We start from the raw sequence: 144179 nt of genomic DNA on the forward strand, positions 1-144179 counted from the left end.
GCTCAAAATAACAATAACTTCATCTCAGGAGCTCTGAAATTCAGATGCAGCTTAGCTGGCCTGACTTTAGCACTGAGCCCACAGTGAATTCAGAGTGATTCCGTCCAGCCTTTTATACATGTTGTCGACCAGAAGAAAAAGGAATGTGTGAATCTCGTTGTTTTATTAGTCTGAACTGTTTCCAGACGTGCTTTTCATTTTTTCTCTGTTGCTTCAGTGCAACTTCACTTCGGAGCAGATGTTCACTCATTTACTGCAGATAGAGAAACCTATTGAGCATTGTGAGGAAACTCTGAGATCCGTTGATCTACTCCATGAGAATTAATCCATGTGATACAATGGTGCATAAAATATTATAAGAAACAAACCATAAGGGATGGAGAACAGTGATGACAGGACCATATCTGATATTCAGCAAAACCAGAATAAAAATTGATGTGGTAAACCACAGTTTGGTCCACCACTGACCACACTGTGATTTTAGCTGAAATGTTTTCATGAAACCACTAAGTTAAGAGGGAGAAAGAGAGAGACAGATGGAGAAAGAGAGGAGTGAGAGAGAGAGACTTCTAAAAAGTAATAGCCATGACTTGGAGACTAGATGTTTTGTATCAAAGAAAGAGCTTACAGGAGCCAAAAGTGTTTCCGGTGAGCCCACCGAGTCTAATTACTCACAATGCTGTGACATTAGTCTTCAAAGGACATGAAAAACAAGACTCCTTTCACACGTCCATCAACTTTGTGTAAGACTTTACGTGCCCAAATGATTAACGAGACGCTGGCCACATCATGGCCAAGGAAGGCTACTTCCTCCAATAGATGACAGTGAAGAATGGCTCATGATGCCCTCTGTGCTAATTATTTTGTGCTCTGAGTGCCTAATATTTTCCCATGAGTTATTATTATTATGGTGGATATATTTAAAAAGAAAAAACAAAACAATACATGAAATGTAAAATACAAGCCAGACATAGGCCTAAAGATTAAGATAGATAGAAAACAATTGTCTTAAATTTGTTAAACAGTATTACATTCAGGCCTACAGTCACAGACTCACATTAAAGTCCTATATATAGCCAGTACTAACAGTATCATCGATACACAAGAACATAAGAGGCTTCAGAGAACACTGGGTCCTCTGTTTACTGGCTACACCTATGCACAGTAAATGCATGCAATGCACTCCAATACATCAATCCTCAAATAAACCCTTCCTTTATGAAGCTCGTTATAGCACAACTCCTCTTGATTTGTTTTACTATACAAACAGAAATCACAATGACACAGAGACTTGACCCAATACCTCTCTGACAGTTCTAATAAAGGCTGATTATGATAAAATGTTAGGGAAAAAAAGTTGTTATATAGTCAGTCATACCCCGACTGATCCTAGAGTTTTGAGGTCAATACTGAGGGTTAAAAATATGTGACATGCCAGCTTTTTTTTTTTTTTTTAGGGTAAAAACCAACATTGCCGATCCTCACGGGGTTCACACACCCTCAAACTCTGAACAATAGATGGAGTGTAGAACTACACAACTCGTAACCAAATAAAATAATCACACATAGAGAGCAGAAGTCATGATGTTCTGCTAGTCCATGTAACTCAACACAAGCTCTTATTCAGCATTTTTTTCACGAGGCTTTATGAATAAAATGAAGCATGTGTGTGGGGTTTATTTTCCATAATCCAAGTCAAATCTGCTTCCACTACAAAACGTCATTGTAACTTGGTTTCATCCAAATCCCTGAGACTCATCAGCGCACTCTTCTAATGTTGTGTTCAAAACTGTCTGGTTGTCATCTCTGAAAGCCTTCACAGCATTCAGTCCTCTCTGTCCTGCTGTTATAACACGCGTGTCTAAGCTAATCACGACCCCTCGACTCACCCATTAATTTATGGGAAATGGTGTTCATGAAAGGCTGCTAAAAAACTTAAATATTGAATAAAGATTGTTTTTCAAAAAAAAAAAGAAAAAAAGGCTACCTTTATATCAAAACATGGAGCACGTCATGGGGCATACTGTTGAGAAAGGCTTGTATGTGAGGCTGGAGGCATAGTTAGCAATGTCAATGGGATTTTGTGGCAGCATATGAAGGAATATTGCGTTACTACCTAGCACTACTTGTCAGTGCTCTCTGGTGGACAAACTAAATACCATTATTTAGGACACTATTTTAATGACCTTATGTCTTTGTTATTCCTGTGTTGCAGTTTCTTGTGATGTTGTTGTCATTTAGCCCATATGGATATAATTAATGCTAAGTTATTATTGGTTGATATATTGATCCATGCAGCCGATACAGGCCAGGCCAATATGTTCATCTAGCTGTAAAGTCAGATATGAACTCATTATGCACCAGCTCAGATGCATCACAAGTCTCTGGAATAATAATCTGATGAGCAATTTTACTAATTTTAGTTTAAAATTAAGTTTAAAAAGTATTTTAAAATAAAATAAGGTCAGTTAAGTTTTACATGGCATTGTGTCAGTGTGACATTTTACATTAGCAATAATCACTGCTGAGGAAAGAAGCTAAAACCCTGAACCATTTTGTTGCTTTGGGTGATTGTAACACATTGACTGACACTGGAGCTGATTTCTCGGCTTTCTAACACTGCAGCAGTCGAGCCTGCCCCATGTGTGGTGGTCGAGGCGCACTCTCCATTGGCTCGGGAGCTTGTAGGGGCGTTGCTTCGCGGTTGGTGAGTGCTTAGGGTGCAGGGGGGTTCTAGGGATGGCTAAGGGAAAGCGTACTTGGCACTGATCCCTCCTTTCAGTATAGACTGCAGTTTACATTAGGCAGCATTTTTTTTTTATTTTTTTGTCAGGGGGATGAATGTGTCATAAATAGTTCGCGTTTATAGAGGGTGGTGGATGCATGTTTAGCAATGCGATGAGGCCAGTGCACTTTGCAACACTTGCGCTGCAGAGAGCCTCAGCGGATCCCACGACCTGTTGCTGCTGACAAGCCGGGGAAAGGGAGAGGGAGCAGGGGAGCCGCTCGGGAGAGCCAGAGGGTACTGCCTTGGAGACGACAGCCTGGGTTTCTTCAGCGGAGCAAATCATGCAGTTTGCAATCTGGCTGGTTGGGCTAATGTGTCATCTGTCAGCACTTGTCCGGGACACTTTGCAATACAGATTGCATCCAAAACAAGGTAGTGTTTTGTTTTGATTTATGGGCACGGTGGAGTGGTAGGGCTGAAGGTGTTTGAGCAGTGGCTTGCGGTGTTGGAGAGAGATGCCTGGTGCACAGACGGCTTGTCAGTCTGCAGCTGTTACTGCCGCTACTTCGCCTCTGAATCATAACTTTCTCTGACTTCTTTTTTTTTTTTTTTTTCTTGCAGAAAGCTTCATTAAGCAGCTGTCATCGTATGAAATCATCACCCCGCTCCGTGTGAATGACTTCGGAGAATCATTCCCCCACACATTGCACTACAGAAGGAGACGGAGAAGTTTAAATGATGACCTGTCGGGTTTACGGGTTCACTACAGGATTGATGCATTCGGGGACCGCTTTCATCTCAATCTGACCGCGGACTCCGGCTTCATCGCCCCCTCTTACACAGTGACACACTTGGGAGTGGAACAGAGCAACGACACGGACTCCTACTTCCAGGACCCGGGCGATATGCGCCACTGCTTTTTCCGCGGACACGTCAACGCCAGGAGCGGGTACCCCGCCGTCTTCAGCCTGTGCACTGGTCTTGTGAGTATTGACTTCTAACCACCTTTAAATGCTTTTATTTTAGACAATGCTGACAGGCCCCCACGCTTCTTTCCATTTCAACCAATTCCATCCTTTCAACCCCCCCATCAACCCGCAGCACAGTGCAGGGGTGTACGGAGAGCAGGTTTGTTAGTGGACTAATGCCACAGAGGAGGAGAGCGCTCAGCTCTGCATCTCACCGCCTGTGGGCTGATGCTGCTGTGGCACAGTGCAGTCTGGGCACCAGGGTGGTGTAGCGTCAGAGAACAGGGGCATCCACTCTGCTGAAGTGCTCTTCAGCAAGGAACACCAACCACCACTAACTGGAGTTGCTGCTCTGTGGCAGAACCTACTGTGAGACCACTGAGGAGAGGAGAAGAAAAAAAAGGACCGAATTTGATGATCGATCTGTTGTTGAAGTACTTTATCAATCACAAAAGTCAAACATTTGCTGGTCCCAGCTTCTCAAATGGGACGGCTTGTTTTTTTTTTTTTCTAGTTCACATCATTGTACATTTAATATCTTCACATCTCAGTTTTTCCATACTTTTTTTATTCACTATTTGATCCCCTGCAAAAACGAATAACCAGATAAGTCATTAATGAAAGTGATCATTAGTTGCATCCTCAAGCAGACATTATCATTTAGTCTGAAGCAGCTGTTTGCGCCTCATATCTTTTCTTGGAGCTTATGGGGCTGTAATGGAGTTATTGGGTAATAATGAGTTTACAGCCCTGTTGTAGCTACCATATGAGGAGCCTGATGCCCAAGTCATTTAATTTGCTGACTCCTGTGTGAGAGAATCTGATAAGTGTTGAAGTGGATGACTTCATGGGTCACAGAAGGTTACTGGTCCAGGGGCAGGGGGTTGACCTTAGTCGCGCCAGCCGGATTGTGGTGTGCTGTGGACTCTGCGTGGTGGGGGTGTTTGGCTGGCCACTGCAACACAGACAGGAGGACCATAGCCTTGGATTCCCCCTCCCTGTCATAACCCCTATCAGTGACATAATCCTTATTTTAGGTAGGTGCACTGTGTACAGTACCAGGATAGCATGTCACAGAATAGGTGTCAGCTGCACTTTGAGGCTTTTTGAACTAGTACATTCACAATGCATGTAGTGATTGTACTCCTCTTGAAACCTGGAATAATGATTAAAAATGATTGTGAATTATCTCTTACTTACCTATTCAGTGTGGCTTTTGAGAAAAGAAACCACCACAAGTGTTTTGCCACGTTTGTATAGCAGTTTAAGACACGAGGTATGCTGGAATTATCAGGGTAATAAACTTTTAATTGCCCCTCTGCCCAACTTTGATGTATGACTCGCTTATCCAAACATGTTTGCATCCTTTTTCAAGCAATCTTTGTTGCTTATCCGCATCATCACTCATTGAGAATGACAGGACAATGGAGACAGCACCAGAGGCTATTGGGTCATAAATGTGTCCGTATCTGATCACTGGGGCTTAATGGCCAGGCACATTTTGTTGGGATGAGGTCATTAAGGAATAATTAAGCCCTAAAACAAAGGGGTCATTCTAGAAAAAGCAGGTTCCCCTTTCGTCCAGAGTTGCTCAAAGCCGTCCCCAGGGGGGATTTGAGGAGGGGGTGGGGTTGAGGAGCTTTTGGCCTTTTCAAAGTGAGCTGTGACGGGCAGAAAAGAGGAGAAATGCTGTGAAGAGGAGACAACTGCCAATGAAGGTTTTAGGGGAACTTAAGGATTGCTCACACTGTGGGAAACGTTAGCTCCTGAACAAGCTCACTCTCTCAGTTCACTCACATAATAGAAGTGTGTGGTGAGTCACTGTCCTGAGAAATGAGGCTGTCTTCATCCCAGCACCAAGTGATGTACCTCTGTGCAAAGATCAGGCTCATGACACCTTTATGTGCTATTTAACTTTAGAGATTGACTGCAACAGTACGTTACTTTTGGGTGACTCAGCACCCAGAGGATTGGAGGGTGTCTTTGCGGGTTTTAATCGAACAGATGTGTGCCAACAGTCATTCCATCCATTTCATGACTCTGACCTTGCTTCAAATAGGAGTCCCTTGCTTGTAAGGTCTAGTTCAGCACCCACTATTGAACAGCAACAATTGTGTCCGTTCAGACTTTTGCCAGAGTCGCTGCTGAGCTAATGCTGGGAAACCCTGAAACTCTGCCCCCTCCATTGACTAAACAGAGCATTTGTCTGTTCAGCCTTTCGTTAACACCACATGAGAACTTGAGAGAGGCTCAACCGTAATCATCTAATTAAAGTTAACTTGCCAAAGATAGTCATTTACAAGTGACAGGTAAACATCTACCAGTTGTTGCACTGTATAAATCATTCATTACGTCTTGATCACTACAATAGTAGTTGTAACACAAAATTGTTTCATGAACAAGTCCTTAAAGTGCAAAAAAAGTCCAGAATTAACTTTGAAGCTCAAAACAGGATGTTGGTTTTACATATAGGATGGTTCATACGACTAGATTTGTCACTGTCAGTGTGAATTTTAGTATTGCTATTTAGCTACATTGGGCCTGCAATATTTATATCTTACTCTAAAATGAAAGGACTTCAGTGGTCAGCAATGGTGATGATTATTATTATAATTATTGATGCATTTGTGCAAACACTTGCCTGGCAATTGTACAACGTCATTGGATTCTATCAATACTTTGATTCTTTCCTGCTGAGGCAGAGGACAGCGTGCCACTTTGAGGCTCTGGGGTCTATTTCTTGTGATGCGGTTGTTTCTATTCTGTGTCATGTTTTCACAAGCTCATTACATTGCTGCAATGAACACATGCAGCACTTACAGCCTCTAGCACTTTCGAGGAAGCATGGTACACATGTACGAGCCAACTAATCCTTCACTCTAAAAGACAGAGAGGAAAAGTACACATACAGTTTGTACATGTTTTCCATATCCGATCAGTATGCTTTTTCCATTGTCAAACTTCCATCACTTGTGGGGATGCTTATGGGATAATGCTGCCTCAAAGATAACATTCCAGTGTCCAATATCCTGTTTAAGTGTGCGCATGAAATTACCATACAAACACCATTGTCCCTCATGGCCAAGTGAGCTAAGAAGCTTTCTGAGGGCTGAGCTGCCAAATCAATATTAGCATTCCCCTGTCAGCAGCTCTGTCCATGTATGATGATGTCACTCCTCCCAGTGTCAGCTTGTGAGGGGAAATGCAATTTCACAGTCATAACAAGCCCTCCACATTAACAGCCACTGCTTATAGGTGTGAAATGGTTTACTGCATTATGGGCAATTATCTGCGCATCGATAAATGTATAAACATCTTTAAAATGACCTTGATTCTCATGGTTACAGATGTTTCTGACCTTTCTGACTCAGCATGTTCTTTCCATTAGCAACTGCCAAAGAAGCACAGCTTTTTTAAAGGCATGGAAATAATGTGTACAGCGGTGCTCAAGGGCTGAACAGAATGACTACAATTAGATCACAGCCTCTTTAAATGAAACTATGCCCCTACCTGTAAACTAAACCTACATACACACAGTACAGTATGCACACATGCAAGCACATGCTTCATACCAAAGCCATCAATGACATCTCTTTATTTTTTTTCTTCACTCTAGATTGGAACTTTTACAACACAACATGGTGAATATTTCTTGGAGCCTCTTTTAAATGCTGCGGGGGAGGAATATGATGAAGAGCACAATAAACCTCATCTAGTCTATCGACATGAGAGGAAGATGAACATCTCGAATACCGACAACAACACGGAGCACTGTGCTGCCTCAGGTAACAGACTGCCTAACTACACTGCCTGTAACCACTGTCTGTCTGACTTTCCCCCACAAACACTTACCTCCTGATGACCTGTATTCACTCTCTGAGCCACTGCAATAAATGCCGCCTAAAATGTAAATTATCCTCATACCTAAAAGATTTCAGCTTTGATTAAGGGCTGTTACTGAAAACTCCTCAACTTAATTAAGCTCCAGCACTGCCTGGTGTTTTTACTTGTGTTATGCTAAAGCATTCAATCCCAAGTCTGTAGCAGGAGCCCAGAGAGAAGGAATAATTACTTTTTAGTCTTCAGTTGCGATGAAAAGAAGTGGAGAGGTTTTCCGCTTGGGAGGCTGCTTGAAAGTTCCCTCAGTTTCATTTGAATTTTTATGGTAGAGGCCTTTGGGTGGTGGAGAGGGCCTCAAGAGAAAGTAGGGTGACTGAGTGGAGTTCACCGCGATGGAAGGCCTTAGAGTTGTCCTCGCAGGGAGCTCCGTGGGCGGCCTTTGTTGTGAGGTGCAATAAATCTTTTATGTACAGGCCGCTTGATTTGCTTGTTGTCTGAACCCGGCCATTGTCGCCTGGTGGTGGCCATTGTGTGAGGCGGCAGTTTAAAGAACTTGGAACTGACCTGATGGGCCAGGCCAGTACCTCCTTAATATGCCTTGCCCTTTCACTCACTCAGTCTGTGTGTGGTAAACAGAGACTGGGAAATCTGGAGGGTCTCTCAGCCCCCACTCTGAGACACTTTTAAATGTACTCTCCCTTAAGAGCTGGGTGAGTGTGGGCTTGGGGAATGACCCCTGACTTCTGGTGTTCCAGGAATATCCATTGTCATTCAGTTATGTTTATGTTTTTACCAGTTATCGTTTTAAAATCTACTTAAGGAGATACATCCTGACATTTTAATCTTATAACTTTAAGTATAAACCAATATATTCCTTGTGGAAGTGATATTCGGTGGGAGGAAGATGTGTATATGGTAGTGACACCTGTAGAGCTTCATCAAAGGGCAGCACGTAAACAATGAGCTGGAGGATTAAAAGAATCTACCGGAGTTGGGTTAGGACTATGAGGTGTCCCAGGCTGTGGCTCCTCAGCTTCATCAGATAGGCCCCTTTCCAGATGCAGCGATAAATGGGCTCTTTGAAGGCCTCACCGAGCCAAGACTAACAGGCCTGTCCTGTCTTTTTATGGGAGTGCAGTACACGCTGCTACTAGCAGGTTAGATATAAACACTGGCTTGGCGCGTGTCACAAAATACTTGTAGTTGCTGCTCCTGGTTATGAATTTAGACATTTGCCCCTTGGTTTTGGACGTATGGGTTAACTTCCTCTGTGTACTCTGCTCTTATCCCTGTAGGTCTTCCTTTCTCTTTACTGTTCGCCTGTCTCTACAGGCTCTTTCTCTTTCTTTATGTTCCTCATCAGACTAAATCAGTCTGTAAATATGGGGCGCCTAACCACAGCCTAATTGCTGAGAGAGAAAAAAAGTGTCAAGAAACACAAGACCACCAAGTAGAATCCTTGTAAGTGAAGGAATTAAGACCTGGAATTAGGGCTAGTATTTTTGCACTGTGCCCTAAAAGCGTTGAAATCTGTATGTGACAACAAAGGTGATGGCTCATTTTGTGTAAACACCGTGAGTTTCCCTTTGTTATCACTAGATTGCAATGAAACTCTAACTGGTTATCCAAAGCTGATCAATGGCAGATTATAAAGTGTCTCTAATCAAACTGAATGCACTGTTTTTATTGATAGTATATATCTACTAATGTAATATAGATATTGCCAGCAAATTAGCAACACAAGGGTTTCTAATTTTGTCAACCTCTAAAATATTATAAATCATTACAATTCATTGCAGTTACATAGCACCACAAGCTATAGACTGGTCAAAGAGTTGAATCAACATCTCTTGAAACTTAGCATTCATAAGGGTACAATTTATTGTGCAGCTGTTGTACTCAGTTTAGCTAGGTGTACCTAATAAATTGGTAATTAGGGGTTAACAGAAAAGATGCATTTTTTTCAGTCTAGTGCATTTTAGTTTTCAGTTTAACTCCTGCAGAACCTGATTCATATCAAGTGAATAAACAAAAGTTTGTGATTTATCTCACCTTGTAGATGATAGACCCAAGAACCAGTATTGTTAGCAGGGAGGTAGATTCCTTTCCCAGTATCTCCTCTTTTTTGAGGAGCTTTCAACGCATTCTTTGTCAGGGTCAGTCACCTTATGGTCCTCTTTCTTTCTCTCTTTCTTTCTCCACCTTATGTTTGTGTGAAGAGGACTCTTGTCTTAAATCAAAATTGGTTGAGTTTGGGTGCGAAGGGGTTTGGCAGCTTCGGGACTTTGAAGAGGTTTGCAGGTTTAGAGGCCTTGTGGGTTCAAACACGTGAAAATGCAGAGTGGCCAACAATTCCTCCAATCTACCAGGCAGCCTCTCCAATATGCAAAGACTCACTGTGTTTTACTCACTGTGGTGATTATAATTTTTTTAATCTACCTTTCTCTTTGCTGTGCCCTTAGAGAAACCATCTTTTTGAAAATGACAAAAGATGAAACAAGCTGTGTTTTATCAAGCGGATCTCCAGGAGACAAAATGTGTATCAAAAGAAAGATACCTCTGATGAGATAAGCTTTTCCCTCAGGTATGACAGTACTGCTTCAGTGGACCACAGACACCAAAAAAACAACAGGGACTTCTGTATCTTAAGTTAGTAAGAGTTTCCAAAGTTTGTACAGTCTCTGCACACCTTTGCAAAAAAATGTGTTGAAAGGAGAGGAAGGCTATGTTTCCACAAAGATGAATTTAACAAAGACAAAGTCTTGCACTTGTCTTCCCTGACATATAGAAATACTTGACTTTTTCGCACATGTGCCGTCAATACCTGTGAAGTGTCAGAAGCAGAAGTGTGATGATGAGGGCTTTTAAAGTGTTACCTTGATGGAAACCGATGTTTTGTTATTTCAGCAGTCATGACATGGCTATATACCTGTCTTCAGCTGCTTTTCCTCACTGTGTGTGTGTTCATGTGCTGCTGATCAAGCACCGCTGCATTGTTCTTTGTGCTGATGAAGGGATGTGTGTTTTAAATATGTTGCAAAAGCAAAGCGTCAGATTAACACTGCAAATCAGAAATCTAAGAGTCAATCAAATAATCTTAACAACTGGAAATTAGGCCTCATTGACTGACATTGATAGCAGCTGTATCAGCCTTCTTTTCTCTGTCAGCCAACCTGGGTGGCTTCCCTGCTGTTTAGAATACCTCTGGAGTAGATAGTTGTTGAGTGGGTGATTAATGTTTTAAAGTCACAGAGTGGCTTGTCGTGCCTGGTTCTGGCTTTTAAAAGCCTTTGGGGAAGAAGCTTAGTGCGCTCAAATCACAACAAAGCTCCGACCTTTAATAACACATTCTACTGGGGCATCTGCCTCTGAGCTTGCATGTGAATCCCTGTGTCGTCCTTCGATTGAGATAGCCACAAGGATGAGGGTGGCTACAGATAGGGGCAGATTCTTCTCTCGCTCTCCTCCCTTTGGTTTCTGAAACCCATGTGAAGACAAGGAAGAGAGGGAGGGAAAGGGAGCCGCACAGTATCTCTTTCTCACAGTTGTTGGCTGGGAGTCTCGAGCTGTGGGGAGTCATATTTTGTCTGAATTAGAAACACTTTATTGAATACAGACAGCTTGACAGCAAATGTAACCAGCTGAAAATCCAAACACCAATGTTCCAGTGTTGAGTCCCGAGCGTTTCACCTGTTTTCTCGATGGCTAACTGAGGGCAGCTGGGACAGCGCAGTGACTTCCTTTGATGCGGCAATACTTGGCACACATGGCATCTTTGCCCCCTGACCCTCAACACAATCATTGTATAGGATTCCCCCCTTGGTGCCCACTGTGTATACATGGTAGTTCAAATGCTAGCATCAGGTTTTTGGTCAATGGGTTCATTTACATGGAAAAAATGCCCTCCCCCGCCTGGGGTTTGAACTAGCCGACTTGAATTGCTGCCCGCTCTCCCTTTTGCGCTTTCATGTATGTGAATGGAAGCACTTGTTGATTGTGACCTCACTTCCCTCTTTGTTTGGAGTCACTCACTGGATGGGTGGATGTGACCTTGAGATTTTCCCCTTCTGGAGGTGCGTGGTTACTGGGCTTGCTGGCTTGTTTGCTGGGACTCAGTTGGGACTATGTATGCATTAAGCTCTTTGTTTTCCTCTTAACGCCAGCTCTTGACAGGGGTCAGGAAAGGTGGCCAGCCAGGGTGTGATGGGCGGGCGCTGATCTCTCAGACAACCTTTCTCACCTTTAGGGTCTGACTTTAGATGGTGTGGATCTTATGAATGTCAGATGGCTCCAAAAGGCTTAGGCTTCCTCTGTGCCCTCATGCCCCCTGGACTGACTGAGCCTCCCCCATTCCAGGAAGTACCTATTGTTACTTGGCAGAAAAGTTTGTTTTGGGCTTTTGTGTGCTTGCATAGATGTTGGTTGCTTATGAGTGTGTGTTTGCATCCGTCAGAAGAGCATGTCATCTCTCTGGCCAGTCAGTGGACCAAGTATCCCACTGAGTATTGGGAATTGCTGACTGAGCAGTGCAGAGGAATGGAGAAAGGAGTTTCTTTCTTCATGTGTTTGAGCAGTCCTGGCCTGCGCTGCATGTGCCTGTCGGTCTTGCTCCAGAGTTTGGCAGAGGCCCCAGCCTTTTCTAAAGCTCCCACTGCCCGTCTTTCTGCTTTTACACCTGCTTGTCTAAAGTAACTTTCTCACCCACTGCCTTGCAAGAGAAGCAGTATTTCTTCTGTCTTTCAATTGTCTTTTTGAATGGAGCATTTGGGAAAACAAGATGATAATATTAGTCCTAATTGTCAACTGAGTTGAAAAATGGGTTTTTGACTGACTCAAAGTCCTGAAACAACACATGCATTAGTTTTGAGTAATGTCCAAGTTACCCCTTCAGGCGTGATGCTCTGTCCCATCATTGCCTCATATTTCATAACACTGCATGACAGATAGTGCAAGCAGCTAATAATATGGTCCATCGCACTCACTGTCATCTGATTTTAAGATAACAGATACTCTGGACAGGGCCGAACAGGGCTGGGCAGCTATAGACAGTCTATAACTTTAATAGCTGCCATGTGTCTGCCTGCCCTGAGGCCTTAGCCCCATTGAACCCAATGTGTTGTGTTGTCTCAGGAGTTCCCATGACAGATTCCAGCTGGGGCTATTTTCTGCCACTGTCTACTGTCTGGGCATTCTTAGCAGATGGCGGCTGATTGGAATGGTTAGAGCAAGTTGAGTGACAATGACTGACTGCATGGTGGCATGGGTGGCAGTCAGAGGTGAGATGGGGTGACAGGTGAGCGACAGCCTCCCACTGAGGTGGACTGGGGAGAGGCAGTGGCCAGTGAAACATCAGTGTCATCGCCTGTGGCTCTGGCTGTTTATCATCTGAGAGGCCAGATAATCACTCAAAACTGCAGACCTGCCTTGGCTTTGTCAAGGCAAAACTATTGATGATTGAAACCACTGTTTCAGGGTCTTAAATAGGTTTTTTGTATGTTTGAAAATATGGGAGATGGAGGACCATTACTTAATACTCCTATTAACATACCAACCGCAGCAGTCTTATTAAATGTATGTTATATTGAACTATAGTCACTCTTGGTTTCCTTTTTTTCTTTGTTTACAAACTGTATCATCTGATATTTGGCATACTCTTAATTTAAGGGCAACTCTAGTTTATTCAGTGTTTCATTTTCATGATTTTTTCATCATTTCAGCTGTGAAAACGTACTCACTGAAGTCAATTCTGATTTGAGTCTGGAGCTAATAGGCCATATTTTAATTACTGCTCTACAAATTTCATCCAATCTTCACCAAATTTGGTACATGACATATTCAGATGTGCTTCCAAAAACTGCCTGTTTGTGTTTTTTGCCACATTCTTGTAGTCATGGCTGTTCAATGAACTGTGCAGATGCAACCAAATTTCAGTGGCACTGTCACATTTCAGCCTTCCTGTAAAATCTGATGCCATTTTGTACCTTTACAGCCGGTCCTCGTGGCTGCCATCAGCCAGTCTGAATGATTCTCTAATATCATCTATGGTTTGATGCAGATCCAGCTGCAGATACAATTGAAACAATTTCCATTATTCAAACAGCAAACTAAAAGGTCTTTGCAGCCTTGAAGGAGGCTGCTGGATGACGACCTTCTTTCAAACTGAATGTCAGAGTTTGATCCTGACAAAAGAAAACACTCCAGGCCCCTGACGGTCATTAGGAGTCCAGATCCATTAGTGGTGTTTTGTCTCCTCAAAGGAGGTCTGCTAGTCCAAACACATTCTTCAGCTGACCACCATGCTGTCTGTAGCATGTCTCTGAACTGAAAATAACAACTGAACTCTGAGAGCACTGTAAGTGTACAAACCCCCCTCGTCTTCCAGTGAGGTCAAAAGCCGTGCCTCTTCACTTTTAAAAGCCTTCTTCAGCAGCAACAATTAGCTGCCTTTGCTTCTCTCTGTCTAGCCACAGAATTGCACTTAATTGTGCCTCTGTCTGCAGGAGTTTCAGCGTGTTTCCCACTCCAGTCGTACTGTCTGTTAAACTGCAGTAACCAGTGTCTGACCTCGTATACAACCAAGGCACCACCTATACTCAGTGTAAGGTATACTGTCTATTTAACTGGGACCTGGGGAAAAGGGGCGCTTTAACTCTCAGCAGGCCATTGTAAAAGAATTTTAATTAGTTCAACAATGAAATGTGTGTTCCCCATTGTTTGGCTCTTGGCATTGATACTTTTGACAGAGAACTGAAGGAGAGTTAAAGAGCAGCTCTTTGATCTAGGTTGGACAGTCTTCATGTACATGAATTAGAATTAGACATACAGTGCATACACAAGCATCAAAATGCTTCTATACAACATTTATGAATGAATTTGAATGAATACTTAAGTGTAAACATATGTATGCATTCAGACAAACTCAAATCTTGTGAGTGAAATGATTAAGTCATAACTGTTTGATGTGCAATTAAACATTTTATTGTAAGAATAGATTAACATTGTTTTCTCTTAGGCTCTTTGGCTTTGATTACTCCTTGGCAAGTTGACAAGTCAAGTAGGCATTGGAGCAGAAAAGTGAATGTGGTGTGGGTCTGTTTTCACTACGTCCACACTGGAGCCAACAAAATTACACCATTTATAAATGCTTACACTCGCGCCATGCAGAGCTCACTTTATTCTTCTCTGCTATGAAGAACCGCTGGAGTTCAGTTTTATAGACTCATGAAAAAACTCACTCACATGGAAGGACTCAAAAAAATGTAATATATCACATTTTGATGTTTGGTAATCAGTTCCAGAGATGTGGATGTGCAGGGGATGCTGATATGGTGCCCAGTGCCAAGAGTGATGTCATGTCTCTGTGTGTCCAGTGGGTCAGGGCAGTCACCCCTGTCTTCTCATGGTGTAAGTAGCAGCTCACTACCTAGTGAGAGGGGGATTTGAACCTAAGGCGATTTGGGAAAGGTTGTGTGTGGCTAATCTGCACTGATTCAAAGGCTATTATAACAGAGACTATATTTTCACCTCCTCCTCCTCCTCTTTTCTTTTTTCATCTCACACTTGCTTGCTCTGAGTCTTGACACCACTTTCTGTGGATGTACGTACAGTACATACTCTTCTGGGCTTTGATAATCCCTTTGATGTCAGACTGTCTGCAGTGATGAGTCTGTTTAAGGGGTTTAGTGTAGTGGGTTTGGCCTCAGAGAGATTTTTCCTGGAAAATACAAAGCTCTGTTCTGGCCCAGCTGCCTGGGCTGTGTGCACGGGCACAGACGGGCTTGGCGCTGACTTGGATGCTGGCGCTGGCATGGGGCAGGGCCTCATGGCGTCAAGAGTTGTGTGCCATTGTGCCAGGGAGTCACGCTCCGCCTCGTGTCCCCGCTGGGGGCATCGCTTGAATAATCTCTGCGCGCTCTGCGAGTTTTCCTTCCTCTTTTTTTTTTTTTTTTGCTTTTCTCCGACCTAACACTTACACACAATCTGTCTCTGTCTGCCTGTTTGGAAAGATTGAGTGTTTAGAAGACAAAGGAACTCTTCACCATAATCGGGTTATCCAAAGTTGAGGAGGTTGTTAAGGATGACGGACTCCACACTATGCTTGGCTCGTAAACGCTGTCAGTCATATAATTACTGAAAGTCATTTATTCACTGAATATCATTGATGCTTAATTTATTTTGCTATTTTATCTAAATTGTTAACTTTTATAAGTCTTCCCTAAAAGTTTCCCTCAAGGCAATAGAGACCACAGGAGAAGGCTAGATGTGAAGAGTGTGCTTCCATTTTTTATGTAACTTGCAAAAATTGGAGCAATACTACACACCAGTATGCCTGTATGCTGTACTTCGTCAGTAAATGGCCTGTTTTGACACAAAAAAATCAATGGAAATCCATCCACCGCTAATCAGTGATTCATCTTAGCTGAAACAATTTGACATTCAGACCATGCAGAAGATTTTTGATGTGTCCATCATTAACTTGATTGATGATGTTGAACAAAGATCCATCACTTCGCTTTCATTATGGGGTGGCTTGTTAGTCAGTAACAGGAATACTCTGCAGCTGTGTGTCCCAAACAAGATGGTCATTTTTTTGGAGCTTGCCTGTGTGCAAGCTTGGGCTGAATCCCAAATTCAATATCTCAATACAGTCCTGCCCAAATATGCGCTCATGTGGGAGAGGGATTATAATATAACATGTTATGTTTCAATTTTTTGTAATAATACATAATGATGTAATTGCACTTTATGTTTCAGGTGTTTTTTTTATTATATATAATTATATAAGTGATGCTGCCACTAAACAGCAGTTCAAAGTTGTAGTTGTCACATGCCAATTTAGAATTTACAGTGTACAGTAGGCAAAGCAGTGAAATGATGATTGGGCTGTGCAGCAGGGCAAAACTGCAAAAACACAAAAAAAAGATTGAAAAAGAAAAATGTTAATTATTGTTTTCCTCTTTTCAATATCATGAAAAATATTGAATATGGCGAGAAACATTGCAGTATTCGATATTATAGAATATTGGCCCAAGCCTACCTGTGCATTCACCTTCTTGTTCCCCTGCTCCCCTTTTCCAAACTCTGTCAGGCTGCAGTTTTATGAAACATCCCTGTGGACAAACATGATGTATGTATAATTACATTTTCATCAGCCTTAACCTCTGCAGATCCCTCTTTTCCCTTCCTCCAATGAAACAAGCTCTTGCTTTCCCAGCCTGTGTCTCTGCCTCTGTCTGCCTCTTTTAACTTCACTCGGTCATGGTGAAGGAATCTATAGCTCATAGCCAGCTCAACACGTGCAGTTCAGCTGAGAGAAAGCTGGTAGCGTATGCACACTATATGGCTGTCGTTTCTTTTTTTTTTTTTTTACCATTTGAGGCTGCTGCTAAAGGCGTTCACCTTGAGTCTATAAATGGAGTCATCATTTCAGTCTGATGTTAAACATATTTGATTTGTTGCCTTTCAGATAATATACTGGCCAGGGTCACAAAAGTAGGATAATTTCTGAATTTTTATATCCCCTTGTATACTGAGGCTAGTCCCTCTGCAAGTCAGTAAAGTACCGTCATGGGATTTTCTCTGTTTATGTGGCTCGCGCTCAGGCAGGAGGGAGTGCAGATTACCTGACCTGAAAACTCTTAGTCTCAAAGCTCTCCAGTGACCTGTGTCTCTTGGTACAACTTTTTTTTTTTTCCTGAGCACTGGAATGACACAATAATTTATGGCAGGTTTTTGCAATAGAAGTCCAATGTGTTTCTGTTATGTCATTGGAATTCGACTAAGCTAAAACCCTTGGCTCTTAACTGTAGATGTACCATGCTCTCTCTCATGAAATGCTTTTACAATATAAAGTGGTATCCAGTGTGGATGAATGTGTACATTATATAGACCAATTCAGCCATGGTCCTAAGATTAAAATGATGAATCATTTTTATGAATCCACCTATGCACTTATCATCTATTTTTTTTTTTTCTTAAACAGAGGACTCCAAGAGGCTGGTGTCTTTTGAGAGGAGAGGGAACATGGGAGAGGAGCTGGACTCTCTCAGAGCCACAATAGATGATCAACACATTCATGAGAACAACTCCACTGACACAGACCCCAGATCCCCACGCAGACGCAAGCGTTTCCTGTCCTACCCTCGCTACGTCGAGCTGATGGTGACAGCGGATGCCAAAATGGTGCGTCACCATGGACGCAACCTAGAGCACTACATCCTAACAATCATGTCAGTAGTAAGTAAAATAATGTTTCTAAAAATTACTATTTTGTCTCCATTTTGTGTTTTGTTCAGTAATATCAGATGATATTTTGTGAGTTTTGGATTATAGGTTCTCATACATCTTACATTATTATAGAAATGCCCCAGGTTTTATCTACCTACCTACTGGTGTCTGGCCACGAGGGTTTTGGTTTATGTGCCCACGTGTAACCTGAATTCATTGGCGTGTCTTCATGAAGTAGGTGGAGCTAGAGGCTTGGTGGCACAGTGGCTACTGGGAATGTGCTAACACTAGCCTGTCACTATAGCTATCCAAACTGGTTAGCATGCTAAACGGTCACTAAGCCCCGAAGTGCTAGCTTGATTGTCAACAGGACAATGTGTTCGCGTACTTTATTCAAAAGATGTACAGTATTTCTAACATCAACTCCTGAAAGAGTTGCCTTCAATGCCATTTTAAATGCAACAGAGCATTAATAAAATAGAGATTTAAATATTTTTTGTGGTTCACACAAAGCTGAAAATTTTGATCTAAAGAAGCTATCATAGGTTTTGCTATTGCTACATAGCTAGCGTTAGCATTAAGAGCTGTTTACTTAGCATTCCAGTACATGTTGTGAGTTCAGCATCAAACTTCATTCCTTTATTCATCAAAAACTGTCTCCAACGGTAGAAAGCAAGGCCAATATTAACTCTTGTCTCTTTCACGTGTTTTCTTCTACTGAAGTTAGCACATTTACCAGCTAGCCCCAGCCACTTTTTGATATTGACTCACTGCAGCCTCCAGTCTGCCCTGAAGATGTAGGGCTGCACAAAGGATGTATTGTAACCTCTAGTCTAGTAAACACAACCATGGCCAAAGCTCTAGTCAAGTGACAGTCACCATCACCCGCTTCCGGCAAGAAACCACGTTCATTGCTGTGAACATAAAACATTTTGTTTAGCTTCATTGTTTTGGGATGACGTCAGATATCTCAGAGGCTGACAACTCAAAATGTGGGGCAAATAAAACCCAAACTATCTCCATGGTTAGATAAGAGGTAAGAAAGGTTTTTTTTTTAGATAGTTTGGTGAACACAGGCTATAAAATGTTGAACAGAACCCCCAATCCAGGTCTCTGTGTGAGTAGCCTCAGATTTTGCTCTTTGACATTTTGGTCGTAAACCCCGGTATGACCTGAGCATGCCGCTGCCCAGCTAATTGGTAAAATCCTGACCCAGCACAGTGATCCTCCATATCAGAGTCCCATATCTGACTGGGAGAGCTGACTGGCAATCACTGTTCCTGTAGGAGCATTACACTAAAAGTGTTGGGGGACCTCTGTGTCAAAGCAGGATAGGTTATCAGTTGTACTGAACTGTGTGTACCTTCTCTCACCAGTGTGACAGCCTGAATGTTTCAGAACACTCATTAACTCATGAAGGAGTAATGATTGTCAGTGGAGTGTTATCCTTAAGTGAGTTTGATAGGATACAGTCAGTGTTAAAAAGCAATGTGTCAGGACAGGTCTGTTGCCTGGTTTGAAGTCAAAACATTAGTTCTTCCATTCTTGTGTCTGCACCGTTGGTGGTGCTTGGCAAACTGCGTTTTTTCCCTTCCATGTGTCAGAGTCTCTCACTCACTTTACTTCAGGGACAATTTAACCAAACCAGAAAATATGACAATTTCAAACAGAAAAGCTTGATCCACTGGGCTTGACCTAAGTTAAGTTTTTAGGTATTGGTTATGCTGACGCATATATACAGTAAAGAATATTGACCACCAAAAGGGATTTGGTATTTGTTCCTGAACAAATAAATCTGGTAAATTGAAGAAATACATATTTCTTTACTTTGATTTATTTAGGGTTGTTTGCCTTAAATCAGGCAATTAGCCTTAAATAACAACACGTGTAATACATATGTAGTTGAACAATGTAAAGTCCACCAGATGTCATGTAACCACTGAGAACTTGGTAGCTACAGTCCTGCTGACATTTCTTCCTGCCTTCAGTGCTTGTTTTTAGCTAACTGGCTTTGTGAGGTTCCCGTTGTGATGACCCAGTGTAGCCTGCAGGCCCCCTCACCTCTGGTTCTTGCACTGATCATGCCATAACATACACAGGGCAAGAGCATACAGAACTAGGTCCTGTGTCACAGTTGGGCTAAGAGCAAGCAAAGACAGGCTCCCTTTGCCCACTCTGGACAGGCCTGGGCCACGTTTGCCTCCCCCAGGCTAAAACAAGCTAAATGTTTATAGTGGACTAATGAGTTCCTGTCAGGAGGCCGCACACGGCCTCAGGAGACCGCTGGCTGACCGTGACAGGGGTGCATGAGAAAAGCAAGAGGAGTGGAGAGGAAAAACTACAGAGGGAATGTTTTGCTGTCCTCACAGGAGGGCTCTGAGCTCCAGCTTTGCTGAAGTTTCACATTTGTAGCTGGGTCCAGGTTTTAGTTTATTTTTTCTTTGCTAAGGTCTGTGGGGGAATTGTAATTGGTTTTAATACCCTGTTGATTAAACTTACCCTGAAGGAGACTTTTTTCTCTTTGGACTTCAATGAACTGTTGCTATTTTGATTAAACCCCATGGAGCTTAACTAAAAAAAGCGATAGCTGTATGTATCTTTCCAAGTATTGAGTTCAGAGAGGTAGACTAGCTTTTACACTGTTTCTATCTGTGCTCTGGTTCAGGTTAGTGGAGGTTTGCATTTTTTGTCTGTGTGTTTTGTCTTTGTTACAGGTAGCAGCAGTGTACAGGGATCCCAGCGTGGGAAACCTCATCAACATCATGATTGTTAAACTTGTCATCGTCCACAATGAACAGGTGAGTGCAGGGTTGTTGAATGCTACCTGTATCCAGGTCTCCAATATGACTGACGTCAGCGCAGGTGTCCCTGGCCTGGCCTTTTCTCCATGGGGCCTGTTTGAAAGGACACTGCCTTCCTTGTCAGTCTCAAGTCTCCAGAGAGGTCTCTGTGGAAAACAAACGGCACTATAGTGTGGCAGCTAGCCACCTGCAAAAGAGAGACTCACTGTAGTTTTTGTGCTCACTTGGATCGATGCTTAAATAGTTTAGTTTATTTAATTTCTGGTATTTACCACCATGGGTATTATCATAATAGGATAAAGAACTTTCCAAAAAGCTAAAACTTAACAGAAAGATTTTTTAAGGAACGCCAGGTGGAATATGCAAACATTTGAAAATAGATAACTACCCACTGGGTCAGATAAGGCTGAAAAGTGCAGCTGTCCTTAGAGGAAGGGCCATGGATTTCTAAGGGACTACAGTATTTTCCTTGTTTACTTTTGGTCTCACTTCAAGATAAGAAACTGACATTTTTAATCTGCAATAGTTTTAAGAGCGTTGTTCCCTATGCCATTCTTGCCAAAGTCATGATGGACAAATGTAGGATATCCCTTTTAAATGTGTGATTATTTTTACAACTATAACTACTGAAAACATTACTGTATGAATACCCATGTTTTGGTCACATCCCAACTGGTGTTTCACCCCAAACAGGAAGGGCCCACAGTGAGCTTCAATGCTGCCACGACTCTCCACAACTTCTGCGTTTGGCAGCAAAGCCAAAACGTCCAGGATGACAGCCATCCCTCTCACCATGACACAGCACTTCTCATCACCAGGTAAACACTCGCCTCTATCCTCACTTTCAAAGTCAAACCAAATTGCTCAAGAAAACCATAGTCATCAAAAAGGGGTAATGGCATTGTATGTTTTGTGTTTTTCTTTTTTCTCTCAGGGAAGACATCTGCCGTGCGAAAGACAAATGTGACACGTTAGGTAAACTTTTGCTTTGCAAAAATATCTCCATCTCAGGTCCCTTTCGATTCAGTTTCCACTCCATTACCCGCAGCTCATAAACTGTGCAGTAATGAGTTTAAGGGGAGCTGTCAGCTAATAATATTATAGTGACAGAACAGAGTGGTAGAAAGGGGAGGGCGGAGCAGGTCGGTGGTGGTGCTAATCTCTCTCATGGAACAGAAGTTTTGATGGTTTAATCGCCTTTAACACTTAAGCACCATTTTTTTCAGGTAGCACTTGGCTGTATATGTTTATGTGCATCTGTGTGTGTGTACGTGACCCTATAGGGCTAGCAGAGCTGGGAACCATGTGCGACCCGTTCCGGAGCTGCTCCATCAGCGAGGAAAATGGAATTAGTGCCTCCTTCACCATCGCTCATGAGCTGGGCCATGTGTAAGTTTGTGTGAGCCTCTCTCCCCACTCTTAACCCAATGTGCACACACACACACACACACACACACACACACACACACATACACACACACACACACATATTATACACACACACACAACTCACAGCCACAACTTGACCAACAAAAGCCCTCTTATCAAGAGATGTAGGGCGCAGCAGGCACAGGTGCAAAACATAATAAAGTGAAAATTTGACTTTTGATAATGTGCCAGCCCATAATACCTTATTATACAGCTAAAGAAGTTAACCCTGTATGCATCATAGCTCTGTCTAGAGAGGACAGCAAGTTCAGATGAAAAAAAAAATCAAGATAATTCTAAACTATTTTGGAGGCTCTCTAAATACAGTAAATACACTTGCAAAGTGGTACTCAGAGCTTTATCAGAGAGTACAAGCCTAAATATGCTGTTTATTATTTGGGAGGTGTTTAATATTTGAAGAGACTTGCTCCTATCCCGCTTTGAAATATCAGCCCACTAAATACTGATAAAAGAACCCGAAGATATCACAGTGCCGTCATATTTAACTCGTCTATTGGTGAGTAAAGCAGTGTTATCAAAACATGCCTGTCTGCCACAGAGTGTTTCCACAACAAGCAAATATTGCCACATGTAAGAAGTGAAAAAGGAGACGCGTATGCATAATCTGTATCCAAATGACCAAGTCAAAACACATGACTTTATCTTTCTTATGAGGCTCTGTTTATTCTGAACATCTGTCTGAGGTGAAATAATAGTGGATCACTCATTACCACCTCTTTCTTGTAATCTGGTTCAGTTGATTTTAATGTGTTGTAATTTAAGAAGCACTGTTAGCTATAGATCTAAAGTTAACCACACTGGTTGAATCTGCTCACTTTTCTGTGATTTTTTTTTTTTTGAGAAAGACAAAGCTTCTGTCATTTGTTCTCCTCTCTTCATGCCCACCTCCCCCGCAGAATATAATTGTGTAAGTGAGGGAGTGAGGGATTTTCTTTCCGGTCTGCCTGCCTGTCCAAAAAGGACCAGTGTCAGTGTGAGCTTGTGAGCCACTGGATAAGAATGAAAGATATTCTTCTACCTCCTCTGTCCCGCTCACACATTCTTCCAGTGGAGAGATCGTACCAGAGCAGCAGCCAGATGGACGAGTCCCCCCCCTCCCCCCCTTACCCTTGCATCTCGTGTGGATCTGTTTATGCTAAAGTTCAAGCAGCTGGAGGCCCAGTTGGCTCTGCCTCTCTGCGTGGTTAATCGCTGCGTTCACAGGCACGAGCTCTCCGCAGTGTTTAGCGCTCTGGGAAAGCCAGTGTCAGGTAGTGGGAGCCACTCAAGAGCATTGCAGATTAATGAAAGATTTAGACTAATGGACAGGAGGCCTTTCTCAGATGACTGCGAGGACGTGTGATTACTGATAGCCATCATGGGGATTTTCAGGTGAAGCAGTGTCACTTGATAGCTGTTCAAAGATGACACACACAAGGATTCATCAAGTTTGGAAATAGATGCCAAGGCTTCAAATGTCATGGATCACAAATAAATCTTCCTGACATTTCTATTAGAGTCTATAGCTGCCAACAGACTCCTTTTTCACATCTTAAGCAATATGAAAAACTTCACTGATCACACACAACCCAAAGAAGCTGCCTAAGTGTAAGAAATGACAGGGATTGTCAAAGATGGTTTCTTTTGTGTGGAAATACACCTCAAGGAGACGTGTAATCCACTGACAGTGCAGGACTTTATGTTTCACAATATTTGGCGCTCACTGATGTCACAGAGCTCTCGTCACTGTTGAAGCGCTGAAAAAGGTGTGTTCCTGCAGACCGCTCTATTTTGCTGTGATTTTTATTCATCTCCAGGCAATCTGCAGGAATTTAGGTTGTCATCGCTCCAGCAGTACGTCTTCCTCTCAGTTATTTATGGGCATCTCAGCACAGAAATCTGTTTATGTCTTGCTGAAAATCAGCTTAGTGGGATGACAGCATGGCATTAAGGGGTGTGAGCTTTGACTAAAAGTAAGTAAACTATAAAATGTATGACATTCTGGTTGCTAATAATTTAGTGCTGCAGGTGGTACACTCCCACTAGCATTTACTCCTCTATTGATTTGTCCCTTAAGGAGAACCACGAAACGGCCTGATTTATGACCTAATTATACTAAAAGGCTCTCACCTCAAGGATTTTGAGCCAGTGTCTTCATTAGTGGTCTTTGAACCTGATTAAACTAATGGAGCATAATGTTTGAAGAGTAATTATTTTGAGCTCACCACAAATCCATATGATGACAAAAAGAAAGTCTACATCATCACAACAAAGTGTCTGCATCACCCTGATGCACCATCATGAGTGACAGAGAATAATGTGCAAATACCATCTGAGCCATGTTAGATGTTGTCAGCATTAGTCAAGAGCTTGATTTGTGTGTGCAGAGCTCATTACTCTGCCAGAAGCTTAATTATTCCCTGGGTGTTTCCTACAGGCCCTCGGCCTCTGTAGGGCAGGCCCCATGCCAGCCATGCTCGGTCATTTTTTTTTTTTTTTTTTTTGTGTGGTGGTATGGATTGACCCACAGCCACAACTCAGAGTCCCGCACTGGCTCATATCCTGTTGTAAACATCTGAGACATCATACAGCTGCACAAGTTCCTGTGTGTATAAATACTCACGCTCGCATATGTTCATGCACTACATGTATTTATGAACATGTGCCAAACCGCGGCACAAAACAGGACATCTGCGTCAGACTACACTATTCTGGACATGATCAAGAAAACTGCTTTAAGAGACTGCCAACTGCAGACAGCCTGGATGAATTCATTTATTTGCTGATGCCATGATTTATACAGCTGTTCTCCTCTGAAAACTCTCACTTTTATAGTTTATCATGACTAAAGCCAAAACAGTTAATTGATTAATTGGTTAGTGAAGCATCAGAAAATTAATTAATGAACTGAAAATGTGGAGCATTGCCTGGTTTCAGCTTTATTCCAGTGTAAGGATTTTATGCTCAGTGCAAACTTCAGATTTGAATTGTTCAGATAATACAAACAGTTTGAAGATGTCACCTTGATAGATGATAATTAAAATTATCATTAGCTATAACACCTGTATTCTTACGTGCTAGCACTGGAGCAACATACACATGTGTGTGTACTGGTGTGTTTGCTGTTACTGCCCCTACCTTCCCCTCAGCATTAAGCCCTTTGAGAATGTGAAATTGTGACCTCTGACCTCTAAGTGGTGAGCTGGAGATGATTCTCACTAGTTTGTTAGCCATGATGGTGGAGAGGAGAGACGCTGACAGAGAGAGGGGGACGTTTTACAGAAAATGTTGCACCATTCATCGGCCAGCAGGAGGTTTATTGAAGCCTTTTGACGATTTCACTGTTTAAACATTTGGTGGAGGGAGGTGTATGTAAAAAAGAGACACAAACAAAAACAGACAAGTGGATAGAAAGGTGCAGAGTGTGTAGTTTCACTCACAGATGTGTCTGTGGCAGGGACGGTGTGGGGAATCCCCTTTTAAAAATGGCCGAATGCAAAATCTTGTGACATTTATCCTTCTTGCTAAGACAGAACCATTAAGCAGCTGAGAATCAATTTGCTTGTGTTCCTTATATCCCTCTCTAATCTCTTTTCTCCCTCTCTGCTCCAGGTTCAACATGCCTCATGATGACAACCCAAAGTGTCGTGAGGCAGGCATGAAGCACCAGTATCATGTCATGGCTCCCACCCTCAACTATGACACCAATCCCTGGTCATGGTCCAAGTGCAGTCGCAAGTACATCACCGAGTTTTTAGAGTGGGTACCTCCAGCTCTCCTTTCCAATTCTCAACTGGTTCATAATCAAAGCAAATGAGAGACAAAGCAAGGCATCGCCTCTCCATTTCTTTTCCCATCTCGTATTATCACATCCACATTTTAAGTGTGCCATTAACATTTACTTGTTGTGACATGGCCAGCTAAACAAGCTGCTTCTACGTTTTTCACAGTGCTCTGTCGACAGGTCAGCGCAATGTAAACTATGTGGAGTTGTTATTGCCTGGCGTTGAAAGAGTATTTCCTGTTTGAATCCGGGGGTCTTCCTCGGCTGACCTGAGCGATGGATCTTCTGCAGCCCCTCAGCTGTCTCTCCGCTCAGACAGAGCCCTGCTCTCAAGATCCTGGGCAAATAGTAATCTAGTCACTGGCCTGCTTTCCACAGCAGAACTTGTAACACGGGGCAACACCTCATTCACCAACTCCTAACCCGCACCATGGTCACTGATCACTGGTGAAGGGCTTTCCTTTAAGATGGGAAATGTCACTTATAATTAGATCTTCCCTGGACATGACCCTTTAATCTTTGCCTCCTTTCCTCTGTTGATTGTGGAGGCCTTCACAAAGGATGGCCTTGTTAACAAGATGCAGTGTTAGGCGACGCCTCGTATGGAGTTTTAAGGTTGTGCTTCACATAGTTTCCAGCCAGCGTTGACCTCAGCATCGAGCGGTCGGAACATTCAGCTGAGGATGAGGAGAATCTTCATGAATCTCCTTATTATTCAGACTGGTCCATGTCAGCTGTGTTGGGTTTTTGTGTGTGTGGATGATTATTGCACAAAAACCAGGAAGAGTATGATGTAAATATCAAATTCATTCATGATAAACTTTATCATTTGTTGATAATATGGGATATTTAACAAACAATGCAGGTATGGAGAGAGTAAAGCAGCACTCGGTTCAAGTGTGGGAGCCACAGCGGTGGGAAAGGCCCTTGAGACTGTAGTCCAAGTGCTTTTGAAGTCTGTCTCTAGCCAACAATGAGGAGCATTGATTCAAACTAGCACTTCTACAGTACCACTCCTGCTCAGTGGGCTGACCTGGTCAAGTACGTCAGTGTTTTGACTGCCCATTTTTCCCTGAAGAGCAAATTCAATCAGCACCACTCTCCTACCAGTTTAACAAACGCAAGGCGAAGGATTCCCCTCCCTCTCCCCCTTTATCTCACTGTTGCTGTAATAATGCGCACTGAACTCCCGCACCTGAAGGCTGATGAAAAGCGTCCTGCTGTTGTGCAGCGTTATTATGTGTCAACTGCTACATAAAGCAGCCATTCATTCCTTCCCTGGCTCTGTGCCGTTTGATTTAAGCTTCAAAATCCCAATATAAAAGTAAAATGCAAATTTTTGACTGTTGCCACCCACTAATTGTTGTGTTCTCTGGGGGGTTGAAACCACATAATCATTAGTAGTGGGCCAGCCCTATCATTTTCCATTATACAGCTAAAAAATTAGCCAAACCACTCTAACAGCAACCAATCTTGAAAACTCCCACGTGAAATCATTTCTGAATACATACGTTTTTTCTTAATAAAATCAAGATGGATCTGCCTGTTTCTCCTGATTCAACCAACTCTATGTCATTATCTCGTTCTGTTTCTCCATGTACAGTAATCGGTACATGCTGTCAAGGACAAGCTCAGCATTGCTGCAGTTTAGCTGGCGCTGTTTGATCAAACACTGCGCTGTGATGCTGCGTGTCATTCAACCCTCTGAAAAAACCATGAGTTTGACATATGAGTAGATTCCTTGCGCTGCATCTGCTGAGGGAAGCCCAGTGTGGTGTACATGGAAACTATTAGTGTTTAGTCTCTTATGACAAGCACACAACAGCCAACTATAAGACGACTTATAAATATAAACTCACTTTCAAGTCTCCCAACAGCTGCCAGGTGTGGAATCTCATGTGTTGCCAGAGAGGAACTGCTTTGCTGTCTCAAATCCACAGAGCTGATTTTTCTTTTTTTTTTAAAGTAGACATTTCATTTAAAGAAAATGGCCACAGTGACCCCTCCTCCCTCTTCTGTCTGTCTTGGTCTTAATAATCATTCCATTAGTTTCCAGAACACTGATTAGACAGATGACCAACTGCTGAAAGACGCTGTAATATGATACTGTCTGTATGATTCCTTGACAGGTTGCTCTATATTTTTCATTCACAGTATTTCCCACTGCTGATGTGCTCTTGTTATGCAATCATTCCTCTGCCATCCAGCAGTGTTTGCTGCAGTTTCTTACATTATGGCTGGAAATGAAAGAGGGAAGAAACAAAGTGACGGTAACCCAGGATGATCCTGTGTAATTATTGGCCTACGACATCAGCTGGTGCTGTATGGAGCAGGTGCTTTCGCAGCTCAATCCAGGATGAAATTTGTCAGTGTGGTGTAGATGTGTTGAGTACTGACGCATCTATACAAGCCTCATCAACCTCTCCTTTTTTAAAAAGTAAACAAAAAAGAAGAGATCCTTTGAGGCTGAGGACGCTCTGCTGACATGTTTGTCTAGCGCCTTTCCGTGTAAAGGCTTATGATTTTATATGCATGTGTGCTGGTGTGTGTGGTGCATACATTCAGTCCAGCGGTGCTTTTGTTGTCTCTGTTATTGTGTTGTGAGTCAGGGTGTGGCTGATGTACAGCACAATCTGTCATTACACTGTAGCGCTGGCGCTGGCACTGACGTGTAACTTAATCAAGGTGCTTTATAATTCCAAATTCTCTTGTTTGCCTTAAGTACAGAGAAATACACCTCGGATAAAAATGTGGTCAGCATGCAGATCCTTCTCAGTCTGAATCAAAAATGCTGTTTTATTCACTCTGTGGCGCCCGACTCCTGTTTCATAGGATGAAACAGCACAGCATTTACTAACAGGCTATTTAGGGGAAGTGGTATCAGTCTCTCTGTTAGGTAACTTTACAGACCACCCACAAGGGAAAACACATCTGAGGATGATCAAAGACAGTAACACAGAGATGTTTACTTTGCTCTTATGAAAGAGATGACACACGTTGATACTTTGTAGGGTCAGAAAATACTGGATCATCTTGAAAATTTTCATACCATGAGGAAATGTGTGTGCATGTGTGCATTTCTGTTTGTAAACAGACTTGTATGGTTTTATACTTCCTTTGCATTTTCTGTATACATGTTCTTACTTTTTTTTTTTTAGCACTGGCTATGGAGAGTGCCTCCTTGATGAGCCTGTGGGCAGGACGTACGAGCTGCCCACCCTCCTCCCTGGTCAAATCTACAATGCCAACAGACAATGTGAACTGATGTTTGGACCCGGATCCCAAATTTGCCCCTACATGGTAGGTTGGCTTGATATGAAGCCAAGCAAAACTTCAGGTGAAAGTAGATCTGCAATAGATGTCTTCTGCTTTAAAGAACTTGTTTTTACAAACCATCAGACAGTTGAGCAAAGCAGTTATCCATGTACTGTAGCTCAGCAAATATGAAACCGAAGTCAATTAATTATGTGTAGTCTTTAAGGCTCTTTATTGTCATATAAAGTGCAGTTATTTAATCTGTAAATTCCCATGCTTGATGTCTAACATGCATTTTAACGAGACACAAAGGGGCAGATTAACTCAGCCTATTGTTGAATGCACAGCCACTAATTAAAAACTGATGCTGGGCCATTTAAAATGCATCTTGCACATGTCTGGGAAGCAATGAAGCATAAAAGAAAGTGTTAGTCCCCAGCTACTCAGACTGAAATATTATTTGAAGGAACCAATAAACAGACTTTGGAACTGCAGTTGCAATATGGGAGGAAATTGCAGTTCAGTTCTGCTGTGGGCTCAACAAAAGTCAGTGGTTTCATTAAATAAAATGATTAATTGGTAGTGCATACTTCTTTTTTCCTCCTGCAGAAACAGTGCAAGAGGCTGTGGTGTACAAGTGCAGAGGGGGACCATAAAGGATGCCGCACACAGCACATGCCACTGGCTGATGGGACCGACTGTGGACATGGAATGGTAAGCTGGTCCACATGTGGATCTGTGTTGCTTAATGAACAGATCATAGTAATTTAATTTGCTATGCTAAAACAGTGAACGCCTTTTAGTTAACTCAAAAATGTTTAAGTAAGTAGAATGACACTTGCTGTGCTCCAGTTGATGTTCGAGGCCTGTCGGTTCGGGGGTGTAGCTGTAGGCCTCAATGCAGCTGCAGTGCATCAGCACCTGTTTTGTACAACGAGGATGTGAAGTTGTTGTGAATGATATGCAATCGATCCCTTTGAAATGCATATGTATCTCAAATAAAAAAACTCCCTGTCCACTTTTTATGGGGTGACACAATGAATTATCCTGATGCAGTAAAGCCCACCCATCTGAGACAGGGTAAGACTAAAGTGATGAATCAATTTCAGCTGCCATGAAACCAGACTGAGTAAGAATTAAATCCAAATACCGGATAATTATATTTGTTTTGGATCATCATGTTGCAACACTGAATGTGTTTCCTCCTGTTCTCTGATCAGCATTGTTTTTAAAGCTGGCCTCAGTGCATTTAGGCTAAATACAAAATGCCTCCCATGCAGGCAGTGCTGCTTTGAATCCTGATGCCTTTCCCTTCTAGTTCACTTCCTCTACCAAGAAAAAGGAATAATTTATCATGCATTACTCTCCTGCCTGCATTCTAGTTGCAGAAACTCATGTAAATGTGGTCAGGTGATGGCCCTAGTTAGAAACTTGAAGCTTTACCCTCAGTGTTGTTATGGGGCCCCAACCCCCATTAGCCTTCATGTTCTCCTCGCTCTGGGATGCTATGCTAATTAGGGCTGAGACGGCGGGTCAGTCTCTGAGGATACACGGAAAGAAGGGCTGCAGGGGGGGGGGGGGGCAGAAAGAGATAGAGAGAAAGAGGAGAGAAAAGAGAGACAGAGGGAGCAGAAAAGAGGGAGAGAGAGTCTTGGGAGGGAAAGGTGAAGACGTGGGCCCTTTGAAAGAGGATGCCGCCCGCCGTTCACAGTTGAGTCACCTTGTTGTGAACCCATGACCCTAAAACCTCTTTAAAAGGCGGGTGAGTGGGTCAGTGGTCAGGCCGTAACAGAGCCCAGGCTGAGGCCAGCCAGCGCTCTCACAAAAGACCTCACATCAGTGATTCTGAGGAGCAGGAGGCGGGAGGAGAGGAGGGAGGAGGAGAGCGAGGAGGAGGTACAGGGGGGATGAGGATGTGGTGGGCTGGTGTTTAACATTCGGAACATGCATGAGAGGGAAAAGGAGAGGGAGAGAGAGAGAAGGAGGGTTCTCTTCTCTCCTTAACCTCCTGCCCTCCAGGAGTCTTTTGCAGTGTGGGCCCATGTAAGTCTTATATCCCTTATATCCTTTCATCTGGCTCCATCACCCTCCTCACCATGTTAGGTCCTGGATCAGCCCTGTCTAGCAAGGAGAGGTTAACAGGGGATGGCTAACATCTTAATCCAACTACAACAACCAGACTAAACAGTAATGGTCCTGAGATCGTGGCTCCCAATCTGCTCTCAGCCTGCGAGAGAAACGGTTGAGGAGACATGGTCTTAGTTTAATCACAGTAAGTGGTTTGCTTTAATAAGCTACAAACCCTTAAACCCATCTTGGGCTGACTGAGCTAGATCGCCGTGCATGTCTGGTCTTCATTGGAACCCTGTAAACACTCATTTGGTAATTTGCAGGTCCAAGGAGGCCTTGACATCTAGATTAAAACCAGGTTAAAAGGGAACTGCTTTCAGACATGTAAGCATCTATAGTTAGTACCTACTTCACACACTCATATCATGTGAATACTCTGACAACTGTTACTTTTTAACCATATTTTGATCCTCTAATCACATTCAAAACTCCTTGTGGTTGCTGAGAGTCTGGCAGTCGCTCTATGAGGCTGTACTGAGGCACAGCAGTGCTTTGAGCTAAATTCTAGCATAGGCTTGCTAACATGCTAACTATAATGAGAGATTATGCATGCTGATTTTTACTGTGTTGACCATCATGGTTAATTGTGTTAGCATTAGCATAGTACTTTTGCTAAATGACAATAAACACAGCTGAGGTTGATAGTGATGTCATTTTGTAGGTATTTGGTCTTAAATGTAATTTAAGGCTAAATCAAAAGTTTTGACCTGATGATGTCACAAGATGAAAAGTCAAGCTATAATGTAAAAAATTAGAAAATTCAATCTGAGGGTGACATGAAATTCTCTGTCAAATACTTTGGTAATCCACCTGGTAACTGTTGATTTGTGTGACTCACAAATACAAATGTCAACCTCGTGGTGGGATCTCCAAACTCATTGGGACTCATCCTCTGGACACTGGAAATCCAGTAGCTGTCGAGATATTTGGTCTGGACGGATCGACATCGCGACCACTAAAGCTACTCTGCTAGCATGGCTAAAAACCAAGCTTGATCTCTTAGTGGTTGTTTTTGTCTGAACAAATACACTCATTTCATTTCTTTGTGTGTGAGCAGTCGCACCACCTTTGTTTGTAGTGACGAAGCCCCAGTATCATCTTCATGCAGGGGGCTATTTGAAGTAGCATGAGTTGAAAGAGAGGGGGGACCCAGCACTAACGCTCACCTGCCCTTGCAAGAGCGCTTTTATGTGGTACTTCTGTGTGGTGTGTTTGTGTGTGCCTGTGTGTGCGTTCACTATTATGCCAGCCTCAAAAGTTGGTAATCTGTAAACCCAGATGATTCTTGTGGATTCTCTGGTGTCAGTGTTGCACTGCTCTGTGTATCTCCCCCACTGTGTCTCTCTCTCTCTGTCTCTTTTCTTGGATGTTCATGTCCTATCACACCTTCTTGCCACTTCTCCTTACCCCTTTCTCATTCTTTCCACAAAGAAGTCATGAGGTTCGGGTCTGAGGCTTTACAGGCTCATGGGTCGAGCTCCTGCCTCTGAGGTGTCTGCAGGGCCCTAAGGGGGAGTGTGTGTATGTGTGTGTGTGTGTGTGTGTGTGTGGAAGGGGAGTGTCAGATGTGGAGGATTACAGCTATGGTCTCTATGGGGAAAAACTAGCAGCAGGGTTTGTCTTAGCAACAAAGCTCACCTTTAAAGATCTCTTCCTCGGCCTGTCATTAGCCCAAAGTCTGCCAAGTCATTCAAAGCGATTACAATGGAAACGTCATCTCTCGTAAATTTTCTCGTAAAAAGTAAATTTTCTGAGCGTCTGTCACCTCTTGTGCATGCATTGTCAGAAGAGTTTTTTATTCTATTAGGTTATGAAACAAAACTGTGACCACATTGGGTAATTGAGGTCAGTGCTCAGAAAGTGGGAGAGCGGCACGTCCCCTAAATGAAGAGTGAAAAAAAGTTTGTTTGTATACAGCTTAGTTGAAATAGGGCAATGGGCACTGCAGGGTTCATGGGTAGTTTTCTCCCCCTGTGTTCCCTTCTCCTCTGACTCGCTCTGCTTCTCCACCTCTTTTTCCCCCTTCCCTCCCTCACTCCCTCTCTGTTGCTCAACAGGCCCTCTCACAGGGCGCCAGAGTGAGTAATGCGGTCACATGACCTCTTGGCGGCGTATGTCATCTAGCGCAGTGGGCCGTGCACTAATGAGGGCATCCCATCACTTGTTGTCTATAAATACTGCCACCACCACCCCTCCACCCCCCTCCATCCTCTCTTCTCCTGCTCTTTATCCCTTACCCCCTTACCCCTCCCTGCCGCCCCTTTCGCTCCCTCTCACTCTTCAAAAGGATCCTGCCTGTGCGTGTGGTTGTGTGTGTGTCTATTTGTGTGTGCACTTTGATTTTGTGTGCAAGTGCATGCATGTGGATGCTCTTGTGTATGTTATGTTTATATGCTTGCAGGATTACCTAACTTTAGGTATAAGCATGCATACACACACACACACACACAGACACACACACACACACACATTCAGAGACATGTATGTCTGTGTGCATGTATGTGTAGATTAGGGGCCAGCCAACATGATCAATAAGTGCCTGTCAAGCCACAGCCGGGGACCGCTTGGCCCTGTATCCACATCCCCATCCTTTGAAGATCCCTTCACTGCTTCTCACCACGTCATCGCTCAGTGGGTGGCAGAGAGAAAAAAGTGGTGACTGAGCTTGAATTAACTGTGATGTTTTATTGTCAAAGTTTTCATTATTCTCAGTTTAGTTTGTTTTATTGTCAACTTGAGTTTTTTCTAGGGAATTTGTCACAAATTGACACGATTTCAATACAATGACTGCTTTCTTAGCTTTTCTTTGAATACGTGTAAAACCCCAAAAGCTCTCCCAGATACTCTTAGTAGGGACTTAATTGAGTGGTTAGTGTTCGTGAATAAACGGGAAGTTGTTTTCGATTTCCCTGAACATTCCTCAGAAAAGAATGACGACCTGCTCTGGTTTCAGCCAATTAGAGTGAGATAGTGAGGTCTTGAAAAGTGAAGCCAGGGCAGAATGGAGTCTGCTGGCTGAGGCGGTGAGTGTTGGCTGGAGCTCCCTGGCAGCCTGACAGACTTGTCGTACGATGCTTGGATGGGGTGTGTGTGTTTGTGTGTATGTGTGTGTGTGTGTGTGTGTGTTTGTGTGTGCATGTGTCTGCACTGGAGCTTGGGATTGTGAGACTGGTATCAGTGTCACTCTCAGCTAATCTCTGGATATTTGCAGGATGCTGCCACTTTGATTTGCCATCGTCACAGACATATCTGTGGATTCGGGCTAACAAGAGGATTGTTGTTTAAGCATCCACGTAGCTCGCTGATGGAATTACTGTGTACGGCAGCCAGTGAATGGAGCTTTCATTGCTGGCTGCGTAGAAGGAGGAAGATGTGGCAAAAATTAATGCCCTAATACTCAGACATTAAATTCATTAATTATTTACTGGAAATTGGCAGAAGGTGTACATATTTACAAAATGACAGGAACTTCTCAAAAAGCTGAGCACACCACACCAGACATATATGTGAAGTTATTATGGTTCATGCGTAAGCAAACAATTGCAAATATACCAGACATGAAGCAACCTTAGCATTCGTTTGGAGTAGCGTTTCTGTTCCTTGGAAAAAAAAAGGCCCAATATTTCTAAGACCCTCTGACTCTTAGCTAACATGAGCTAATGCATAGCTAACAGCTAGCTAAGCTATCAACTGGTTGCTAACTTTGTCTGCCATTTAGATAGTGTACCACAAGTTCAGCAGAAAGTTTTTTTGCTGAAAGCAACTTCCTGCTGCTGACTAAAACAGTTGATGAGAGCAGAAACCTTAAAGCTGCTATAAGCAATATTTTCATATTAACAATGGTTGAAATAACTACTGTATATGTTGCATGAAAGGGGTCGCTTTTAGTGTCAAACCCACAGTGTCATCAGCTGACTCAGCATTTCTATCTCTGTGTTCTTTCTCTTTCTATTTCTGTGTTTTTTTTTTCTCAGTTTCTCAGTCATTGTTTGAGATGTAGGACAGACTGTCTTACTGTTTTGATTCTGTTATGGCCGCCATCAACAAAACCCACCTTACATCACCTGCCCCAGCATCAAATGGCAGATTACAAAGGTTAATAATTAGCTGGTGAACATAGTGGATCATTTAACAGAGCTAAAAGGTGAGTGTATATTGGACATACATTCATCAGGTGGACACAAACAAGACACTAAATGAATGCTAGTGTTGTCCTGTGTTTGCTCTACATGTTTATAAGACACTATTTGCCAGTATGTTTGCTATATTAGCCGTATATGGTGACCATGTGCCAATATTGTTTTACAGCTTGTAGAGCTGCCCCCAGGTGGTCAATAATAACGATGAGAATAAGAATAAGAATAAGAATAAATGCATGATTAAAAGCAAAACATTGAGCTAGATAGTTTCATTAAAAATATTGAGTGCAGCTTTTAAAGATTATAAGAAGTAGGCTATGTGTGTCTCAGCAGTGGTACAGAGAGGATCATAAGTGAGAATGACCAACAGTAAAACTGTCTAAGTGCAGGTGAATGGAAGAGCTGATGAGACCAAACTACTCATTCACTTTAATGACAACCCTTACTCTCCTTGGAAAGATGTGAGGAAAGGAGGGATCACAGAGAGGACAAAGAGGATAGGAAACAAATTAAGGATGTAGTAAAAGGAGAGGTTGGTTGGGGTCATGGTTGTCTCTCTTTCTCACCTTCCCCTCCCTCTCATCATTTCTCTTCCTCCTGTTTTCACACCTTTGCTGCACAAATTAAAGAGGAAATATGGAAACTACCGTAGCTGCAAATTTAGTCAATGAAGAACCAGTCCAAAATAACAGCTGTCAGTTGACTTATTTCCCATCCTCTGCCACCCCAAAGAGATCTCTGCACAGAATCCCTAACTGCTACTGTCTAGCTTTATGAGCACCTCATCACTTCTCACCTCCATATTGTGCCACTTTAATGGGTGACATGGTGTTTTTGAATTGCTTTCTGTGCATTGTAGAGAAGACAGGGCTTGCTGCAGAGCATCAGAGACAAAGACACAAACCCCCAACCACCAAGGCCAAAGTGAACTCCGAACCCAGAGCCATGAGAAAGACACCGCAACATGAAAGGTGATGCCTTTTGGAAATGTCCGTGTTAAAATGAAAGAGCGGAGGGCTTTTTAAATCAGTCCTCTGCCTTCTCATTCCTGCAGTGATGTATGGCTTGGGTTCAGAAATGAGGTGCTCTCTGCAACAGTTTCCTGGCAATTACAGGGTGCTAACCTCTAAACCAGCCAGCTGAAGATCTCAGAGCAGATGCTGCTGTCCTGAGCTAACCACTGTCAGGGGCAGCTTGCTGGTGACTACTCTTTGTGACTGTGTGGAGTTTGTGAAGCTTTATTTAGTGTGTTTCGATTGGAGAGCCAAGAGGCAAAGGTATTGTGTGTGTTTGTGTGTTATACATATATCTAAGTACAGTATGTATGTGTGCATGCACATGTCTTGGTATGTGTTGGTGAGTCAGCGTGTGTCTTTGTGAAATTCCTAATTTGAAACACGTGCTAGTCACAGCTGGACGGACTTCTAACACAAGAGCTTCGAATGTCTCACCACATTCCCAATTGAAGGCAAATTTTGACGATCTTTCTAGGAAAGGGTCTGCTGGTGTCCTTAATGCTCGTTTGAGCTTTGCCAACACTACCTTTCACCTCAGCGTTCTCCAAGAGTGTGTTTGTGCACTGCCGAAAGAGAGGCTAATTGGAGATGAGCGTGGCCCCCAGATGCCTCCAGACTCTGAGCAATCACTCTCCTACTTAACACACACTCACATATGTGTGCACACACACACACACACACACACACGCACACATACATCATCTCACACAGATGTTTTTTTCCTTCTACTCCCCCCCTTCCTTCTTTCTTCTTTTCACCCACATCACCTTTTCAAGCCAAACAAAACGGTTGTAAACACAGAGTGCCAGCGGGGGGAGTGGAATGCCTCAGAGGCTTACACAGGCTTTGGTCCTCTCTGACAGACAGTTCGCCTTGTGTTTGACAGCTCCTTGGGTCCCGCCTCCTGGTTGCACTGCGGTGGTCCCTGCATGGCCCTTGCAATTTCCCATAAGGGGATAAGGGGGATGGGTGGCAGTGGAGAGGACGTATGGAGGGGATGCCCAGGTCCGGGTTGTCAGTCCTTAAGCAGAGGTGGGGGAAGGGGGTGTTAGAGCCATAAGGGGAGGGAAACTCTTTGGTTGCAACAAAGGAAAACTCTGGATTTACTTCATAAAATGTGTTTCTTTGCAATTCCATGAACTCCATTTCTTTAGATGTTTTTTTTACTTGGACGTTGCTCAACCAACCAACACCTGTTTGCCTTTCCATGGTGTGGAAGCCATTCCCACTGAGAGATGTTTTTATCACATTCCTTTTTGTGCCTTTTATTTGATTTGTTCTCTGAATCCATTGTTAGTGCTCCAACAAAATTATCAGTGCCTTCAGTTTGTATTTACAGTGAAGTCAGACAGGAAGAAAGACCCAGGCCATTACTCAAACCAGGTCTAGAATATGGAAAAGTTTGTGGCCTGTTCAGTCCATACCCTGCAGCTGTTAACACCTGTCTGTCATTGTGCACAGACTTTACACTCCATCATTAGATGCAAACTAGGACAGGATAGTAGAGGCAGCGGTGCCAAATTCTGTGTATGTTTACATGTGTTTATGTGTATGACTTTGCACTTTTGCAGGTGTTCATCCAAGGTAATGGCTGTAAGTTGTGAATTTGTTTTAAAGCAGAAACTGGCCAGATTAACCACAGTCCAGGAGGTGACTTTGATTAATATCCTCTCTGGTTTATTAGCGTAATTATGAAAATTCACTGAAGCGGATTTCACATGGTTCTCTTCTCAGTTCTCATGAGTCTTCAGAACAGGCAGTCTTAGCTTTTTTTCAGTAGGTGGATTGGATATCTTGGCGTGTGGCCAGTTGAAATGATAGCAGTTGTATTTCTCATCTGGATGGACCTGATTGGGGGAAATAACAAGTTGCACATCACCCTCCCAAACCAAACTCTGAAACACAGTGAGAATGAACAAACTGAGGTGTTTGCAGTGAGCATCCTCCTGTTCACGTTACAGGCTAAAAGATGTGTACCTCAGCAGATACTCAGCTGAACAGGAGAAGGGAGTTCCTGATGTCAAGCCAGTAATGAACTTTGTTCCTGTTGTTATCACAACTCTAGAGTTTCCTTATCATGGTGCCACTGCTCCCCGTGCCTGTGTGCCCGGACGACGGGTTACGTACCCAGACAGACGCCGTCTTGTCCTGCATTCTTTCAGTGAACAGGACCCTCCGATATCTTAGTCACTGGGAAGGGGATTTGGTTTCACACAAAGGGAAATGGGCCTGCTGTGCTTTGCTTATGAAAGCAGTGTTAGCACTTCTTGGCAAAGGTTGGCTAGTGGGTAAAAACTGTTTGATACCAGGCGCCTTATTTTCTATGTCAGATTGGGTCTACTGTATGAAAGATGCATGTTATGTAATTTTGTATTTACAATCTAAGCAGAAGATGATTTAAAAAATATTTAGTCTGGATTTGCTCCATCCTCTTTGGCATAAGAAATGTATTTTCCTATGCTTTCTCTTTGTTGCTAAACTAATTTTGTTGAATCAGGCTTGTGTGAAAACAGAGAGCCCATGTGAAAAATGGTAAGACTCCATGGCAACAAAGAGGGTTTATGAACCAGTAATGTTTTGGCAAGTGGTGATACACCTCACTACTTCTGTGAGTCTCAAACTTCCATTGTTTTCATTAAATTGTTTCTGCAACACACTGTAGATTTCCATATTGTGTTGATGAAATGCATTTTTCTCATCATCACGACGTGGTTGGAATAAGTTTGGGACTAAAGATTGGGACATGTGTCATGAGCAGAGCAGAAACTCAACTATTGACTTAGCTCCATTCAAAATAACACCCCACTCGCCCCCAAATGCATTTGAAAATATGGCTAATTTAAAAAAAAAAAACCCATGGTAGCACATACTGTATGTATCAGGTTTGGGTTTCTCTCATTGACACATGTCTTTTCTTGTCTTCTTCTTTCTCTGTTTCTGTCTGTATCCATGTCTCTCCCTCATGCTCCCACTTCTCTTTTGACAGCTGGAGGAGTTGGACACATTCCCTGAGTGTAAACAAAAGCTGAATTAGGATTTCTTTTAAAATATAGCTGTAGATCTAAGCAGAGGATTAAGAAGGCAAAGAAGAACACCACTCCCAGCTGTGTGGGCACTAAATCTGCAGCAGAGCTCCACACAGTCCATGTTTGTCTTCAGGACTGCAGGAGCCGCAGTCATTGTTTCTAACAGGATCTGTTTGTGTGTGTGTTTGTGTCTATTCACATGCAGTACTGCAGACACGGAATGTGTGTAAACAAGGAGTTGGACCTGCAGCCGGTTCATGGGGAGTGGGGTCCTTGGGGACCCTATAGTGTTTGCTCCAGGTCCTGTGGTGGAGGAACCCGGAGCACCACCAGAGACTGCAACAAGCCTGAGTAAGGAAGAATCAGACAGTTAAGACGATCAAAGCCATTGCAGGCTGTAAATATGAGTAAGACACTAACTAGTAAGAGCAGGAGCACAATCACAGAGCAGAGAGCTGTAAACAAGCTTAAGTGATTAACACACCTGTGTCAGATTCAGTGAGTCCCAACTTGATTTTAAGCAAAGAAAGTGTCCTTGGTGTAAGTTTCAGAGTAAACAATGTTGCTTTGACGTCATAAAGCACCAGTCAAACAAGAGCAAACATGATCTTTAAATCAAAATTGAGTGCAGTGCTTCTGTGATCCGTCTTCTCTTACACAAGGCCCAGAAATGGCGGCAAGTTCTGCGTGGGTCGCAGGATGAAGTTTCGCTCTTGCAACACTGAGCCATGTCCGCGAGGGCGGAAAGATTTCCGCGAAGAGCAGTGCTCACAGTTTGACGGCAAGCACTTCAACATCAACGGCCTACCTCCAACCGTCCGCTGGGTGCCCAAGTACAGTGGCAGTGAGTACACCAATGTCATCCTAAAGCGTGTCATTTCAATGTGTTGTGGTAACCTGGGCTGCAATATCAAAGATGGTTTGCTGTTAACATCCAACTATACAGTGAGTGGTGCACTGAACTGAAATGCTGCGTGACTCTACTTTGAAACAAGGCTTTGTCTGCACCCACTTATTGATTTTACGTATAATTATCAGTATGTGGAGGCCAGAGTATACAATATTATGATGTCTGCATTCGACTGCATTTGCAATCTAATGCATTGCAATGTTAATACACAAGGTCCTTGTTGACAAATGGTTGTTATAGTGGATGTGTAAGGTACACGTGCACATCTGTGTGTGTGTTATAATCATAATAGATGATAAGCGGTGCCCTGGGGTAAACCTTTAGCTGACACTAAACAACAGCAACATTAAAGCAGCATGCATTAATGTTCCATATGAACCTCCTGGCAGCTGTCCCTCGCACTGCCGTATCTAACTTTTAGCCGAGATGGCTTTCCCAGCTTCATGAGATTACCATCTGGCAAAGACCACCGTGTCTAAGTTACTGCAAGTGATGCATTGCTGTACAAGCAAACAGGCCAAACCCTGGAGCCAGTACCATGTCAAGACGTTATTCCAAGAAGGTTTTGGTAATACGATGTAATGTAAATAGGTTCTTTCTCCACCTAGTACTGATGAAGGATCGCTGTAAGCTCTTCTGCCGGGTTGCTGGGACTACGGCGTATTATCAGCTGAAGGACCGCGTCATCGACGGCACGCCGTGTGGGCCAGACACTTATGACATCTGTGTTCAAGGCCTCTGCAGGGTATATCTGTCTTTTTCTTCTTCTTTTTTTTTTTAAAGAACTTAGACACACACCAACACACACAAACACACACACACACACACACACACAAACACACATATACTTCAACATTTACATCAGCTTTAGCTCCTCCTCCTCAGATATGTTTATCTGTGTCAAAGCTATATCTTGGCTGATGAGAAATAATGATGATGCTGACACAGAAATACAAACTTGACAACCTAGTCCGTCCCATATTTTTTACCTGATTCACATTTTGTTGGAAATTTATTGGAAAAGATGAAGCTTGAATCTTTCTCAGTAAAATGTCTGTAGCTCACCTTCAGAAACACCTGCATTCATCCCACGTGTCCAGGTGAAACTCTGCTAACAACAGCCACACTTTGAAACATTCAACCAAATCATTCTCAATCATACATTTCCTCCTCCTCCATATCTGTGGCTCTTCAGCAAGCAGGCTGCGACCACGTCCTCAACTCGAAGGCCAGGAATGACAAGTGCGGAGTGTGTGGTGGGGACAACTCATCGTGTAAAACCCTGGCAGGGACCTTCAACGATGCGCAGTATGGTAAGTCCTGCTGCTCAGGCCACACGCACACTACACTTATAGCTGACAGAAAAGGTGTTGCTATTAAACGTGCTGTATGTCAGCAGCCTCTGCAGACGAGGTATGACATATCTGATACGCAGTAAACATAGAGGAGCTAAGAAAAACTTGAGTTTCACGTGGCTGCAACGCTGACATGCTGTATGCTCATATTAAACACTGATGTCATGTCTGGTTATGTTTAAACATATTAAGCCTGGTCTTTCAGCGGATAATGCGTGCCTCGGCAACATTTGGAAAAATGCACAACACCAATCTTCTCTAAAGCTTTAGAAACTGATTAAAACAGAGATCTCACTCTGTCGGGTCTTTTGATAGCAAACACAAACCTGACATCACCCCTTTGAACTGTCCTGCTTAATGCGCTGCTTCAGTGTGCGCCAACTGCTGATTGCATCCAACCCCCTTTTTTTTTAATGTCTGGGCAGCAAAACAGCAGAAACATTAGCATAAAAGCTCTGGGTGTGGCCTCGGTCATGTTTACTCAGCATTAGTTTGGCGCTGAGCTTTAGCGTCTCTATCCATCGGCTTCCTTTCTTCAGTCTGTTGGCTGTTGAGGGTACAGGGTTTGAGGACCGTATTGAACCAAACCAGACACCGACCTCAGCCCTGGAAATCTGGCTTAACCTTAAGAAAGAGAACACAAGTGGGAGTGCAGCCCAGGCAGGATATCCCTCTGCTCCTGGGTCTGGGCCTGTCTTTTCTGTCTTTCACCCTTTTGTCCTTTTTTGTTTGTTGTTTCTCTGTTTTTCAGTATCTACCCAAGTCTCATTCCTTTTATTTTCTTCGTGTCAATCTTTGTCTTTTTTTGTTGACCTTTTCTTTCCCTTCATCATCAGACTCGTCAAAGTGAATTCTGAGATAAAACCAGAGCATTCCTTTTGTCTTGTGGGGAAACAAATTGCAAGTCAAGTTTCTAAAGGTTTACCACTGAAATGACACAGCATTTAAACATGTTCCCTCAAGGGTGTTTAAATATGATAATGATTTTTTTTTTACATAACCAAGACCAAGTCCTTTCAGTGCATATGCCTTGTGGATGTTTTTGCTACATAACTATCCAAGTCCTTAGATGGTCAAGCTTCAAATAAGACAGATGTGGTGCATCAAAAATGAAACTGACCGCTGGCTTCAGCATCTGGGTTGCCTCACGATGCTGATGTCCTGAAATAAGGCTAGCATGTCAGAGTGTGTGATTCCAGATTCACTTTTAGTCATAAAATCATGATTACGTATGTAAACATTTGTTGTTGGTGTAACAGTGAAGTTGGTTTCTGGACTGGCATCTTACTGGTCACCTATGTGTGTCATGCAACTCATGAAAGACAGCAAGCTAGGGTTGGAGGCCATCACCATGTCAGCCAGTTGACTTCAAGAACTATGATTGACTAATCTGAGCAAGCAATTGTGTAATGCCAGATAAATTAAGTCTCATTTCTTAATTTAAGTCTGACTTGACGCTTGAGTCCAAGTCTCAAGACTCATGTCTGCAACTCTGAGTGAAGCCAGTCAGTTACCGTCTCATAAACAGCTGCACAAGACCCAATGAATGCCTAAACACTGTAGCTGAGGTGTACAAGTGGGTTCACGTTTCCCTGAAACTAAAGCGATGAGTGAATAAAACGGCAAATGGCAGAAAACCTGAAGGTTGAATGTGTGCTGTCTCAGGATGGAAAAATAAAACCATCACTGTAACTGCAAAACAAGCAAACGCTTGCCATCAACTCGGTCTGTATCTTCTGACAACTTGCACCAGGTTGAGCTTGTGACGCCTTCTAATTTTCCTCTGCTGGCTATTAATACTACATCATCCTTTTTCTTGCTAGTGGCAGAGAGAAGCATGTTTGAGGTTAACCCCAACATTCCCTAAGTGTAGAGCGGTTGTGTGTATGTGTTTTTTTTTTCCCCCCCAGGGTGGTGTACTGTGTTTACTGTTCATTTCTGGGTCACTCTGTGGTGGCGGAGGATTGTTTGTATGGTCAGTAGCTAAGCTGGGGGATCCCAGAGGCCTCTGGTGGCTTGTGGATACCATGTTTTCTCAGAGGGGGACTGTGCTGGCGGTTTCTAAAGTTCTTCCGCCCCTGCATTTTTATGAGCTTATCCTGTCCCCAGTGGTTTGGGAGGGAATTTGACATAAAGCTCATAAAACAGTAACAGGGAACTTGTAACAGGGCAGCTGTATTAAGGTTTGGGTTTTATTGTGAAGGAATATGCAAAGTGGGTTTGTTTCATAATGATGTTTATGAATGAAATGTAGCTTCCTCTACAGTGTGCCATCAAAATGCAGCATGTGATGACATCCCAACTGGATGCATATGTGTGTGTATGTATGTGTGTGTGTGTGTGTGTGTGTGTGTGTAAAGGACTACGTGCCTGATGAAAGGAAGATATGTAAACCAAGTGCTGCCCCCGAGTGGCTCAAGGTGTCACGCTAACCCTCATATGACACCAGCTCACACCTTTCCTCTCAGTCCATTCAGATTTACTTTTATTTTGAAGGCGGCAGTAAGTAGTTGGAAGGCCAGATGACACCAGAGCAAACAGTTGTTGGTTCAGATCCTCCAGTTAATCTCTCATGATGAAATAAATGAGTGAATGTTAACAGTCTCCTACTGCCATCATTAGCCATTATCACAGTCATGCTAATCACTTTGAACTTGCAGGGATTTTACTGGACTCACTTTATGACCTAAAGCATAAAACTATGATTTCACCAAACAGCTGCTCATCATGAGTGTGGAGGAAATGTTTCCCTCTTGTAATTCTTCAAATGATTAGAGAGGATCTGATAAAACAACTGTGTGTTTGAATTGTGTCTCATCTGCACTCTCCTTGTTTGAACTGTCCAAGGTTACATTTATTATTTATACCAGCCTCCCTGTAATCTGTGGCATTGTTAGGAATTTGTAGATACTAATACTGATATTATAACTGTGTTTCAAACAATACAGAAACATTACTTTTTTCAACAGTAACCTTAGATTTTTTACCATACATATATTTTTGAATAAAACCCATTTTATTTTTATTTAATAAAAGAAACCAAACACTACTTCTTGCCGACTGCAGTTGGCCTCATCAACAAGGCCAGAGACCCCCACTGAGCTATTGCACATTCCCCCACTCATTGTACAGTATGCATACAGTTTTTGTATTGTATTTTATCTATATTTTTTATATATTTTTTTCACATTTTTTATTGTTAATTTCTTTAAAAATATTTAAGCTATTTGACTTGCAGTATTTGCTTTGTTTTATCTTTTTTATTTTTTTCTTCTTACCATGTGCATCTTAATGCACCAAAACACCAAAGCAAAAATCCTCATATGTGAAAACCTACTTGGCAACAAACCTGATTCTGATTCTGCCTAAACACAAGCAGCTGAAATCCAAAACTGGATGATCAAGGATTAAGTAAAGAGGAGGACAAATCAGAGCAAACATTTAATGTCAGAGAAGTGTTTGATACTTGTTGCTATGATATGTTTCAGTCAGTCAGTAAAAAAGAAAAAGAAATCGGTTACTGCAAAAATAGGTTATTTTTTAGTCCTTTCTCCTCTAATTGCTCCCATCTTATCTATATTGTGTATATTTCACTCTCCAGCCATATGTTTTTTGTTGTCGCCTCTTGACTCTCATGTGCTGTCTCTCTCTCTCTCTCTCTCTCTCTTTCTCAGGCTCACTCATTTTCTATGTTAGTTTATCATGGGACAACAGGCCTGGTGTAGTAATTACAGGCCAAAGGTAGGTCCAGGGAATAATTACATATCATTTCACGGTCGGGCCTCTGAGACTAAAACAAGGCCTCCTGCAGGTTATTTGAGAGGACTAGACCTTTTTTGTATTTTTCCAAGTGTGACATTCAAATCCCCAGTGGTTGGAACCGGACTTCCCTGACCGGGGTTTTTGATGTTGCATAGTGAAACTATTATGAAAATCAAGGTGGGACTTCTCACTGCTGTTATTGTGGCTACTGTGTTCCCCTTTGAGACTTCTTCAAAATTTGTGTAATTTTCCATGTGCTCTGCCTCATTCTCTTGTTTTGTCTGTCCCTCTGTCTCCTTCAGGTTACAACACGGTGGTGCGGATCCCAGCTGGAGCCACCAACATTGATATCAAACAGGTCAGCTACTCTGGAAAGCCAGAAGACGACAACTACCTCGGTGAGTGTGCTGCCTGTGTGTCAGTTCAAGGATGTGGTTTGGAGGAACGGTGTATCGAATTGCAGTTTTACTTGGGAGAAACAATCCAAAATGGAACCAGTCCAACCTAATAAGATGTATTTATTGCACCCCTTCACTTCTCATCTGGTAGGTCAATGCCATTATCCCTGAACACGACCATAAACCACCCAGACTTGGTGACCCACAGCTGTGGAGGCAGTGCTTTTAGTGAATGGGCGTGAAGGAGACATGGGCTAAACTGTTGTCAAACCGTTTTCATGAGGGAAAGGAAACTGTCATTTGTACTGAGTGTATTATGGAGGAAATGTGTAGGGGCGTTGGTCCATCTGGTCATGGCAGAGAAGGTTGGTTGGGAAAGCAAATGGAGTGTCAGCCTCCGAGAAAGATAAATGAGGCAGCGATAGGTGCTAATTAGAGGCATGTGGAGCCCAGGCTGCATGAAAGTAGATATAGGGGTATAGGGTTAGATGGACCCACCGGGCTCGGAGTGTGTGTGTGTGTGTGTGTGTCTCAGACAGAGAGAGAGAGAGACAGGGAGAGAGAGAGAGAAACAAAACAGGAAAACTGAGTTCTGCCGATGTTGTAAGGGTGGGTGCCCATTTTCAGATGGTTCACGTCAGGTTCAAGATGTTTTAAGTCAAATAGTCTGAAAACACATCTGGCAAAGGCTGCTGTTAGAGGGTCGACCCCCGCTGTTGCTGAGTGCCACAGTGCCTGCTGTGTGTGAGTGATTGCTGTCTGCATTGAACATGGTTGATATTTGCAGTACAGTGTGTTGAAATCCTTTTGAGAGGACCACAGCACTCACAACATGAAAAGGAGATCGGGCTTTTGAAGTCATGTGTCCTAAATATGACCACTGGGCAGATAACCTGTTTAGACATGCCTTTGCTTAGTTTATTTTATTTACTCTATCTCTATTTTATTTACCACTTTTAAAGCTTGTCTGTACTTAAAGTCCTTTTTTTGGTATTTTATTGGGAAGTACTTTGTGAAGTCTGATCTTCTACTTGCTTACAGTACTTTGGTGCAAGCAGCCAAAAAAAAATCAAAAATCAAAAATGGGGAAAAAGGACTCTGAAATCCTACGGTCCAATGGTCACTACCTCCTCTAGCTTCACCGAGGGGAATCCTTGAGCTTATATTGACCTGAAACAGAGCACACCTGCGCTTTGTCACACAAGAAAAGCAGTTCACGGTTATGGATCCCGAGGGAACTAAAAATACCACGTTCAGAACAATGCACCAAGGTGTTTCATTCTTCAAGTTGACTTACAGAGACTTGGAGAATCTATGCTAAGCTGAGGGAGATCTTTTTTCTGCTACCATGTCGTGTTAAAACATTAAGGTGTAAGTTTTCCCCAGTAGAAGCGTCTATAGGTGTAAGAGAACCTTTAACATACATAAGTGTGTTGAAGTGTGTTGAAGTTCGTGGCTGTGTGTCTGCACATTCTGCTAAGGCATTGCTTTTGTCCCCGTTGCTGCAACCATTAATGGTGACAAGCAGAGTCTGCAGTTCACTGTCAAAACCCCACAGATCCCACAGCCGTCTCTGGGCTAAAGATGACATCTGGCATCCAACAATGTGCAGACTGAAGTGTAAACAAAGTTGCGTCTAGAGTCTTGATCAAATGCATTGTTTCAGTGTGCACTCTCAGATTGTAATTGACTGCATGTTTCTTGGAACCGTAGTGTTTGGGGTCGCACAAAAAAAAAAAAAAGGTGGTGGGTGTTTATTTTGTGTTTATATGTTAGTTTGCCAAGTGTGAGTGTTTATCCATACGTTCCTGTGTATGTTAGGAGTGTGTGTGTGTGAGTGTGTGTTTATGTGTTTGTTTGTATTAGCAGTCAGTTTTGTTTGCATTGCAATGTCAGTCATTTAGAAGAGTCACGCAGTCTAACTCCAAATAACTGCAATTTAGTGTCACCAGTGTTTCAGCATACCTCCCCCTGCCACAATAGCTTTGCAGAACAAAAGGACGGCCGGTCAAAGACTGTTTACTTAACATGTAGCCTGAAATGATAAATGCCACATCTCGTAAACATTCCCAAAGCCTCTATTCCACAAGAGACGAGCTCTTTTTAGGAGCCAAACATTCCTCCGCTTGAGCAGAATTCTTTCACATTTGGAGTTGTGTGTTGTTTAGGGTTTTGTGGTTTAAATGTGTTGGTCCCATCTGTCTGCTTCTTATTCCAGCATTATCTGACAGCCAGTCCAACTTCCTCCTGAATGGGAACTTTGTTGTGGCCATGTTCAAAAGGGAAATCACCTTCAAGGGAACTGTGATTGAGTACAGCGGCTCGGACACGAAAGTAGAGCGCATCAACTGCACCGACCGCATCGAGGAGGAGCTTATTCTACAGGTATTAACAGGAGGTGTCATGTTTATGTTAAATTTACTTTCTTGGTTTAATTCCTACTTTAGTTGTAGTGGATATTGTTCTGCTCTGCGTCTTGTTACATGGCTTTAGTCTTGGTCTCTTCATCTCTTTCCTTCTCCTAACAGATACTGAGCCAGATCCCTGTGTAAGAAAACCACTGTTAAGTCCTCTGACTTCCCCCACTGTTTTCTTTCCACAGGTTTTGTGTGTGGGAAACCTGTATAACCCAGACGTCCGTTACTCCTTCAACATACCCATCGAGGAACATAGGGAGCAGTTTGTGTGGGATCCCTCAGGCTCCTGGCTCGAGTGCAGCCGCATCTGTCAGGGTACGGCCTCAGCTTGGCTTCAAAATCTCCACACGTGAAGACTATGGTCACTTCTCTGTGGGCTTCTGTGAATCCTGAAAAGCTTTGCAATTACACAAGACATCAGAGAGCGTTTGTGCGGCTGTGAAGAAGATTATCACTGTAAAGTCATGTGGTCTAACTGGGAGTAAAATTTCACGGCTACTCTTTATATAAAGCATCAAAATTTTACCACTAAAATCAGTAAAATGTATGAATATTACTTGGAATCTGTGTCAGTGCACATTAGAATCCCTACTTCTCTTGCATCACTTACACACACAACCTTACTCACTCCTTCCCCACTTCCATAAATCTCCCTCCTTGCAACCCCAACATGACCCCAGCCAATCACATTGACCAACACCTTCCCCTTGGCCTGGCCCTTAACCCAACTAACCCGTCAAATTTCCCTTTTAGAAGCAAGCTAGTCAGACTCCCAGTGGGTCAGAGTGCACAGTGGGATAAAGTAAAGAGATGTGCTTGTGGGGTCTGAGACCAGCAAGAACCCCTAAGGCTGTATGATGAAGGACTTGATGTCAGAAAGCTGGTCAGTCTAGTTAAAGGTGAAGGAATGTGATATATTTGGCGAGCGAACTGTGCGCCAGATGTTGTCTGATTTGAAACAACCTTTTCTTCCTCATGCGTGTCTCTGTAGGTGAGCGGAGGAGGAAGTCAGTGTGTGTGCGTAAGAGCGATCACCTTGAGGTGTCCGACCAACGCTGCGAACATTTACCTCGTCCTGTTGCTGTCACTGAGCCCTGCAACACCGACTGTGAAGTCAGGTGCGCATTAAAACACACACACACACACACACACACGCCTACAGCATCGATTCCTGGTGAGCACAAACAGCCGAACATTTGCCTACATCTCCTCTCACATAGGTGGCATGTCGCTGGAAAGAGTGAATGTTCTGCTAAATGCGGTCCGGGCTACCGCAGCCTGGATGTTCAGTGTGTGAAGTACAACCTGATGAAGAGGCAGAGTGAGAGGATGGAGGCCAGCATGTGTGGAGATGTTGCAAAACCTCAGACCAGAGAGCCCTGCCATGGGGACTGTCTGCTGAAGAACTGGCAGTACAGCGCCTGGTCACAGGTACAGTCAGCGGAAGATTTACATGAAGAGACTAGTTTGAAAGGAAACAAGACCAATTAATGGACTTTTTTCTATGCTCCTTTATGTTTCTTCTCTACCATATTATACCACCACTATTTCTGATTTGCACAACAATTTAATTCCCATTATTATTTAATGTTTAAAGGGATATGAAAGAGATGAGACCACATGACTAAGGAGGCTACAGGGTTTACATTTTCTTGTTAACAGTGCTCCAAGACCTGTGGACGTGGGAGCCGTAGCAGAGAGTCTTACTGCATGAACAACCTGGGCAGACGGCTGATAGACAGGGAGTGCAATGAATACCAGAGGGCGGTGACTGAAACCTGCAATGACCAGCCGTGTCCGAAGTGGACCGTCAGCGAGTGGAGCGAGGTGGGCCTTATGACACACCTAGACCCACTTATATGGCCACACACACATAGACACACTAAGAAATGCAGCAAGAAGGTAAAAATACTGGACTCCCCAGAACTTCGACTCCCAAACACTAATAAAACCAAAGGAATATGATACAGGTGTTGGACCAAATTGCCAGAACAGCCCAGTCTGCAATAAATTATGAAACTCATATTCAGATTTTTTTTGATGCAGTGTCTGATAGTTACCGATGTTTGCTGGTAATAAAGCTGTTAAATTGTATTGTATAATATTGAAAAGTATTTCCAATATTTTGTTCACCCCCACTGACACAAATGTTGGAAGACAATTATGGTATAAATCAACTACTCTTCACCCTAATAATAATAATAATAATAATAATAATAAGTAAATAAGGAGGGAGCAAAACCACACACACAAACGCAAACACAGTAAAAACAATAAAAGGACAATACAAAGACAATAAAAAAGATAAAAAGAATTTAAAAAATAAATAAAAATAAAAAATAAGAAGAAATAAAATAAAAATGTGCCTCTCACTTCCCCACCCTCATCCCACTCCCAGTGCCTGGTGACTTGTGGGAAAGGGATGAGACACAGGCAAGTGTCCTGCAGCATGGGAGCCGGAGAGGAAAAGCTGAGCGAGCACTTCTGTGACCCGTCCAGCAAACCCCAAGCCGTGGGGAACTGCGAGCTGCCCGATTGTGCATCCTGGCAGGTCGGCGTCTGGGGAGCGGTGAGTATTCCAGACACACATGCACGCACACATAAACACACACGCTGATAAGACATAGGCACACTGGGGTGAGGTGACTTGCAGTGTTTGACTGAGGAAATAGGTTTCATGTGTGGCTTGATGTCTGGGAGCTTGTCTCATACCTTGTGTGTGTGTGTGCGTGTGCGTGTGCGTGTGTGTGTGGTCACAGAGAATGTGGTGTATAGGAGAGTGTATATTTCAAGTTTGTGTGTGTGAGTGTGTGTGTAACCTGATATACGAGCAAGTTACGGAGGAGTGTGCTCTGACTCCAGCTGCCATTTCCTTCTCGGTGCTTTCACTTTGCCCTCATATCCTGTCAGACTAAACCTGACCCACAGTGCACACACACACACACACACACACACACATGCATTCAAATGTTTAAGTATTTAACTGTTTCTGTATAGCACTGTTAGGATAAAGCATAAACTGAATGAAACTGAATGAATAGGCGTCTTTGGCCATTCATAGGTCAGTTTATACACGTACATCTAATGCCCTCCCACATGTGTTTGTATGAAGTCAGATAGTGGTATTTACAGAGCTGGAATAAATCGGCTCGTTAATGCCTGTGTAATTATAATTTGCTGCTCAAATAAACCTATCCCATGGCACTTCCTTTGCTCTCGTGTTGTACCTAAACGTGCTCAGATCGCCTCGTATGGGAGTTAAGAATTGGGTAAAGGGTCGAGTTGAGACTGTGAGTGTGTATTTGAATGCATGTGTCCATATGTGTGCGTATGTGTGTGTGTGTGTGTGTGTGTGTGTGTGTTCATGTCAGGGTCTTATCCAGGCTCTGCTGAGCTGGACCTTGACTGAGGCCCTGTCTAAGATATCAACCTTGATACTTAGATAGAGTTTGAGATAGCTCGTGCTTGACTGGGCTTCTCTCTTTGTGTTTATGTGTGTGTGAATGTATGTGTGTGATTTTGTCTTTCAGTGTGCGGTGACCTGTGGTCACGGCTACCAGATGAGAGCTGTGAGGTGTGTGTCGGGGGACTACGGTGACACAGTAGATGACAGAGAGTGCAATGCCGCGGCCAGACCCAGAGACAGTCAGGTAAAAAAAACCAAAAAACTGCTCACACATCATCCAAACTGCTCAGATTACTAAAAGTCTAATATTCAAAGTTGATCCTTATTTGTCCCAGAATTGGTGGTTTGCTCTTGGGGTAAACAAATAAAATGCAACTCATAAAAGACAAACAGAATTAAATGCTACATACTTCATTGAATGCAGATGTTTTATGCATCATCTGAGGTCAGGAAATAAGCAACGATAAAGTGCCTTATCTAAGGCCTATTGTAATTGGTTTTAGGGACATTTCCCTGAAAATGCCCAGATATTTTATGTTGATGATTTTCTGTTTCCAATAAGTTTCAAAGTTGCAGTTTACAATAATTTTACAAGTTTATAGTAATGGAAAGTTCTGCTGATTATTATTGTGAATCCTGCAACCAGGCATGCTGGCTTCAGCTCAGGAATGAGTCAGGTTTTTAGGCCTCCTGGGTGATTTTCTTTGAGTAAGATCTAGAACTGTCTGTTTACACATTTAGGAAACACATAGCAACATAAGCATTCATTTGTAGTTTAATCTCTGGCCACAACTTCAAATAAATGTTAATATATTGGTTGTAAGTCCAGTATTCAATCTCATTTTAGCTCTGTTTTGCTCTCTACCACCTCCTGAGGGAAACATTTGCACTTTAGCTGATGAATGTTGATTGAATGAATGATGTTTACCAGCTAGCCGCTAACTGTGTGTCTGCATTTGGTGTTGGAAAAGCAAGTTTATCAGAACTTTTATCAGCTTCTATCATCTTACCCAAGTCCCAAGCAACAACAATGATAGTTATGCTTATTTACAACATAATATAGAAAAAGAAACACGGAGCCGGTGGTAACATTAGGATGGGCAAGATGTACTAAAAATAAAGAACCCAAATTACAATAATTTACTCAAATAAACAGGAGAAAACATGTTAAACAAAAGGGGCAGCCCTTTCCAATCCAAAGATTTAGTAAGCTACCATCATCACAGCAAGGACCACAGACAGGGGTCAGGAAGAACGAGGCTGGTTGTGAGAAGAAGGAGATGAGCTTGTGCTGCCCCATCTGTGCCTCGCCATGTTCACTTCTCAAACTGAGTGCCATCATCTTGAGGTGACCTGGTTGCCGTAGGTAATTGAGCTGAAAAACCGATCACCTCCATTTAACCTCACACACCTGTACATGCCACACCTGGCACACACCAACCAGATTCAATTCATACTGATGGGAGAAAGGAAAACCTACCGATGTACTAACACAGTAACCTGCAGTTAAGAGGTTTAGGTTCATCATGGGCATCCTCTGTCACATTACGTGTTATCATTTTATGCATTTTTAATATAAAATTAGGAATTAGTGCAGATTTAAATCTTACTGGTTGAATGAGGGCGACAAGCAAAGGCATCTCATTTTCTCTCAGTGACTTCAGGTAGGCACTGTGTGTCTAAAATCCACCATTATTCAGCAACTAAATGACATATTTTTATGTTTCAGGGTCACTCAGTGAAATCTGACATCTCTGCGAGTGACATGTTCATTCAGTCATTGTTAGTGTTTTAGTTCAGGATGGCTCTTATCAATCATCTGTTCATGGGTTAAAAGCAGAGGAGCCTTGTTCTTCACTTTTTGATGATGCTCCAAAATCAAGCAGAAGAGCTTCAGTCCAAATTTCAATGAAGTGAAAGTTATGACCTGGTTAACCTGGTTTTTTGAGGGTGTACTTGCTCTGCTTTGTTTTGACCCAAAAAGTTAATGTTAGTGTCAAGGTGGACACAGACCATAACTCTGCAGCACACTTTGCCTGAGTGGTTTAAGTGTACTGCTTAAGGCTTCTTAGACTCTGATGGGCACTGAAGGCAGACAGTGATGACCTCTCAGTCTCCAGATAAGTGATCTGTGTCAGCTGTTGAAGCTGAGGCCACCTCCATATGGACAGACATTGTGCTAGGCATGTCCTCAAGCTCTAGGAAATGGAAATGAAAGGAGTAATTTCTTTTACAGCTGGTAACATCCTCAACCAATGTGTGAACAGGCTCATGTTTCAATGATGCTGAATTTTATTTTTTACTGATATTTCTGTGGCACCGCTTCAGTGTGTTGCTGTATGACTCACGTATGACTAATAGCTCATTATACTGTGTTTGCATGTTTGCATTTGCAGGACTGTGAGATGCCAGCATGTCCCTGGGCCTCTCCGGCACAGAGCACACCTCGTCCTGACAGCTCAGCTCAACTCCTGACTCAGTGGAGATACGGCTCCTGGACTGCGGTAAGGAAACAAACAGGATTTACTGGATCCATCAGAGCACATTACAGTCTGTAGGTTTACCTTCTACGCCCCAAAGAATATACAAAAGCAATGTGGTTTTTGTTAAATGGTGAACAGATTGTTGTACTGTTTCGTTCATCTCTCTCTCTCTGTGTCGCTGTAGGGAAGATGATCTGCTGGGCTCTAGATCAGACTTACTGTACCTCTGTCTTTGGCAAAGAATGAAATATGAGAATATTGATGGAGCAGTTTGTGTATGCGTGTGTGTGTGTTCCTGTGTGTTTAATATAAGGAAACCACACTCCAGTAATGATGGATCTCCTGCATGTGTGTTTACAAATATTAGACTGGCATATTAAATTTTATTGTATATCCCTACATTCCTTCAGATGGTACATACTGTACAAGACCATGATCCTCTTTGTCTATTTTACCCCCTGCTGCATCTACACACACACACACACACACACACACACACACACACACACACACACACACATATACACACACACACACACACACAGGCTCCACTGTCTGGGCTCAGAGGCCCCTCTGTCTCTCTTTGCATTGTTAGTCGTTGCAAATGAAAACCAGATTTCATCTAAACACAAGTCTACGGTTTCGAAGATTGAACCCCGTCTGTCAATCTGAAAGTCGTTGTGAGCTCACATGTCATAGAGGCCAGCACCAGTGTGGTCTTACAGACACACACACACGGCGTGCACATATGCATGCACATGTCCTCTCTAGTGTCATTGATATGAGAGGGATATTAACATGCCTGTTTGAGCTGGAGCCATTTGATTGCATTAGGTATTCATCCCATCAGAAATGTTCACTACGATTGTCCTGTTGAGATGACATAGACTATAAGCAGGTGAAAGCTGGTCAGGGAGCCATGTCAGGACACCAGAGGCAGTAGAGGAAATCCTAAACCCATTTATTCCTTTAGCATCAGGTGAAGAATCCACTATATGTAATTTTAATTACAAAATGTAGACATATAAATTATAGTGTGAGAAATATAAGTGTAAGAAATGTCTTTAGATGGGCTGATATTGTGCGAGCGCATGAATACATGATATTTCATTGTAACAAATCAAAGAAAGTATCAAAGAAACAAACCTGAACCAAGATCTCATGCACTCATCAGACTAAACTAGAAAAAGATGAGAAAGATCAAGATCATGTTCTTTGGAACAAGTTTAATAATCTAATGAAAATGGTGATTGTTTATCTTGAATAAGAAATGAGATGTAATCATTCTAAAACAAGATACAGTAACTGTCTGAAGTTTTGTTTTTGCATTGCGGTGGAAAATCTTTTCAACTCACAGGAAGTGATTGAAAATCTACACCTTTCATAAGAAACAAGGGATTGCTGAGTGAATTCAAATTCAAAATGAACATAATTGCAGCCTCCCAGTGTCACTTTATACTACATAATACCTGAGTAATTATATCTATAGACCTGAAATATACTGTATACAGTTTACACTATGCTGTCATTACCATTTGTGGCTGCCGGTTTGTAAAACTTAAAACCAGTCAATTTTGTGGTGCATTATCTAAACAGCACAGTCCCTCATGATAATTTGGAGTCAGGAAAAGTATAATGCAGTTAACAGCATCACTTTAAAACCCACAATGCAGGTTTTGAAAGTTTTTGAAATTCCACACGAGACAAATATTTATCTCATCTCTGCCTGTAACTGCTTGTCCTCCAGTGCTCTGTGTCCTGTGGCAAGGGGAAGCGGGAGCGTTATGTCAGCTGCAGAGATGCCCAGGGAGGAGTGGCTGACGAATCATACTGCGCCCACCTGCCGCGACCCCCAGAGTCCTCTGCCTGCTTCAGCCCCTGTGGCCAATGGCGTGCCGGGGAGTGGTCTCCTGTGAGTAAATCGTCCACCAACATTGCGTACAGTCAATACAGATGTTTTCCACTTGCAGGAATCATTTTGTCACCCTGGGCATTTGGTACAGCTGTGATCTGGGACAGTTAAATCTAGTCTTCTAGTGATGATGTCACTAAAAGACCAGAGATGGGGCTGTTTAACTGGCAGTGAAGGAGCCAAGGATGATTTATCATCATTCTCTTCTGATCTTTTAATCATTCGTTCATGTGAAATGAAAACCCTTTTAAATATAAAAGCTCAAATGAAATTTCTCTGAGGACAAAGTCTTAAGTTCTATTCCCGCTATATTCACAGTTCATGAGGCTTCACGTCATGAAGCAATACATGGGAACAGTCAATGAAAACAACACTCCCCAAACTCTAGGCTGATTTAAAATCTCCCACAAAGCTCTTATTAGAGAAGTGAATGGAAGAAATCTTTGGAAAGGAGTCACAGTGGAATAGGTCAGACAAGATCAGTCAGGAACACAAAGTAAAAGGTGGGAAACGGCGATTAAATGTCAGGATATTGTGACATTTAGAAAGTACAGAATCAATATGTTTTGTGCCTTAAGGCATCATGGCTCTCACAGCAGTGCAGACAATGTAGCCGAGTCGATATCTTAAATGAGATTTCTTTTTCAAGTTTAAATTACTGTTTAATGTTTAAACTATTGGTTGCTTGTGAAATTTCCCTCTCGTCTGCATTAAACACTTTGGTTCTCTCTCTCTCTCTCCTCTGCCACAGTGTTCAGTAACATGTGGCGTGGGAAGAACCACCAGACAGGTGGTCTGCTCTAACTACCACCAGCCAGTGGACCAGTCTTTCTGCGACCCAGATGAAAAGCCTGCAACAGAACAGGAGTGTACCACTGCACCCTGTTCCTCCATCTACCACCGCCAGCGCATCAATGACCAGCCCTACGGCTATCCCCAGGACCCAGGACGCCATCCTGGGCACAGCAGCTGGAATGTGCCCTCAGCAGACAACCAGTGGAGAACTGGACCCTGGGGCGCAGTATGTTTGTTCAGCATGTGATCTTAGAGAATGATTTTAGAAATTTCAGTCAGATCTTGCATCATTTTGTTGCCATGACAATGAATAATCAAATGATTTTATGTATGGCCGATATTGTGCATGGTACGTATAGCGTACTGCCATGAAGGCCTGTGTTTGCCTGTCTGTAAACACATCGTTGTGAACACATTAACTTAGAGGGTGAGGTAGCAGATGTTTTCATTTCCACGGGCAGGGAGCCATACATGGTGAAGGACTTTACAACCAGCACCAAGGGACAGATTGCAATGCATACTAAGGACTGCAGGGTGTATACACCGTGCTGCGTCAGTGTAAATATAGGCATCAGTATTCTATACCGTAGCCACATAACCAAGAAATATTCCAGGTTTCTTCTATGTAGAACCTTAATCCTCAGGCTGCGATCGATTAGGCACGAACAAACCCGAATGGATCAGAGCAGACTTATTTGTGTTTTAGATTTGTTGGGGTTGTGAGTCTTGTGTGTAGTTTTGTTTGTATAGTTCTGCTTCGGGATCAATTTGGAAATTGCCTTTGTGTACCCAGGCCAACCTCATCACAAACATGAGAACAGAAACAGACGTTAACAGCACATGGGTTGAAGTAATGGCAGATTCTTATGTGTAATGTCATCCACAACCACTGGTAGGATGCATGAGGGTCTTCAGTTCAGTTGATTAGATCCCTGGAGCCATTATCTTGTATGTTTGCATGTGTGTTCGTGCATTCACTTGAGCGTAGGCCCGATTGCATGAAAACAGCCCAACGTGTTGTTTAGAAGCAAGAATCTACTCTCTGCTTGAGGATAATAGACGAAGGTTGTTTGGATAAAATGCCAACATTTTCGACAGTATTTCAATTTTCATCTCACAAGCCCAAATCAGTGAACAATAACGGCTGCTCAAAATCTGGTTGCTTCACCGTGAAACTCTATTTTCGAGAGCAAAATAGAGTTTCCCCTCCCCCCAGCAGAGGCATTCATCCCAGTGCACTGTTCATTCTCGCCTGGAAGCACTGCTGTTCAGGCTCACTCTGTGCTGTCCTCCCTCACACACGGAGAGCTCTGAATGTACTCACTCCTATTGACAGTGTGGGGATGTGTCATGTTAATTGAATGCAGAGTGTACCTGCTGCTCCGTTCAAGGCTGTGTTGTGTAGTGTCTGAGACTGTCCTTCATGGGCTGATGTTCTCCACCTTAGGAAGACAGTTTCGAAGAGTACAGCTGGGGTTGCACATGATAACAAGTGGTCGCACTGTATATCAGGGGTAGATTGTTTACCAGTGGTTTTCTGCCTTTTAGGTGTATGTCTGTGTGCGTGTGTCTTATTCCTCAATGACAAAACCACGTGTGCTCTGCAGTGTTCCAGCACCTGTGCTGGAGGCTTCCAGAGACGAGTGGTGGTCTGTCAGGATGCCGACGGGCGCAGCAACAGCTATTGTGATGAGAGAGTCAAACCCGCTGAGTCCAAGAGCTGTGACTCCGGGCCCTGCCCTCTGTGGAACTACGGCGTCTGGGGAGAGGTGAGTCGTCGTGCTCTTCCACTTACTCATTGTAAACATTACTACATTTCCCACACAGCATTTGTGTTTCATCCTCATCGTCTGTTATGTCTTCTCTGTTTCCGTTGTGTCTCTGTCTTAGCACTTATTGCACACAAACAGACATGTGTCCAGCTTCAGTCTGAAAGGACTGGTGGTTGGGTTGGTTGGGTCAAAGGACACTGGTCTTAAAAAATCAGCGCCGGGAAATGTCCAGCTGATGAAAGATATAAGACTTGTTATTTTATAATTATTACATATTTATATAAGAATCTTAAACATCCTTTTGTTTGTTAACCTCAGTGCACTCAGACCTGCGGTGGAGGAAGGAGGACTCGCCTGGTGGTGTGTCAAAGGCCCAATGGTCAGAGGCTCAACGACTACAACTGTGACATCCTGGACAAACCGCCCGACATGGAGCAGTGCAACCTGCAGCCCTGCCCAGGCTCCGCCTCCTGGCACCGCCGACCATGGAAGCCGGTATGATAGTACTAATTTGTCTTTCTCCAACACTTAACTTCCTCGCTGAGGGCGCGTTGCTGTGAGTAGACGTTGTGTGTGCTAAAATGTACGAAGTGTGTTTTTTTTGCCTAAAACTGTAGGAGAGTCTGAAGTGAGCGCTGGGTATCGGTAGCTAGCCCGCCCCAGCCCACCCAGATGTGCCCTGCAGTGGCATGGTGCTGATTAGAATTTAAAAAAAAGGAAAAATACACAAAAACACAATGCTGCTCCACTTAGGGGAACATGAAAAACACATGGATCCCATTTTGAGCCAAGGCTCCAAATGAAAACCTATAAATCAGGACAATGTTGTCCAACATTGCCATATATTTGTAGAGGCATAACTCAAAATATTTATTTCATATATGAGGCGTGAAGTAAATGTTCTTTGTTGTTATTGCTTGTCTTCACCCTGTATTTGAAGTACACAAGTGTATATTTGTGTATAAGAGTTAATATTATGACCTTTATTGAACAGCAGCAGATGACTGTCAGTGTATTTTGTATATGTATCTTTGTACAGTATGATTTTGTTTTTCAAGTATTTAGTTTTCGTTACTGAGTATTATATTTAATATTTTTGCTGGTGCTCTTGTTCAGACCTCTCGTATCTCTCGGAGTAAATACAGTTTGTACAGAGGAAAATATTTTCAAATCATGTTCCATTCGTATTTTTGATAATGTGTTTGTTTTTTTTTGGTTTGTTTGTTTTTTTGTTATGTTGTTTTTTTTTTTTTTACTTAAGTTGAAATGCAGTTTAGAATGGCTTCATCTCTGTTTGGTAAAAATATTTCACATAATCTACACTGTCACAATAGCCAAGAAAACTGAAACAAAAGATACTAGTTAATCTTAAATATAACATCTAATAACTAAATTTAAAAAGTAAGTGCCTTGAAATGCAGAATGACTGAAAAATAGACATGATAGGAAATCATTTTTCATAGAATATTAGTTGTTATTTTAAGTTTGAATAAAGTTTACTGTCTGGTATATGATATAATCTATATCACATAAGAAAACAGGCATAAATGCTGATAAACCACACTGTAATTACCTTTCAAACATCTGTCTTCGCCTGATTTGTACTTAAAATACAATGAAGCATTTGGGTAAATGAATCATCCTTTGTGTTGATTGAGACGGTGGCAACTCTGGACTCGATCTTAACATCATATCTGTGAAAGGAAGTCAGTCTGTCATTATGAGAAGGCACTGTCACATTTGAATAATAAACTGGTGTGCTGATGGTATCATGAAGATGGAGTTTTATCATATCTTCAGGGCTTCAAGTGAATCTATTAATGGCAGCAACAGTGCAGCTTGTTGAGCTGAAAGGTGTCGAGGCTGAAGCTTCTTCAGCTTTCATCAGTGTCCATAAAACAAACGCAGATACCTCCTCTTTATAAAGTTACAGTCATTTGTTGCTGTGTCTCTTTATTCCTTTGGCCAGTTTTTGTATTTCTGAAGGATTTGTTTTTTTCAAATGGAACTTATTTATTTGTTAACAATAGATTATTAGTTGTTGCAGCTTTAATGTTTAGTCCAGTTTAGAGTGATGTAAGACTTTACTTGAACTATTTGTCATGATACACACATGTCACCCGAACAGTTCTGGTCTGAGCCTTCGGTGAATCATGTGACCTTACCAGTGATGCAGGATCCATGCTGCTGCTCAGAGAGCAAAAAATGAGTCACATACATTTCCAGCTTTGTTTCCCATCTACACTTAAAACATTATGCTACTAGGGGAAGCTATCAGGTAAAAACTATTATTTCTTGCTGGTTTATAGCATCAGGTCGTCATATAAATGTACACCTCTATGGCGAGACAGCCAGTGTTAAGTGTGAAGAGCCTAACACCATGTTTAAAAGAAGCTGCTCTTATTGCCTTAAAGAACACCTAAACACCAGCTGCAAATCTTGGTGTTGTAGACCTGCAGTGGTTTAACACTTCACCTTGCTGCCATGGTGTAGAGGTGTACTCCAGGGTGTGTCAGTAGGCTGTAACATCACTGCTGGGTGGGGCTACAGGTGCAACTAGACACACCTCTGATCACACCCAGCCAGAGGATGAGGGAGAGACTTGATGCTTTTAGAGGGCAGGGAGAGCAGAAGTTACTCTCTAAGGTCAGTAAGTTTGGAAACTGTGTGACAACTCACCCAATGCACAGTACATGTGCCATTTACGGTCTGAGTGTGTGATGAGGTTTGAGTCAGACACTGTTCTGTGGTTTGCAGATTCAGGCTGCTGTAAACAATTTTTTTTAAATGTGGCATGTGAGCAATCTGAATTACATTTTTGTTAAGGAACGTGAAATTATCATGACACGCATTTCAGGTGAAGTATTGCACATGGGTCTATATTTATGTCGGTATCCTCTTCAGCGAGGATGTCTGCATTCCCCTTTTGTTTCTTTGCCAATCTCACTGTCTTTCGCAACCAAGACTTCCACAACCAAGACTCCTCAGCCGTGGTAATTTCACTCTCACTCCATTTAAAAAAAAAAAAAAACCTGTGGTGCAAAGTTGCCAAACTCAAGGGAGGGGGCAACTCTACTTATTTAGCATACTTCGGTTTGCTATTGTTCTTTTTGCTATTTATTTCATTCTCATGCAAATTACATAATATGTTGAATTAGCTTTTTCCCACTGTAAAGAATATTAAAGAAACATAACTGTGAAATTTGTGTTGTTTCTCAATGCAACATTTTACTGAAAAGCAGAATACAGGCCTGAACTTCAGTAATTGCTGTGCACTAAGGAAAAGCACAATTTACTCTATGCTCAAGGTCATGAACGCATAAATACTGCAAATGTGTAACTAAAGAACAGCATTGGGATGGGAAGACAAAATACACAGACACAATACACTGCAACATGATAGTACTTTAAAAATATAGTTTATTGCTTTAACAGGGAAGCAGTTTTTGTTGAGATACAGCAGTCATCTTCGTTTTCAAGTACACTTAAATGTTCTGATAAACCATGCATATTCAGTACATGTACAGTATATTAAAGTGGCATACAGTGTGTAGGCGAGTCACTGTAAGCAGCCAATTGAAAAGACTTGACTTCTAGGTCTTTATGTGGTATTTTGGTATTTGACCCTCAATTGACTTCATTCTGTGAAGCAGTCTTTCTAAGTACTCCTTATAATAATTCAGTCTTTGGGGACATACTTAAGACCTGTTTCTATTGTATCTGTAGTACTCCACATACCTTGGTATAGCGTAGTGTAAAAACACTGCAGGCCTTTTCCTTTTTTGTGTTTTAATGTTTTATTTTGTAATCTCCCTGGAGAAAACTTACACAGGCCAAATCAAATTCTGGCACTGGGTGGCACATCTGTTTACCATTCTATTAATGGAGCTCTCTGAAATGCATCTGGCAGGAGACCGACTGAGTATTACTTTTACTACAACAATAATTGGTATTAATTCATGCTGGCAAAGGTTGTTTGGTTGAGGAGATCCAAAAGCAAGCTGCGAAAAAGCCAAGCCAGTATTTACAGAATACTGCAGATTGAATTATGTATTATAATATTGTATTATAATATTGTTCTGCTTTTTTTGGAAGAGGTTATTCTTTGATGGAAGAATTGAAATTTCTTCTTAAAAACATGTGTGTTAAAGTAATATCATATTCAAATAGAGATTTTTACCTTACCATTTACCATAGGCTTCAACTCAAAAAAAAGGACCATATTACTAAATCTGACAAAAGGAAACCTCTTATTTACCAACTGCAGTGAGGTATTTATTGAATGTAGTTCTATAAAAATGTATTCAAATATTGCAGCCTACCTGCAGGATCCAGTTTTAAACATAAATCGGTGGCTGACATCAATTATAAAATGACATGACTGTGACTTCTGTCGTATATCACAGAAAGCCTTTGGACCATTTTTTAGTTTTCAATCATTTTAAAGGACTGAAAGTTAAATATCATCTTGTTGAAATGGCAGATTTTTGCATGAGGTGTTGCTCTTTTAGAGGCCAGAGGGGGATAACATGGTCTGGGTGGTAGGTCAGCGGGTTATCCTTGTGTTACGTAACGTTGTCAAAATATTTCTCATGGCTGCAGAGGGCGTCTTACCTTATATAATGGCCTCTTCTGTTGGTAGTTTCCCTAAAATTTCTATGCTAAACAGAAACAATGTCATTTTTGCACCAGCAATATAAATCACATCAGTTTACACAAGTAGCTCATAAATAAAATCTTTGTATTTTTGTCATAAAAATTTTAAATACATCAAACATATTATTAGGAGCCATTACTACCATTACTGCGAAGGTATTTTAGTCAAGCAAATTCTTTAATATTTCATCTTTCATAAATTAAATAAAACAGTTCTTAAACCTAAATACATGTTAATATGGAAATGGCTTTTTAATAACGGTATACTACCATCTTGACAATATTCACAAATATGACATTTGATCAACAAAAGTATTTATTTTGGCATTCACTTACATTTGGACAGTTTTACAAATTTACCAATTCAATCTTTGCTTCAGTTCCTTGAATATCTCTGCCAAATAGTCTTCTTCTTCCTGAACTCTTGATTATTTCTAATCTTCCTGTGACAGCTTCTGAAACTCAAAATAACTGATTGTCAAATCTATATTCATTTCCAAAATACAGGTCACCAAAACACATTTGCCCTATATAAAAAAAGAAACGACACAAAACAATTATCACATTTATTGCACAGAGTTAGAATAGCAGACACATAGCTTAACATAAACTATCACAAATGTAAATATCATTAACTAATGGTAATTACCTTAAAAGCAATGTCAATGTCAAATGTGTGCAAGGAACAACAATAAGGCTGTGTGTGATAAATTGGCAACCAAGGCACCATTTCTTAGTAATTTATGCCTGTTTGTTGCTAACAAAAACATACCGTTTCCTGTCGAGAGTGGGTTTCCCATGGAGGGGGATTGCAGTTGAGCGTCTGTGAACTAATCATGGCTGCTTCAGATGAAATCCACATGCGCAACATTGACATACTTGACTTTGGCCTGAGGGCACTGGGCAAGAACATTCTCCAAACCTGTCACCCTGGGGTCAGTCGGTCATGACATCATTGAGCTTGTGTTTCCTGATGCTGCCCATATGTCACTCGAGGGTGAGCAATTGAAGCGGTGGCTAAATCTGAGTTGGGAGATAATGTTTCATTTGAGAGAAAGCAAAATAGTTCAATTGATGATTTGCTGGTTAAAAGTCAAGCACTGTGGCCCACAGATTTTGGCAAACCATTAAAACTGTGGAAGCAGAAAACCAGATGCTATGAGATATATGTGGATCACAGCTTGGCCCTGACATGGGCGATGGGAGTCTCTTTCAGGTCAAGCACTTTGATAACATGAAGAAAAGTTGAACATATCGTACAATGTAATAAAGATTTTCTTTGCCAGCACTCGCATAAACATCCTCACAGTTCATTGTATCTTGCACAGCAGTCAAGTGATGATGCCCCTGTAGGAGCAAAGCCCCATCTGAGGACATAAAAGCTGACTCTTCACTGCAATGAGTTTGTTCAGGGCATTGGAAGACATTAAGAGAGGAGCCCATCTAGTGAGCGTAGGTGTTATTTTGTGGGTGATTTGAGCTGGGAGAGATGCAGTGAGATGAAATGAGAGGAGACGGGGCGTGAAAGTCTGGAAGCATTTAGGTTGGTCTGCCCCGAGCCCATCGAATGATAGGGAACATGGCCTCGCTTTGACACAGGTAGAGAGAGTCTGCTGTTCCTCAACTTTGTTTGTCAAGCATTATGAAGTAGTTTTAAGCCTGAAGGAGACACATCTTTGGCTCCACTGATATTCTCACATGAGGCTACCATCTCAGACTTGACAGGGCCTGGTCCTGTTTGGGGACTCTCGAGCTGATGGGGAGGAACTGAGTTTGTGGGACTCGACATCTCTTTTTAAGAGCTTTTTCCCTCTTATATGAGAGAGACTGATAGATGAGAGTTGTTGATAAATGTCGTGGCCCACTTTAAGTAACAGGGGGGTAATGGTTCTCTATTTAATCTCCAACACACATGACTGCGCTGTTGTAGCTACACTGTAGAGGGTTAGAGATTTAGCTGTGCTTGTATTATTTGACTGTGCGTGCTGTGCTTTTCACATGATTTAGCTACCTGCCAGGTCTGTTTCTACTTGCTCATCATCTGTGCTAGCAGGGCCACTGGTCCACAGATGTGAGGAAATTCCATTGTGTACGTTAGTGCCTGATGCACTCGTCATCAAAATTATTTCCTCAGTGCCTTCTCCATTTGCCTCTAAAGGACTGTAACATTCAAAGGAAAAATCCACCACTTGAGTAGCTGTGCACTGTACATTTCGTTTTCATTATCAATCAATCTGTAATCTGCCTGATTTTCTCAATTATTTAAATTAATTGTTTGGTCTATAAAGTCTCAGGCTATATATATGTATATTTTTTTTAGATTACTTATTATTCAGTATAGCTTCATAGCAACTTTTCAGCACCCTAACTTTGGAGAGGTTAGGGTGTGCGACTACTTTTTATTCTTTTAGGTGTTAAAATGACAAGGAGGCATAACTGACCCCTGCATTGTGTCTACTGAGGCAAACTCCTAGCAGCGAATATTACCAGTGCCTCTATCTGTCTCTCGTTATCTGCCATGACTTTCTCTTCTGTGTTTACGATTTACCGAAAATGGTGAAATCCACAATAAGTTCCAACTTGTCAAATCCAAGGGGCAGAAACCAAAACCTGATGTTCATTTTTGACACTAGTTTATCTGTTTTGTCACTGATGTGGTGTTTGTTTGTTTGTTTGTTTTTTGTTGATGTTGTTGTTGTTTACTGTTTTTTTTCTTCTCTTTTTTTTGGGGGGGGGGGGGTGTTCCTCTGATGGAGGCATATCTCCTTTGCCAGCTGCCACCCATGGACTTGGCTGAGAACAGGCACAGAGTTAGCAGAGCCAAAAAAGCTCTTTATTGCCTCTATCATCCTGCCATAACTGGAGTATTGTAAATATTGTTCTGCTTGTGTATATGTGATAATAAGTCACACACAGAGCAGGTGGTGATATTTATCCCCATTCCCTATATTTTTTTCATCACAAAGCCAGTGTAGAACAATGTTATTCTCCCTCTCTTGCATCACTTGCTGTGCATTTTTTTCTTTTCATAAATGTAATTGCAAGGTCAGGCTCTTCCACTTCTCTGAGCTTTTCCATACTCCCCCAGTTGCAAGCTGTGGCAAACAGGTTGCTATGACAGATTAGAAAAGCAGCTGCTTAACATTTAGCAGGAAGAAGGAAGTTAGACTTGGATGTCCTGTGTCAAAGGTCGCTGCTTTATAACTTTACGGCTGGTCTGCTTTTTGTAGTTTTTATCTTCTACGTGGTCATTTGTCATTTTCTGTCCATCTGCAGCGCAGTGTTCATCTGAGAACTACTGGATGCTTCAGTATAACATGGTCATGGAAAAAGCTCTCAGTGGAATGTTTAGACAAATGGAAAAACTGGCCTGTTTTGTCATTTCGTTTTGACTTATGGATGCCTGGTGTATCTTTTCTGAGTGGTGTTGACTTAAAAAGGAAACTGTGTTGAAGAAACTGTATATGCCTACTCAACCGGGTGTTTATTTAACTCTTTGGAGATGGCAAAGTCATACTTTGGCATGGAGTGCAGAATATGCTGTTTAGCTTTAGCCAATCAAACATACACTGCAGCTCCTCCAGCTGACAGTCTGTCAGGAGCTGCAGAGACAGGAAGGAAATTATTTCCACATCATATAATCAACTGGATCTTGGAATGAATAATATGGTAATAATACCAGCTGAAATTCATCACTAGATGTTATAATTTCACTTTGAAACAAAGTATGCCTGTATTTTTGCATTTAGATGTATTTGCATATCCTTGTTTTTGTTGGAATTCATCCTGTGATTTCTATAGTTCAAAATGTCTTGGTGGACTGATTATGGGCAAAAATGAGTCGCATACATAAATGCTAGGATTTCACACTGCGTCTGTGCGTGGTTTCAAACAAGTCTGGGTGGCTATTTTGGCCTGGTGGATAAAAGATCTATGACTTTTGACATTCCTCTGCCCCATGACGCCGCGCTTACCAGCTGTTCCCATGTTGACAACATGTGTTGTTTTGACTTCTGTCTTTGAAACCCCTCTGCAAAACAAGGCCATGAACAGAAAAGCAGCCTGAATGTTCCATGACTCTCTGTCTTCCTCCCTCTTGTCTCCCTCTTACTCTGATCTGCAGTTTAATCTATGCACCGGAGAACAAAGTGATACTGATAAAGCTGTAACAAGAGACATGACATGATTAACTTGAAGTACATTCAGTTTCCATCCATTTCTTCCTCTTTGCTTGATTTGCTGTGTAGATGATAGTTTGCGTTGCGGACAGAGCAGACAGCTTTGTTTGACGATACTGTATCTCACAACCTTGACAACATGTAGCCTAGGGTATAATTCTACACTCCCTTCACGCAGTCTACACTTGCAAGTTTGTTCTTGCTCCAGGTCAGCACTGAGCTCCTTTGAAGAGTCTATGTAACTACAGTTACCATATGCTTGGTATTACCATCCTCTTGCATTGCGAGCGTGCTGCAATGTGATTGGAATTCAACCTTGGCTCTTACATATAGAGATATGGTCTTGTTTAGAACCACTAAACATATGACAAAAACAACCTCTCATTTATGGTCTGAATTGCCTTCTAGGAGTTTTTCCTTCATACTCAGTTATGCATTATTTCTTATGAGATGATGTAGAAAAACTCTAATAGATCTGAACCTTTAAAGATATATAAGCAGATATTAGTGTCATAGTAATAGTCATGATATTGTAATACATCATTATAGTGGCTGAAAACAAGCTGAACTCAGTATTCAAAACAATAAAGTTAGTTTATCTTTAACTGATCTTGCATCTGGCAAAACTCACATTAGGATGTTTCAGTGGGACTGTTAGATTTTTAAGCCCCGACATAAATTATTGTTTTCAAAACACTGAATTCTGCTTTTATCACCCAACAAAAAGACTTTTATAGTGTAATTAAAGTTCTCACAGTAATAAATATGTTCATGTGTTGCATGAGGCCTAAGTGATCAGTGTGTTTGATCACTGAGCACATTCACACACAGAGCAGTTTTGATCGGAGCCAAAGTGGTTATTTGGTTTTGTGGAATTCACCTTCTCTCTGTGAGGCACTGCACAGCATTAGCTGCTTTGATTGCCATATTGGCTGAGTGACAGATCTTTAAACTGTGGTTGAGCTTCTCTTCAATGCCTAACAGTTACCATGTGTCCTCTTGGCTTACCTGTTCACAGAAAAGCAGTGGGTGGGGTCATCTTGAGGTTGCTGCCTGCCAGTCCTAGACAAAGACATAGGTGCTCAGAGAGGGTATCTAATATCAGCCTGATTATCCTGTTACAAGTTATTTGTAAGAAATATTTCTGTAAGAAGAAATAATTTGTAAGTTCAATCAAACTCAGACATCTATGTTCAAAACTCCCCAGGCTGTTTTATGGTTTCATAGTCCGCCAAAAAGGCATGACTTTGTCTTTGGTTTAGCACTCAATTATGTGGTTTGTTCCAGACTCTATCAAATCAAGGATACTGCTTTGTAGTCACTAACTAGAGTAATTAAGAGCTGCCTGTTTGACACATATTGTTTTAAATATCAATTATGCTTTTTCTCCACAGAAGTTCTGTTCCGCTTTGAAAAAGCTTTTATCATAAAAGCTGTTTTGCTTGGCTGATTTTCAGCTTTGTGCCACATTTGAAGAGACTGAGTCATTCCATTCTATAGTAAATCCACATTATACCCAGATGAACCTCACCGGATTATACTAGATTTAACCCACCTAATCATGTGAAATTAATTGCTGGGACAACGTGGGAGGGCAAGTCTGTCTCAAGAGTGTTTCATTTACCATGTGACTCATTGATTTATGTGCTGTTTTTCTCAAGGTTTTTTTTTCTCCTTTGTGGTAAAGAGACCTGGAGGATTTTAACTTACATTCAGACAGACATTAGGATAACACCAGGGCACCAACCTGTTTAAATGCAACATAACATACATAAAAGTACATGTAATATTAATATTACATCAGTAAAAGTGCCAAATGCCATCATAATGCACTGATTTTCAAAGAAAAACACACTTCTATATTCAATTCTGACTCCTCTCCAAATGTAGGCACCACCATTGTTGTAAGTGAAAGAGAGCATAGCAGTCAGATAGTAACTTGTCACACTTGTAGCAGCTGAAACTAAGTGATAAGTGGAATGGTCTTACCTGAGTGGGTGCTGGTGAGTGAAGCAGCGCAGCTGTAGATCAGTGAAACAGAGGTCCCTGAGTCCTTGCCCTCTTCTTGCTCTCAGAGGTGAAGCTGTCCTCTGGTCCCACGCGTTGTGCCAGCTCTCTGTGCTCTGTGTTACCAGCCCTGATTAACTAATGGCTGACAGATGAGGTTGGCAGGGTGGAGGGAGGAGCACGTCGCCATATAGCGTCTTTTTCTCCCACCGTTAAAATGCAGATACAGTTCAGCTGGGCGAGCGAAGCCCGTATGGCTGCGATTTCCTTTCTTCCTCTCTTTTTTTTTCTTTCTCTTTTTTTTTTTCCTCCTGCTTTTACAGCCGTAAGGAGGGGCTACCCCCCACCCCTCACCTCCCCTCACCCTCCCCCCTCCAACATGTTTGCCTGTCTCTGCTCTTGTCTGAGGTAGAGGGAGTTCTGTTATCATTTTTGAGTGAGCGTGCAGCAGGGTTGTGTGCATCTGCCATGCTCAGGACTAGTCACTCAGCTCTGGCCTCAGCTTTGATGTTCTCTGTCAGCTGAGCCTGCCCTGTGTTTAAAATGCCTCGGTAATTACAATGCGTATGATGCATGTGTGTGCAGTGTCAACCACTGCCCGTACAACACGTAGGAAGAAAAAGGCAGGAGGTGGCTTTGTATAAAGGCTTCAAATGGATACTTGAATCTTCATCAGTTGAATTTTTAACGGGGGGGGGGGGGGGGTTTAGCTTCTCAAAACAGGAGAAAGAAAAGACAAAATCCTCAAGACATGTCAAGACGTGAATGTAGATTCTTCTTTCCATGGTGCATCTTCTGTTTTATGATCAGTACCATGAGTGCACAGGAAAAAAAAAATAATGTGTTTGGTGTTATGCAACATTCTGAGATCATAATTAGAGGACAATGCAATATTATGTTTATTATCTGGACTGGAAAATACGCTAAGACAAAATGTAACTCTCCTCGTCTTGTGTATTTGATTCCAGCACCCCATTTTTGGAGTGGCTTTGTATAGGGGCGCTCACTCGTCTCGTCAAGCAGAAATAGCGGGCACCCTAATTGCTGTCTGGCCTCATGGGGACTGAAGACTGTAGAATATTTTCATCTACTATCTCAGGCCTTTTTCAGGGCTTTCATCAGGGTGTCTGGTTTTTATTCATTATGTTTTTTATTTTTTTTCCCCTGCTTCTTCTCCGTTGTCATCTCTGTAGCCTTTTCTGAAGAATTTCTAGGTTCCTTATTGGTACCAGATGATTGTCTCGGCCGTGCGCATGCATGCATCCATGTTCCGCTCTGCATCTTGTCTTCCTCTTGCCCCGGCCTCTGCCGTTCGCAGCAGCTCTAAAACTAATTCCTCTGTTTACAGGTTAAATAGCTGGCTGCATTCCATCAGTGTGTGAGTGTTTGACAAAAGGTTTCGGTGAAATCCATTAGGGTTGTTGAGCTGAAATGTGTTTGCAGTGTGTTCAGTTGGCCATGAAATGCTACAAGGAAGCTGCTGGACACTTTGTGTTGAGGTCTAAATCCTGGATATGTAGTGCAGAGGGGAACATTTTGCAACAGTTTACATCCATGGTTCTGTGTCAGTGTTGCGTTTCTTAGTTAGTTCACTTAAAATACACAAAAAAAAAACAAAAAAAAAGTGTACCAGCTTCACCACCTGTCAGTGGGACTACTTTATGCTGTACCACATACCTTTTTCTTTAATTCACTTAATCAAATGAAGCATTAGATTATGGTGTATTAGCTCAAAATTTAATGTAGAATAACACAACTTTACAGTGTCTGATTTTACAGCGTTTATACCTTTGTCACCATGAGCACGAGCACTATTAGTAGAGATATAGAGCTATCAACTTTAGCAGGATTTTCCTAACATGCCCTTCCTTTCTCTCGTTCTCCTCCCAACACCCATCCCCCTTCTCTTCACTTCCCTCTGCAGTGTTCAGTGACTTGTGGTCGGGGAACCAAGAAGCGAGAGATAGCCTGTGTTCTTCAGAACCAAACCAAAATAGAGGAGGAGCACTGCAGTCATCTGCCTCGGCCACGAACGCAGAAGGCTTGCCGGGCAAGGGGATGCCCCAGTTGGAAAGCCAACAGGTGGAGGGAGGTATGTGTGCTCTTCTCGCTGTCTCCTCTGGCTCACAGAATAGCCTCTCAGGGAGCATGATAACAGTAACTGCAGCTAGCAGCTGAGACACAAGCACAAACACAGCTGAGGGCTTCCCAGAGATTGCAGATGTAGGACACGTACACACAGAGCACCTGTCCAATCAACACTCAGTTTGTTCTTCCTCAAACATAATGTGTCATTTCCCCTTAAGTGCGGCCTAAACACCACACGCTGGATTTGCAAAACTGTTTATGTAGTGCACTGGACATTTATACGTCGTGTTATAATATTCAAACAAATTGTTGTGTGGTGTAATCTACAGCTTTATGCAGCAGCAAGTTCTTCTTTGGAAGCTTTTCATCAGACCACACACTGATCAAAAACGATTTGCATGACACACCAGAGCTTCTTCATGCAAATCCCACTCCATACACTAAGTCTTATTAAGGATTTGTTTGTGGCTCAAATACATAATGAGCTATCTCACTGAAACAGTAAACACTGATACCTAGAGGTGCGGCTGATGGAGCCGAGCTTGGCCTCCCATGCAGATGAAAGCACGGTGTTCAGGATGACACACGTCCTGTGGCACCGCAGGTTTCCCTACTGTTACGCACAAACGCTGGCATGATAGAAGCCGTGCGTGGAGGAGTCACGGTTATCATGGAGCCGACCACACAGCCGTGGTATCTGCTACTGAGGGGCTCTGCGAGCAGCTGCGACACAGTTTCTGCTTAAAGTCATGCTGAGCTCCTGGAGGGAGGAAAATGTTCAAACCCAAATTTATCACAAGTCATAGGCCAGACAGAGAGAAGGAATGCTCTGTTGTGTTCTTTGTCAGATTACCCTGAGGGCCGTGCATGCTGTGTGTTCAGAACACACACAGTAAGTGCAGAAATATTGCATTTGTTGCTTCTTGAGGCATTTGTCAAGCATTTATATGGCACTCTTCGGATGAATCCACTGCTGAAGGATATTTGTCAGATATTCTCAGACATTGTTAGAAATCTTTCCTTCTCTTGTCTGAGGGTCTAACCTCTCCCTCCTTCTTTCCACGTGAAGTGTTAAATCACAAAAGGTCCACGAGGACCCACATCTGCCTCCCTCCACAAGACTCCTGCCACTCCCCGCTCTGAGGGTGTCCTCCTCCCCTCTCACTCTCTCCCTCTCTGGTGTCTGGAAGCAATCATCTTCCTCCACATACCACCAGCAACCATGAAATCCTCAACTAGAGCATAAAGACATGTTTTATATCTTAATATCCATGCATGTGACAACTTTGAAACCTCAGCGCCTGCTGTTTGAGTTATTCCACAGCTACCCAGCCCTCTCAGTCACCTCTGACTAGGGGGTGTAATGGGCAGCACGGTAGTGGAGTTGCGGGCTGCCTTTTGAGCCCTTTACCCATTTCACAGGACACGAGAATCGTTCACCTCATTTTACTTACTATATGTGATGCTGTGAACACACACTTTCTGTCTTTGGGTTTTGGTTTTATCTTTTCTAAGATGAATCCCATTAACTTCCATTTTATTATGGTGGCGGCAGAAGTCCCAGAGGTGGATATCTCACATCATGGACCAAAACTAAAATTATCTGCATGGCTACACCACTAGAGATAAGTGAGAAAATATGTTTAGCAATTTGGGTGAAATGGCCCTTTTAAGTCTGGAGCTGCTCACTCAGCGCTATCATGAAATCATGAAACAATCTCCTCATTTTTCATCTAAAGTTTCATGACGTCCGCACCATCTCTTTTGCAGGAACACAGAATCAGGTTTCTCTAGCTGTAGCATTTAACAGTGACTAAAATCACTTTGACAGCAGGTTCTATTTTCATGCTTTGGAAGATTTTTAAAAAGCCATTCTTTGATTTGAAGGTCAGATTTCCTACGGTGCTTTTTGTTCTCTTTCCAGACTCAGGGACTTGACCCTTCACATTTAACCACACTCTCTGCAATGATAACACACAAATGCAGTGAGAAACGAACAACACCAATACATCTGGAAGTTTTTGGGGAATTTGATACTCGCTGTATAATGCGCAGATTTTCTGACTGTGTGAAATCGCTGGAGCCTGGCACTGTTCTTTGAGGTCTAGAGGGGAAGAGGGTGGGGGGGTTTACAAAGAAATCAGCCTGATCAGCTCAAGCCTGACAGAGTGCTTCCTCAGTATGCCTCAGTATGCAGGTATGCTTCTCAAAGCACATCAAAGAGATGTTTGAGATAGACCTTTGTTTGACCCAAGATATATGGCTCACAAAGAAAGGACAAACTGGTTTTGGATTAATTAAGTACATTGTACAGGAGCATCAAAGCAGCAACTCTGCACACTGCAGACCAAACAAACATTTAAAAATATTGTCACATTTAAAGTGAGTCTATGCAACTTTTGAAAGAAGAAATAACACAGTCTTCCTCTCGCAAATGAGAACTTAAGCCATAAATTTAAGGTCATACGCATTAAAATGCACCCATGCTCAGTTTGTTACACTCAGGGGGTTTTGCTGCTACAACCTCTGGTACAGCTGGTATGACTAGTGACTGTCTATAGAGAAAAAAAAAAGAAGCCAAAATATCACAGATATGGGCGCTGTCATCTTGAACTTGAGTTGTGATGTCATTCGGAGCCAGAGTCTGTGGAGTAGTTAGCAGCCTGTGGCCTTGCAGTATGGAGGTCCTGCTTGTATACCCGCCCGACCCAATTGCAAGTCAGTCACAGCTGTCAGTAATGAGGTCACACTCTTATGTCATAGCATCAAATACCTAATTAAAACCAAACTACCACTTGAACAATCATGGGCTATAAAAACTACCTAAAATGACAGAAACCATCTTTGGGAAAATTTGTTTGACGTGTACTTAAGATTTTTTTTTTTAGTGCGGCCCATCTCTTATCCGCTGACATGGAGGGGGTGGGGTTTATGACATATACTGCAGACGGCCACCAAGCTGTTTTGGCTTTACTTTTAGGTGGCTGTCAGGTCATCCATCTTTGTATACAGTCACTGGTTATGAACATTAGCTTATGGTGACTATTTAGCTAGTGTCAGCTATATTTAGATACATTTAGCTTTGTGCAGTCCATTGGATATGCATATTCACGCCTTCCCCTGAGCCCTTCAGACCCTGACTTGACTTTTTAGATGACATCATCATCAGTTTTACTGACATAAAGGGTCTTTTATAATGGTCCATGAGAAAAGTTCTTGCTCCGGAATGCATAACATTTTTTAGTTGCAGTACCATAGTTTGCCACTGGGATAAATTTGCAGCAAGTTGCAGCTACATCCTTTAATTCCAGTCACTCTCAGTCAAGTACCCTAAATGCCCACTTCTTTTAAAACTGGAGAGTGGAGACTTCAGTTACAGTTTCAGTTCAGTGTACAGCAGACTTTTTATTAAAATCCTCCTCGTCTCCGGACTTAAGCCAGTATAACCCCGATGACATCATTAGGGTTATTTTATCAAACTTTGGAAAGCCTCCTCCACAGTCACAGAAAACAGTATAGACACTTTTAGTGATTAGTGCACCTCCTGATAAGTAAATTGAACAGTGTGTGTAAAATCAGAAGAGTGCACCTTCTGTGTTATAACTAATGCAGCTGTTCTTCTATGAGAAACAAAAAAGAACAAACATGCCATTCAGTGTCTTTTTCTGTGTCTGTCATGCCAGTGTTCTGTCACCTGTGGAGTCGGAAGTCAGAAGCGAGATGTTTACTGCAGGCTAAAAGGCACCGGGTGGGTCCGGGAAGATCTCTGTGATGCTCACCAACGGCCCGCTGCTGCCCGACCATGCCAAACTGCAGAATGCACGCATTACTCTTGGGCTGCTGGTGAATGGGAAGAAGTAAGTAGAGACTCTATATCTTTTTTTCTCTTCCTGTGTGTAACTCCCCTCTTCATAGCTCCCAGTGTGAGACAGATGTACAGATGTTTAACCATCTTATTAAGGTTTTTATTGGCTGAGATCTCCGCTTTCGCTCTCTCTGTCTCTCTCTGTCTGCACCATTAAATGGGATGACCTGCAGGTACCCTTGCTCTCTTGCCTCATTCATGAGAGCTTTAGTGATAACTATCAGTCAGTATATCATACAGTATCAAACCTCAAAGTATCGATGGCCATCATCCCTTTGGTCCTGCTGAATATTACTGTTGTGTGTCATGCTAGCTTGTCTTGGATCTCTCTTTAATGTCCTGTGCTTTGTCCTCAAAAGTGAGGCATAAAAGAGGGGCACCATGTAGGGACATAGCACTGTGTCCTGCTGCAGGAATGTTTGCAGTGTTCAGATTCCTGTCTGTGTTGCCCCGAGAACTTACAGACTCCTTTCTTTCTCAGTTTGGCCCTGAAATCTTTTCTGTTCTCATGCAATACAAATAAAATACCATTAAAATCCACACACAGCAGACTCTGCACGGGAACACATTTTAAGTTTCTGGTCCATATCATTGCTTCCATAAACTATCTCTAGGCCTGAGGGAAACCAGCTTAACTTTTATCTTTAATGGTAACATTGTCAACCAGAGCTTTAAGTTACCGTTGTCACACAATGCTCAATTTTATCTACTTGTGCAAACCTTTATATAATGAGTGTCCATTTGTGGCCATCTATGGAGCTGAACAGGCGAGCTGCAGTCTGAGAAGTCAGTGATGTTGCAGAAAGTACAACACTGCCCCCCCTCTGCCAGCTCTTCTCCACTTTTACCGACTTCATCTCTTGCTTGGTTCTTTTTCTTGCAGTGTAATGCAACCTGTGGAGAAGGCATGAGGAGCAGGAAGGTGGGGTGCATGGGCCCAGGGATGACACCCATCCAGGATGATTACTGTGAGCCATCGACCCAGCCTCCATCACACCAACACTGTAAGGCAGCTCCCTGCCACTACATATGGATCACGGGGGAGTGGTCACAGGTAGGAATCAGAGGAATGAAGACTGAGCTTTGTCCTTACTGCAAATACAAATAATACAGTAAGAAATGCTCATCCCAAAATAGATAGATATATAAAAAACAGAAAGATCTACTGTGTATATATAGATATAGTATCTACCTACAATTCACTTAATCAACTAATTATTATTATAACTATTTTTCAATAGAAATAAAGGGATTGGGTCAGATGATAGGTTGTCATTAGGTGTTCATTAGTGCCACAGAGGCCCAGATAAAGAAATCTACTTCTATATTTGATGTTACTCCTCTGTGCAAACATTTACTCATGTCAGTGTGTGTGTGTGTGTGTGTGTGTGTGTGTGTGTGTGTGTGTGTGTGTGTGTGTGTGTGTGTGTGTGTGTGTGTGTGTGTGTGTGTGTGTGTGGCTGGCTCAGTGCTCTGCCAGCTGTGGTGTTGGCTACCAGCAGCGTATTGTCTCCTGCTCCGTGATTCCCTCCTCCCAGGCAGTGCACCCGTACGCTGCTGCCCAGTCCTCCTCTGCCAGCACCCACTGCCCTGAGCCTCACCCTCCTGGCACCCGGCCGTGCGTCCTCAGGGACTGCCTGCACACAACCTACTGGAAAGTTGGCCCATGGAGCAAGGTGAAACAGAAAACACTTGTCAGGCAGTGAGAGATCCTCTCCAGCTATTTGGCTTTTTCACAAAACATTTTGATGACCTGTGCATTTGACAGTCCTGCTGATGAAGCTCGTTTGTGGATTTGGATTTGGTTGCAGCTTGTTTGATGATTGTTTTGTTGCTGTGTGTGGGAATCATTTTGTGTGTGTGTCTGTATGTACCAGTGCTCGCAGACCTGTGGCGCAGGAGTGATGGAGCGCAGAGTGGAGTGTGTGACCTCCAAAGGCCAAACGTCCAAACACTGCCGTCCGTCAGAAAGACCTGAGTCTCAAGCTGCATGTCAAGACAGAGAATGTGAGTCTTCTCTCTTCCAGGCTAAACTGTTAACAACATAACTAAATAATTGCACCATCTCATCCAACTTCTCTGATCCATGCAGTGCTTTGCTGCCAACAAACGAGGAATGTATAGAGTAATGGTACTCAATGGACTGTGCTGTATATGGCAACCAGCCCCATATCTGATTATGTTTATAGAAACTCAGCTTTTTGCTTTGTTTTAACACATTAGGCAGAACAGCGCCCCCCACTTAAAGCCTCTTGGAGTGATTACTTAGTGGAACAATAAATAGACAGTCAGCAGTTTTCTGCAAACTGTGATATGGACGGTCTGTCAGAACGCCTCAGGGCTGTGTGTCGGGGGCCGAGGCAGCCTTCATTGTGGACTCGCAAGCGCTGTAAAGCCCGGCAGCGGGCCAAAGTTTGCAGGTTCTCTCCCCCACATTTCAGATGTTTCAGTGCCGGCGCGCTGGACTGTTCATTCCCTGCTTGGCTTCTGCCAAGTCAGGCACTAGTGAAATTAAAATGATATGCTCGGGTGACAGCCAGTTCTGCGGTCAAGTATTAATGCTAATCAGCTAATCAACATGATAGGAGCTCGACAGCACTCTGGGACAACAGTGGAGGGCACACAAAGAACGAGACATTCACAAGAGGTTACAATCCTCTCTAATAGTAGTGTTTAGTTTAGTAGCTTTTGGAATCTCTTTGGCATTTCTCAACAAAAGATTCATGGACTGGCTTGCAGAAGTTGAGTAGCTAAATATCATGACTTTCACAAGCTGTGGCAGTCTTCAGTGTCAAGGTTTCCTGCCTCCTCACCCTCCTTCCTCCCTTCATATTTCTCCTCCCAGGCCAATTGTTTGCTTCCTGCCGAGAGGTCCAGATGAGACAGGGTGTGAGGATAGATGGGGAATACTATCTCAAAGTCAAGTCCCGGATCCTGCAGGTGTGTCTGTTCTGTCAGAATTGCTCCTGCACACATCATGACTCAAGCGGCAGCACACCCACAGGCTCTCATGTGTTGTCTCAACGTGTTTGTCCTCAGATTTACTGTGCTGAGATGCAGACTGATTTCCCCAAAGAGTATGTGACCTTGCGCAGCGGTCAGACGGACAACTTCTCAGAGGTGTATGGACAGCGGTGTGTATAATGCAGTGATGAGTGATGTGACTTTGGATTATGTAACATGTAAAGCAGAATTATTGTGCTGCTTGTAACACCAGGTGTGTGAGATATAGCATTCGTAGGAGATCCAGATCGTTGTGTTTGTCTGAAATAAATCCTAACACTCACTGTCCTTAACACAAAGGTTGCTGAACCCTTTTGAATGCCCGTATAACGGCAGCCGAAGACAAGACTGCGACTGTAGGAATGACTACTCAGCAGCAGGATACACACTCTTCCATAAAGTTCGGCTGGACCTGAGCTCCCTGAGGATAATGAGTGCGTAATTACTGTGTGATTGCCTTACACTGTCTACTGTAATGAGACCACACATTGCTATTGTTTTAACCCTCATTCTGTAATGCTAATAAGACCTCCTTAAAGAAAAGTCTGGCCTGTCCAAGTGTGTGCATGTGCAGCTTTTCCCAACACTCTCTCCCCTGAAATCAAAACAACGACCTTTCAGCGTGCCATGTTCACATCACTAGGCGAGGACTTGAAACCGGGCCTCTCAGCACGAACACGTGAGCGTGAGAATAAAGGAATGCGTGCGTGCACATATAGACATGCATGCCTGCTCTCGAGCGCAGACGCACAGTATGCAATGCCGCACATCACATTTCTTCGGCGAGCACGCACGAGAGGACATGAAGACACAAGAAGCACACACACCCATGCAGTTGCATCAATATCAAACACTTACTCATGCTAGCATGCGAGCAATCACACTCTCTCAGACACACACACACACACACACTCACACACACACACACACACACGTCTTCAGGCCATATTCCTCTGCTCATTATAACAGTCAGCTCCACCTTCCCTGTTGTGTCCAAGTATGCCTTTGATTAGAGTACGTGGATTAGTGTACACTGTGTGTGTGTGTGTGTGTGTGTGTGTGTGTGTGTGTGCTGAGAGAGGAAGTTGGATTAGAAGTTACACAGTCATCCTCCCATTCTCTTCTTCTAGTCTTGGTCCTGACAGCACATGTTCCCAGCCTCCCTCCCTCTGCATGGTACTCATTTGGCTTTCAGGCAGCTTGAGGAGACGGGAGGGGGGGGGGATAATGAGTTCAAGGTGAAGGGAAGATTCAGTGTGCTTCGTGCATCTCATGAGCGTTATCATCATTATGTACAGACGCTGTGAAGGAAGGGCGGGGTAAGGTACTCGTCGTGGACATCATGTGTGACAGTGCAGGGTAAAGAAGATAGAGACAGGTTTGATCTACGTAATCAGTTCATTCACAGATAGGATATAGTCTGGCTGTTGTACCTCTGGCTGGGTTCTGGTGGCCTGTTTCATTTTTGATCTGGTTTCCTGTTAGTAAAATACTTAGATTCAGAGGTTTTCCAAGTGCAATTAATCTCTTATCAAATCTTTTATTATCAATACACAAAACATTCAGGTAGTCATTAAGTTAGAGTTAGCATAGCAACTTTGAATTTCAGTTCTTTGAGGGTCATACTTTCTACATTCTTAAAAATTATGCTTTTGGGACTTAAAATTGTAGAAAACTTAAATAGAACTGACAAAGGATTTAATATCACTTAGATCTGATAAGTGGATTTGTTACTGCTTTGAGATTCAAACTCCAATGTCACTGTAAGAATCTTTTAGTGGAATTTCTTTTTTTTCTTTTTTCTTTTTGTTTTTAACAGAGAGTAAAGACATCTGGCAACATGACAGTAAAGTGACATCAACCCTGCAATGAAGTTTAATTGCATAAACTGTAGTTGCTGATCTTCTGAGGCTATCTGTGTGGTTATTTACTTCTGAGCAGCTGTCTTCACTCCATGTTTACCTCTAATGTTGCACTATGTGACTCTAGATCTGTATCTTTTTCTGTTTACCAGCCACAGACCTCCAGTTTTCCCAGACTCTTCTTGGTCGACCTGTGCCCTTCGCTACAGCAGGAGATTGTTATAGTGCATCCAAGTGTCCACAGGTTAGTGAATTACTGTACACTGTGGCCTCATAGCAATGTGTCATATGACCTTTTTTTTTTTTTTGCACCATATGTTCGTTAGTGGCCTGAAAGTCAAAGACGAGAGATTTTACATTTGCTGCTATAATTCTCTGCTGGACCTACTGGGAATATGCACTAGAGGAGGGTAATAACCTCCAGCTATTCTGTTGGAGTAGATGAAAGTGCTCATCATCACACTGTGTCTGCAGTATTCATGTGAGCCCATGTTTCTGCAGTTATATCCATGGAGGATTTCTGCAAATATGACCGCACTCCATCTTCCTGGTTAAATAACTGCTCTGAAATAACTCTGTCATGTGTATGTTCACAGGGACAGTTCAGCATCAATCTGATTGGCACTGGCCTCAAAGTAGCTGAGGCCACCAAGTGGACGTCTCAGGGCAACTATGTTTCCGTCAAAGTCCACAGATCTGAGGTAAGAAGCTTGGTAAAATGTTTCTCTTTTGTGCAACTGACACAATGTGGCTCTTTAGTGATGGATTTTGCAATGAATGTATAGTTGTCAATTGACTGGGATGATTATGCCTCACATTGGGTCTTGCAGTAGCTCTGAAATGTCAGCTGAATTGCCATGTTGTATTTCTGTCTGATTCACTGAAGAGGAATCCCCGCTGACATTTATGAAGCTCTTATTCTCTGCGTGAAAAGCTGCCCTTTGCCCACTCTGTCCTCCCTCATCTGTTTCTGTCTGTAGGACGGAACAAGAATCTACGGCCGCTGTGGTGGCTTCTGTGGGAAGTGCATTCCCCAGGCTCACAACGGCCTACTCCTTGAAGTCCACTGAGGGCCATGCAGAGACCAAACCCCTAAATCTATTCTGAAGACAGTAGCCCAGGAACATGCAATAACAGTGATTTGTTTGAGCCTGTAGTCATCTGAGTGTGGGGGTGGTGGAGCATTTAACAGTAATCATTCTATCGTAACATCCCCAGTTCCCAAATGGCAGCTAAAGCATACATGACATTAACCACTGTGCAGTACTACAGGGCCACTGTCAGGTCCTTCATCCAGACTAACCGTAACTCTGAAGAGGAGCCAGCTACAGTATATTTGCCTGCCATCAGTATTGCAATTGCTATCAAACACATCCTCGCTTTGAAACCTAAAATGCTTTTTGTGCTGAAACTGTTGTGCATTTATAGCATCGTACAAAGGGATATAGTTCTTCAAAACATTGGGAAAACAACCAGACAAATAGTAGAAAAATTAAAATTTCAGACGCATCCTCTCTCTTCAAGAAGAAAATTCTCATAAAAAAAAAAAAAAAAACTTTCTCTTATGGTATCCTGTGAAATGAAGTGTATTTTGTAAAAAAAAAAAAAAAAAAGAAATAACTTCATCTTGAAGTACCTGGAACTGATCTTGTTATATGTTACCTTCTGTGGTACATAGATTTATATTTACAACTACTGTAAGCGTTTAGTTGACACTTATCTAACTGACTTGCAATCAATGAGACAGTGTAAAAACCATCATATTGTATGTATGTAATAATCACTGTAGTCCTCTGGTGATGAAGAAATGCTACAGACAGGCATCAGAATAGTATGTGAGGGATGGCTGTGTTATCGTGTTACAAAATGACAGCTATACAGGCTGATATAAAAGATATGTGTGCAAGACTTATAGAAAGAGTAATGTAGCAAATGTGGTAACTACTGATATTCGTCCAGACAGACCTGCCTTATGTCAGAGGTCAAACTTTAGGAGAACGTTAGGAGCCAATAGAGCAAATACAGATCATTTTAGTATTCATATTTTGTGTATTTCTAGCCTCTCTGCTGTCATCTGTCATCAGTCATTTCACTAAACTACTGAAACCTGGGTAGACAGCCCACTGACTGACATAGAGGCAACATAAACATCAGTGCTGTGAGGAAATAACTGAAATATTTCAATATTTCCTAGTGTTAAAGTACAATATAAAAGTTTTCCATGGCTTTTTTTTTAAACCACCAGGATTGTTGTATTTTTAGAAATCTATTAGTGTTATTCTTTAATTACTGACAAGTTCTCATCTGTTACGCCGTGACACAGTATCAGGTGTGATGTCTCACATCACACCCTCCACTGGGCCTGCTGTAGGTACCTGCAACCCCTACCTCTCACAAACACCCATACTCTACTGAGATATGTGTTGTAATATATTTATGTCTGACCATATTTATTCTGTATTGACTTGTAGCTAGATTCTGTGTTTTAAGGTACAATGACTACTACCAACAGAGAAGCCATTGTCTGATGTTTTTGCCCTGTGTCTGCTTTGCTTAAAAAAAAAAAAAAAAAAGAAAGAAAAAAAGATATTAGACTGCTATTTGTAGTGTATAACCACTAACCTGAAATGAGGATCTTTTGAATGGTGCTTTTGAACTACTGGAAATACCTCTGATCTTGAGAAGGAAAACACTGGCTTCGGGAATAATACTTTGCTGTGGCAGAGCTTCAATTCTTTCTAACTGACAGGGTTTGGCTTAAACGTCTCTTCAGCAGATGTAGCATCTGTCAATAAATGCATGCCATGGTACTCTTATTAATGTAGCTGGAAAACTAGCTGCAAGGTTGCCTGATATATCAGACTGCATGAGGAAATCTGGCCTCGAGTTGTACTTAACTCATCATAAATGACTTTCACCATGACCACTACAACAAGCAAACCTAACATGCTGGTACTCTGATGTTAAGCTTTAACCAAAGTTAGAAGATAGATGCAGGTATTTTTTTTTCCTCTTCTCAGACAATGCAGCTTCTTTTGATTTAAAGAATGGCTGAAAAAATAAATGAAAAATAAGTCAATGAGCAGCTAGAAAACCTTTGGCTATCATTCATTTTATGATGGTCAATTGTTCTATGAGGTCTGTATCAGAAATTTAAAGAATACTTGATGCACTATGTGCCATAAATTTTGTAGAAATGTAATCCTGTTTTTTTTTTTGTAATAACCATTAAGATTTGTAACTTATGATATATGTGTATTTTTAATATTCATACTTGAATTGTAAACAGTGTGCTAAATGTTGAATGGGCATTGCTACTGAATAGAGAAACAGTGTGCTTGTTTGCCATGCTTTATCCAAAGATGTTTTTAAGAATCATATGTACCTACAGTATGTATGTAGCCTGTATAAAAGAAATGAATGATTGATTCTGGTGCTATGGTTACTAATCGTACCAATACTGTTTGTCATGCTACTATACTAACGCTATCAAAAAGTAAGTATTAATAAAACATGCTTTTCAGCTGACAGTTTGACTTATGTTTCTTTCATTTGCACATATCTACAAAAACAAAAAACAAAAAAACAAAAAAAAAAACGTAATAATTACTCTTTCTGCAATGTTTTTACAATATTAGAGATCCCCTCTGAACATGTTTAAGACATATATATAAAAATATTGGTAATTTTAAACATTTAACTACCAGACATAACACGTCCTCTGCTTCACTGTACAGTGCATTCTCAGTGAATGTGTGTTGGAGGTTTCAAGTTTCCATAACACGTTTGTATAAGTTGCATATTAGACCCTGACTGGCTAACCATTGTGATGTCACAAAATGAAGTTGAAGTGTGTATGCTTCTTAAACACAGATTTAAACACAGGTGAGCACAGAGATATTTCAAACTGTGCACATACATCATTCCACACACTGAAGGTCAAGCATTTACATGAAGGAACAATAAGTGAATGAATAGAGGGGGGGGTTTAAATGTTACACAAAGACAATAAAAGAAGGTTACAACCAAATGCTGTGGGCAAAAACTGAAGTCTTTCTTATCACCATTACAAAGTTTCTCTTCACCACAGAGAGACCAATTGGTTAATAAAGAAAGGCAGCAGGTCGGTGCTGGCTGGGTGCGTGTGCTTGCCAGATTGTGGCTCCATGTGGATTCACTTAGTGGTGCAGGTTGCATTTCCACAACATGACTTTCTGGAGCTCAGTTCCACTCAAGACACACATAAACAGAGCTAGTGCCCTTAAATCCATTTCTCACTTACTATCCAGTCCTGGAAAGAGCTGAAGCTGTCACCTACCTGATGACTCATCAAATAGTTTTGAATGAAGTAATTTTCAAGTAAGCTTTGAAAACTTCACCAAGAGCTGGAAAGTACCATTTTTTAGGAATTATGTCACCAAAATCACTTCAGTAAAAGGTGCAGGTACTTCAGCAAAAGGCAAACTGTTTATGTACAAGCCACTTTTCCAGGGCTCATTGCACAGAGATAGCTTTGTACATTAAATGAAAACAGATACTGGGGTCCCTCAAGAGCCGCTTTGATTCCTTGCCAGAAGCCTGCCTTGGTCCCTAAAATCTAATCTCAGGATTTGGAAGAGTCCTGCAGCACGACAACAACTCTCCTCACAAGCAGTTTTCCAGTGAAATCAAGCTGTGCTGAGGTTCTTCCAGGCTCTCCAGGCTATGGACAAGTTAGGAAAAAAGCATCCCTGGCCTGCTTGCTGTGAGCGTAAACCAGACGTCTTTAATGACTGAACTGAAAAACACAAACATGCACTGAGAATCCTCATAAAAGGCACTAATGATTGATGTTTACCATGAAGCAGCGTCTGCTTTGAGGTAACAGCACAGACATTCCAGCGCAATCTGCAGCTGCAACCTGCTCTGAGGAGCACTTATCCAGAGCCCACCACGGTTTGCACTGACTGCGACAACATACCACGAATACTGATTCATTTTCGATCATTGATGCAGTCACTTCAAGCTTACTTATTATGGAATGGTTACATTTAATGCATGTTTTTTATTGAATTGAATGGAATCACATCCCAACAGAGAGGTTGCAATGCAGTATTATACCTATGCAGTAGAATCTACAGTATTTGTTATTCAACTATTGCTATAATATTGCCTTAACATCTGCCTCTAAGATACATGTATAAAAGGTTAACTGATTAACATTTATTATGCGTCATAACACACACACTTAAATTACAATCACATTTCTGCTAAATTAAGCACTAAAAAGCTAGCAGGGTCCACCTAGTGACCCAGAGAAACATTATGTCCTAAAATGAGCAAACAGGGACCCCTAGTGGATAAAACAAGACTCTACAGCTACTGTTCAACTACTACTGGCAAGCCTTGATGAATAAATATGTCCTTGGGTCTTGATGACATGGTGCATTACGTGAGTTAGGGTCTAAGGTAAGGGTCGGCGAGGTTAGGCAGGCAGGGTGTCGTGTTGCATTAGGGATCTGTAATGATCACTGTGGGAAAGTTAGGCTGCTACAGTATCAAGCACCAGCAGGATGTGTGTAAATGTGTGGTTATACGCTGACATGTTCAACCAATAATACCCTTGAATAAAACAGTATTATTCAAAATGTAAAACAAATAGACAATACAAAATAAAAATAAAAAAGACAAACTGTAAGAAATAGTGAAATGCCCAAAGACAATGTTAAAATATAATACAATGCTGTCAAATTGTTACATGAAGATTATAGAGGGGAAGATGACATGCAAAGGTAGAGATTGAAATAGTAACAGATTATTCTGAGGACATTCAACATCTTCCTCGCTGGCTGTGAACTGGAGCCTTTGGACAGAGTGTAGTGACTGTCAGCACGAAGCTGCATCTAAAGGGTGGTGATAAGACGTAGCAGCACCAGCTCACCATTGAAAATCATCAGCACAATTAAAGCCAGAGATAGTTTTACAGCCTGCCTCCAAAATCTGGAAGATCTTCTTTGTAAATTACTATGAAGAATAGCTGAAAGAAACAGCAAACATATATCCATCTCTTACTGGTTGTATTCAGAACAGCATCTGTTTGTCTGTTTACTGGCACTGATTTTCATGTGCACTGTTTGTGGTGTCTGTCCTCAGAGTGTGATCTTTTCCTTAGCAGGCAGAAAAACGCAGGTGTTACTTATAACATTAATGGCGGCTTCATGTGTCCCATGTGAGTCATGATAGTGAACCAGCAGACACAAAGCCAGGACCCTGAAAGCAGCACAGCTAATGGAGTTGAGCCGTTGTTCATTTTATTCTTTTCACCTGTGCTTCTCCTGCTGTGATTCCTTCAAATCTCCTCTGTGAAAAGTCTTACAGGGTGAGTTTTATCAATAACAGCAATGGTTTGCATGAAGAAGATGTGAAACAAAAATATCAGATTTCTTGTTGAAATGCATTAAAAGTGATTTTTTATGCTTTGCAATTTAGCATTTACACTTAATTTCAGTGGAACGGAACTGTGAGGAAACACGTTAATTGTAAAATACTTTAGTCTCTGACCAGTAGATGGTGGTAAAACATTAGAAAACCCCTGTTTACTTCATGATATTGTTTAGAGAGACTTGTTCAAGGTTTTTTCATCAGTAATTCCCACAAACGTCTTCTATATTGTCTAAATTGTACACTGTGTGTCATATAGGCGTATGCACATCCTCTGTGGTACTTGTAAGGCTTTGTTTTTCTCAATATGTGCTGCAAGCTGATCATTGCATCACCATGTTTTGCGTAGGAAACAGACTACTGTATAAACAGCAGTGGACACAAACGTCCAGGTTCCTAGCTCAGCTGTCCTTGAAATGATTTTCACACTGGAGGTTGCTGCAGTAGGAGGCGGTTGTTTGAGCAAGCTCAAATCCTTGTATACCTCACACATGCTCACATAACTCCTTCCCACCCCTAACTCACACACACATTATATCCTATAGTGGAACGGTTGGGCTAGAACAGTATCAGTTTCATCTTTTGATGCATCATGTCTGCTTCAAAATCCATGAAAACCACACACGATTACACAGTTATCTCCACTGCCAACTGGGCTATCAGTAGTTTTGAGGGTAGAAGCTGTTGGCACTTTGCCTCACAGGCATTATAGACCGAACTGTCAGCCTGGCTGCCAGAGCTTTTGAAGGAAACAGTGTCAGCTTTGACTTTAACTGGCTGAGACTGAATGAGGTCATTTTTAGGTATTGTGTTACATGTCTAGAGTGTCCATTTTGTAACAGCTGCATGCGATGTGTGGGGGACTGCAGCCTGCCTTGGTCCAAAGCTGACCACCTTTTCACTGCACATGGCCGGGTGGTATGCTGTCAGAGACGGGCACAGTCCAACTGGAGGAGGTATGAAGGGGGTGAGGGGTTGGTGTTGGACCCCTGGGGTCCGCAAGTATGTGCCAATAGCCCACATGCACATGTTGTGTGGTGAAAAATGGACTTGCATTGTTTGATCCGTGAACGTGAGACTCTGGTGTGAATCACACATTAAGGGGAGCAGAGAACAGAACGCACTCAGGAGGATTTTCACAACTGCTCAAGGATCTTTGTGAAGACTCAATGCAATACAGCAAGGTATTGTTGGATGAGTCAGATTTTGTTGCCATTGTTGAGCTTAAAGTCCTCTATTTGTTACACAACCAAAGCTACAGCTTTGGACCTCAAAGTGAAAACAGTCATAAAAGTCTGCTGACAGTCATTTAGGAAATACACACATTATGACCAGTGGCAGTGTTTTCATTGCAGAAAATACTTTCCCACTGTAAAACTTAAGGCTGTTAAGCAGCCTGGAAAATGTTGCCCCATGTCAGTGTAGTTAGAATGAATGAGGCAAAGGCCAGACACGACTATAGCTGCAAGCTGTGGCCGGTATTTTGTGTGTGAAACTAGCAGGACTCTCGATAACAGGAGGGGTGGGGGGTGGGAGGGGGGCTTATTATTTTTAACAGCTTAACACTCCAATCAAATGAGCTTTCTGGAGATTTTTACACACTGTTGTGGCTCACGTCACCTGGGTATATTAAACCTCTTAACAGAATGTTGCCTTTGTTCTCCTGCATTTCACAATAACAAGAGGCCTGTGAGCTATATACAGTAGAACCCAGTCACTCACACACACCCTGTCATGTGATGACACAGACAACAGACCATACAAGCAACTGAAATCCTCCAAAAAAAAAAAAAAAAAAAAAAAAAAAACACACCACATCCCCCACATCTTCTTTCTTGTGGTTTCAGCATTTTCAGGGTTTCATATTGTGTGTGAAAAAGAAGTTACATGTTGTATGTGTTCAGTGGAAAAATTTGCAAAGCTTATGAAAAAGACGTTAGTGGTCCTGAGGGAATTCTTGTCAAGGTATCTCAGAATAGATTATGTCCATTTTTCCATACTCAATTGTTTTCCTGCTGAAGAGGATTAGATTTAGGGGATGCAGATGCAGCCAGAGACAGAGAAGTCACCTCTTGAAAAAACCTTAACTGTAACGCTTTGTCAGGGGCCTGGAGACCCCGGGCTGTCTTTTACAGCTGAAAGATAATACTTAACCCTCCTAAAGCCAAAATGAGTCCACTCAGATTCTCTCATTGGAGTGTATCATCAGTTTATTTATAAGACGTCTAACACCTCTCTGGGGTCTAGCTGACCTCAAAGAGATGTAACATCACTTTTTCTGTGACTGTCATTTTGGCAAACTAACTTCATCTATATTTGTTCATTTGCCATATAAAAAGCCTATAAAATTAATTGTATCAATGCTTTATGGTTATTTCTATATTGTGTCATCAAATGTGTAAACCCAGTTTGTGGTAAAGAGAAGGGATTTTGTGATTGGCAGAGAGAGCAAAGAGTGCATCAGGCTGATCTAACAGTGGTAGGTAAGAGCATTTGGAAGTGATTTATGTCCCATTTTGCACTGATCCATAACCCCACATTTGACAGGGTTAACTCACATCAATCACTTCTCTGAAGGTCCTCTGCGCTCATAAGCCACTTTTTCCTCTGTGCTTGACTAAATAATAGGTTCTGGTTTCTTGTACCCAAGAGACATGCAGACTATCCCTCCTCTGTCAAGGGAAGATACAATCTCTGGACAAGAGAAAAATGGGAAATTCCTAGACACTTAAGCATTTGCTTGCACACCCTATCACCAGGACTCATTGAACATAACCTCTCTTGTGATTATTAAGTACCGTTTCTTAGCAAGAGGCTGTGATCATATTTAACCCACAAGAAAGACCCTCTATCGTCCAGCTATTCATCCTTCAAAAGGCCCTAAAACCCCAACAATGTCCCCCCTCCCCAAAACATCTCCACCCCTCTGTCTACCTGCTTTAATTAAGAGCCGGTCTAAGTGCTGCTGCCTTGTGTTGAGCATGTCTTCCTGTCTGGGCTACAGACTATGTGTATGAGTCTATTTGTTTGATTCTGCGTGTGCCTCACTCAGTCGACCGTGCCCACAACCCACAATCTCTCTCTCTCTCTCTCTCTCTCTCTTACTCACTCACACAACTAGGCTATTAGCGTGTTAGCAAGAGGGGCACTCATCTCAGTCTGCTACTCAGACACAAAGCCACTTCAGTAGCCCAGTACAATGGTCAATGACAAGCTTTTATCACATTATATTCTCTACCAGAGCTATCTAGCCTATTTGCCATCTTGATGGTAGACTTACATTCAAATGTACTTATATTCATTTGATAGTACATTTTTTAGCCAGCCACTCAGGGCCTGTAACGCTGAGCTATGTAAATAAGATATGTGAGACTGGGAAGAGATCTATGCACCTGAGGGATAATCGGGGAACAGAGATTCAGATTGCCCAGTGTGTGTTATCGTTACACCTTTACATAGATTTTGCATGTGCTCACTGACTGTGTGGATTTCCTCACCCAGTCCAGAGAAATGCAGGAGAGCAGATTTCGAGGCTCCCATATGAGTGAGTGCAAATCCTTTATGTCTATGTGCAGCATGTGTTACCAATGTAATGGATTGGCAACCTGTCCAATGTGTGCCCCTCCTCTGACCTAAAGTGTGCTCGTATAGGTTTCCCCCGCCCCCTCCATGACACTGCAGAGGATAATTAGATACATAATTGAGTGATGGTTGGATTTATGTGTTTGAAACAGTTTGAGACAAATGGGGGAAAAAAGCAACACTTAAATTGCTCCAAGTTTCCTGTTAAGACAGACACAAGAAAAATGAAGCTTCCAAACCCATAATTTCAACTAGGAATGTGTTCGACAACTGATTAAATTCATGTCTGGATGTGTAAAGATTTGTCTTAGATTAAATAAAATGAAATGTAGAACATGGATCAAGGCCCAGAATCAACTGCTGTACGAAGCGTCTGGCTGTTCCTGAGTGTAAGGACTGCACATTGAGATGAATACCACTGATGCCCTAAAAAGCTAACGTTCCCTGCTAAATGGGAGAGGTATGGAGTCTTTCCTTTAAGAAAAAGAAGAAATTCTTTTCTCTGTAAATAAGGAATAAATCAAACTGGTGGCTGCTCTGATACGTCCAGTGTAATCAGCATGGATTCTTTACTGTTGTTTCAGAAGGAAGCTGACAGACATGTGGCTAGTTTCTGTATTGACGCATCCCTGCATTGTTTTCAAGAGAGCCTCAAATTCTTAAGCCTTATGCCTTCCACCCGCTGTTCCTATTTTGCATATGGATTGTCCAGTGTTGAATGAAATATAATGTGCCATGTAAAATAAATAGATAAATAAAAAATCACGCGTTTTTCACATGCCACACTGGCAGTAGGATTTCTGATTCCGCGTTAGCGCCCCATATGGTACAGCAGCTCAACGACGTACACTACCCAGCTGCTTGTGACACATTTATTGGCAGCGTCAGTGGCCACTTTGACCAGACTGTCTGTCAGTTGCCATAAGGACTTGAAGATCCGACTCTGATTAATTGGCCCAGAAGACTTGTTAGACACATGATTAGATGTATTCTAATTAGACAGTCAAGTGTCAGTATTAACCCTTGCATATTGATTTGTAAGTGAGATTTGTGCTGTTTCTTTCCAACGATCCCTTATTGTGATAAAGTATATTATTGCCGTTATTCCTGTTATTACTGAATACAAAAGATTAACAATGGCATGTGTCTCATGCAACAGCAGTTCATTCTACTTCCCGTTTTAGAGGTATTGCAGTAAATGTCTATTGTTGGCCTTGCTCAACTTTAATTTGTGCATTTACTTTTTTCCTGAGGATTCAGTTGACCAGTTTGTCTCCATGGCAGCAATAAATAACTTGCAAACACACATTTTTCCCAAAGCTCTTATCTAGTTTGGTGATAAAGTACTTTTCAAGGCAATTTTCCACTACGAGGCCACTGCAGAAAGCAGAGTACCTTTCAAAGATGTTTGAAGAAACCAAGGCCACACAGAGAGACCACTGGAGTGTTGTGTTGATGCTTTGTTAGATAGACACGGCATAGCCAAAGCAAAACCTTGTGTTGTTAGCCCCTCTGTCGCATCTTTACACCTCTCTCATCTTGACCTATTGTTGCATGGCCCTTCACTGACATGCTGTTATCCCTGCATGAAGCCACACACACAATAAAGCTTAAGGGATCGTTTTCTCTGAGATGAGATAGACCCGTAGACCAAGACAAAGGCTTCAGACTATCCAAATTATCTCTTCTTGGTGTTCCTCAAAAGGTATTTTAGCTATCTGGGACAATCATCTTAAATGTTCTTGCCCTACATGTCAAAGCAAAAAGTCTTATTGAGCAAAATGTACCTCACAAGCAGCAGGATGTTGATTTTTTTTTCTTCTTCTTCTTCTTTTGTTTTTTGTCAGGTTGTAATTTTGTGTTGGCAGACACATACACACACACACACACACACACACACACACACACACACACACACTATATCTCCAAGAATGTTACAGATATGTTTGATCTCCGTATGAACATTGAGTCTCTGCACACAAGATGCTTATTAGAGCTGGAGGTGGAATTTTTCCTCCATCTGATTTATATCAGGTGCAAGACCGTGGATGGGTAATTTGGCTGATACAAGCATTTTTATTACAGAGCTGTGGTTGTGGTGGAAATGATAGGCCTGCTTTACAGAGTTCGTGGACTGGAGTTTACCGCCTTTCTTTTGTCTACAGCTGATTCTGCTGGAATGTTTGTTTAGACTCATCCCCTGTATGGGAGCTTCACCTGGAATTCGTAGCAATGCCCCAAGATGGAGACAAGCTGTGAGATGCACTTGGTGAGGGATAACAAACACACAACACAAGATTAACCATCCTGTAAAGTATCCTTTAACCACTGCAGACATCTCTCATGTGATCTAAAACACAATCACACTAAGTGAAGCGGTAAATAAGCATTTAAAAGTACAGACTTTGTCTTTAAAAACTGATGTGATTCTGTTATCCAATACATAAGCTTGATTGTAAAATAAAGGATGATAAGTTGATCTTAAATTTGTTTACTCAACCAGTCCTGCACTGACTGACTGTGGGAACCTGGGAACAGCCTGAACTCTACCAAACCAGTTGCATAAGCCCATCTTAAACTTGTACAGAAGGATAAAACAACAGATTCTTAATGGCAGCAGACAGTTTCCAGTTGGTGCATGTTCTAAAAAAACAAGATGAATATAATTAGAGAAGTTAGAGTTTTTAGAGTTTAAGGGGATGTCAATTACTACATTATGCACTTTGGAATGAATGGGAAAATAGCACAAACAGAATTTAGATAGGCGCAAATCTCTATGGGGATTTCTTCACTTTTTTACCTGGCACTGTGCATAAGATTTCTACCTAGGCGGAAACCTGTTTATTTTTGCCTTTTTTGAAACCAAATGATTCAGATATCAAGTTGCCATTGTTTGGAAATATTTGGGTTCTTCGCTGTAGATGGCAAAAGCATCTACCTGTCAGACTGACTCGACTGCTGCCTTCCCACCCAGCACATGTACCAAAAACGAGAGGAGCAAAGTAAATTGTACAAGCTTGTCTGACTGCCTGCTTTTTGCTACATTCACCCACAAAACCCATGTCAGAAGCGTTACGGCGTGATGCATCCATAATGCTTCTGAATTCATTAGAATTCCTTCAAACTACTTTTTGGAAAAGTGACAGCCCTATCATGTTGCAGCAGCTCTTGGGTTTAGCTGCTTGTTATCTCAAACACTGAATTATTTATAGTTTTAGTATAGACTGAAAACTTTTTTTTTTCCTAAAAAAAAAAACAAAAAACGTTATTATTTTACTCCCAGAGTAAATGGATGGTGGAGAGCCCTCCAGCTTGGCTGTGTCTTCCATAATACATTGGCAGGTGGGAAGCCAGTGAGGGAACAAGTCTGTGTTGCCACACTAGCACTTTGGTTGGTTGAAGCTACTTCATGGAGAAATGGCATAAAAAAGTGCATTACTCATTATTCCCAGTGGATCTATACAGAATCCTATTATATTTATATTTATATTTCCTATTATTATTATTATTATTATTAACATATTATAAGTATTATTACCAGTGAATTCACACCATATTACAGTGGTTCTTTGTTGTACTGAACTATTTTTAAAATATCTGCTGAGAGCAGCAATGATCTGCATCATGTCCGAAGACATTGGTGCTATCACATTCCTTCATTGGCTTTGTATGGCAATGAAGGAATCCTGTCTCCTGTCTAAGTCTGAGTCCGACAAAGGGCTGTTGTTTTCCCAGCCTTTTCTCTTTTCACACGCCAGGCCCTTTGGCTCAAAGCAGCTGCTGAGGCATTAGAATGAAATTATGCGAATATTTGTTCTACTCGCTGCTGATATGGTCTGAACATTGATTCTGTCCATCTCTTCATCCAGTTTGACCTCTGTGTCTCATTTCCTGGACACATGATAGGGTATCAACGTGATTTCATACTTGCATTCCTAACTTCTGCAGATGCCAAATTTGAGACTCAACCAGAAATTTCTCATTAGGCCTCAAAGTTGAATCTAAGGTGGTAACTGTGAATTTGTCCCTTGAAAGAAGAGAGCAGGACAGTGAATCCAAAAATCCATCAAACACCCTCTGTTTTCTTCCAACATTCTGTTGAAAGCATGTGATGTTGCAACATTGAGTTATCCGTGAACAAAATTATGAAATTGTTAGACATTGTTGAGACATCTAGGATGTCTATTGGTCACGGGTTGTCATGGAATCAGCTTTCTGCAGGAGTTTCTTCCACCATATTAAAGGAGACAAGGATGGAGTATTTGGCAACAATGCAGGGAACAAACTGAGGAACTGCTCTGCTAGGCAAATCCGGTAAAAAGAAATCTTTTTATAAACACAGATTCAAAAAGCTATCCTCGAGTAACCATGAGACAGAACCGGACATGACAAAGTTTCCCAGGACAGGATATGTTATCATACATGGAGGATTTTCAGCCTGTGCATGAAGGTCCCGGCGTCTGCCCTGCTGCTGAAGACACTGCATGGGAAATCCCTTCTAAGGTACAGCTATCCTCAGTCTTTCTTTTCCTAGCACTTTTATTTTCACATGAACTATCCACTAAAGCTCTGATCTTTGTACCAACTTGCAATGCGGTTTGAGCATATTCTTGAGGATAACAGAATCAAAAGGATACTGATATCACTTAATCAGTCTCTGCTATCTCGGGAGGCAGTGCACCAGCTCGTTATCAGTTCAAATTTAACATAGACTTTGTAGCTCTAGTTGTATACACTCACTAGTTACAAAAACTAGTTCTTATGTATAGATTAGCTGTTACTAAATGTTTACACCCAGTAACTGCCAGGTGAGTAGCTAACAGAACTAACTGACAAACCTGACATTAACTAGCAAATATATTAGCCATTTGGCTAACCTGATGTGACCCTTGATTAAAATGCCAATTCATAATAATAATGATAAAATTGGAAGCTTTTAAGTTACATTTCACAGAAATAACACAATATAATGTCAGTCAATCATGTCAGTCAGATATTTCCCACTCATTCTAAACAGCAGGCCTATATCAGGTAAAGCAACTAGCTAGTTGCTGCTACGGACGTAGCAAGGACTTCATTCACAAACCCCAGTCAAGGGGTTAGCATGGCTGAATTTGCTGTCAGGTGAGTATTCAAGTTTCCTTTGACAGACACAATCTTTTAACAAATCACATTAGCGTCAGTCAGATGTTGTGGCCCCAGACACCCAGCGTCTGTGAGGTGCTAAAGTTGCTGAGGTCTGGAAAGTATTCTGCCTCCATTAAAAATCAGTGCAGCCTGATTCCTCAGCAAATTTGTGAAATTGATTTGGTGTGTTGCTCACAGCCACAGACTGTGCCGAGCCAGTCCACAAATTGCCTGTGCTGTGTGAAAAAAAGTGTGTGAAAAACCGTGAGGTGTAGAGAGGGAGGAGAGAAAATAAACACGATGCTTCATGAGACATGTGAAAAGGGTCTTAACACCATTTTAATACAGTCCTACAAGTAGCAAGAGCACAACCTAAAATTTCTACTCATTTTCCACACTAACTTTTAAAGGCGTTTACTTTAAACAACATGGTATTCAAAGTCATAGTCTCCATTTGCTTTTCAAGAGTAATTGGCCGTGTTGCTTTTTCAATAAATTGGGAATTCATTGGGAGATTGTGGCTTCAGTTTACTCACTGCTTTGTATGCTTTAAGTTTCAGGACTGAGGTCAAAGAGTGCTATGTTAGCTCAAGAATGCTAATGGGTCATAATCATCTCTGTATTTTCAGACAAATCTGATGAAAAAGGCCACTGCGCTGGCTGAACTCTGATTTTCTGATTTGGTTTGTGCTTTCCCCAGACTTGGCAGCCCGTGACAACTACAGAACTGTAATAAGAATGATCTGACATGAGTATAAATACTTTCCATGGGTAATTGACCCTTTTCCTGGACACACACACTCCAAGATCAAAAGGGTATATCCTCTAGACTCCAAGAGCCACTGATTAAACACATTTCAGAAGTATTTCCCTTCCATTTCCAGGGCAGGTCTGGCAAAGACATACGTGATGTGTTTCATTAAGCTGTATTGTGAAATACACTCCCTTCTTGTGTGCATGTGAACTGTGTGAGAGAATTCAGCATGCCTATGTCTGTGCATGTGTTGCTCTGTCTGTCTATGTATATCCTGTACGTTTTTAGCTGGCGAGGGGAAGTGACGTCGCGTGTTGCCAGCCAAGTCTCAGTGTTTCTCAAGAAAGACAAATGACATTGTTCCAGGAGCAGATACCAGCTTTACTGACAAATCCCTGCCGGCTGGACTGAAATTTCAGCCATGTAAAGAGAGCAGGAGTGGAGCAGGGCCTGACAAAAGATGACATTGGCTTGTAAGTTTTAGGCGATGACGCTCAGGGGGATTCCATTATGTGGCTGTCACACAGCATTAGGCGAGACAGCAAACACTTTCATGTGTGGATTACCATTTGCCCATTGGAGATAATAGATATTTGCCTTAGCTAATCCATTCCTCTATTGATTTTTTTCCCCTTTAATAACTTCTTGCAAGCAAGCAAATTTTAATAAGTGCAAGAATGCTGACATGTAAGAAGCTGGAACAAAGGGTGGTGTTTGACACAGATAAGCTGCTTAATGTAGTTTTCCATACAAACAGGAGATATAAAGATCATTCTTGACAGCTTTATTTATTCAAAATCATATACATAAACATACAGTGTGATTATATTACACAGAGCCCAGTTTTTGTCTTTGCTGTGATACTGTAGTTATCATGCCATAATGATCAATATGTACAAAAAGTTAAAGGATAGGTCACACTTTTCTTTTGTCAAATTCCACAAAAAGGCCAAAAGTTTTAAAAAAAAGAATTGAAACTGCAAACAAATATCACTTGTGTTAGTCTGGAGTTAGTCTCACAGCAGGAGTCCTGTTATAAACACATAAATGAGCCTGACTGTTGCACTCTGTGACGTTTCATTCATTCATTTCCATGAATGCAGCCACTGCAGTTTATTTTAAGTTCATTCACTGGCCTGCATTGATGCAAATAATCCCACACAGTATCCTCTTGTTTGAGAAACATTTGCTTAAAACTACAGCGTTCTGCTGTTTCAGTAGATTATTTATCCTTTTAAAGTATTAAAGTTTATGTCTGTGACCCATTTTTAAAGATTTACATCTTCAGTTGGAACCAATGAGGCTGATGCTTAGTGCCACATACAGCTTATGCCATTATGGCAGCGGAAAGTAAGACAGAATATGGCAGAATATGTATGTGTATATGAATATGTATATATAAATGCTTTGTTGGTTTTTGGATTTGTTGGATTTAAGAAAAATACTGAACATCACTGGCTTTATCCTTTAATCTACTATTTTACACCAAAACCTCCTTTTTTTCAGTCTAGAGATTAAATTGTTTGATTTGTAACATGGGAACAGATCAGCTCTGCAGTTATAGAATTAATCATAAAACAGATAAGATCATTACTAACGTTCATTCAAAATTGAACTATACAGTTGAACTATACATTTGATTGTATCATAACGTGTACCAGGGATCAAACAACACCATCTTTATATCCCTACCAACCCACAACCCCACAGTAAAGGCTAACTTTGAAACATTCAAAACAAAACTTCAACATAGATGAGCCATGACATCATATTTCCAGGTGCTAAGAAAATAAAGATTTTGCTGCCTCACGTTCTGCCTTCCAGGACGTAATGTAGCCCATTGATTCAGACACAGAAAGTTCCATTGTCAATACACTGTATGAACCAAACTATTAAACTTACAGTGATAAACATTATGTAGATTAAACTGCAGACTTCATTTTGGTTCAGTTATGTTATCAAGCCACAAATGTGTTTTCGTCTCAGTCTTTGAAAGTTTCTGGGATAGCAGGAGAGGGAGGCTCAGTCAGATGTTTGATGTCTGGGGACCCTTCGTCCTCGGCTTTGGCACAGGTGAAGGCTGTTGTCCCTCAGCAGCAGCTGTTGGTAGCTGTAGAGGCCTGTTTTCCATCTGAGCCTCAGGCTCAGAAACATTCTGGTAACAGGGTCTCGGTGAAGGCTTGGGGCTCGGGGGCGGAGAGTCCTCACTTGGTTGCATAGTCTCATACACTGGGCTGATGGAGTCAGGCTCTCGTTTGGTTAGAGAAAGCATTCTGAGTTCCCCTTTTTTCCTGAGTCTCAATTGTGTTTTGTCCTGTCTGCGGCAGCAACATAGAACGATGATAATGATGAGCAAAAGCAGAATCAAACTTACTCCTCCTGCTGCCACTGCCACAACAGTTTTGGATGGAAAACAAAGCGAGGGTGGTGGGGATGGTGTTGGATTTTTACAGGTTGGACGAACTGTGTCACTCTTCTCTTTACTGACTTTGTTTGTCACACTACATGTGAAGCTCCTCTCCCCTTTCAGCTGCGTCAGTGATATGCTCAATGTTTGACTTGTTTCGCTTGTTAATGTCTTTTCATCAAGTGTCCATGAGAACACCAAACCATGAGGTTTGGCTACTTTGCAATTTAGATTAACAACACTAGACTTGAAATCACAGACATAAATGAGTTGAGGTTTTGGTACCTTGTCCATCACACAGAGACGAACACTCCCTGTTTTAGCAGAAGTGTTGTTTGGATACAACACATTTGCTTGGTAAATCCCTGCACTTGAGAATTGTAGGTTCTTCAACCAAAGAGACCCGGTTGCAGAAATGTCCTCTGTCTTTCCAACAGACACTTTGCCTTGTTGTCTGTAAAAAATGAGCGTGTTGTTGTGAGTCCATTTCAGCACATGCGTGTTAGCCAGCCCCTCAAAGACAAAAGGCAGAGTCAGACTCTGTCCAACTGCAGCAGAGAGGTCACAGGTGTCCTTGTTTGCTGCTAAGAGCAGGTTGATGAATCCCGACAAAATGATGAAAGCAGCAAAACACGCCATGATACACAGGGGGAGACCAAGGTATCCTTTCTGAATTTTGCCAAAAAAGTATCAGTAATCACTTAAGCATTTCATTACCTACTCAGCCTAATCTATTCAAGCTGTGATCGAGATGCAGTCCTGTCAAGATAAGTCCTTACATTTGCCGACCAGAAAATAAGTGGCACATAAATAGCAAAGTTCAAGCCCTTCAAGAGAAGTGGGTACTCAGTAGAAGGAAACTATTAGCCAAGAGTCTACTTTCAGTTCTCAGAAGATGACACAAAGTTAGCTCACAGTCATGTGGAAACTAACATTTTCCTCCCCTGTAAATAAGTCACAGGAAAATATATTTAGAAATATGTGTCTTATGTTCGTAGTTCACTGCAACAATTCCAACCATGACCTGATGGCAAAACAATTAAGGTCAGAATATTGCTAAACAAATCATTAAAACCTACATGCAATTCCCTTAACTTCTATTTTTAAAAACCTTTGAATGCAATTTATCATAAAGAGGTTTAGTCAAGTTATAGTATATTGTGAAATAGTAGATATTCACTTGATGGTTTGTTAATGTTAGACTTGTTGGAGAAAAGTTTTATTTAGTACAAACGTACAATCATAAATTACATGTAATTTTTTGTTGAGAATTCAGTTCAGTTTAAAAACACACACACACATACACACACACACACACCCACACACACATACAAATATATATAGATAGATAGATAGATAGATAGATAGATAGATAGATAGATAGATACAAATACATGTCAGGCATTCAAAACTTTACTAAAGTAAAAGCCTAGACAATTTCAGAATCATGTACACTTTAGCCTACTACAGTATTATAAATGCTGATACATCAATATGCATATCACTTTAATGTTGCAGCTGGTAAAGGTGGGAGTTATTTTAATTACTTTATATACTGCTGGGTATCTTGGTGAATCTTCCTCCAGGGATCAATCTGATCTGACCTTAATCTATAATGAAATATCATAATAATTATTTATTTGTTCATTATATTTTTATTATAAATCTGCGAAGTAACTACTGATTAAAGGTGTCAGGTAGGGTTCTCTGTGCTTTGTCCACAGACTCGGAGGTCACATAGAGTCCAAGGCCATGCACTGGCTGGCTGGCACATGTCACTCAAAGCTGTGCTTGCCAGTCAAACTCTTTAACTCTTGGCAGACCTTATCCACCAGAGTGGTCCATCTGTTGATTTTATTTTCTAGCCCAGTTACTGAGGGCTAGTAACTGAAACCCATGCCCCTCCAATGGCAATGATACTTAAAGTCATGGTGCTACATTTGATAGTGAATCAAAATTCAATGTACTTTGACAATGTCATCAGTATTTCCACCAAGAATTCCTTCCAGCAAACAAGCTAAAACAAGCCAAGAGCCTGATACCTGCCCAGGTTGAAATGGAGCCAAAGTGACCAAGTGGCTGGTGAAGTAAGTCGAGCAGCCAAAACACAGATATTATTGTCAGTAGTTGGTAATTCAAACATGAGCTGAATGAGAACAAGACAATGTTGGACATTTGTCAGGTGGCCAAAAACTGCTGAGTATTTGAAGAGGTAACTGTTGGTTCTCTAATGGTTGCAAAATTTCTTCAATGCATCTTTAATTCTTGAAATGTAAGACAACACATGCTTTGACTTATCCCTTATGTGTCACTTTAGCCTGTGCTTATTCAAAATCTTACATCAAACTGCAGGGGTGAACATCTCAGACCCTTCACTTTGATACATGAATTTGAAAGACACTACATGAATAACCCAGTCAGGTTATATCTGGTTTATATGTGTTCTGCAAACAGAACACAGCCAGCAATGCACAGTACAATATTTCAGCAATTTAATATACACAGCACTGTATATTAAGTTACTGAAATAATATGAAAGAAATTCCAAGATTTATCATCAGTCAGATATTTCCCTGTTGGCTTTTCCATTATTTATCCTGGTTATTGGGTTTTGTCTGTCAAAGAATACAAATGACTTTTATTTGTCGACTGTAAATTGATTTAGTCACGGCTGCATTTTCTGATAAAGCAGCTGAATAATGAGAGGCCACCACCTCATGTGAATATCTTTTGCAAATGCTTTTGTTTTGGTGGCTTCAGCTGAGCAGCTGTAGAGTATGTGTATTTTGTAATTAGAGATGATGGCTAGGCTGTCAATTAAAATTCAAATTAAATTATTTCCTGTAAAGAAAGTCGCACAGCAGCCTTTTACTTTTAACAAACAATAACACAGGCATCTGCCAAACCCAGTCGCGTTCTGACCTCATCTAGATCAGTGGTTTTAATCCAAAAAGTCTCCAAGTGGCAAATAGCTTAAGCTAATTTCATCCTCTCCAGGTTTTAATTTGGTGGATTTGAAACTGAGTTGGCATGTTTTCATATTATTAAATAAATAATTCGCTTTTGAATTCACCCCCAAACATCATAATCAAGTAAATCTTTCTGTAAATCCCCTACAGCATTCCCAGCCAGCCAGTCATTGTTCAGCATCATTCCATAATTCATGCCATCCACCTCCTCCAAGGTACTACTGTAACTCTGCTGGCTCAAGCTACACTACATTCACATTCACCCCACCACTATAATTCCATGCAGTTAGCAATGATTCACAATCTTTCTGTAACACTCAATGCCTTCAAAGACACTCAGAGCAAGAAGAACACCTGTTTCTTTTAGTTTCACCGTCATTACACGTTTTCCTCCCCTGAGGGAACATATTGATGTAAAATGTTAGCTATTCAGTGGGGGCGTACTGAGAGCTGAATGCAATGAATTCCTAGTTACAAATGTTGTAAAGATTATATCTTCAAGAAATTTCCCTGCCAGCTCAAATAGGAACCTGTATGTACTGTGTGTGTGTGTGTGTGTGTGTGTGTGTGTGTGTGTGTGTGTGTGTGTGTGTGTGTGTGTGTGTGTGTGTGTGTGTGTACGTGCTGAGTTGATAGTCAGCAGGTTCACAGATACAAGCTTAAGAAGTGTGCAGACATATGGTGTACTTGTGTTTTCTATCATAGCTGACATGAGCCCAAAAAAAAAAGAGTCTGCAGCTACCATCTTGCAGAACCCAGCAACAAAAACTTACACAGAAATGCAACAAAGGTTGACAGCTAGAAGAGTTTCATCACCCAGCATTTCACATTCCCAGTTTCAGCACCCACTGCAGTTGTGTCAGCACCACCAGCAAAATATTTATGCACTGGGAAATTGAACATTTTTATCTGGAGGTGAGGTTTTAGATTAATGATTTATATAGTGACAATCTGTTTCCTATTAATTGTATACCTGTGAAACTCTCACAAAACACTAATGAATAATCTGCATGAGACAAAAACGCTGTCCATGAACATGTGTGTGGACATTTCAGACTCTGAAGTGTTGCTGTACAAACTGAATACACCCCTAAATGTTTTACATGCAATGCAGTCTGTGAGCATTAGGACAGTTTTGTTGAGCCTCTGTGATTCAGAGCATTGTATTTGATTTTCATCTTTAACTTAAGGGTGTTTACATTCACATTTGATAAATCATGCAGAAATTGTATCCATTCTCATACAGTATAACCCAGTCCCCTCCCACCAAAGGTAAAAAGTCCAACACTGAGTATCCAATATCAATGTAAACATCCCTTAAAGTTAAAAGTTAGCACTTTAACCTCATAGAAAGTGTTTCATTTCAAATTCAGTGGGCTGGAGTGGAGCCAGAACAATGAAAAAGATATCATGTCCTAATACTTACAGTCTGCACATTATGAAGATAAATCCTAGACATATTATTTGGGGTCACTCATGGCAATGAGCCAACCAGTGTCTGCATCCTGTTAACTTGCGTTTTTTTCCCCCCAGTCATAATCTAGCGAAAATGGTGTTTACGCCTCACACCTCTATAAAAGTCCATCCTAAATTATCAATAGCAAGTGATATAATAACCATGTCTGCTTCTTAAATAATAAGGCTTCTTTAGTGACATGATTTGCCCATTTGTGCCTTTTTACTGTGCAATAAAACAATGCTACAACAGGTTACTTCTGTGATCATTTCCCTCTGGCACAATGGTAGAAGAAAACCACCGTCCTGATTCTGTTCACTTCTGCTCTTGTCATTCACGCTGTTTTGTGTCCTCGTGTCATCTGCAGTATTTCCTCACACTAGACAGATGCCAGACTTGGAGAAGAGGAACTCAGCCGCAGTAAAGACAAACTGGTGGCTGATGACACAGTGAAATAATGCATCTTATGTCAAGGCAAGATTTTCTAGGTTCAGTATTCAACTACTCAAAAAAAAAAGGCTCAGATATTCTCAAATTACTGGAAGCAAATATTGTTGGTGCTCTTTGAAGCTTTACAGAAACAAATGTTCAATAGACCTAATTATTATTAATGAGTACTCACAGCATTTTTGATGTGTTTGCTTTTTAGTTTATGATGACTGCAATCATTGCCAAGGACAAAATGTTCCTTTCAGTCACTATTATTTTATGCAAACAGTACTCTGTGTGCCTGTCAAATCAAACCCAACCGTTTTTATCATCCCTTTTGATCCCCTTCATATGCCCTCTTAATTGGCTACAAAGTAAGGTCTGAATAGACCAAGCATGGGTTAATTGGCCTCAGTTCCTGGTCCCTCAAGCTTTGAGGCAGGGAGCCCGTCTGCCTAGCTGATGTTTAATTCAGGGGCCCAGATGGAGGCGTAACAGCCTGGCTGTGAGATCCTTGATTCACACTTTCACCAGACGTGGTTGTGGCTCTGGATGGCCTCGGGGGATGTGGGGGTCTGGGTGGCCCTCCTGCCTTCCAAAATCAATGTAATCTGGGGGCCAGTGATGTCACTCCAAGTCAAGTGCTGGTACTTTGAACATGAGGGACAAAGGCTTTCAGTGGGCCTAGTCCCACAGACATTTTTGATGGACCAAAATCAATTCATTGCAAGAGAACAGCCGTGATCAGTGGATAAAAACAGATAAATCCACAGCAAGCTTTTGTGTTATGTTGGTGAACTGTGACATGCAAATTTGTGCGGCCAACTCAAACCCTCTCAGCAGTGCTGACATCTGAGGGATCTGAGAGCCAGAGCGTTGAAAAATGGAATGGCTGCACAACTTTTGGGTGTAACTGACGCCGCTATCCAAAATACCAAAACCTCACCATATGCTCTGTGGATGACTGAAAAACAGACTGACAGAAAACCAAATGACAGACTACTGCTTTTGTTTGTCCTAGTATACATTAAAAAGCTTTCTTTCAGAATACTGACTCAAAAAACTTAAGCAAGTTCTCTGAACATGCACATGAATGCTTAATTACAGGAGAAGGAGTTTTTGAAGAATAATTATTGACCAAGGGACTACAGGTCCAGACACAGGTCACAAGTTAACTTACACACACGCATACATTTATATAATGTAAGGACATTAACACCAAAAGTAATCTCATCAGCCAACAGCGTGTGCCCACAGTAATCATATTAGCCCCTTCATGAATCCCTCACACAACTCTGTCCCATTAGCCTTGCAAAGTTTGGTGCTTTTTTTATGCTTTAGACAAAAAGTTTATTTCTTTCAAATTCTGGTCACTATGACTGAAGGTATAGACTCGGGGAACAAGGTAACTCATATACTTCCTGTTTAGAAGAAGTAAATATCTTGTGTGCTACCAAGACTTCAGAGACGAGAACTTTTATTCCTGTTTGTTTGAAACCTCTGAAGTTGAATCCATGCTGGCCCCGTGTCTTTCAGGCCTGGAGCGCTGTTAGATAGCGGGAAATTATGCTTGTAAATGTTTACCTCCAACTTGGGTAACACCCAGGAAAATTTCCTCTTTTTTTTTTTTTCCATATTTAAAGATCTGCATTGTCCTACTTTTCTCAGTCTGTCATTTGAGAAGCATCCTTTGCTGTTGAGTCTGTCAACATGGAACTTGGAAGATGTTCAGAGCTTGGTTCAGTCTAATTTGTTTCACAATTTCCGCGCTAGGTCCGTGGGCGGACACAAGAATAATCGATCCCAGACTTTCAAATTAAGACCTCTTTGTAGATCACAGATAATATCACCATATAGCTCAACATTTAACCATAAACAAAAAATAAATTACTGACTTTTTTAGCATTTTAACCTTTATATATATATATATATATATATATATATATATATATATATACATAATTTTTACCTTTTTAATCTCATGAATTAATTCTCATGACCACACACACACACACACACATCTTTTTACCCTTATCAGAGAATCTTATTTATTTTATTACAGACCATGAATTCACTGTAATTTCAACCTTCAACAAACCAGCACTCTGTTACTCTTTTAACTTGTCATATATATGCCTATTGCACAGTACTGTTGTGTTTCCTTGCTTGAGTTTGTCATTATGGCTGATTTTAAATGAGCTCTCTATATCTTCCACATGCACGACAGACGAACAAGGAAACAATTTGTCAGACTTTTAACTAAAGAGACAAAACTTTTTCATCATTTTTATGTCCAATCACATCCTGTGTAACTCATTTACACTTCCCTCATTCTCCTGTGCTGACATTAAGGCATGTTTGAATGGTTTCACAGATCACAATCTCCGAAAGCTGAAGTCACTCCCACTACTTCCCCAAAATGGTTGAAGAGACAAAAGCCAGACCTTTTCCTTTGACAGGGTTCAAGAGATCACAGTTTATATTTCCTCTTGCATTACATGGGTCTCTAAATTGTCTGGTTTTGGTGGTGCTGGTGGTAGTGGGGGGATACCATGCTTCAAACACAATATGGGCTGGGACTTATCATTGTTGACTGCTCTGGTGCCGCCACTGAGGAGGAAGCTGCTTATATCATCTTTGTTTTGCTCGGGCCCAGCTGTTTCTGCTCACCGGATTGACCAGCTATCCGCTGATGCTGAGGGTCTTTGATGTGCGTAAGGAGGCACTGCATGGATGGGAATCACTCTGGCACCAATGACCCCAAAACCTACCTCCCCTCAGCCCGCTGGAGTTCAAGTTTAAACAACTGAAAAGGATTGTTTTTGTTCCCCTTTTCCTTTTTTTTTTAAGGCTGCAGGGCATCTGTTCTCTGTTGTCTTCCCCTACTAGCCAATGAAAGCTGAGGAGGATTTTTAAGTGAGATGTTTTGTGGCTGGCCATAAGCTCTGGACACAGACACTTCCCCATAAAGTTATTGTTGCTGTGTATAGTTAGGTCCAACAAGAAAAGCTACATTCGTGCCTGATTTTATCAAAACAAGGTTTTTAGCTTCAAAGCCAACTCTAGAAATGATGTTAAAGCAAAGTTTGTTGGACAGCTGGAGAGAATGAACAAACACTTGTTTTCTGAGATTTCACCACAGATTATGTCATTTGTACTTGCCTGACGGTTATCCTGTGGCCTGCATGTTGCTTTTATGACTAATGAACAGTTAATCCTCCGCAGATGAAGCATCCCACTTGTTTCTTTCTTTTTCTTTTCTGTGCGATACTGAATGTCATAACAAAGGCTGTGCTCTCTTTTGCGCTGTGATTTTGATGTTTGATTCTTACATTTACACTTTTTCGTCTTCCTCTGCCCCTTTTCTGTGAGCAGTGGAATTTTATTAAACCAATTTAAAGCTTTATATTTCCCCTTTACTTACTTTTGTTGAAAGCTGATAATTGAACTCAAGAGTCTGGGACTAGTGCTTTGTCAGGCAGACTAGCTGAGAAATCCTATCAAAATTTAGCTGTGGTTCTTTATACAGTTTATACCATCATGTCTAAGTTTGGAAACATGATATCATTTGTTGATATTTCTATAAACAGTGGATGTCCAGGTCTCAGTGCTCTTTAAAATGGAAAGGTAATTAAAAGCTGAAGTGATTTAGGCAGGCTCAAGTGCACACACAGTAAAACCTTTTATTTTCAGGTGAGTCATTGTTAGTGTGAATCTTGAGATTTTCTTTATGTCTTTGTGACTTTCCCTTTATTTTTTCATGGAGCTAACAGGTGATGAGAGGCAAAACACTGTGCTGCTCCGTTAGTACAAACCAAAGGAGTAATGAGTCACACCTGGTGGCTCAGTTTCAACAGCTGCCCACTAATTACAAGTTGAGTTTATAAAAGAGGGCAGTTTGGTGAGGGCTTTTCTTTCGTTTGGGAGCTCAGAGATAGTACAACTTCTGACAGAAGAAAAACTTTAGGCCTCAGGAGGTGGAAGTTTATAAGAATTTAACATGTTGGTTGGGGTTACTCATAGTTTGACTGTGTTGCTATTGATCTGGTATGAAAAATACCCAAACTCAAAGTTGTATGCAATAGCAATCCCCAACTGAACCCAAACTCAGCCAAATGATTACCTGGAGTGTACTGGATCTGTCTATGTCATGTGTTGCAGTAAAAACATGCACTAGCTCAAAGAAGGGGAGGGAGGGGGGGGGGGGGGCAGGCAGAGTTTATCCTTGTCATTGTGCCATTGGGTCAGGGCTAAGGTAGAAAAGTTATTTGGGTGAATGCCAGAAAACCCAATCAATGAGCTAAATGGCAGAAGCTGTGTAGAGATGCAAAGTCTGGTGGGAGCAGGCCTGATCCTCTGGCATTAAGTGATTCCCGTTATATTACACTGAGACATTTGAATCAGTGTTCTTACCAAACTGCATTCACAAATGTACACTTTTTACACCTGTTTAATCCAAACGCAGAACACGCGTATGTGCAGTATTTCATAGCAAATAGTAGCCAGGTACTGTGACTTGCTGTTATAGTGATGAAAAGTCTCTGGTCATTTAGGTAGCAGCGTTCTGTAAATATGTCTTATATTTTTATTTATTTATTTATATATATATATATATATATATATATATATATATATATATACACATACACATACACATACACACACACACACACACCTATAGTTCCCTGCCTTTGATAGATCATTAAGAGTAAGTTTATAGTTGATTTTATAACTGCTGAACTTGGAATCTAAGTTATGAATCACTATAAACATACAGTAAAATAAAGATGACTGAAGGGTCCAAATTTGCAGAATTAAAAATATTTATTGAAGCTTCAGATATGCACAAATCAACAATATGCACACTTGGGGCATGAGACAAATGTAAAAGTGGCTGTAATATAGCACAGTGACAGATTCTTAAACAAAAGCCCTGAAAGCAGGGCTGGAGTATACAGGCTTCATGTCTGGCAATACCACGAGCTACGTTTGTACATCAGGCCATCTATCAATCTTCATTCCTCTCTCCTGCTTCCGCCTGGCTTGGATTATCTCACATGAAGACAGGATGCTATACTCTCCACCTTCTTTGAATATCTCAAAGCCTTTGATGTGGGTTCAAATGTGAGAAAAGATCAAGAGATCAAAAACCTACTCACAGCCAAAGAGATAAAGCTGTCGGTCATGTCTGTCAGTTGAATCTGACGGCGCAACAGAGAGGCTATGTTCTTGATTTGATGATAAAGTCTCAGGGCGTTCGGCAAGTGACACTAGACAGTTTGGCTTGAGCGATGCTTGGGTGTGGTCTGAACTGATCGAATCCACACAAACAGCTATTTACATACGAGAAATTCCTCAGCAAAGGGGATAAGCCAAAAGGAAACCAGTAATTCTGAAAGTGATTGTTCTCCTCCCAGTGCTTTGAAGTGTTTGGCCAGTGTCTGCTCATGTCTTCAGTGTGAGGATGGAGTCTTTCCAGAGATTAGCCTGTATCAGATTCAACATCATCCGACCTTCTTAATTTTACTGCTGAAAGACACCCAGCCTTTCTTCTTGTTTTTTGTTCTGGCAAACTTTTAAATTTAATATATTGAATTTCCCATGTAATCTAATATGAATATGGGAAAATGGCAGCTTTTCAAGGACTTTTTTTTTCTTTCAACCTCAGACATTCATCTGCGAATAGCAAATGAGAAAACTCCCTTAGACTTGATAACGCATTATCATTGGTTTCCACAATGACAGTCATTTAACAAGCTTGAGAAAATCCAAATTACTTTTCATAGTTGACTGACTGGAAGTTGAAGTATTTCCAGAATTCAGAAAACGTACAGATGACAGGATGACTGAACGCTGAGGCTGAGTTTGTCTTACCTTGGCAGAAAAAGATGTCTTCCCTCATGTACTCTTGCTAGAAAGTACACACAAAACTTCCAAAAATGCATCTGGTATATATTCTTAGAAAAGCTAATCTGGCTTTAAATATAGTTATATTCCATTAAGTTTTTATCACCAAACCCACAAAGAGGGAAGGTCTTCAAAAGGCCTCTTGTGGAGTAAGTCTTATCTTTGTGGACCAGAGATTCATTTAACAGAGCTTAAATTCAAATGATGTTTTGTGAAGGATATGGTGACCAGTAAGAAGGGGTCATCTTTTCTATTCAGCTGCAACACTTTCATGTAGGTTAAACAGATTACAGCACCCTGGTATGGTGCCCTGCCCCTGGCAGCACAGACTTGGCTGTCTGTGGATACAAAGAGGGACAGAAAGGGGGATTTAATTTAATGCAGGAAGAAGACCATTCTGTCAGTTCCTTGTAATCCGCGTGCTCCTTAACTCATGGGTTGTAATCGGGCTGCAACCTTGCCAAGCATTCCTCAAATACTGGGGCTTCTATGTTTTGGTGGTGGGTAAAGTTGAAAGACAGAGGAAGAGCCATTTGGCTGCTTGAAAGAGGATAGTTTGTTGGTCCTTAGCCCAACAGGAAAAAAACAGTTGAACCTCCCATTTGCCTCTGACTGTGCATGAACAAACTACTTGAATGGCCTGATACTCTACCATAAGGAATTCCAGTGGCTCTGGTAGATGGACTTAAATAAGAATTATGCAGATTTCCTCTAATCAAGATCTGTCGGCCAGGCCAGTCACAAATATATTGTATTTTAAAACTCAGATGCAAATGTTAGTTTAAAAACATTTATCATCAGAATGGTGGTGATGGTGGTGACGATATCAGTATCGATAATGATTGTCACACCCTGGCTAGGACACAGGACGCAGATGCAGGATTTCGAGTTCTTCAATAAAAGTCTTTATTGCAAGAATCAGATAAGAAACCTCCAAGACCGAGTAACAGAAGCAGACTATGAAAATGTTAACAATGGAACTAAACTAAGGTATGAAATTTCCAACTGAAAATCACTCTTCTTGGAGGAACCGGAACAAAAACCAAATGCGACTGGATACAGGACTGTGACAAGACTGTGGTAAGGCTGGAGTGAACGCACGCAGACATGGACGAAGACGAACACACTGGCACAAGACAAAGGGAGATGCAGACTCATATACACAGGGTAACAAGGGACAGGTGGAAACACTCAACAGGCAATCAGACCGAGACACACGAGGAAGGGCAAGTGACCTGAAACGAGAGGAGAATTACTTTTCAAAATAAAACAGGAAAAGACAAGACATGGAGACAGGACAAAAACCCAACTTGACCTCACCACGGTGTGACAACGATGATATCAAGACAACTTACTACTGGTCAGCTATCTCAATACACAGTCACTGATGATGATGATGATGATGATGATGATGATGATGATGATGATGATGATGATGATGATGATGAAGCAGAAGCATTGAAATAGTGTCTGTAGTTGTTTCATGCTTAAAACAGTTAAGATTAGAAACTATGGATTGATGTATTTCAATTAGAAAATGTAGTTACTCTAGTAAATTTTACTTACTAAATGAAGATGTGACTATATGTAGTTGTCCATACAAAAATCTGTCTTGCTCAGAAAGGTAGATTTTCTGCATCAGGACCTAGCACCTTGTAAAAGAAGTCATGTTAATGAGTTTCACAAGGCAAAAAGGAAAAAAAAATTGAAGAGCAGCCAACAACTTTGACCCTGACAGTCTATAAGAGACAGACTAATACATTTTCACTGACAGGGAAGAGCAAAAGTGAACACTAAGCATATTCCTCAACATATTTCAGCAGTGTGTTGTGCCAGAGGGAGACTGGGAGAATTTCAAGGTGGGTTGTACTTACAAATCACAGAGATAGTGGATGCAATAGTAAATCTTGTCAGTGGAGAGCTGAAAAATGTGACTCCATCTGCCCTGCAGTGGAATGCAGCGTCGTCTCCGATAAGAGTGAGGTCTCGCTGTAAAGCCTGAACATGCCATGGGGGCAGAGGCCTTGGAACCATTGCTGATCTAATGATATGCTACACTTTTTTACTTTGCACATGGAGAGGGAGAGATCCCCAATTTAGAGACATATTATTTAGAAACATCACTGCAGTAACAATAAGAGTATTTCAGCCTAGAATAAATGCCTGTAGGCATCAGAATTAGCTTCAGACACTTCCCAAAAGATCCTTAGTTTATTTTGGAGTAGCTTTTGGATTCAGGTCACACGAGCACTGCCATGAATCCCAGGTGAAAATCTGGATGGGAACTTTTCCTGCCGTTTATAGTGAAAACTAATAAATTACAGAAAATGAATGAAAATCCCACCCTAATCTGGAATAATAATGAAAGAAAGGTCAGCAATGTCTGTCATGCGACCTATCTCATCATCAGCTGTGCTCGCCAAGCATAGCTTACCAACCACAGGTAATTTAGAGTTCAGGAATAATCTGGGGATACCAGAGGGTTTTATAAACTCTCAGCTTGCTGTGTTTGTGATAACATTCCCAAAAGCCTTGACACAATATCGCCTATAGTTCCAAAATCAGCCTCGAGCAATTGAAAGTAAATTGGTGTTTTTCTTTGGACAGTGTTGAAAGAGTACAGCTCTCAGGATCCTCAAATAGCAGTCATATTTGGCATGTTTGTAAAGGCTTGCGAACTGTTGTTGGTTCCACAAGAAAATGCCTCTGTACTCACTATGACTCAGGGTCTTTCCAGGTGATGGTGCCTGTAGTAGTAGTAGTAGTAGTAGTAGTAGTAGTAGTAGTAGTAGTAGTAGTAGTAGTAGTAGTAGTAGTAGTAGTAGTAGTAGTAGTAGTAGTAGTAGTAGTAGTAGTAGTAGTAGTAGTAGTAAACCTGAAAATACCTGAATGCAATGAGTCTTTATTTTCAGCTGAAGATGTGAATGTGCTGTAAAAGACTGTGCTTACCTGTTGGCCCTGAGATGCAGCAAAGTTTATGATGTTGAACCACACTTTAAGGTGAATCCAAATTGAGGGGGGCAAGATGAGCATAATCATACAAATAGGCACTTTCCAACTGAAGCATTCATGGTTTAAAAAAAAAGGTTTTAAAGGGAAGTTAAATCCTGCCAGAGGGTATTTGAAGTCAATCTATTGCACCTAAAATCTCCTATCTTTCCCCAGATATAAAACATAACGCAAGATGTTTACTCATGCAGTTGCTGATAAACTGCTGTCACATGCCATTTTATTTATTTACCTCCAATTTTGTCAATCTGTCAGCGTTTGTGGCTTCTGTGGAAGACCCGGGTAAAAATAGAGCTGTTATTTACATTTTTTCCTGCCAGTCCTCTCAGTCTTGAGTTTAACCAAAACACTGTGGGTCTGCCCGCTGCCAATTTGTTTCCTGTTGATATGCACTATATAAGCGCTCAGGATGGGGATCAATGAGACTCAGCCAGCTGAAAGCAATAACTCCAGAGCGAATGGAAAACATTGTAGGGACTGAATAATTTTGTGGCATAATCAGACCCAAAGAGTGTTGTCGATTATGTCAGTGCTGCTTATTCACTGACAAACACTGCTGAGTTGGAACTCTGTCAGAGGACTTAAAGATTTATGAGAGAAAACAGATCTTACACAAGCAAATTTGCCAGAAGAAGCTTGCTCTATGAGCCGGTTGATTAGCAAGCAAAATTAGCAGGGTGTGTAGAGCTCTGCACAGCTGGTGGCAGTTTAAGATCCAGTCCACTTTGTACAAACTAATCTAAAAGTTGAGGACATAATGGAAAGCAGAGGTTTTTAAAAAAAATCTGTTTTCACTGTCCTGACCCAGTGAATTAAGAGCCAGTTTAACAGTGACCTGATCCTCACCACTCTTATAAAAGTAAAAAAATAGAAGCTTTGCCCTGCAATCTTTTCAACTTCCCTGTTTACAGGTACACTGACCCTGCTCTGACCTTGCAGACATTTGGTGAAATAACCCTAGTTCACCTCAGGACCAGGGTCAAGAGGGCAAAAAGGAACAGATGGGTCAAAGGTCAGCCTGTTGATTTCATGCTCTAATTTAGGCTGTCACACACACATGACTGGAGACAGAGTAAACTTAAAGCAACACTATCTTTGATTCTTTTTTTCCTTTAGGCTTATACAATATCAAAGAATTACATGTGACCTTTAGAAAAAGTCATCATGCATGTAACTGAAGCTTACAACTAAACAAAACAATCAGGTCATCAAAGGTGCTGGGGCAAGGTATCACTGAGAAGAAGCTAATGTAAAACACTGCTAGCTCTCATTTATCTGCTTTATTATTGTGCTTTCCTCTGCACATATCTTTGAAAGTATTTTGATGTGTTGCAAGGTTTTGCCTAACATCAAGTTGTACATCAAACTAGGAAGATCGATGCATGCATATGTAAAGTTTGAACATGAGTCAAATGATTCAATTCATTATTTATATCCCCAGAGAATAAAATCTTGAGCTGGATTAATGGTTGGGGTTCAGGTGTAGCAATGGACATAGCTGCCATAGGCTACAATGTAGCTAACATGCACCACCTCAAAGGTAGCTACAGTACATGGTGGGGCTACTCTGAACTATAAATTAAAACCCAGTAGTTACTGTAGCAAAACTGCAGTTTCCCTTGTGCCAAGTATCAGTGTAGCTTTATCAATGTGTCTTTGCAATGCTGACATGGCCAATTATGTCAAATAATAAATAAAGAACTGCAACTGGCATAAGGTCAGCCGACTGTCCCCTAGGGAAATCAATAACAGCAAAAAATCAAGCTAAGCACAGCAGAGAGATAGCATCACATTTGAACCAGAGCTGAGCAGCTCTCCATGGACCTAACCACCCAGAGGCTTGCAGCCTCCCACTTTGGCCCACCCTGGACACTTCCTGTTGGGCCACTCCTCTTCTTTAGTTGTGGGGAATGCTGGATCTCGGTGGAGTCTGGCAGTTTTTTATTTGGCATTAGTCAGCCTTGCTTGGCATGATTGTGGCAAAACTTGGGGGAATGGAGGTGGACTTGATGTTATCAAAGATCCTGGTTGGTTGGGGGGTTGGGGGTGTCTGGAACGCAGGCAGCAGCCCTTTGTCTAATGACCCTCTGTCGGCTGGTAATTGTTGCCTTGGCTTCTGCTCAAGCCTTTGTGTGTTCCAGGAGCCAGAAGTCATGATCAAAGTTATTCTTAACCTAGCAATACCTTAATCCCCTCAGTAATAAACAAGGCTCGATGACAGAGGCTGCTTTGGTTTCACTGTGGATTAAAGCGGTCCTCCAAAGCCCCAGCTTCTTTTATTGATATCCCGCATTGTGCCTTTTAGTCAGACTAAACACTGGAATTGAGGATTAAGTTCTTGGGCCAATCAGCAATCAAGTCCTAATGACCATGATCATGATGGATACTCTGGTCAGTAGAGGAACACAGAATCCTTCTCATTGACAAGATGATTGGAGCAATACTTTATATTAGCTAAGATATGGTAGGACACATCTGATCTGAGTGGGATAACAGATCAAGGCAAACTCATTAGAACTTCAACAAGCCATTTAGCCATTCCGTAAATTCCACTGATACCTTGAAGAGTATGGGATAATGTAAAACAAAGGTACAGTATATAAAGGGGTGTCCCTAGTTACAAGCAAGCTGCTAGGCTTTTATCCACAATGCTTTCTTGTCAGGCACACAGAAATGCTTTTTGATTGTTTAGGGTTCAGAGGTTTGCGTAGTTGCCTTATGACTCCTAATTTCAGAGGAATTTTGGAATCATAAGACAAATTTAGGGATTTGCCAAAAAATGCAGTGATCCATGGAGAAGTGCTGCTTTTGATAATTGTATTGCCTGACATTTTCTACAGGTTATGCATTCTTGATGAGTTTCAACCTATCTTACACTAACTTGGCAGCCTCTTTTCATAGTCAAGCCGAACATGCACAACCAACATCATACTGCATGATTTCAGGCTTGCAAAAGCCCTATTGCACATCTGTATCCCAGCATGTTGTTTTAACCACTGCACTAAATATGTTTTGGTTAATGTTGGTAAAAGCAGGCCATGAAAGAGCTGGTCAAGACAGGGTGGTGTTACACTGGGTGAATGTCCATGTATACACCAATTGTGCTACTATGCAACAAGGGCACCAACTGTTCATGCATCCTCTGAGCAGACTGACAAGTGGACAAGAAAGTATTATATTATAAGAACGATGCAGCCTTGGTATCCACTACTGCCCATGTGAGTGTTTGTAAGGGAGAGTGATTAAGGCTCAAGCTAGTAACAATATCCAGTTGTTTCACTGATAATCAAAATGACCTCTGTCTAAAAAAAAAGTATTTATTCTGCATTTTACACCTTCATTTGAGAGCTGGCAGAAACTCAAGGGAGAGAATTGAGGACTGATATGTAACAAAAGTACTGAGCTGTGCAGATCATGGTTAGCGTCTTAAATCACCAGCTACCAGAACACCCCAGTTATTTCAATTTCTAATTTTTTGTTCGTTCGGAATTGTTGGATTATGATCAGTTGAGCTTTTCTTGTGACGGAGCCAAAAACTTTGACCATTTCAACTTTTACCCAGCTTTTCCTTTTTTTTCCCCCCACTAAGCTGATCAATTACACAAAGAATTTTCCAATAAAATATAGAACCAGTGGGCAGTCCAAAGATGTATCCAAAGCTGCTTAAAGAAGGCCTTAGCCACTGCTTTCAGATTTCTTGCTCCCTACTTGCTGTGGTGACCAGTTTTTGATGTAGTAGTAATTTACCCTAACCCTCTTCATACTGTCTGATGCCCTCACCAGGGTGACACAACCCTCAATTGTCTCAGCAGAGCTGCTTATTGGACAGTGTAGGTCTAATTGAACTGCAGATCCCAGATGGAAAACTGTGTGAATGAGGGATAGAGCAGTGCTGATAAGCAACATTCACTCAAATATTTTATATTCATAAATAAATTTTGAAACTATTTCCTTCCTGCATTCAAATTATCTGTTGCTGTAAAAATGCTCAACAACTTTCAGGAGACAAGCCCCTTTCCTGTATAGGGCCAGTGCATTTTCCTTTCACCAGTGTAAACATTTTATTGTGGCAGACAACACTTCAGCAAACACATGCTCACTCAATGGCGATCCAACATGATTGACAGCGGTGGTGTGAGCACAGGCGCCAATATACGACTGTCACAGAAACATGCCACAATATTCTCAGTGTCGCCACAGTGTTTCTCTGTGGTCAGTCTTTGTCCCATAGAACAAATTTGTCTATTGTAAATCTCCCATGATACCCACTGTACACTACCTCTGCTAATGACTATGGAAGGCTTTTTATTTTTCAAGTAAGCATGTGAACAGTGGTCTTCACAGCAATAGATGGAAAGACTGACAAAGAGATGATATGTGAGATGCACCATATGTATAGATACAGACGTACTGTAGAAACTGTACGTCTCCATACCAGCCACAGCACTGGACACCTGTTTTCACTTACACAACATACTGGTATCGACTTGCTTAAGCCAATAAACAGTTTGAGTGAATTATTGCACTGTAAAAAGTTTCCTTTCAGTCTTTGAGAACATCAATATTTTTCAGTGTCTCTGATTTGAGCTTTTGAGTCAAAATCTATTATGTAAAGCTCGTTAAGACAAATGTGGTCATATCACTGAGAATAAATAGCTCTTATACAACTTGTACATCACAGTGTTGGTGATCATAGTACACAGATTTAGTACAAGTGGGTTAATCTGCAGAATAGTCACTAGATTTTAGAAAATGTTTTGCTTCAGACTTTAATATTTTAAAACATCATATTTTTTTTTTTTTATGCCATAACTGGTGCTCTTCTCTCCCGTTTCTTGCCTCAAAGCATGGACAGTCTCCACAGAGCCAGAGGTTCATGGTGGGTTTCGTCTTGGTCTCACGAGCCTGCTGTCACAGCCAGCATCGCTCCAGAACAAAAGGCGTAAACAGCAAACTCTTTGGTATATTTCTGTGTTTCAGTTCTAATGATTTATTATCCAGCTGCCCTCAAATCTGTTCCAGCTTGGCAGCTACTTCTGCTGAGGATTAGCAGCAGCCGTGGCTAACAGGCAATTGAATATTTATATTCTGGTGAGCAGCCACAAACAAACCCCCCTTTTGAGGGTCAGAAGTGTGAGCTGTGAAATTGCTCTGTTTGTGCACTTGTTTACATAACTCTTACAATATTTTCATGGTGAATTCATACAAATTCTATCTCAATCATGACCCAGCTCGGGGGTTAAGTGGAGACAAAATGCATACGCATAAACTGCAGAGGGACAAGTCAAACAATCTGCCCTTTCTGGATTAAGGGCTTTGAAATAGGGGTGGTCACTCTCTGGCCACAATGACCTCTTATATTGGCCAATGAGGGCAGTGAGGGCAGTGAGGGCAGCATGGTGTTTGCAAACAGCAGACAGGCTGAGCAGCCACAGAGCAGGGATCTTCCTCTGGTCCCTAACCTGAAGGTGTGCGTATTAACTTGGTCTGGCTAATCCTTATGCCATAGAGAATAGAAGAGGATTAAGACTTTAACCCCTTCAGAGAGAGAGTCCCATTCTGCAGCAGAAAGGGCCCTTGGCCAGCGTCTCTCTGCTGGAGCTCCTCACGGATTCATTGTCCCGTCACGAAGGCCAGCTGTCAGTGTCCTTGGGATGACGAGATGAATGAGGAGCCCTTGAGCTGTGCGTCTGCTCCCTCTGTTTACTGAGGGGCCTCTTGCTGTGTAAATCATGACTTCAGGGCAGAACAGGGCTCTGTGCTGGAAAACTATCAAATGACTTTCTCATCAAAGAAACTTACAAGGTAATTAATTGATATTAGCTTGGACCCTCATTAGCTCTTACCAGCCAAATCTGCTTCCTAGAAACTGTGCTTAGACATATGACTAATCTGCAACAGCAAATGTTTCCTCACCTAAATTATGTTCTAACTCCTCCCAAGGTCTACATGAAAAAATAACCACAGCAATTATATGTGAAGACATCACCAGCAAGATATAAAGATATAAACCGCCAAATTGACTGCAGGCACAATGTTATTATTGCTGTTTGTAGTGGCCTTACTTTGGACCTGTTGCAGTGAAAGTTCAGATATAAAATTTCGATTATTGATCTTAACCTTTTTGACTTCTTCTGCAAGGTAACGAAGAATAAGAATAATAAGAATAATAAGAATAAGAGTAGGGTTGGGGGTGCTGTTGAATAATTTGACCTCTTTATACCTCCAAAAATAATTCAGATTAAACAAATATAACTGGTCACAACCAGTAACGATATCTAATGATGAGTGGGTTTGCAAGTAGACATGGCTTTGTTCTGATTCAGCCTTCACACACAATGTCAGCAAAATGGAAACAAGAGGGAAACCTCCAGGTATCCTTCACACATTTGTAGGTGTTCATTATCTACAAATATTCAATATCTGTACACGGATACAGAGTGTAAAGTCTCTTATTAAATTCATCTAATCAGTTGTATTAGTCTTAATACACAAGTTTATTTAGATGTAACTGCCAATAGCAGCCATTATGGCAACACTTTCAAATTCTTGTTGCCATGTAAGAAATATTGCACCTATCTCTGACCCGAAATTGCAACTCAGACATAGCCACTAAGCTGCTTGTAATTACAGTCTGAAGAGTATGAACACATCATAGGGGTTCACAAGCAAGAAATGTTGGGAAACACTCCTCTACATTCATACACTGTAAATGAAAAGTGCGGGGATCATTAATAATTTACATTCTGGCAACCAGTCAAATACTGACAGTTAAATAGAGATATGTAAATGTTGAGGTAGACAGGACAAATTCTCATGACTTGCAGCTGACTGCTCTGTGTTGGCACACCTGCACTCCTGCTCAACAGTGGGTCCCTCTCAGCTCAGACTGTAGGTGGTCTGGTCCTCACACCTGCCTCTCCATCCCGGGCCCGCCAGCCACACAGCTGCACCACAGCACTGTCACTCACTTAACACCACGTCTTAACAGCGTTTCTGCATCACAGGTATTCACCCCCCTTGGGCTCATGTGATGTGGAACCTGCGTGGGTTCCACTGAGTGATCGGTGATCAAAACACACTCGCTGATAAGGGTGCTGGGTCACCAAACTGAATAACTCCACTAGGCCGCTTCAACTTCAGGCCAATCAGTGAACCAACATAGCTAATGTGTAATGTTTCACTCCACTGCTTTGCAATTGGTGGTCTTCCCCTCCCATACCTCCTACATGTCTTGCTTGACTTTTCTCGCTGTTCCACATCCAAGGTGCCACCTGAGACCCCGCATGGGCCTGCATGATCAGGCTTCTCATTGTCACTCTCTCAGGTTCAACGTACGGCCAAGAAAATACCACCAGCGGAGAAACCTGAGGATTTCTCACAAACAGATGTCCTGAGAAATCCCTCACGCAGGCTCTCACACTCACCCTACAATCATCCGAAGCTGCCAAAGCTCCAATTGATGGCGTAAGCTCGAGATAACAGTAAATCATCTGGGATTGTGGTAAGAGGAGTGTCCATTTCATGCAGTTGACTCAGCTCTCGCCAAGCGGGATGAATGACATGAGGGGAGGATGGGGGGAAGTTAGAGCCCAGAACCAGCTGTTTTCCTGATGGTAACCGCAAATGTCTGGAGCCTGTGGATGATCCTTACCCATCCTGACCTGGAAGTCAGCTCTGCTGTCAACAGCTCTTTGGAATGAACACATTCATCTGTTTCATCTTGACGTCTCTGTGTGATTGCAAGCACCTTCTCATCCCAGCAGGCTTCAGTGAATCAGCAACTGTTGCTCACGGGGCAAAGTCATCTGATCCTGCATGTTATAACATCATCTGCGTAAGACGAGAGATTTTATATTCAACATTCTTCTCATAAAAACTGTAAAATTAATAACCTCAGTGATGACTTCTTGTAATAAGAAAAAAAGAAAATAACACACATTTCATCTATACTACTTGGAAAACGCCTTAAGAAATGTCAGTGATATCTCCAGGATGGTTAACCATGATAGCTCCCCCTCCCCCAGACGGTCTGCCTGCCTGCCCACTGTTTCCAGTGCAAGTGCTCTCCATTTGTCTCTGTGGATCAAATGTCCTGGCGACTGCTCCTGTTGATCAGCGAGCCTCCTTATAAGGTCTGAGCAGAGAGAGCAAAGCCTTGAGAGCCCTACCAGCCCTTTCCTTTTATTTACACAGACATGGTGCACACAAGCATGGAAAATCCACCCTATCAGACTTTCTTCATGAGCCCCTGGAAACTTTATTGTCAAATAGTCCTAATGTGGCACAGTCAGTCAGTGCAGTCTTATTTTATTCTTTGTATGTCCCCTCAGCTTTTTAGCAGAAGATGGATGCGATTTTACCCAAAGTTATGTTTCACCATTAAACAGGCTGTAAGAAACTGAAATGTTTTCATTGCCATTCCACTAAAAAGGTTGTAAATGTATGTGTGTGGTGCAGTATTTCAAGCATATATAAAATGGTAAATGTCTGACATGTTGCCAAACACCATAGAAAGTCTTCCAGCTGTAAGACTTAAATGACTGATTTCATTTCACATCCCTTAAACTTAAAGATACATTAACAGAGGTTGTTACGGCACAGATCAAAATTCAGAAACGACAGTGTCCCCCATAGCATGTGAAACAGGAATTTCCTGTGCTGGAGGGCTGTTAACCTGAATCTTAGGGTTAATCTGTCTGGAAAACGGTAATATGACTTTTTTTTTCGCCATAGATTTGGACATGTGACTGGTTGAGTAAACATCTATTCAGGGAGGGCCTTGTGTGAACAGTACCTGCATTCAGCCCTGCAGTCTCCCCTAGTCCCTTTAAACCACTTGCTACAACACGTGGTAACATGGCTTTGTAGTATGTACTTTATTCCAGAGTGTTTAAGCTGATTTTTAAGTTTTAAACAAACTTTTTTTTTTTAAATACAAAACATATAAGGAATACAATTTGATTTCCTTTGTTTTCTCCCACAGCTGCTATTGATTTGTTTTTTTAAATCAGCCAGACATTTTCCAAAACCTCTCCAGATAGTTTAACATGCTTAAAAGCTCACACATGCTTAGTTTATTAGTAAACCACTAATGGAACTTAAGGTATCAGGATTGTGGGGCTTTGGTGCAGTAGCAGCTCATTTGCCAGGTCTTTACATTTTAATTATCACAAGTTCCAGCGTAGCCCTGCCCAATTAAAAATGATGTATGGTTTTGTGTTGAGACAAGTGCCGGCTCTCAGGAAACTCACATCCATCAAGCTAACAACATGTTCATTTACCATTTAGGCTGAAGATTGGGTCACTCTGATTGGCTGATGCGGCCGCTGTGCTGAGACAACGTAAATTTGAAGTGTGAGAGGAATGTTGTTGTTGTAATGGAGTCTCCAGTTGCATTTAATTGAAAGGCTCTTAACTTGCTACCATTTTTTTTTTTTTTTCTCCTCCATGTTTTTCTTTTCCATTCAGGTTCTTCATGTTTTCATTTAGCCCTTGCAACATTTTGTGTTGCAATCATTGTGACTGCATTGGCTTAGTTCATTTTATTTTGGCCACCTAGACTCTTCCAGCATCATCTCTCCAGGTCCACTCAGCCTTTGTGTCAATCCCCAGTGTGAATCACCTGCTCTTGGGGAGTCACAATCTCACACACACAGACATGTAGAAGCATCACCATACATGTAGCTAGAGGCAAGGAAAGAGAGTGTGTGTGTGTGTGTGTGTGTGTGTGACATGTGAATGATCATACTTAAAGTGTAAACCTTGTCTTGTGCAACATGCTTTGGCAAAACTTAACCTCATTATGGCTTTTCCAATGAAACAAATTTGAGTTGATAGAGACTTCATTCTCAGTATTCCAGATGAGAGTAAGCTTTCCACCAAATTTGATGAACATTGGAACAAGACAAAATCTTAACTGAATCAGTGAAGCCAGACAAATGTATTCATGTCCCAAAGGTGAATTATCATGACTAGGATGTTTGTCTGCATTGTGGAGACTTGGCTTGGCTGCTTAGCTAAAGGTCTCCGACATGCAGTTATACAGATAATGAGGGATTGGAGCCAGACAGGGGACAATCAAACCTGTGTGTGTGTGTGTGTGTGTGTGTGTGTGTGTGTGTGTGTGTGTGTGAGAGAGTGAGAGAGAAAAGGCAGTGGCAGAAACAGTCGTCAGTGCGTCAAACCAGCGTCAAGGCTGGGACACAGTAACGACCACTGCAACCAACAGCAGCCTTCAGCAGCCAACGCACCTGAACAACAGCATGCAAGGAGGCATAGAAGCTTCGACAACCTCTGCTGCAGCACACGGAGGTGATACATCTGGATAGGTTGCACATCTTATGCAAAAACATTTGTGGCTAGTTGACAAGAATGGAAAAAGCTGAACACATCCATTAAAACAAGCTGTTTTCCATTACAAAGAATCTCTCCGCTCTGACTTTTATGAAGTCGAGTTTACAAGCCCCTAGTGAATGGACTTTGATTCGTAATTGTGGGGTAAACCTGTTAGGAAATGCATGCGTGTTTCTTTGTATATCTGTTAGCTAGTAAAATCAACCAGTCCACCAGCCAGTTAGCCAGCAAGCCAGGCAGCGAGCAAGGCCCTGGGGCAGTCTGGGTAATTACTGGCAAGTCATGAAGGCCAAATGAAATGTTTACTTTACCCCAGGGTCAGCAGGCGTTATGAGAGCGCTCCTTGACAAGATTTGCAATGGGCCACTTTGTTGTTGCTGTCCCTCTTTAAAAGATAATTGGCTTTTCACCATAGCTCTGTTCAAAAGCTTTTCCTATACTGTATGCACACCTTTTTTTTATGAGTGGAGATTAATGCTGTTGTGTATTCAAGAAGCATTTTTTCTTGTGTAATGAGGAATATTTTCTCGCTTTGCCGTGAAGCTTCTTGTCTTTACTGTGAAATATCCTGTGTGTTGTGGTTTTAGAATAATAGCCTGTAAATTATGTTCCAGGGGCAGGACACAGGTAAACATTTAGGTCATAAACAGCTTTGTTTGACAATCCCGCCCATGCTCTATGTAAACCTCACAAATCAGCTTGCTGAGTATGATCTTTAAGCATAAATGTCAGCTGCTGTGGCCTGGCCCTGGGCTCTTGACCCTTGAACCCTAGGCACTGAGTTCACTGAGTGGTGAAGCTTGTGGCTTTGAGGGCCATGACTGGTTGGGACCCAGGCAGACGCCTTAAGGGCCAAGGGAAGACATTAGCTTCTATGAGTCAGGACTACATAAACCTCAGGGCAACAACAACATCAAGCCTTCCACATGTTCAGCACTGCTGAGACTTTAATTGAGCTAACTCCAGGTTTATGATTTTTTTAATTTTTTTAAATTTTTTTACCAGAGCCCTAATACAAGCCCTCAAACTCATGCCTGTGCTTTAGATATTATCCTATCTACAGCAGATGCTTATTGACAAAGCTGTAGAGAAGCTCATATTTTATGGGAGAATATCCCGTGGGAGCTGAAGCACAACTCGGAAAGCCCTCCTTACAGTGACTTATGTACTGTGTTCATCCAAGTTACAACCATATAAAACTTGAAATCAATTTATTCTTAATTAAACTTGGTCAGTAAATAGCTTGTTCCACAAGAGCCGGGGAGTCATTCGGAGAGTGTCAGAATGATTTTGTTTCCTCGGCTGAGTTGCTGTTCTTGGCAATAAACAACCCATCATGTCCAAGCCAAAGTCTGTGCGGTCGTAATCATTTTCCCCTTCATTCTGAGCTGGCACTTTTTCCTTCAGCTTGTTTTCAACAGTTTGTTCAATGTATGGAGCCAAGTGAGTTTTTGAGAAGAATTCTTGTTAAATAGAGAAGCAGCTTGTCCTCCACTGCTCGCTGGTGATGTGTTTCTTTTGTTAGGGCCCAAGTTTTAACATATTTTTTGGATGTGTCACTGTGCATGGTGCATGTCTTGATGTGTGGGAAAGTTTCAGCTTTTATGAGTTACATTATCTACCATGTATCTTTCTATCTGCTCATATGATGTAATGATGTGAGTCACTGTTGCCACTGCAAACAGCCAAATGTTGGAATTAAATAAATAGGGGTTAGGTAACCCCAACAATAAGGAAAGATAGGATCTGTTTCCGCTGGGTAAGGTATAGGGGAAGTGTGATGGTACAGTAGCAACTAGTTTGGGGATTTCATGTGAAAGCCCCTCTTGTTGGATTTCCTGCTGTCCAAAATCCATGTGACAGAGATCTCTGTTGGGATAGCTGCTCTGCTTCCCACCACAACAAAGCATCCCGGGGCCTCCTGCTTAAAGGCCAATGCTCCAGAAAAAACTATGCCAGCACATATCCGCTGGAAACTGAGCTGTGAATCATATCAAGATCCTACAAGACAGGAATGTATTTTAGCCTTCCGAACTTTTCAATGTTCTGTAGAAGAGTGACCACACTCAAGCTTGCAGGGGAAAAAAAAAAGAAAACTAGAGACAAGACCAGTGGAAGAAGACATGCAGTGTAATTTTAAGGTCTGCTGGAGTCATGGCCTCTGGTAACCTGCTACCGGAACAGTGGAGACTTGTTCAACCCATCCACAAATCACACCATCAGTGAGAGGAAACGGAACAGGCAGACTTGTTTTGAAAGCCTGCCCTGTTCAGGGCTGTCTGTGTGGTGCTAGAATCTCAGCTCCTCGTCAGTACAGCACATCTCTTTGGTATGAGGTCGTCTGTGTGATCCGGGGTGCCATAGGGGCAACTACCCTACTACGAGACAGACAGTCGTGCATGCTCGTGGCAATGAGATATGCAGAGGTATTTACCCTTTTATCCAACCAGCAATCGCTTAAATCGTTCAGTAAATATGCTCGTATAACACAAACACACAACAGCACAGTCCTGATGAGTTTACGACTTTCCTTTCAGCACTCACCACTTTTGTTTGTGGTGAGGAATAATGATTAAAGTACAGGATTTGATGCAAATGGTTTGTCTCACTCCCAATAGATTAAAGCAAGAGGGAAAAAAATTAGTTTTACCCTTTATACCTGAGCATAATTAACTGACAGCTGCTTATTAAGTAATTTAAGGTTTAAAGTGTAAATTAAAGGTTTCCAGCAGTAAAGAGTTCAAATCATGTTATGGATTATTGCTGATGCTACAAGCATAAATGAGAAATATCAAACAAGCTTTCAGGAAGTATCTATCTGTCCAGATCACACCAGGAGTTTGTGCCTCTGGCGACGTACAATATAAGAACTAAGAGTCTACAGCCATGTTATTGGCTCTGCAAGGCTGTATTTAGGCACAGCAATACTTTAAGTCTCAAATCAAGGGCTGCATCCTTTGTGTCAAGGGGGCACGACTAGGCAGTCCTTTTTCAATGGCTCCTTCAAATGCGGCCAAGAAATGTGTCCTCCTTTCCTTAGCTTTCATGACCCAACATATCCCAAGAGTCATTGCATGAATGAAACTAATATGGCAGCAAACAATGGTGATAGAGAGACCGAGGATTATACTTGTAAATAATGGGTTTCAGCTGAGTTGAGCAGCTAACGGTACAAGTGTTAAAAAAACAAGGGCCTTAAAAAGTGAATTTTTTGCAAGAAAAAAAGTTGTGTTGTCAAGGTTGCTGGGCAACAGGTGCAGCACTTTGTGATGCAACGGTGGGCACAGCTGGTGATGCAAAGTTAAAATCCTTCATAGGCCAGACGGTCTCATTGTGGTTTGGCCTACAATTGCTACAAAGGTCATGCCTTCATAGACCATGTCCTTTTGAAGGATGCTGCCCCTGAATTGGGACACCTCCAAATTACATGGCAATCCATCCAACAGTTGAGACGTCACACAAAATCATGAAGGTCAACTTCATGGTTGCACTAGAAGAAAAGTCAGGGGATCACCATAATCACAGAGCTTCCGCCTATGGCTGCCATGAATGTCTGCACCAAATTTGACTACAATTAATCCAGTAGTTGTTGAGGTATCTCAGTGGTGGACCTACTGACCGACAGAGCTATACCTGGAGCCACACACTGGCATAGTTTACAACCAGGTCAGCTTGGGTGGTCAGATCTGTGGTAACAAAAACTGACAGAGGGAGGGGGGAAAATGAACAAACGATTCCAAAGGGTTTGCAGTTCCCTTGCGGTCGTTAGCAACTAGTCATATCTGGACACATCAACTGACAAAGTACAAACTAAACCCATGATGTTGCTCAGACTGTTGAATATTAAAAGCCAAATACAAGAAATGTGGCTCATGATCTGAATTCTGTCTGGGTGCACTCCAGCAACATTGCATATTCAATGTTTATATTCAAGAAATGTCAAAGTGTGATTAGAAGTAACACTGACAACACAGGCAGAATTTTCCCATGAGCAACATGACCTGATTAAATCCAAATTTAGAACCAGACCTCAAAAATCACAACAGAATGACAAGTGCAATTGTAGACGGTTAATAAATGGTGGTATAGTTTGCTGAGGGCAGGAGGTGTTCAGCCAAGTCTGATTCCGGTAAGAGGGCTGTGAGATGACACAACACGTTCAGCTCAAACCATCTGCACAACTGCTGGCCAGACCCAGGATGTGCCAGGGCATGCCAACTGCTTCCTGTCTGCTGCCCAGTCCCAGAATGTCAGAGACTGTCATTTGGATCAAAGGGAAAGGCCATCAAAGAGTCATTAGCATCAACATGGAATAACAATGCTGTGCCAGGCTTGATGAAACCATGATTGTGTGTGTTTATAGAGCAGTTGGTTATGGCATGGTGGTAAGAGCTTGTGTTAGCTTTACACTGGAAGCAGAGGTTTAAATCTTGACCTCCAGGTTGTCTACTGAGGAGCAAAAAAAAAAAAAAACTAAACGTTTCATGGAAAATCTTTATTTGGGGAAAGATCAAACTGAGGGTGAGATGCCTAATGAAAAGCTAATAAATGAATGTGTGTACTAGAGGAAGTCTCGAGTGTCTTCTATCCAGGCTGCACTCTGATCAGGAATGTTATTTCACTTCCTTACCTTCTGTATCTGAGTGTAATTACAGGCCTGGATATTTCCTGTTCCAGTTCACAGTGCTAACAGAGTGATTGGGCCCCTCTGTGAGTGAAAAACTCATGTTCATACAGCTATTTTCAGAACTAATGGCCAAGATAAATGCAGATTGCTCTGATAAATGAAGGATTAGGATGTTTAATAAAGTTTCACCTACAGTTTGTTTGCTTGTTCTATGTGCCAGAACAATTTGGTTGAGAGAGAGAAAAAAAAAAAAAAAAGAGAAATGGTGCATATTTTTGGGACTGTCCTGCATAATTGAAAAATGCTGGGTATCAAATGAACAGCCACAATCCAGGTGTGTGTAAAAGTAAATGCTAGCACTTTTTTTTGCTGGAATGCAGAGACTTGAGAAAACAACTTTTTTTGTGCACCTAGCAAAGGTGGGGGAATGAAAACAACATGGAATGAATGCAGGGCCTCAGAGCGCCGTGTCCGGCATGTGCTGACGAGAGCCAGAGACCAGACCTAATCCACACTCCTGGCCGGAACGAACACAAGCACATGCATACATGCAGAAAAGTGCCTGCTCATGCACAAACACCAGAGAAAAGTACTCAAGCTTCTCAAAACTAGAAAAATGGCATTTGGGGGACAGGATGTAACACCAGGTTCTTCAGCTCATTTTCTAATTATCCGACAAGGCAGCAGTGAATGTAACCATAAGTACATTTGCTGAGGTATAACTTTGAGGTACTTGTAGTTTACTTGAGTATTTCCATCTTCAGATACTGAAGACTATTAAATTTCAGAGGGAAATACTGCACATGATCAGTATATAAAATATGTATTGTCACAGAATTAACTACTCATCGGTGTATAAAGTCCTCCAACCTAAACAACTATAGAGGTGTACCAGACCTTCATCGTCATGGTAAAAATAATAAAGACTGTGGAACAGTCACTGATAAGGTTTAGAAAAAAGATCATGGTTTGTGGTGAGGGTGAAATTCCTGCAATTTCTCGACCCATCACCAACCTCCTCCTAATGCAGACTTTGTCTTTGTCTACGTCAGCAAACCTCCAACTTGCTCCCAACGTCACCTAACAATAAAAGTAACTGTAGGTCGTAATCAGCTGCTTGTACACACAAGCTATGGGCTCGTTTTTTACAGGACAGTCTCTAAAATTAGTTCTACCTTGACATTAAAATGCTGCTTACATATTAATGAACAATAACACTCATAATATTCTGTGGTAAATTTGGTCTGAATGTATTGAATAGTTCTTCTGATACTGGTATATTTTTCTGCTGTACTTGGATTTTGAATGCTTTTTACTTTTACTTAAGATGGAGTCGATTTTCTTTATAGTATCAATACTTTTTTTTTTTTTGAACAGATCTGAAAATGTCTTCCACTACTGACCTGGATACCTGGTATGCAGTCAGGTAACCATTTACACCAACATTTAGAAATGAGATATTTTATGAATAAACTAATAGATGACTTTAAATATTTTTATTGTTTAACATCTGTTGATAGTTTAGTGGTTTGGGAAGCCATCCAGCAAGGTGATGCTTGGATGCTGACACATGAGAAACAGGAATATCCTTCGCCTCTGCAGGGTGAAGTCATGAAATCACTCCCTTTGCTTTTTTCTCCTACATTTTACACCCTCGGGGTACCAGACAAGTGTGTATCTGCTATAGGCCATTGTTAAATGCCCCAGACTCAAAGTAAATTGTCATGTGGTATGTACCAAACTCACTCACAAACCAAGGTTTCTTTTAATGAGACAGCTTGCTTTGTGCTTCAAATTGTTTCTCTAGCAGCAGTCTGGCTGGCTGGGATAAGCTACAGTGCTGTGGTGCATGACTAGCCAAGACCTGGCTGGACTAGAGGCCATAAAGCATTCCCTTTATTCATCATAGAAAGCTGTCCTGGGGTACAAGTGGGAGCTCAGGCTGGACTGCAAGCACACTGGCTGCTCTTAACTCATGGATCCTCCTCCCTAAACTTCCACACATGCATTTCTTTTTTGCACAGATGAAAAACTATTTGGTATGCAGCTTATGATGACCTGATGAAGAACTGAGGATGTATGGTTCGGACTTTTCCCCTTAATGTCGGTCATAGCGCACAGTGAACAGTAACTTTCCTGTGCTTTCTAACTATGAATATCATCAGTTCCTTGATCAGACATGTTAGAGCTGTTCCCTCTGTTTCTTTTTCATAATGTGCTCGCTTTTGTTTCCAACATAAAGCAGTAAGTCCTGCCTTCATGTAAAAGTAACTGATTTGCCCCATTTCAATCACTGAGCAGTTCATTAAAAACCCTCCCTCACATGGATACACAGGGAATTCCTCTCCTCTGAGTTCTGTTGTGACCTAAATAGAAGACCACACCTACAAAAATGGAAACATGAGCTTTACAGAGTACATGTAGGAAAGTATATTCCTCAAAGTGAAACCATATGACTCAATCCCTTGCTATGTTTTGAGCTGCAACATCGCCAGTCAGGGGGAAAAGGTGTTGGGGAACATAGAACTATTCTCAGCACGCAGCTGATTATGGTTTATTATGGTCTTCGCACATTTAGGCTTTGCTTCTTTACCTTTATAATACAATATCCCCAGATCTCAGTGTGAGGACAGATTGGATTCAGACTACATTTAGCTCATTCACAGCCACCAGTTGTTGCGTTTACATAATTTACAAAGATGGTGAAAGATTTCTGTCAAACGCTGTAGAGAGGAAAAGCCACATAACTTCAAGTTGAACATGTCTGCCCATAGTCCGAAGGCACGAGCGTATCCAGCTGTTTTGGAAAAGGCTGGCAGCTGTAGGATCATTAAAAGACTAGGTCAACTTATTGGAAAGGTATAGTCAGGAGAAGATTACCTTAACTTAGCATAAAGACTAGAAACAGGAGGAAATGGCCAGCTGAAAGCATCTCTTTTGCTAGGTTTATGTCTAGCATCCACACTCCAGCCTCTAATAGGAAGACCTTTGGAAACGCTACATCACTGCTTCCCACGGTGGTTCCCTCACTGGGTCTTATCGGTCACAACTACCAATGATAAATGCAACATAGTGTTACTGACATTGCTGTCTTTGCTAGCAGCTGTTGTCCAGTTAAATTCTGCTTTTTGACGCTCCAACTGATTTTGCTGTTCCTCGTTCGTAGTATTTTCTGCAACGAACCCACTGTAGACAATCTGCTTCGTGTATACACCAGCTCGTGCATGCCCAGTGTATGTGAATGGTCATGTGATATGCATTTTCAGGTGTGATAGTATGGGCGGAGATTATTACATGGAGATTTGCTTTTAAGATGGTGCCATAAAATGAAAATGTACATGAGTGTGGACGTAGCCTAAAGCTCACTGCATAGAACATTGTATTTAATTTGTTTGATCTGATGTGTAAAAACAACAAGTTGGGGCTTTAAGGAGTTTGTGTGTTGAACTAATGGGCTCGTGCAAGTGAGGAAGTGTTTCCCAAAACGCCAAAGCAGCAGCATATACAGTGTTTAATCTGCATGATTGAGATAGACCCGATGTAGAGCAGTTTAGTATCTGACAAATGTAAAATATTGAGCTCATATTTGTGGCTCATTGATGGATAAAAATGCATTTTTTAAGTCTGCAGCATCAAAATAGTACTTCCTTTTTTTCAAGTAAGGAAAACGTGGAGTAGAAGGAATTCAGCTTTCAGTATTTGAGGTACATCACTTCCCTATTATTGTGGACATGCACGAGTGCATTTGGGAACAATTGAGTCCACTTCTACGTCCACCATTTCCTGTGACAATCTCTCTTTTGCAAGTCTCTTGCCATTACTCATCGTTGGCATTCAATTTGTCAACCAAACACTCATGGTAATCTGTTAATGTCTGGCTGCAGATGCTGCACAGCCCCCTGAGCAGGGATTGCCTGTTCTTTCTGCTTAAAGTAGACACAGTCCCTTATCACAGCTCGCTGATCTCACATCTATTAAGATACACCATCTGCACTGCAACATCTCTTATTTCATCCAGGTTTTTCCCCTGACTCTTTTTGAGGGAGGATTTCTGTGATGGGGAGCGAGACTTTGACAAGCCAGCTTGTCCTCTGAGGATTGTTTTTATTACTGCTCTTTTTTCTCAACTAACATGCAGAGCTTATTTAACTCTGCAAAGACAGCAAAAGAGTGACCAAACTAAGAGATCTGAGTTTGGTTCTACTTGCAAATTATTGCTTATTAGTTGTAATTATTAAATTTATTATACTTAAATTTTTGAGTAACAGTTATTGTGGTGAGTACTGTGATGCCATTTTTTTCCCTGAATTTTATTTTGAAAAAAATTCACTCTTCACCCCTCTGTAGCTATAATCTTTGTCTTTATTTATTCCAAACAAACCATATGTTACTGTGTCTGAAACTGTGAACCGGAGCAGATCCTGTGCCCCAATGCTCCAGAGGACTACGAGGTGTTTCCAGAAGCAAGCATGTACAGTAATTGTCTCATTGTCCAGGTATGGGAATCACTGCCGTCTCACTATTATATGAACTGGCAGAGAAAGAAAACAGGCTTTTCAGTAAATGAAAAAATGCCACAGATTATGACTTTAAAGCAGAAAGCCTACACCAGATCTGTCTACCTTCCTCTGCCTGCACAAGCAGCTGACCTGTCAGGGAGAGGATGGATGGGCCCAGGGCCTCCACATGTCAAAAGCAGAAGTTACTGTAGCGTGGAGAGAGGGAGCTTTTGGTACACCCTCAGCTGACCCACACCCTCACCCACCCACGTCCCCCTCCCACCACCACCATCTCCAGCCAAGGCTCCCAGACACAGGCAGAGGGTGTGGGTTGTTTGGACACAGCTGGTGGACATGCCGCAGGCTCTGACAAAGATCAGATTGAATCAAGCATCACTGGTCCAGCCGCTAAATCCCTCCCTCTACACAAATAAAAACCAAAAGGAACCCTTATTTTGTTGTGTCTTTCTAGCAGGATAACATGTTGTTCAGCTTGATTTTTAGGATTTCCAGCAAGGATGACACTGTTTTGACACTTTTTTCCCCCTTCTTCCTCATACCGTTACAGCACATAAAAGAAGAATGTTCCATTTAATTCAGGCTACTTTCTTGCACCAGTTGAAGTGGCACTGACTGCTTGAGGGTTTGGACCATACCGGGTTATTTCAGCTGTGGTTTGTGCTGAGGCAAAAGGGTGTAAATCCTCAGAACGTGAACCCAACATAAATCTGTACAGACTGTCAGACCATGTCATGTTTCCAATTTGGCTTTATGACACTGTGCACTTGATATGTGTTTTGTAATTTATTATGGACAACCAGAGATATCTCGGGACTCACATAGCAGGGGTAATTTTAGAATAATCACAGAGTAATAAAATGGCACCTTTAGTAATTTATCGTAGTATTCTGTGACTTATTTCCAAAAGCTGATATAACAAAAGCTGGTATAGCTGCTACTTTTTTGCTGATTTGGGTGATTGCTTAGACGAAACATGGCTTTTTTTTTTAATCTTCAGTGCTGGTTGTCTGATCTGCACTCTAGTCATTAAGATGATTTTACAAATGATGGTTAAGGCCAATGTATTCATCTCACACACAATCACCCCTATTGTATATTTCTACTGTTGCCTGCCTCTCCTTTGTTCTCTACACACACTCACACAGACTCCTCTACTCAGCCAGCCCATAACTATATGGCTGACATCTCCTGCTTGGGCCAGTCAGATGGCTGCGTATGAGAACAGTGAGGTAACAGTCAGCAGAGTGACTCACGTCTCTTTAACTCTGTCGCTCATGACACCGCTTAAGTCCACTAATCATTCCATGTCTCATTCACAGTGACATCTGTCTGGCGTTGTGCTGTGGTATCACCATAATGACAGATTGGAACAAGTCTCGTTTTCCTCTCATGCCTTATTGTAGTGTTCACCAGAGCTTCACTGCCCTGAGGGGGAGTCATGAATAGCCACATTAGCTCAAAGTTAACAATCACCTTTTGTGCGTTCTTTAGCAGCTGTTGAAACATGATTATCACTGCTAAGCGTTACAGTGTTTGCTTTTGTTATCCAAGTGATTCATAGTAATTGATGATTTTGATGAAACGACACAAAATGTACCACTTTCACATGCAACAGGAGATAACCGAACAATTCACACAGGATTAGCAAGGTACAAGATTAGCCACTCTTTGCTCACCTGCTAATAGTTAGCAAGTAAGCAACCCCATACAGCATTGCACACGACAACATTAGCATTCCTTCGGAAATGTGTCCCCTATAGCCTGATGAATTCAGGACCAATCTTCACATCCTCTTTAGCTCTGTTTTGTTCTTCACCAGTTCCTGAGGAGAACATCTGATTCTTTAGCCAGGTAGTTTCTAACTTTATCTGTCTGGCCTTTGATCTCAGGGAGGTAGTGGACAGTGGCTTTATCAGAGCGTTGTTGTTTGTTTGTTGTCTGCTACAGCTAAAAAAAAAAAAAAAAACATGCAGAGCTGGGTGACCAATCTCTGGGGGTTCGTCACTACAAGCAACTCCTTTTTACACATATCGCACATCGTTTGAAGCTTCCAACCTGGTAAATAAACTGTTTGTAAGGGATCACTTGAGGTGCTGCTTTGTTTTATACTGTGGGACTTGAAAAAGGACAAAAGAAGTAGGTTTTCTCAGGGCTGAGTCTGAGAATAGTCTTTCAACTATTGAAAGTCTAGTCTCAACCAAGTGAAAAATGGAGTGATAATCTTTAAGAAATGCTTTTTCTCGAAACAATGTGCCTTTTTGAGATATTTTTTGCAGCGTTATCCTCTCTGGAGGATTGCGTTCACTCTCTGGAATAAACCATTGCCTAATTTAACCCAGAACAATATGTGTGTCCTGACAATGAGTTATGCTCCTAGTTTACCTTGTATTTATGTTCTTCATACTTCATACTGGCCTGATTGGTCCCATTGTCCAACTCAATTGCTGTTTCAGAGTCAGCCAAAAGAGGATGATTTGTCTTCATCAAAAAGTGCCTGCAGAAAATATGAGCACTTAACACAAGCTTCCTCCCTCTGAGCTGTGGAGAGCCCTTATTCCCTCTCTTGCAGGCATATTTTTAAAATCCCATCCCATTATGTTGGTGACAGACTATATCCGCGATGATGGACACAGCTCTGACACTCCAACCATCACCTCGCTGACCTGAAAGTGTAGTTTTGTGTGTACCGTGCTGTGTGTCTGTGTGATTGTACACATGATCCATAGCCCAGTGTCTGAAATGCCTGAAGTAGGAAAAAGGAGGGCAATGACACTCTCTATTGCTCCCGGCTGTTGGTCGCCTGGGTGCTCGGATCACTCCACACCACGCTGATTGTGCAGGAGACAGTGAAGGAGTGTTGGGTTAAATTGATGGATAAGCACTTGAACGAGAGAAAGAGAGGCTGACAGGGATGTATACACAGATGTTATGCTACACCACATGAGTGGCAACACCTTTTGTTCCTCTGACAGCCCCTCAGAGTTTGCTATAACTGATCTCCAAGTGGCTGCTGCCTCCATTGTTTGATGAGCTTAAAACCTCAAGGTTGTAGTGTAGCAGGATAACACCCAAAAAAGTCAGTTTTATGAAATCAGGGTGTGAATTGAATGTATGGCAATGAGCAGAAATACTGGGTCATATCACACATCCATAAGACATGCAGGAAAACTAGGACTAACCTCCATACAACCTACTGTGCAGTTGAGGCTCAGCATACACTGCATATGTTTTAACTGGCTGAGATTCGCATATTTAAGCTACTGAGTTGACTCAGGGTGGATCCACACTTCTACATTTTAGTTTTAAAACACATATCTTTGGATCTTTTGGAAACGCTGCTGACCCCGTTTCAGATTGAAAACTCCGGGGTTGTGTTGTAGTGTGGACGGGCACAAATTGAGACTTTTCTAAATGATGATGTAGACACCTCTGGGTGCTCCCTGACTGTGTCTTTTCCATAGATTGTAAATAAAGATGGATGTAGCCTCCGTGATGAGTGCGGGTTTGAAGCTCAGAGTGGGCAGCTCTACTGTCGTCATCTTGCCAGTGCCGGACTCTGCCGAACTCCTGGCTAATCCAAAAGTGAGCAAAGAGGTGGGGCACGTGTGGAGCCGAGACTTCGATGCATGCCGGTTTGTGGCTAGTATGTACTCACTCATCTGTCACTCAAAGCATCACGCCCTCAATTACGCAGAACTTTAAGCCTTAATAACAATTAAACAGATGACTGATATAAAAATTCAGCCCCCATACAGTTGTCATGAAGGAGGAAATTAGCTATTAAGCTCGAAACAGTTTTTTGTACCAGGCTGTAAACATATTTATTTCAGCTGCAAAGTTGGGCATTTTAACACTGGAGTCTATGGGGATTGACTCACTTTTGGAGCCAGCCTTTTTATTCAAAGAACTGCAGTCGTACATGTTGGCTTCGTTTTTCAGCCTCGGAGGCTGCTGCTTGGTCTTCTCGGTCACAAGTACCAGTGGTGAATGCAACATAGATAATAAATTACAAGCATCACTGACCTTGTTGTCTTCGCTAGCAGCTGTTATAAAAGCTCAATTCTTCATTTTAACACTACAACTGCTTTTACTGTTCCTTGTTCATAGTATTTTGATTGCTGTTGAAATCAGCACACCAATGTACATGAATGGTCATGTGATATACTTTTTCAGGTGTGATAGTGTTGACATAGATTATTTCTGATACAAAGCTAAAGCTAACTCGTTCTCCTCAGTGTTGGCCATGTGGTTGAAAACTGAACTGACAACAAGTTCTTTAAACATTAATTGATCAAATGTAATAAATACAAAATCTGAACTTTATTAAATTAGATTTTAGAAAAATTTTGATTTTCATGCACTTTGTAAAGTCAGTTATCACACTGAGCAAAAAGCAGTTTTTAAGAAACTCTAATTACTAGCAAACCCCTTTCCCAGGTTTCTTGGCTCACTGCATGCACTTCTTCTATGATTTTTTTTATTTATTTATTTATTTTTTTTTGTATTCCAACTAATGTGCTCAGCTTAATAACTTTAATTTACATTTTTGTGACTCAACTCTCATGCTCTATTTATTTTATATTGACATTTATCAGCATGCAGATCTAATTTTGCACGCTTGCCTAAAGAAAAGAGTAAGCAAAATCCATGTATATGTTGACACACCTTTATTTGACGCTTACTGTCAAGGCAGGAGCCATGCTAAGAAAAACATGAAATACATATTACAACATCAAATAATAAGGTCACCCACATCACGGTCACAGTCAACTTTCTACATTTGCTTCTTCATGAGAGCACAACTTTTTTTTTTTTTTTTGCAGTTCATGATTAATGTGTGGGGAAAAACTACAACCAGCATTTAATTGATGCATTTCATCAGATGGTCACAATCCACTAATGTTCCCTAAGTCACATGACATGTCATTTCCCCAGAAAACATTCATCCAATTTTCCTGCAAATAGCAGCTTTTCAAAATAAGTCATAAATATTATAATAGTGTTTGTCTCTGAACGTCACAGAAGACTGGCTGTTAATGGGCCAGCGTGACCCTCAGCTCTGTGTGTGTCTGTGTATGCGTGTGTGCACCCACTTGAACCCATACAAGACTTTCCATTTACACCTTAAAATGGATCACGCTTACAGAGAAACACATACACTTACACACATGCAGGATCAAAGGTAATGATTGGATATCAGATGCAAGTAACTCCCTGTATGGCACAGGTGGCCAGACAGGGAATTGCTTTTGAAAGTCAGATTGTTTTCCAAATTTCAAAAGGTCAAGTGTGTGTTTTTAGAAAATGATCTCAAGGGGAAAGTCTTTTGCAAGTCTTTTGCACTAATTGGACAGATCCATCCCTCCAAAGGCTGCAAGTTTGCTTATTTCAGGCTAAAGAGGTGAATTCTCTGTAGTGACACTGTTAATGAGAGCGGTGTACAATAGAAATCGCACTTTGGAAATGGTAATGATGTGCTGTGACAATAGTAATAGCTGGATCATTAAGACTAGAGCAGAAGCCATGCACATGGTCCAGCTTTCTTTCATTGTCCCAACCTCATTAAATTCTGACAAAGTGAGAGACGCAGGTTGTTTTCAAAGCAGAGACGCCCAAATGAAACCAGATGACATTCACAGATACAGTGTGTCTAATTAGGAACTCGATGATTGACAGGCAAATTGTCTTTGTGAGGAGACGTTCCCGGTAAAGCAGTTCATGCCACCTTGTGCGCGTGCGTGCGTGCGTGCGTGCGTGCGTGCGTGCGTGTGTGTGTGTGTGTGTGTGTGTGTGTGTGTGTGTGTGTGTGTGGGTAAGCATATGAAACAGAAAAGCAGGCCGAAGAGACAAGAGACTGAAAGATGGTGCAACGGGATGTGTCACCTGTCTCTATTCTGGGATCCTTTCTTCAACTAATGCATATGGTCATCAGTGTTTGGTTGGCAAAAGCAAACCTAGGACATTGTGTTCACCACCATCATCTATGAGAGAGGCACTCAAGCGTTATGAAGGAACCAGACAGCACAGAGATTATTTTCTTTTATGGCTCTGACATGAAGTCAAGCAGAGGAAACTGCCCTCACCAGAAAAACAACAGCACCGTTTGTGTTTTCCATACAAATGACCTGCTGCAATCAAGCAAATAATAAGATTTGTTTAAAAAAGAAATACTTACAACAAAAAAAGAAATCATGTATGAAGAAGACTGAGTTGTTACAAATTAGGTTTTTGAAGTTTTGGCCATCGTTTCCTGTCAGTATCGTAGTCACCAAGCTCTTTGCTGAGATTTGGGAACGTGGTGCAAGTTGGACAGAGCCAGAAACACAGTCATGCTTCTCACAGTTTACCTCCTGGTTCAGTTTTATACCATATTTGTCCATTGTTTTGTGTGCTCACTTTTAAATTATGTCCAAATAAAGTGGTTTAGATCATCTTACTAAATTTACATGATCGTCTAACCGCTTGTGGTTATTGCCCTGTTGGTTCTCAGCAGTTGCTTTGGTCCTTTAATTGGCTGATTTTGGCCTATTCCTGTGTTCAGATAATGTTAGTGAACAATTGAAGTTGCTGTCAATGGAGAGGGCTGAGATGGATTAGCACTTTTTGTTCTAACTAATTGTCCAACATTATTAGAAGCCTGGTGGCTGTGCATTCTGGGTAGTGTAGTGTAGTTTTGGAGTGCGGTGAGGCCTGAGTGGATGGGTGGAACTGGTACTCTCCAGAGACTCATCCTGCCTGTTTGTCTGCAGCCCAGGGGGATGAAAGGTGACACCTCCTGCCTATAGCCTTGTGTTTTATATTGTGCTCAGCATACTTTCCATTCACCATCACTATATACTCACACCATGAAGGACGAGCAGGGAGCTCTACATGTCTTCTACACGTCATCTATACTTAGATGAGTCTTCTTCTTTGTAATGCTTGTTTCCATCTGTCTTTAACTCTTACTCATTGTCTCGCTGTCTCAGTTTTTCTCTCCCTCTATCTTTACTTGTCCGAGGGTTGTTTTGACATTTCCGCTGTTTATATGCTCCACAGACACAACCATCTGTGGCTGGCCCTGACCACACTGTGATGTCCCCCAGGCGGGAACCCATGTTATTATCATCCACAGCAACATTTGTAGAGTGGAAAAGGATCGTCAGGACCACAACAACACCAGTTTCACATTAGGACTGCAGAGCTGCAGAGGGAAGCACCACACAAATCCCTCATCCTGGCTCAGCGCTTGGTCGGTGAAATAAAACAAAGGCAAACGGCGAGCCCGTGCAGGGATGGGTGTGCTGATAAAGATCTGTCAGTGGTGCATTTCCACAGGACAGAGGGATGGAAGGAGGGAGGGAGAAAGGAGAGGTTTAAGCAACTGTGGTGCAGAGCAGGGGCCCAAAGTTTTCCAGAGTTGCAGAAAAACTCCTGCTGGGTAGTGACAAACTAGCATCTCCAACTGCAACACGTTCCTCAGACACAGGTTGCCTTGCAAGGAATTTAGGGAATAGGGTAGATTCCTCTGAGAGGCTGTAACCTTCAGACTACCTTTCTGAGACCACCCCCACCCTGCAAAAAAAAAAAAAAAAACATTCCCCCATCAGCCTGTCTTGCAGAGGTGCAGACAGAGTGGTACTGGCGCAGCCCCAGGTTGATGATCCTCAGGATACTGATCTAGAGCAGCAGAGCAAATCCCACGATCACGGTGCCACAAGTTGAGGGAAAAAGCAGAAACTTGGGCCTGCAAGTGTCGATAGTACAAGCGAGGCTGTAAATCTGGTTATCTGGCCCTTTTTCAGCCCTTAACAAGTCTGTAAAAAGTAATGTGTTATACGTGAAGTGCCGCCCAGAAGTGCGGCTGACCTCATTTTGTTAATGTATTTTTTTGTGGCGGAACAAAGCTGTTGATGGTATTTTAGTGAAGCAATATGACCCGGTGCTGAATTCCACAGGCACACATTAAATTACAGCCTAGTGCTGCTGAAAGCAGCACAGGATTGCAGTTGAAGATGTACAGCCCCTGTTATGAGGGAAACAGACACTATCCACTGGGTCGGCCCTTTTGCAAATGGTTTCCATTGCCAAGTAAAGAGAGGATGATGCTGAAAAGGGATTATATACAGGCAGGGTAAGAATTTATACAAATAGCTTCCAGGCGACATCTCTCCACCACAGCAATTCTCAAGCTTATGTTGAGTGTATAAAGGTGGAATTCTTCATTAGTTTCTCCCCTGGAGCTGCAATTATGTAATCACACACTCTGCATATATGTATACATGAAAATGAAAAGTGCCTACAGTATAATGTCAGTCTGCAGGTTCTTTTGACAAGAGGATAACTGCTGGGGGAGAGCTCCCTCAGGAGGTGTTGGTTGCAGTCTGGGGTGTCAAAGAGCCACCAACAGTGATACAGAAACCAAACCCCAGAGCCGGGGAGCTAGTTCTGATTGGTCTGAAAACTCAGGCAGGGAGAGAGATGTAGCAAATCCAATATCAGGAATCTTTCAAGATGACAGAGAGGAAGTGGAAGGAGGGGAGACATTTGCAGACAATAAGAAAGTTGAGGCAGAGAGAAAGCACAGGTCCCTCTTATGTTCCTTATCTGGGTAACATAAGGAATCTTAATAGTAGTGCAGGTTGCGTGCTCTGCGCTATCTCACAGGCGACAGAAGACCGGGCTGGGGAATGCAGCATGCCTAAAGGAGCTTCAGCCCACTGCTGGGGAATTAATAGCAGAAGAAATACAATGTCTGGGATAAGAATGAAAGGCTGTGGGAAGACGCAGAGACAGGGAGGAAAAAGCAACGGAAACCATCAGGGTCTGATCCTCTGACAATTTATGTTTGAGGCATAACATTTCAAGGGGCATGAAAAATTCAGCGGGGAAACAAAGATGCAGAGCTCATCAGCCACACTGTGTTAGGCACAGGGAGATAATGTGTTGAACTTAAATCTGTTTGGTGGCATGGCTCAGTTGAACCCGCTCAGTGTTTGTCTTTCCCCCAGCTCCCTGGTTTTCCTGCCTGGAAGCCTCTTAACCTTACTCAGTCAGCAAACCTAGGACTGGGAGAGGATTGTATACCATCAGCCAGTGTAGCCCTTAGACATACTCCCTGCACATTCCCTGCTAAAATTTCCCAACTTAAAATGCCACAAATTGGCCAGAGATCAAAGTGACGTTATGCAGATGCAGATGCACCACCCCTGAGCAGCTTTAATGGAATCTGGATGGTCTCTGAAAGTGCCTTCTGTATTTTAATCTGCAAAACTAGTGCTTGAACTTCACATTTTTGGCTATAGTAACAGTTATTTTATTTAATCACAACTTGATCATTCCATGCCTTATTTTAAGGTAGAAATGTTACTCAGTTAAACAATATATATGTCAGGATTATTGCATTCGTAAGCTTCCTTTGGGATACACTACATTCAAAGAGTGGAACCGCCATTTGAAAGATTCTCAAGGATGCAGCTCTTTCATAAATGACTGCTGGGGAGAATAGTAGAAGTATGATTGCAGATGGCGGATACAATAGCCGGAAAAGACATTAATTTTGAATAACTGCTGAAAGGAGCTTTTCCAACCTAACGTGAACTAAAATTTCATGTGTGTTCTTGTGTAATCTGAATAGGCAGAGCATGGCTGGAAGGAACAGTCTGACACTTTGGGACAGATCAATACCGCTCATGTCTGTACAAATGGAGCTGAAGCCAGGAAAGGGTTAGCCTTGCTTTGCAGAAAGACTGGGCGGGGAAAACAGATAGCCCAGCCCTGTAACAAAGCCCAACTACCAGCACCTTTAACGTTCACTAATTAATGCCTTATATCTTGTGTGTCTAATGGAGGGTTTTTTGGGGTTTTTTTCAGTCTTTTTTTTTTTTTTTGGCCAAGCTAGCTGTTTCCCTAACTGTTCTCTACAACATTTCTAACATAAAGAGTTTTGGTTCCCATCCAAGAGAGACTTGGATACAAACAAAGACAAAGAATGCATGTGCTCTTAAAATGCTTAAAATGAAAGCATTCACCAAATGGTCGAGGGATTTTCTTGTATTCCCTCCTGCTTAGCCTGTGGACCATTAGCAAACAATGATAATACTAGCAAACCCCCATAGAGATACAGGGATGGAGGCCAAGAGATATCATGACACTGCTCTGGGCATTTAGTTACTACTTCTGCAGCTTAACAATTCCATAATTAGCATGCTGGCTGTGAGCAAACACGCCGTCTCTTGTTTCAGTGGTTGTTTGTAGTTATTTTGGAAGAGCTTGAGCAAGAGCCAATTAGAGAGTACAAAGGCTAAAGTGTAGCATTTCAATTATAATGCTCTGGTATTTGCAAAATGTTTGATGAACAAGCCAAACAGAATGCCGATAGCCTATTGTTACTGCAGCAGTTCATGTAGACCCTGGAGTCTATTACTGCCTTTCTTTGTCTGATGCTACAGAAACAGTGGAAGGCAACCAGGATCTGACTGACTCACTGTATCTCCAGCTCGTCCATTAACTCGCTTGTTTTAGTAATGTGATCCCATTTGTCAATCTGTGACAGGCTGTCCAATAACAAGTCGAGTCAACACACTGAGTAAAGTTGGGCCTTTTGGGGCTCTGGGATGGCCTCCCTAATTGGTCAGCAGTGTTTGAGTATGGACAGCAGCCAGGTGACTGGTCAAGAGGTCCAGCTGCTCTATTGACTTGTCCCGCCTCTGCCTTCAACCATCAGCCTCTGTCCCGGTCACTTGTTTGTTTGTTTTCCTGCCTTTGTTTGGACTAGAGATTTCCTGTGTAAACTCGGAGAAACAAGATCCCTATAGAAAAAAAAAATCCCCTCCCAAATTGTTTGAATGCACCTCAATGTGGATTTATTTTCTCTCTTTGTGAGAGTAATGTACCAGCAACAAGCAATCACCGGATATCTCAAATGGAATTAGAGGAAAATATGTGCACAGACTATTTTTCTGGGTCAGAGACTGTTTCCATCTGTATCCCTGTATCTGATACATTTCAATATGCAAATATCCCAGTAGGTTACAGGAAGTGGTAACTTGCATAATTAAAAAAAAAAAAAAAAAAAAAAAAAAAATCACACCATCTCAGCAAAATTAGTTTACACTCACACTGCAGCTTCATGTTCACTCAGCCTGTGCCCGAGCAAACACGCAGCCCCACATAAAAAGCAGAGCAAACATGAAAGGCAGAGCAATCCACTTAATTAAGACCATGCTAACACTCCAGCAAATATCCTCAGCCAGCCTGGCAACCAAAGTTATAACTACATTACTGTTGGTGGCTTTGAGGTGTTAAATAGAGACATGTATCTCCTAGACAGCCTAATTACTGTAATTTCATGCCAAATATCGAATAACTCCTGTGGTAAAACTTTTACACTTGGTGAGTATAAAATATAGATGCACTAAGGCTGAATGTAGAATTCCCACAAGCTTATAAAACTGGGTCTCCAAGTCGGTGGCGTGACTTTGAGAAATTTTTTGCACAGCTGAAAACACAACAGTTCTCATTGGGGAATTTTCTCTCAATAATTAATAGAGGAGAGCTTTCACTGAAGGACAAACGTTCTGCAAGACACAGGCTGCAGAGAGACAAAGAGTTATTGCACCCTTACACTGGTCTATGTGTCAACAGTGAATAGGACTTTTAAAGTAGAAAATGACATCTTCCTTAATTAAAGCAGATCTGCTGGCGAGCTCCTGGTGGATGGGCCCTGAGGTCCCGGTCTTGTCGCACAGCACGACAAACAAAACAGCTGCAAAGGGAAAAAATGATATATATTTGTTGACCAGTTGATGGTCAGCAATTCACCAGGATTATATCTGATACACAGCAATCAGATTCAAGTATATGTTATTAAAATCAGAAGGGAAAGCATCACATGCCACATTAAATGAGATACGCTGGAAAGTATGCCGAGCATCTTTATGGTCCAAAGCCATGCAAGTGATGCTACTCAGTTTTTTGTTGTTTTTTTTTTTCTTTTTTTACAACACTACCATAAATATCCCATTAGATAAGCTGGAGATAAGCTCTGAAGAAAGACAAGATAAGTGATCGAGAAGGGCTTTAACATTCAGGTTTAGCCAGTTGAACATTCTGGTCTAAAGCAACTAAAAAAAAAGGGTCCTCGAAATAACCAGTGGGCAGAAATGATATATATCAGCTTCAGTGCTGTGTTACAGAGACCTGACATAGACACCCCATCACCTGATTCCTCCTCTCGGATGTGCAGTAACGTATGGTTCCTCCTCTCATGCTCGCTTGGTTGCATTTTTGCCCTTGACTTATTTTCAGTGTAGTTTTGAACTATGAAGTGGGAAAATATAGAACAGAATTAGGACAAATATCCCTAAATATATCTAAAACTCTTCGCTTTGATGCTAGAATGAGGCACGTCCCAAAAAAAGACAA

The 144179-nt window shown here is 41.8% G+C and overlaps 2 protein-coding genes and 1 long non-coding RNA gene across 3 annotated transcripts; 1 reads left to right on the plus strand and 2 right to left on the minus strand.

The window, feature by feature from the left end:
- The first annotated feature begins 2742 nt into the window (after window positions 1-2742).
- Window positions 2743-83741, plus strand: LOC139630457 (A disintegrin and metalloproteinase with thrombospondin motifs 20). The gene is made up of 39 exons (XM_071493926.1): window positions 2743-3160; window positions 3350-3711; window positions 7313-7481; window positions 17519-17772; window positions 20478-20561; window positions 21258-21382; window positions 21499-21539; window positions 21848-21953; window positions 25605-25751; window positions 28935-29076; window positions 29641-29745; window positions 39548-39693; window positions 40005-40186; window positions 40861-40997; window positions 41448-41565; window positions 45672-45767; window positions 47986-48152; window positions 48370-48499; window positions 49176-49302; window positions 49405-49615; window positions 49847-50011; window positions 50583-50753; window positions 51715-51834; window positions 53987-54094; window positions 55821-55985; window positions 56737-57006; window positions 58388-58549; window positions 58871-59047; window positions 71318-71485; window positions 75165-75338; window positions 76230-76400; window positions 76816-77022; window positions 77224-77353; window positions 78192-78286; window positions 78386-78480; window positions 78650-78783; window positions 80364-80455; window positions 80808-80912; window positions 81192-83741. Exons 1-39 carry the CDS (start codon window positions 3070-3072, stop codon window positions 81279-81281), a joined length of 5739 nt encoding a protein of 1912 aa, XP_071350027.1. The 5' UTR covers window positions 2743-3069; the 3' UTR covers window positions 81282-83741.
- On the minus strand, window positions 61579-69693 carry LOC139630463 (uncharacterized). Its single transcript, XR_011693161.1, has 3 exons — window positions 69376-69693; window positions 68395-68448; window positions 61579-64231 (listed from the first exon to the last, which is right to left on the minus strand). It is a non-coding gene; the product is annotated as an uncharacterized lncRNA (long non-coding RNA).
- Window positions 83742-96944: 13203 nt separating the features above from the next.
- LOC139630469 (T-cell surface antigen CD2-like) lies at window positions 96945-99367 on the minus strand. The gene has a single exon (XM_071493945.1). It carries the CDS (start codon window positions 99138-99140, stop codon window positions 98121-98123), a length of 1020 nt encoding a protein of 339 aa, XP_071350046.1. The 5' UTR covers window positions 99141-99367; the 3' UTR covers window positions 96945-98120.
- Window positions 99368-144179: the final 44812 nt, after the last annotated feature.

Source organism: Trachinotus anak, unplaced genomic scaffold (assembly GCF_046630095.1).
Source record: "Trachinotus anak isolate AG129_WGS33_773 ecotype Australia unplaced genomic scaffold, CSIRO_AGI_Tana_v1 ptg000002l, whole genome shotgun sequence".
Taxonomy (NCBI): Eukaryota; Metazoa; Chordata; class Actinopteri; order Carangiformes; family Carangidae; genus Trachinotus; species Trachinotus anak.

Bases quoted from the DNA above. Each gene is read 5' to 3' on its own strand.
- LOC139630457 (XM_071493926.1), top strand. From the start codon at position 3,070: ATGCAGTTTGCAATCTGGCTGGTTGGGCTAATGTGTCATCTGTCAGCA. The intron at 39,694-40,004 runs GTAAGGAAGAAT...CTCTTACACAAG, and splicing joins AGAGACTGCAACAAGCCTGA to GCCCAGAAATGGCGGCAAGT. The intron at 58,550-58,870 runs GTGAGTCGTCGT...TGTTAACCTCAG, and splicing joins ACTACGGCGTCTGGGGAGAG to TGCACTCAGACCTGCGGTGG.
- LOC139630469 (XM_071493945.1), bottom strand. From the start codon at position 99,140: ATGGCGTGTTTTGCTGCTTTCATCATTTTGTCGGGATTCATCAACCTG.